The 127,965-nt window shown below is 37.8% G+C and overlaps 1 protein-coding gene across 1 annotated transcript; it reads left to right on the top strand.

The window, feature by feature from the left end:
* Positions 1 to 6,764: 6,764 nt before the first annotated feature.
* On the top strand, positions 6,765 to 87,274 carry POT1 (protection of telomeres 1). The gene is made up of 20 exons (XM_075024973.1): positions 6,765 to 6,863; positions 13,698 to 13,831; positions 18,102 to 18,174; positions 19,685 to 19,776; positions 26,166 to 26,276; positions 28,267 to 28,314; positions 29,532 to 29,646; positions 42,343 to 42,473; positions 53,747 to 54,037; positions 57,939 to 58,094; positions 64,266 to 64,426; positions 68,330 to 68,418; positions 69,529 to 69,573; positions 70,015 to 70,171; positions 73,117 to 73,322; positions 76,054 to 76,189; positions 78,938 to 79,032; positions 80,625 to 80,716; positions 84,236 to 84,341; positions 85,362 to 87,274. The coding sequence occupies exons 2-20, from the start codon at positions 13,709 to 13,711 to the stop codon at positions 85,472 to 85,474; spliced, it is 2,340 nt and encodes a 779-aa protein (XP_074881074.1). The 5' UTR covers positions 6,765 to 6,863; positions 13,698 to 13,708; the 3' UTR covers positions 85,475 to 87,274.
* Positions 87,275 to 127,965: the final 40,691 nt, after the last annotated feature.

Below are 127,965 nucleotides of genomic sequence, written 5' to 3' on the forward strand. Positions count from 1 at the left end.
AGAACAGCTACTTCCACAAAATTCCATGTGGCTTTAAGTCCCACTGAAGTCCACAAGAGGCAAGACATCAAGTACCACACAGGTGCACTCAAAAAAAATGTGGCCAGTAATGGATGAAATCACAAGCACTCTTGAGTTAAGCAAACTCTAGAAGTAAAGATGAGTGCAAAATCATCACTAAACTGTTATATCAAATAGTATCACAGAGGTCAGGAGTTTTTCCTGTGCTTCCCCCTTATTCAGTTACTGAAGGACACTTTTTCATTTCAATCATGGTCAAAAACAAATGGCATATTTTGCTTAAGTTTGAATATTTTGGCTGTTTCCAAATGTGAAAAAATGTCTATGTTTACTATGTTTTGGAAAATGCTGCTTCTGTTTTTCTGTAATACAGAAGCTTCAAAAAATAATCATCTAGCCTAATAAAATAAACAGATGAAAATGTTTGGAAGATTAAAGACAACCATTTTCAAAGTTATAAAGTTTTGAAATAAGGTGGTCTGTCATTCATGGTAGAACAACTTCTGTTCAGTTTTTCACAGAAAACTGAAGCTAAAGAGGTTAAGAGCACTGGGTGCCCGATGCTTTAGCTTCAGGGTACTGAAAAAGACTTAAGGCCTTTTGAGTTAAACCTGAATTAAGGACCTCTTAGAAAATATTCAGGATATCTCAGGATAGGAGGTGAACATAACTGGTGATAAAGTCATTCTATTTAAGCCACAGGTCTTTCCCCTGCTTTATTTACTTAGTTTTGATTTTCATTTAATTTTCATTTTACTTTTATCTTACTGAAAGCCAAAAGAAACATAGAATTAAAAAAAAAATACACTGATGCAAAGTCAAAGTGAGAATTAAATATAAAAAGGCAGGAAAAAAAAAAGATATATATATATATATATAGAATAATCCCATCACAGTCCATGAAGATCGAATTATCAGAATTGAGCCCTAAGAGCTGAAGTTTTTTCGAGAAAAAGAAAAAATGCTTTTTGTGTTTTTGGGGTATCTGATATGTACCAAAAAGTCTGGGTTTTCTTAAATTATAATTCATTCTATGCATTGAAGTTTTCTCCAGGTTGGAGAATGCAATGATGTCTAGAAAACTGGCACGATTATTACACCAATGAAAGCTAAGTGCAGCTCTCCAGTAACACCTCTTCCCAAGTCTCCTCTTGCTTCCTGATGTATTGTTTGGTTTCAAAGTAAGTATCTCACTACATTATAAATTAACTCCAGCTCTAATTGTCTCAGTGTATTTTGACTATAAACCTAGAAGGGTGGTGACTGGCTTTTTTGTTCGCCATGGCATTGCTAAACAGGAAAGGATTCCAGTTCATGATGGCAGCTATAAATTTCACTGGGAGGACAATGATGCCTGTGATAATAACCATAGTTAGACTTTCATTCCTGAAACTGAAGAACTTGAATTTTCCAAATAAACTGGTTCATAAAGAATTCTATTTAAAAAATCAGAAAAAAATTTCTCAGTTTTTAGTATATATCATAGAAAAGCAATTGCTTCAGTTAATGAAAATAACAGAGCAAGAAACACTTTACCATTTTACAAGTAATACTTAAATAACTCTTATAGAAATAGTTCTATTTATCTGTCCTCACACAATTGCACCCTTTAATATGCTCTTTTAATGACTTTCTTGAAAATATATGGCTAGGTTCTTGTCCGCTGTTGTCTACAACTGCAGCACACTTAAAAAAATTCACATGCAATGAATGGACATACAAACAAATGCTCCAACATTAAGTACAAGCACTTAAAAGATTAAACACCTCAGTGATGTCATTTTGGTTTTAATTACCATGCACCTATGAATGTTGTACTTTTCTTGCAGAAATATCTTAAGATATTCCTGTTTTTATTCCTGTGTTTGCAATGAAAGAAAAGATCCAGTGCTTCTGAAGTCTTGGGGTTTGTTTTCATTATCTTACTCCCAGGATATGTGTCACAGTAACACATCAACTCCTTGGGAAATTATATAAATTAGATTTATTTTTGCAGTAGCCTTCTTAGCTAGTATAAGCTTATCAGCATCGGTGAAGGGAGCACAAAATTCTATAGCTAGTCAGACAGCTAAGGTTTTATAATAAAGAACAGTATTTCAACATTCTTAGAATTAGGGAGTACTTCATTTAGAATATAGAAAAACTACTATGCAAAAAGATAACAAATATCCACTATCGTTGATTTCTACAGAAGGCTTTTGGGTAGCTGCCTCATTAGAAAATAAAATCCTATTGCTAAGCAAATTAGCTAAGAACATAATCACAGAGCAAGCACACTTATTGAGCGTATTAAATTTAGAAAAGAAAAATCTCTTGTTTTAAACAAAGAAGCAGACTTAATACTGGCAAATAAAAACCTATCATCTGCAGTATCTGTGATGATTCAATGAATAGGAAGCCCCTGAAACCAATGGAAAGACTAACATTGACTTCAAACAGCTTTGTGTCAGGTTCCAAAATTTACACTGACTGTAATAACTCTTTATATTCTATTAACATCTGTCTTATTAATGCTCGAAACCCCAGTAAGTTTTGAAGTAGCCAGCAGGCACAAGAACTATTCCTTTGTGAGAGACTCCACGTATCATATATCAACTTCTTTTACAAGAAAACTTGGAGATTTTCAGACATATTTTAGAGTTGCTGAACCACTGAATTGCCACAAGCAGAGGTGTCTCCAAAATCACAATAGTGGAGACCTTCTGCACTCCCTTGCCTATATTCAGTCTCTTGCTTTTCCCAGGATCCTCTCCCGTTTCTTTTCCTTATCCTCTAAATATAGGAAAAAATTGTCACTTTCCCTGAATGAGTCTTTCTTCACCCACTACTCCTTTAGTGATTTATTTAAAGCTGGCTTCTTCTGGTCAGGGAGTCAGTCATGAATCTGCTCTGTGAGCAAGCTACTGAAATACCAGCAACAGTCTGTGAAAGTGTTCCACTGCTATCATATAACTTGTACAGTCTATAACCTATAAAATTTGGTCTCACAAAATGTTTATCCTCCCCTGCAAATCTTGCGTCTTAAATTATCATAATGTACCCATTAAATACTTATCAAATGTATGTTATTTTTATTTTTACATAAGCTATAGCCATGTAAGTGAGCTTCAAATGCACAGAACACTAATATCATACAAATAATGGAGAATTACTTATTTTAGTACTTCATATATACTTATTTAAAAACCCTCTAATTCTGGCCTCTGCATTTCAGGTTTGCCAGCAGTGATAACAAAAACTTGTGGATCTGACTGTCCTTTACAGAAGGAAAATCATTTAAGCACAGCACTTTGTAGTGAGAAGCATGCCATAATCATGATTTCTTATTGATTCATTGCACATGAATTATGTTTATAAAGATGCCATTAGTCAAAATGCATTCTTGGAAAGCATCTAAAAATTATTAAACATATATACTGTAATAATTTCAGTCATTTAATAAATCCGGATTTTTAACTTCTCTTAGCCTATCAACTCTTAACAAGCAACACATCATTTTGGATATACTGGAAAGAATCTCTGCCCCATAACTGACTGAATTTGGCCTGTACCCATAAAAGTCTACTAAAAAATCAACTACTGTCATCAAAGCAAACTTAAAGGAGTAGAAAAGGGCTGCCTTTAGCTGTGGAGGTATTTGGAAATAGTTTTACAATAGCTCTCACATGAAAGCTGATCCTTTTTGAAAGCTGCATGATTTAGAATCTGAGTATATACTTCATATTTAACAGTGTATCAGCAGCCTGTGAAATGTCTCCTGCTGAACTTGGAAAACCTTATACTAAGACAGCTGCTAACGTAGATAGCCTGTATTCCTACAGGACAATTCTCCTGCTGTTGTTCACTAAGATGTGAGAGGAAAATAAGGCTGAACAGATAGAGTTTTCAGTATTGCTTATGGACTTGACTGCCATTGCAACGTGTGTTTTTCGAAACACATTTGAAAATCTTGCCCAGTATTTTCAAATGGCTCCAAAAATTTGAAAAAAACATGAGCTTGAGGCTAGTTTCCTGAACCCCTATTAAGTTTCCTGCCTCATTAATAGAACAGTCTCCAGGAGCTCCTGCGACTAGGTATTGATTTACTGTGTAAGGCTTCTATTTCTGAAAACTTTGATTCAATGTCTTATGTTACCTGTATTTTCAGTGCACAGGGGGAAGTTTTGGTCTTGTTGAAGTGAATGGAACATTTTAATTATTTTCAGTGGGATCAGAATTTCAGTTGTATTTGGGACTTTCAAACTGGTTAGAATCACTGGCAACCGCTACCTGTAGACCTTCTTTGCAACCCCCCCATTTCAAAACACAAGCTCGAGAATTAAGGCTACCATGTTGTTATTTATTTATGAACTTCCATTTAGCAGTAAAAGCTTTAGACAGGATTTATTGAAAGTCACACAGCAAAACAATGTTAAGATCAGGACTCTGTTTTTTTTGGGGGGTGGTTAGTTTCTTTTTTCCTCTGCAGAGGTATTTTCTACTATGATACGTACAAACTGCAGCACATTTCAAGATTAGTGCAAGTAGCATGAGAACATACAGTTTATACTTACTGAACATTAAAAATCACCTTCTGATGTAATTCAATATATTGTTCATCTAACTTCTCATATTGACTGTAATATTCTACTGGCAGAAACTGGATAATTTCTTGAAGAAAAATGAATAACTGAAGAGTTTACTATCATTAAAAAAAAACAGTATTAGAAATTAAAGAAAACCGTATTTCAGGCCAAATTGCTGACAGACCCAACAACTGTTCTGTCAACACATAAAATTGGGATCTATCTTCTTTAATCAAAATTCTGCTTAAATACAGCTTCACTTTCATTATTCTCTTTTGATTACATACAGGACAGCAGATACAAAACTCAAAGTCCTCTAGGTTTGAGATGACTTTATAAAATAATTTAATAGTAAATTTAGAAAAGGTAGCTGGGAACAGAGGCAGCAAAAGATGAGAGAAGTAAGATGAGAAGATCAAGTAACCATTTAAATTACTCAGGAGTGCAGATTTTAATTTAATTCATCTATAATGTATAAGCTTTCCATGATTTCACTTCACCATAATTACAATTGCTAAGCAGATCTTTTACAGACATGAAAAAAGAAGCAAAACAGAAGCCTATCACCGGGTTAAAGCAGAATTCCCTCACTTTGCACTCTTTCAAATCTTCCAGAGGTTTTTTTTAGTCAATAAGGGGCTCTAAAAATGTTTCATTCCTGATTGTATCCTTCACCGCTTTATCAACTTTTTTTTGCTGATGATAAATTTTTAATTGAGATCAAAACTGTTGTTTTCAAAATGTAGATTTAAAAATAGAGGTTGTAAGAGGACAGACAATATTTGACCAGAAATGCTTGCTTGACAGAACTTATTTTAGTCTAAAATAAGCTTGATTTCTCCAAACCTTTTGATGGAAACAAAGGACATGGGCAAGTGACACCAATCTCCTCAGCCTATCTGCTCTGCTGTAGTTGGCTCTTCAGATGGCCACATCATCAGTCCTCCAGGTACCAGGTGTACTTAAATTGCCAGCTCCATCTTACTTCTGACTGTGAGCTATTTTTATCATGCCTGTATAACAAGGTCTTAATAATATTTTTGCTTATAACCAAGCATGCTACATTAATACCCAATGGAAAGTATGGGATTAAAATTTGTTGAGAACAGTGATGATCAAAGAAAAGAAACCTGTTCCAGAACAGGTTGTCTACAATGAAAATGAGTAGAAAACATAAATGTCAGTGAATTCCCCTCCAGAGACTTCCTGAACATGGATGGATTCAAGTTCCAATTTTTGAATTGAATTCAAAGTGTAACTAAAACACTTCAGAGACTTAACTAAATAGTTCCAAAATTGGGGGAGGGTTGTGAAGGAAAAGATTTAAAGGTAGAGGAAGGAGAAAATTATTTCCAGTGGGACTTTCTAAAAAGTCACTAAGTGACGAGAAACAAGAAAAGGAAAGCTGTCCCAGATATCCAGGACTGCAGAGATGAGAAAGGGGAGAGAGCGAGTGTAGGCTGGCAGAAGACTTATCTCTGAGGTACTGGAGGGAGAAAGCTGAAATCTCTAAAGGAAGAAGCCTTGCTGTCGCGATGTTCAGCCACGTTTGCTGCAATTCTGAGCTGGCAAGCACTGCGAGCGGCATCCTGGCATGCGTCAACTTGCAGCATCCAAACATCAGCGAGCCTGAGGGACCCTGTCCCTCCGACAGCGACGAATACTGGTTTTCAAAGCCTGACCTGATGCCTCCTGCCATGGAAACAGCAAACACACACGGCAGGCAGCAGGTTCCGCCCCCTGCCCCGTATTTTTTAACCTTCTACAGGCGACAGCTTTTAAGTGGGCCCCAACCGGGTCGCGGCATCCCCGTTTCGCCGGCTGCCCGGCACCGGACCGGGCCCTGCCGGCACCGGGCACCCCCTTCCGAGAGGGCTGGCAGACGGCGCTGCCCCGCGCCTTCCCCCCCCCCAGCTCGCCAGCGGCCCGAGCGGAGGTGGGGGAAGGCCGGGAGGAAGCCGCCCTCGGGGCCGGGGCCGGGGCCGGGGCCGGGGCCGGGGCCGGGGCCGGGGCCGTCACGGCGGCCGGCTGGCCTCGCCGCCCCACCGCTGAGGGGACGCGCTCCTCATCCCGCCGGCCCCTCCCAGCCGCGCAGAGCGCACGCTCGCCCCGCCCTCCGGCAGGGCCAACGGCCGGGCGGGCGGGCGCGGTGGCTGGTGCCGCCGGTGCGCATGCGCGGGCCGCCCGGGCATGCTCGGTGGGCGGCAGGCGAGCGGTGCGGGCGGAAGTGAGCTTGGCGGCGGCGGCGGTCCGCCCACGCCCCGCGCTCGGAGACAGGTACTGGTGGGCCTGCGGGCCGCGCTCCGCGGCCCCGGCGGCCGCTGTACAGGAGCGAGGCGTGGCGGGATGCTCTGTCCCTTCCGTAGGGCTGAGGGAAGCGGGCGGGCGGTCCGGCCGTGGAAGAGAAAGGGGGTCTCTCGTAGCCCGGAGACCCCGCCGCCTCGGCTTGGCCTCGGGGCCGCTGCCCCGGCGAGCTGAGCCGGTGCCGTTGCCTTGGGCCGCCCTGGCGCTTTGCTAGGCTGTGCTTTCCACTGTGAGACCTGCAGTTGTGCCTTGCACCGTCCTTCCCTCCCTGACCTACCCTGCGCATGGTCCCTGCTACGGGAATTGAGTCCCCGCTTTGACAAACACAGCGCTTTACGCATTAGGAATGACCTTCCCTTCCCTTCCCTTTGTAGGCACTGAGTGTACTGAGAAGAAATTTTTGTTGTTAATACGGCTGTGCTAACACATCTAAGCTCTTAGTTTTAAAGGTCTCAGCTTCTTGTAATTGCTGGATTGGCTCTCTGAAGTGATTGCAGTTCACGTCCTGAAAGGATCTGCTCTGTAGCCCTCTCTTCCTGAGGTCTGTTTTGCCGTGGATGACTGCTTTCTAGAGCTGAAATGTGGTTGAGATAATGGCAGTGTAAGAATCCATTTTCCTCAGCTAACGCTTGATTATGGCCTCCTTTGCACAATATCAGATTAGTAAATTTTAACCTGAAATTAGTAAAGGAGATTTTGGGTTGGGGCTTTTTGAGACTTCTAGTTGTGTTCTAGTGAAAATAAGTACCAGCTGGGGTATTAAGAGTATGAATAGCCTAGGACTTATTTCTAGAATATAAGTGCCTGAAGATCTGCAGCAACAGCAAGCTGAAGCCTTGCAGATAAGGGAATGAGGTGTGTCACACTGCTGACTCAGTTTCTCCTTCTGTTTTAGTTAGCTGACATGGTGGTTTTTTTCTCCTCCTGAGAATTCTCAAGAAAATCAGAAGTTACAAGATTAGACTATTACAAAAATTGTAGACTACAGGTCTTGTTCTTTATGAATGGCCCTGTTGATTTCATTAAGACTGCTGTATGACAAAAGATTTCTCTTGTGAATGATTGCAGGTTGAGTTTGTGGTAGTTCTGTACTGTCTGCTTTGTTCAATGGTGTGAATGTTCATTCTTACGAGAAAATTTCGCATAAACTATACAAAGAGTGTATGGCTGTGTCTACATATGTGTGTGCATTTAAAGTGAGGCATTACCTATTTCATGATTGTTTTAACTTGCACAGTTAGCCCAAATATTGCACTGCCTAGTATTTGTGTTTACAGGGGCTTCAGTTATCTACGATTTTGACTGACTAAATCAATAAGGTGCTGATGCTTTTGGCTATTCCTTCATTCTTCATGATACTTTGGTGAGGTTTCCTCCAGAGGTCTACACAATGATGTGTTTTATTCTCTGATCTGGAGAATGAGTTTACATGTCTCTTCAAGTAGCATCTGCTTTGCTAGATAAGGAATCTCCTCATGCCACCGACTGCTACAGCTTCCTTTTCCCAAACTGATGTTAATCCCCTTTATGTCATTTTCACGTGTCACTGAAGTATTTCTGGGTTGTAGAGAAAGGAGTAATCTTTCCAATTTAGCCCTTACTTCTTGTGTTTTCTTTGCTTTTATGCTCCAAATCTAATCTCTCATTAGTTCTTGAAGAAAAGTTGTGTTCTAGAGGAGGCTACAGAAGAATAGTCCATTTGTTGTAGTGAGAACTAGAGTAGTTCATTCATATTTTGAATTTTTGGCAGTGTGAACTAAAAGTGGTAAAGCTTGTCTTGCATCTTGTAATTTAGGGTGCTATTAGGGGCTCAGTTGTTAAAATTATAAAGCTTTTTGGTTACTCTCCATATTTTTGTCACTTTCAGCTACTGGAAGGCAAAAGGTATTTGTAGTTCACTGCCTTTTTCCTTCTACTCTGTGTGTGTGTTGTGTGTCCCTCCTGTTCCAGGAGTGTCCCATAATGCTGTCTACTTTTCTTGCAGCCTCTTTATTTTTTAACCACCCATCCTTATGAATAGCTCTGTTTATGCCACATACAGACTTCTTGAGCAGCAGACTCAAGTTGGAATGACTCTTGTCAGTGTTATGAAGTCAGCCTTTTGAGAACAACAAAGATACTTGACAGACTTATTTTCGCTTAGCTGCTATTCAGGAGAGCTGTCAACACCAAGGACAGCACTAAAGATAGCTTCATGTACATTCGGGAAGCCAGTGCTGTTATCAGTTTGGTTTTGAAAATTTACTTTTATAGCTCTGAGAGCTGGATACTCATGTCTTTGTTTTTTAATTGCAGAGAACAAGAATCTGGGAGCTTCAGTGGTTAGCAGTTAAAATGCATGACCTTTGTTTCGTACGTACAGAAATTTAAGATCTGGGAAAAAAAATAATAATCTTGTTTTCTACCTGAATGTTATTTACATAAATGTCCTAAATTGTAGGATTCTACAGTCAGTAAGTAAGTAATATGGGCAGATCCCACTGCATCAGCCTACTTATGGCTCTTTTTTAGAACTTTTCCTTTGTAACCTTGAAGGCACATGTGGAATATTTGTCCCATTGAAATAAATGGCAGAGGCTCTTTTTAAATAAAAGCAAGGGAGCTGCAGAATTTGTGGGTAGTTATCAGAGAAAGATGAGTTTTTAAACCCCAGTTCCTTCCTTTGTTTTGTTTTAACAATGTTGCTTGAATTGTAACAAAATGCATCATGCTGTTAGACATCTTTGTGGGAAAAAAAAATCCCAGAAAAGTCTATTTAATTGCTTAAGTACTGTAACAGACAGAAATTAAAAAAAAAAAAAAAAAGTGTTAATCCATTATGTTTTACATCTCCCTAGCTAATTATAGTGTTGCTGGATGAAGATCAATATTGCTGATTAACTTTGAAAGTTGACTGTTTATAGGTGGAATAGATCAGCTTCTCATCCTGCTGGAATATACTGTGAAGTAGATACTGTGAAAAGCTTTGTGAGACTTCTAGTTGCTCTTTTCACCTGTAAAAAGGCTTGAAATCCTAGTAAGCCAATGACAATGCTCTCCTGGTTCATGTTTGAAAACATACAGATAAAGGCATCATTTTTAGCATCAGTTAGTGATATTTTATAGAAATTCTAACTCCTAATATTTCACTAGTTAAAGCAGTCAACAGAGACGGAACAGCATCTGCATCTCTGCACCAGGCTTTTGCTTCTCCTTCAGCTCAAGTAGAGATTGAAATCTGTCTCGTGTTGTACCTCCCAGCTCTGTGCTGTGGTGGGTTGACCCTGGCTGGATGCCAGGTGCCCACCAAAGCTGCTCTGTCACCCCTTCCTCAACTGGACAGGGGAGAAAATACAACAAAAAGCTCATGGGTCAAGATAAGGAGAGATAGATCACTCGCCAATTACCATCACAGGAAAAAGAGACTCGAACTTCGCGAAATGAGTTTAATTTATTGCTGACAAAATCAGAGTAGGATAATGAGAAATAAGAACAAATCTAAAACCACCTTTCCCCCACCCCTCCCATCTTCCTGGGCTTATCTTTACTCCTGAGTTCTCTACCTCCTCCCCCTGAGCAGTGCAGGGGGATGGTGAATGGGGGTTGTGGTCAGTTCATAACACTTTGTTTCTGCCACTCCTTTTTTCTCATGCTATTTCCTGCTCCAGCGTGGGGTCCCACCCACGGTAGATAGTCCTTCACAAACTTCTCCAACGTTGGTTCTTCCCACAGGCTGCAGTTCTTTGCAAACTGCTCCAGTATGTGTGTGAGGTGTCACTGTATCCTATTGGATACGTTTTAAAGATATAGACTGGGTCTGTCTGGGATGGAGTTAACCCACCACAATAGCATGGGCAGTCAGAAGGTATAAAGCACTGAACAGGAGCTTTACAGCTCACTGGTGAGGTTATGGCAGGACTGAAGAATGTGTCATGCATGTTGACGCTTCACCCTTGATTAATGTGTTGTGCCCTCCAGTCCCTCCTGGCCAAAAAAAAAAAAAGTATCAGCATTGAAACCAAATTTGGTCAACACCATTACTGGTGAATTTTGTGGACGATGTTATGTCTTTCTAGCTCCTTGGCCATTGGATGTTATGAAGGAGAAGGGTATTGAGATTCCAGTTAGAGATTTGTAAGAATTTAGTATCTACTGTTTCTTATCAAGTAACTGAATTTGATAATACTTCAGTTTTACCATAGTAAAAGAGTGAGATTTTGTTTCTGTTTTATGATGTGTTGAAGCTCCCTGCCCTGCTGTCCATTCCAGGCAGTTCTTGATCTTGTTTGTGTGTTCTGGGTTTGTTTCAGAAGAGCAAAATTCTCAGTGAGGCAAAAGACTCTCAAAAGCTTAAGTAATTAGGCTTAAATTTGTTGTTTGTTTGAGGTGTAAGCTTGTCATTTGTTCGAGGTGTAAGCCAAGGTGTTCTGCTCTGCAACTGGGACAGGTTAACATGGTACACAGATAATTGCTGAGGTGACAGTTGATAATTTGTAAGTGTAGCTAATTCTTGTCCAGTTACCTGTCCCTATATAAGTTCTTTCTGCACCTATCCCACATAATAAACTTTTTGAGTCGTCTCTTCTTAGTAGTCAAACTCTTAAATTTATTAATCAGTATTTGGTAAGCTATGTCTGTTGCTCAAAATCTGTGGTGTTTTGAGTAACAGTGCCTCCTGGAGCCTCTGTGTCTTCTGAATGTCGTAAGGCCTCCTTATTTCATGCATACTGGAGAGGAAGTTACAGAGAAACAAGTTGCTTGTTGCCTTACCTTGTAAAGTAGGGGAATATTCATTGTAAGCAGGCAAGATGCGTGGCAGTGTTGCCTTGTTACTTTCCTGCTCCTGAGTCTCCTGAATTCTTGGGGCTGCTTAGTATTTTGGAGTAGATGAGGACTGGCTTTCAAAGTCTAAGCTACAATTTAAAATAAGACCCTCAAGTTAGGCACTAGTGTTTTTCCTATTTGGGATATGATATTTTATCAGCCTTGCTGAAATATATTTTGCTTTCAAATGCACGCTTTACTGCCTAGATACAATAGCTTAAGAACCCAAAGGTTCTTTTGCTATTACTGCTTTTTAACTCTTAAATGTTAAGACAAAAAGCTCATATTGCTAGTGAAAGGTTAACTAGTCTTCTAAGAATTGGAGATTTAAAATTAATGTATATTATGGCCAACTTTTCACTTGCTACTGTATATGACAAAGTAAAAGGTGCTGCCTGCGACAAGTGATAAGAGAGGTATGTACATTGGAAACTAGGAGAAAAACAAAAGCCAGTCATCCTACGTATAGTCCTTTTGGCTGAGAGATCCTTGAACCAAAGTATATTATTTTATAGAATTCTCATTAGTGAATGTGAATTCTTAACAATATCTGTTAGACAAGAATAACATCACTGGGGAGTTTCCTGGAATATGGGGAGGAAGAAACAATGGTCATTCACAACTAGAGAAATAGTCATGAGTAATAAGTGAAGTTGGATATCTTTGGATACTGGAGTGACAGTAAGGTGGAATTTTGATTTTTCTGAATAATAAATTTATTTTTTTTAAAAGAATATCTATAATATTGCTGAGTGTCTGCACCTATATGCATTGACTTATAATCATAACTTATGGTCAGTGGTCTTTCCGTTTTGCAATGACTTCCCATTTCCATTTAATTGTAAGTGAATATTTTGTAAGAGTTTGGTCTGCCTAGCACTGAAAAAGCACTTCTGAATGGAAATGAAATCACAGTTTAAGCTTTTAGTTAGTAGAATACCAAGTTTTTATGTCCTTATGTCCATCCAAAAGTATAGGAAATACTTTTTGTTGTTGTTGTTGTTCTTAATTGTCATAAAAATTGCTAAACCTGTGTGAAATTAGAACTGTGGCTATAATACTGCCAGCTGGGTTTTTACAAAATAGAAAGCATTTTTCGCTTAGTTTATTAAAACTTACTGAAAACAGAAGATTGATAATGCTGTGACTTTTCTATAGATACCTACTTTAAATAAAAATTTTACAGCAAACAAAAAGATACCCAAAGAAGAACTGGATGACCATGTAATGAAAAAATATAGCAATAACTACTTATGGCTAGATCACTTATATTTCTCAAATGTGTAACTTCACTATAATAGACTACTCTTCGTTTCTCTAGTTCTCAATGTTCTAACAAGTATCACCAAGGATTTATTTCATTGACTTTTAGCACAGTGACAACAAACAGTAGACAACAGTCATACATATCTTAGCTTTTTTCCAGTACATTCAGTGTTTAGCATTTGTAGATGCCCATCTTATTTTATTATTTTTTCCTTACTTGACATACCAATCCAAATCTTTTAATCTGTACATAAGCATTTTTTGTTCATTATAAGTTAAAATGGCAGATGTTTTACTTTGATGTAGTCAAGTTGTCTTATAGGGAAAACAGCTGAATATGGAGATTGATTATCCATGACCTATGCTGGGGAAGGAGTCATTCAAAGTCTCCGCTTTGTTTTTAATGTGTGTTTCTGTACATATAATATTCACATTGTTTGCATTACCCTTTGCATTCATATATAAAGTAATATTTTGTTGACATTTGCAGTGTTTTGGAATGTTTGCATTCATTTGGATGGTTGCCTATTGCCAAGGAAATGGTACTTTCTCTCTTCCTGCTATTCATGGTACTAAAAGATGAGGCCAATCCCTCTGAAAATTTTTAGTCTTGCGTAATTAAATTTTCTTATTATGAAATAGATGAATACTGCCCTTCTGAGTAAACTGCAGCTTCTAGTAACTCTTAATTTCAACAAGATCAGTAGCTTCAGGACTCTATTTATCATTTTTGTTTAGATAAAGCAGCTATGCCTGTTCAATTGCTGAAGATAGGTAACAGAAAATCTGAGACTCTACTACCAACACATTTGCAGAAGGAGGATTTGAAGCATTTGCAAGAAGGCTTTGATCATACCAACAAATACTTTCAGGTAACTTACTAATAAAAGAATTCTGGTTTACTTTGAAATAGCTCATGGTATTTTTATAAGGGACCTCCATATTCTAGCTCAGTTGGTGACTTGCTGCAGCTGTGTTTCTTTGTGCTTCTGTTGCATATCTTTAAGCAACACAGAATTATGACCCTGTTGACTTTGTTACATGTTGCTATTGACTTCATTGATTGACAGTTCTGCCCCTTCCTCTTACATTGCCAGACTTAAATATTGTAAGAGGTTTTCTTTTCTTAGGTTCTAAACTGTGGACCCATTTATAAACACATTAATATGCAGAAGGCTGTGCTGAAAATGGAAGGATTGGGGGAGGTTAAGTGGTATTTTGTTTTTAAAAAAAATAGTAATAAGCACCACCATTCTGATAAGGATCAGATTTCAGAGTAGTGACTTCTAAAGCAGTTTTTCTTTCATGTATGAAGCAATGCAGTATCCAGTTTTATGAAAAGAGGACTCTGTAGCAACTACCTGCATCAGGATACAGTTAGGTTTTTATCATTACCAAGTGTGCATTTATATTTTACTGTAGCGTCCCAAATATATTTCAGATTGGAAGTACAATCCTAGTGTGCTCTGTAGATGCAGTGTCAGTTCTTGAGGGTTTTCTTTTTTAACCTGTTTAACTTTTTTTGTGAATGGTTCTGAAAATCCTTTTAATCATCCGTGACACTTAAGTGGCAGGAAATGAACATCATCCCAGTCTTGCCTTCAGTCTGTAACCAAAAAAAAGGCGGGGCAGGGGGAAGGGAAGGGGAATAAGCTAATTCCGTAGAAAACATTAGGTGGCTTGAATCCTTAAAAAATGGCACAAATATTTTAAAAATGTGACCTGAACTGGCCTAATTATTTTCTGTATCCAAAAAACATTTTTGCTTCCCCAGCTGTATATTCCCAGTTCCAGCTCTAGTGGTTATCTGACCCTGCAATTGAGTCCATTCATGAGAAATAAACTGGCAGAAGACTATCCATATTGATGGAGAGAGGGCAGTTTGCTGCTGCTCTCCCTCTGAACTGGCTCATTATGGTGTCAGATAGATGCTAGGAGTACTGCAATTAGGTAAAGCAAAGGAGCAAAACTGCCCCTTTTGGAAGCAGGCAGCAGTAGAGTGTGATAGGAGGTGATTGAGAATGATCCAGCCTCCCTTAGGTCTTGTAAAGGATCAAATGGTAACATCAATAACCAATGCTGCTAGTAAACAGTGGTTTTATTCCTCAGGGTGTAGTTTTCTGTCCCCATTCACCTGCAGGGCATATAGGCTCTCCTGCTTTTAAGAGCTATGTCTGCAAGCACCCCTGACATGGAATAATAGGGCTTCTTGTTCACAAAGGAAATGTTGAAGCAGACAAAAATGGATTATAAATTAGAAAATGGTTCTGCCAAAATAAATGTTTCCATTAGGAAAGCAGAACAATTATCACCAGGCTATGATTTAAAGCATACATGCAGTTTTATACCTGACTGCTGAAAGTGCATAGAATCTCTTTCTCAGACTTCTGCCTTATGTTAAGAGAACTTCATGCTGCTGCTGACATGGATTAGTAGGTGACTAAAACAGCTTGGCATAAAAACAGTGCAACTGGAGAGCTGATAAAGCTGGTGCTAATGCACCATTAAATATGTAGGAAAATCCAGTTCTGCAGGTTGAGCTTGAAGTGAACCTTAGAATGCACTGATGTTAGGTGGCACAGCACACTGGTCACTCTAGACCTGCCAAAATAGGGGTCAGGTCCTACTCTTAGGAGGGAGGAAGGGGAGAGGAGGATTTTTCTGAAGTGAGTTCTGGGAAGGAGCAACAAAAAACATCCAGGACGCTTCTGTCTGGCTTGTGTGCCTCAGTCCTTTCATTCTTCTGAAATTATTTGCTTGCTGGCATCCCTCTGAACAATACAAATTTTAATTTAAATTTGTGGGAACACAGCACAAGCAACATCCGTACATCTTCAGTCATGATGTCCATTAACTGAACTTGATGCCTTCTCCCATTAATTCATCAACCTCTGGATTTTGCTGTGGCAAGGCTCAACCAAATCTGAAAATCAGCTGCCAAATCAGCTGTTGGACCAGACTGAGGAATGAGGCTGCGGCAGGGAAGGAGTCAGATTCACCAGAGGAATTCCACATAGTCAGTTTTAGAGTGAGTCTAGTGGCATGTGGAATGGGGAGGGTTTTGGAAGAAGTTTGTCTATGGGCTCAATAAGCAGTGCAGGATTTCTGGGGGAAGGGTGAATGTGAGCAGGTTTTGCTAAGGTGGGTTTTGTTGAAGTTTGGAGCCCAAGAGTTTCAGGTATGTTGAGAAAGCAGTGGGTAGTATTTCTGCTGAGGAAGAGAACTAGAGCATAGGTTTTTGGGATACAAAGGAAAGTGATGGGGCCACACAGTTACAGTGAAGAATTTGAAAACTCATTGGAAGATAGCAGGATGTAAAAGGAAAAGTAAAAAGTAAAAGTGGTCAGAAAGCAGAGTCTCTACCTCATCAGTGTATTCTGTTTTTAAATAGCATGCTTGTGCAGATTGAAATTTCTTTAGTAAGAAGAAATATATATGTAAATACAGAGGTAACTTTGTTTTATTGCAAAGACTTTATTACAAGAAAAATTCTGGAGTATTTGATTTACCTGTGAGTACAGTTCTAGACAAACAATCTCAGCAATAGTAATTGTAGATAATACTTGAAATTTTAAACAAAGTTGTGATTTTGAAAACAAACCTTTCTGTAAATATTCATGGACAAATCTCAGAACATTATTCTGCAGATGCTGATTGTTAAAATAAGTCTTTGATAATTAAGTCTCCTTACAAAACTCATTAGTCTTCCCTGTGAGAAGTAGGAACTTACCTGTTAAAAACATATGGTCCTAGAATGACCTTCATTTTGGTCTTAAATGAAGCATTTGTCTCGAAAGCAATAAAGCAATATGGTACATGTTAAATTTAATTCATCATGGCTATTTGTTTAGTGTAATAAAATTAAAATATACTTTGGATTGGAAAAGGATGATTTGTGGAGTATTAGTATTTCTTTATAAAACAGATAGTAAAATAAATTGTTGAATTTGATTTAGATTCCTCCTCAGCTAACATGTTTTAGGACTAATTTTACTCTGAAAATTCTCTACAGTAACAATTCAGTGCTGTTTATTTTATCCTAATTTGGTTTAAGAGGTGTTTACTAACATTTAAGTCATGCTTCCCACTGAACAGTGTACTGTAAAATCATTATGATTTACCTGACAGTCCTCTTAATGTTGCTTTTGGGCATTTATAGACAGATTGTCCCTGCTGTCTTTTTACAAGAAACCTTTTATTTTATTTTCTGTGCTGTCTGTGTAGTACTCTTAAACACTTTTATAGAGTCTGTTTTCAAATTTTTGTATTTTTTTTTATTGAACCATTTTCTGTGTTTTTATCCTTGAGAAGGATACAGTGCTTTACCTGCCATACTGTGGAAGAATATATTTGACTGACATTTTTGCTACTGTTGAAGGAGAACCTTCTTTGATGAGATATCATCATTCTAACAAAACACATTTGTGCCAAAGGGGTGTTAACATAACTGAAGGTGCTGACCTGTGATTTTTGCTTCACTGTAACTTGAACTTCACTATAAAGAGAGCATTTTTACATAATTAATAGAACCTTTCCATCTTTTAGACTGTTGTATTATTGACAAACTAACTGGTTACTACAGTTTCAAACCTTTGTAATACAGTTCTCCCAGCTGTACAGTTTTTTTATTTTCACAGAAGATTATTTAGCTTCATATACATCTTTTATCTCTTGACTATGATTTTGTTTTGATATTTATTTTGTAATCCTTTGCCAATATTTTGGGAGAAATTGCTGCATCTTTTAAGATTTTGATTACCCTACCTTTTTAGCTGCCTTTCAGGTTTTGTGCTAAAACTGTAGCCTTTGTGCTGTTACTGTAACTAGCAAAAGGTACTTCTGTAACTACTATTTCAGTGTTTAAGCTCAGCGTCTAGTCAGTAGCATCTAAGTAGTATTGACATGTAATATTTCCTTTATTATATCCTAAGAATATTGCTCTTCAATGCTGTCTTTAGCAGTTTTGGTTGGGTTTTTTGGGTTTTGGGTTTTTTTAAGAATTCAGATGGTAATTTGCACTTATCACTTCAATTCTACATTTTTTTTAGCTTACATGTGTTTTAGCTGTTATCAGTGTTTCAGTAACATAGAGCTGTGTAGTCTTGGTTCACATTATTTATTTATTTATTATTTACTTTTTAGGGAATAGTTGTTCTTTCCTACCCACTAACAAAGCTTGGAGATGGGACAGACTTTTTCAAGGTTGTTCTTCAAGGTACTGCATTTAAGTATACATTTTAAATTTATTCTGTTGCACTTCTTGACACTTTTTCTGACATCATGCTATTACATCACTAGTACCTGCTTTTTTAGTGTTCAGTAAAAGGTGATGTTTAAAATACTCTCTAAAAGTGTTCATTCTCTACAAAAATAGATTATTTTAGACTTATGCCAGGTAAGGTAATGGAAACACTACAGTCTTTATATTTCAGTAGACTTCTTATTGCAGAATCTTTTAAAATACTGTCCTGGAAATGCATTAGCTGTATGTACAGCTTTAATAGTGTATTTTTAAACTGCTTGTCCTAAAGAAGGACTAAGAAAAATGCACACTTAATAGTTACCATATAATATACACAGTATATACATATAATGTACATAGTATATACACTTCCTGTGTAAGTGGACATTTAATATAGATCAGTATCTTGATTAGGAGCAAAATATTCATATTTCATTCTGTTTTAATCTAAGCAGTTAAAAAATGGAATTTTACCTGATTGCTGAGGTATTTGAGTATCAGTAGACACGCATTGAAAGACTTAAGTTGTTCATCATGTAATAAGTGATACAAAAAAATAATATGTCCCTTTTAAGTCCAAAGTTCATCACCCCCTCCAGCCAGGAAGGAGGAGGATGTCACTAAAAAGGAAACTATGTTGGATTTGAGGAAATTTCTATTTCTTTCCATTTTCTTCTCAGCTCCTTCCTTACACTGGTTAGAGAATCATCACTTGCTCCCTCTGAGCCTTCCTGATTCTACAAATTCTGTGACTGTGACCAAATAGCAGGCTGGGTGGATACAGATCCTACCTGAGGATACTGCTTGTGACTGGTGTTAGTACAGATGAATGAAGTTGATGGGACCCACGTCAGTTTCCCTGCTGGTTTCAGGGTTCCCAAAGAGGGATGCAAAACTTCCTTGAGTCTTGCTAATTTCATGTGGCTGTTAAGGCGGGCTGAGAGTTTCTGCACATTCTCCACAGCCTCAAAAAATAGTTTGCGCATCTAAATCATTAGCATGGTTTCTGAAACAGTAAAAGGTAGAAAACTTTTTTAAAATAACAACATAATTTCTGCTTCAGTCCTCCTGGAAGGCTATTTATTGATATGTCTATGTACTGGAGTATCTCCAGTTTATGTAGTTCCACAATATGATCTGTGTTAAGGTAAAAAATCAAATATGACTGGATAATATTTTCTCTCTAACACTAGACACTGAATTGTCCAAGTGGAAAACTTTGTCATTTCTTTTTAATGTACACTGATGTACGACGTGCACATCTTAAATGGTCCTCTTATGAAGAATATTCTGCTTGATATACCTATAGTTAGCACATAAAAGCAGTTGTATAACTATTTGAAGAGATTTTCTGTTTGTAGATTAATTGGAATGAAAAGTGTTAGACTCCGTAGATAAATTTATTTTGGAAATCTCTTCCCATTGCTGTTTTGTTTTGGAGAAGGTATGGTGATTGGAATCGCTTCTGCTTTTTTTCCTCTAGGTTTGGATAACTTGTGTTCACGGACCAACAGCATCAATATTTTAATACATGGAAAAATGGCAGAAGATTGTGCAAAAGTTATACGCCATGGGGTAAAATATATATATATTTTCTTATTTCAGGAATTGTTTTCCACAGATGTATTTTGACTTCTTATCTTGTCTTTTTATAGCTATCACCAAAATTAGAAGTAGCCTATTCATTCAGTTCAAATCTATAAATATGAACTAGAAAAAAAAAAAAAAGTATTTGCTTATGTATGAATCTCAATGATAGAGGTGTGTTGTGGTTTAACCCCAGCCAGCAACTAAGCACCATACAGCTGCTTACTACCCCCCCCCCCCGCCCCCCGCAGTGGGATGGGGGAGAAAATTGGGAAAATAAGTAAAACTCGTGGGTTGAGATAAGAATGGTTTAATAGAACAGAAAAGAAGAAACTAATAATCATAATGATAACACTAATAAAATGACAACAGTAGTAATAAAAGGATTGGAACGTACAAATGATGCGCAGTGCAATTGCTCACCACCCGCCGACCAACACCCAGCTAGTCGCTGAGCAGCGATCCCCCGCCCTCACTCCCCCCAGTTTAGATGTGGCGTCCCATGGTGTGGAATACCCCGTTGGCCACTTTGGGTCAGCTGCCCTGACTGTGTCCCCTCCCAGCTTCTTGTGCCCCTCCAGCCTTCTTGCTGACTGGGCATGAGAAGCTGAAAAATCCTTGACTATAGTCTAAACACTACTGAGCAACAACTGAAAACATCAGTGTTATCAACATTCTTTGCATACTGAACTCAAAACATAGCACTGTACCAGCTACTAGGAAGACAGTTAACTCTATCCCAGCCAAGACCAGGACAAGGTGTCATCCATTGATGTTCATAATTTGAATGTCTATTGCCATTTGATAAGATAGATTTTGGAATTAAATTGATTTTAAAAAGTTACACTGAAAGCTTTTTTAAAAAAAAATAAATATTAATTCAAAACTACCTACACGGTCTTCTTTATTGGCTGGGTGCTGGCGTCTTGCTTAATCAAAGATAAGAGCTTGGTTTGATTAGCACCAGGGTAAAGAACATTAACAAGTCACCCTACAAGTTTGGGAGACAGTGCGTTGCAACTAAAGAAGGAAAACAAGCTGAAAACAATTACCTCAGCTTAATATTTTTTATTAGATAGCATGTCAGTTTGCTGACATTTTAATATTAGCCAGATATCAAATTAAAGTTAGCGTACAATATGTTATGAGCTCATGTTAGTGCTTTTTCATTTGTGATATAAATTCACACTAAATCATATAATGGTTTGGGCTGGAAGGGACCTTTAAATATCATCCAGTTCCAACCCCCCTGCCATGGCCAGGGGGACATCTTTCACTACATCAGGTTGCTCCAAAGCCCTGTCCAACCTGACTTTGAACACTTCCAGGGAAGGGATGTCCACAACTTCTCTGGGCAACTTGTTCTAGTGTCTCACCACCCTCAACAAAGAATTTCTTCCTTATGTCTAATCTAAACTCTACCCTCTTTCAGTTTAAAACCATTGTCCCTTGTCCTGTCACTATGGGCCTTGGTAAAAAGTGTTTCTCCATGAAAAAGATGGAAAGTTATTTAGTGGAGAAAATAGGGCTTTGTTTTCATGTAATTAGAATTATTTGTTATGTACAAAAGTTAAAGGCTTTCTTAAATATGGAAATAGCAATGGCTTAGTTAGAATTCTGTCAGGATTTTTCAGCTCAAATGGACTAGTACACCTGAACTCTGGTGATCTATATGTTGAAAAAGGTAAAAATTATAGCAGACCTCAGGGCGTGTCATCAAAATATCACTTAAAGTCCAAGTTGCTCTGAATTTATGGAACATTTTAATTTCAGTTCAGAGGCATGTGTATTCTTTTTATGTAATTCTGCCTAAGGTTAAATGTCTTTTGCTTGGTTCCTAGTTGTTTGGGTTTTTGGTTTTTTTTTAGAGGGAAAGATCTATTTATATTCCTTGAGAGTGATCTTGCTGTTTCTGGATATTAGCTTACACCCTGAATTGTATCAGCTTCAAAGATGCATGCATCAGTTCATGAGGTGTATGGGACCAAAGCTGCTAATTATGTGCTTATAAATATTCAGACACTGAAAACTTTTGTATCCGTGTGTTTTCAACATTGTTAATCTGACTAAATTAATATGGATTTGATGAATATGTATAAGTGAGAGAGAAGGAACTGAATGTTTAATTATTGCTTTTACCATGTAGACAATCCTCAAACAGCAGGTGACATACACTGGCTGCCTCTTCAAATGGGTAAAATAAAAGTATCTTGCCCAAAAAAATGTTTAGTGTTTCTCTCTTTTCAACACATGAACTGTTTTGAGATTTTTATCACTTTGCAAATTTTAATTGAAGTCAGTAAAGAGATTTGGAAGTTAAAGAACATGTTGGACAGACTGACTGATAGTGAAATTTATCCCTAAAATGCAAGGTTAAAAAAATACCAGTTTTATAAATGTTTAGTGAATAGTTGAAGAAATTTATCTGAAGTTATAGTTGTCACCTAGTGCAGCATTTAAAAAAAAAAAAAGGCAGAATCATGTAGAGGTGAAAACTTCCCATGGAAATAAAAGATGCTGGGATATATCTTTGTAGACCCTTCTCTCTCTTTGTCACTCTTACCTTGCCTTTTTTCCAGTCACATAATTTGTTTTGTTAAATATTGAATTAATAATGATAAATAATATTAACAATAATAATTAAATATGTATTAAAATGCATGCTATATTTTTAATGAATACGTAAAATACTTCAGAAGTCTTGCTTAGCAATGTGATTCCTTGTACTTTGAGGATTTTTTTCTGGCATCATTTACCACATGGCTTCCATCAGCAGATGTGTCATGAACTGAACAGGTTAAAACTTTGTTTTTGAAGAAATCACTGAGTATAAGAAACATTTTCCAGCAAAAGGTGCTGGCTCTGACAGATAGCATGGTGGTAGGTCTTGGGAAGTATACATTATCTGTGGTGTGTAGGCTATTAAATAGAAGTCTGGGTGTGAGGAAAAAGAAATTCTATACGACATCTTCCTCTATTTACATCTAGTGTCTCCTCCAACCAGCATAGGTTATGTGAAGGAAAGGTCAGTCACACCTCCTGACCATGAAGGAAAGGTTTCACAGAATTCTTTCAAATTAATTTAGCCATAAGGAATAAAAATTACCTAGATCCTTTTAGTAGAGACAGTTTAGAGATTGTGCTATTAATTTGACCTCAAAATTGGTGCATAGCCCTTTTCAGCTCTTTGATACGCGTGACCTTGAGGGAACAACACGGAGGGGCTTTGGACTGGGTGGTAAGGTGTGTAGGTCAGAGAGTATTCCATTTTATATTGGATTCTGCTGTGTATCAAAGCCTTGTTTTAGTGTTTGTTATATGCCATGTTAAAGGGAGAAACATGTCTTGAAGATCGGCAAAATCCGTTCAGTCTGTTTAGGGCAGAAATATCTTTTACAACTGTCAGATATGTATAAAATAAGAAGTGACAGTATACAAATTTCTCGATTCCACAGAATTTTGACAGCAAATCCAGGTTGGGAAGTTCCTGAACTAATTTGCTAAATATACAAGCTGCAGAATCAAAGAACAAACCAGTTTTATTGTCCTGATAAAAATGCAAATCTTGAACAAGGCCCTGAGCAGCAATTAGAAGATAGAAAGATCAGTACTAAAGAGCTGAGTAGGAAACCACAACCCACAGGCAACAACCCTTAGGCAGCTAGAGTGGGCTAAAACCAGTATTTGGTCTTCCCCAGTGAACTGAACCTTCATGGTACTTTCCACATGTCTCAAATGAGATTTTAATTTTGGAAGAATCTGAGGGAACAGAATGATTTCTGAAACTAGCAGAGTTGCAATTTGGCAGTTACGAAGTGGATTTAATTTTTAAAAAAACAAAGTTTTAGCCATTAAAGAATTACTTCAGTAAGGTCCAGTACTTTTTGTTTGCTGCTTACAATTTCAAACTTCATAGTTTTGTAGATTTCCGTATCGTACTTCCCATACTGTAACAACTTCAGCTAATTTGGCTGGGGGGAGGAGCAGTCTATTCCCAAAAATGTGAATAACAATGTTGTTGTCATCTCCTGAGAGTCTTCTGGTTCTGTAGCAAAATAACCATAGGGAAAATATTCTTTCCTTTATTTCTCACTTCTTTTGAATGAGGGGAGTAGGATTTCTTTTTGCTGTTTAAAATTGTTGTTCGATTCTTACAGTTTGTGTATGTATGCAATATAATACATGTCTGTTGACGTGAAAATCCACCAATTTATGTAAATGGCTTTGATTCCTAAGCCAATTATAAGAGAACTTCTAATAACTGCTCTTAGCTAAAGGTGAAATGGAAACTAATCTATTTTTGAAAACCAATATAGCATTAAATTTCAAAGCACTGTGCAAACCTTATTTAAATTTTTTGCATGTTTAGAAACTGAGTCACAACCTGTCAAAGTTGACTATGATTTGTAACAAATCTGAGACTATACCTGTTCTTTCTACATGTAAAACTAGATTTTGAGGTTAGTGCTGTCTTTTTTCCTCATTGAAATTGCATAGTCCTTTCACAGGTGTGTTTTGAGTGCCGTGTTACACATTGCACCAGTGAGCTAACATTATTCACAAAAAAAGTTTGTGTAATTCTAAAGTTCCTTCTGACACAGGAGAACAGGACAAGTCAAGTCAGCTGTACAGAGCTCCAATCCTGACTCAGCAACCAAGTCCCAGAGTTGTGTGCAGCCTGCAATCATAAAATGCTGAAATGGGAATAATGTATAGTAGGGCATAGATTTTTAGCTGAAGGTTAATTGCACTGTTGAAGGAACACCATGAGTAGCATCAGCAACAGTGAAAGGAAAGACATGTGCTAACACATGGCTTCTGCAAAATAGCTGAGTTTCCTGAAGCATGTGTTTGTATCTGGAAAGACTGAAACAACTTTAATGTATGTTAGCAGGGCAGTGGGTTCCAGATGCAAGGAATACTGAGTTGTCTAATCGTTTTGACTGATTTTAACTTAGCTCTGGGTATGGCTTACATGTAGGTGACTTACATATTATCTTTTAGTCAAAATATACATTTTATTCCCATTTATGACACTACCTGAAAATCATGATGACCTAAGTAGTTTTGTTGTGTATTAAACTGTCTGATCAAACTTATGTTTTCTGCGGTAATTTTTTTTTTTGGCAAATCCTTTAATAACTAAATATATCACTGTCACTTAAGCTAGCAGCCTTTCTTTTTCTTGCACAAAACATTAAGATTTTAGATCTTAAATCATTTAGAGTAGCATTGTCATATTGCTGAAATAGCAAAAAAGAGCCATCATAGTGCAATATTTGGCTAAAACTGTCAACTTTAATCAGAACAGTCTTTATTTGTTGTAATCAAATCAACACATGAACAAAAGTCATTCAGTAAAAGCTTATGGAAGTGCCTTTGGTAGAAGGTTAAATAGAAATAGGGTTCCGAGTCTAATATGTTTATTGGAATGGATCACGTTGGTACAGACCTGCTATACAGTTCTGATACCAAAGAAGCTGACTATAAAGGAGCTTTATGTTGTATCAGGTTCCCAGCATTATCTTTGTTTGGTCAGATACCTTTCTTATCATATCTATCTCCTATATGTAATTTCTATCTTCTGCCCCCCACCTCCCACCTTTTTTTTTTTTTTTTTAAGGTTACTACTAAAAAGGTGAGCTGCTGCAGGGACTTAAATCATTTACCCCTTAAATAATCCTTTGCTTGTTTACTTTCTGGCGTCTGAGGAACTTTATACCAAAGTAAAAGTGCAGTTGCGAATGCAATTGCTTCCTGTGCCAGAATCTCAGGAGTGACTCCAGGGAAGTTTGTAATGTCTCTTTTGCTACCAGAAACCTACCTATTGATTGACTTACCTATTTGACCCTTAAGGAAGAAACTGGAAGATGTTGATCCCACCAAAACAGAAAATACCTACAAGGAGAGTCTCTTCAAAGTGCAATTGTAACTCAGTAAGAAATAAGCTCTGAGAAAAGATTGTTTTGTCACTGCTGATCCGATGTGTGATTCCTTTTCTAGCTTAGTTAAGCTTACCCAGAAAGGGGTCAGTCTTCAGGATATTTGAAGGGTAATGATTCTTTTGCTTTATTCAATGTGACTCTTCCCCTCTAGGCCTTGTCAAAATTAGCACTCCATCACAGTAGCGTCAAGAGTGTGACAATTCTAGTGGAATTTGAAAAAAAATGCTTGCTGGCATTGATTGGAAATATGAATTCCATGGGTAGAAAAACTAAAAAGAAAAACTTAAAGGCAGTGCTTAGAATTTGTTCAGGATTTTTCTTTCTTGAAAGTTTTGAGACTTTAGGATGAAATTTCACATCACATACTCTTAAAATAGAGTACATGATACAGCCTATGTAATTAATCATCTGTTTATCACCCTGTCTCCATAGGACACCTTCATAGTTGCAGGATATAAGTTGGCAAAATCACCTACAGCGGGACTGGATGGTAGACATGGTTGCCACCTAGAGCTGTCTGAAGAAGCTGGATCAGCCATTTATGTACGTGGGTACCCAACGTTTTTTACCTTTTTTTTTCCTCCAAATTAAATCTCCAGTTAAAATTTTGCTTTACAGCAGAAAAAACAATACAATCTTTTAGAATCTGGAGTGCTACAGATCATTTTTGCGCGTTCATCAGGAAACAATTAGGACACGTTTGTGTGTTTGTGTGCATACAATTTTATAATAACCCTAACCATGCAAGACCCAAATTATGTCAGGCCTCCCAGGTGAATTTCTACTTGTTGAGTGCAGAAGTTTGACCTTAGTTGGCTTTAGATAGATCCCTAGAGCTGTTTAAACCATTCTCATGCATAACACAATGCAGTAATGCAGACAAGGTAGAGGGTGCATGAGTGGTCTTAGGTCTATCATTTTTACTTTTCTCTGGTCTATGACTTTGTACAGATTTAATTCACATCATTACACTTTGCCTTTAAAATACATGGATTCCTAGATTCTTAATTTTTAGAAGAGAATTACACCCCTTTTTTCTGAGGGGTTTTCCTTTGTTCTTTTATACTATTCTCACATCAATACTGTTTATCTTAAATGCTTCCATCTGTTGAGGTATGGGAGTGGAGATACCCTGTTCTGCTGCTGCTTCTATTTGTCTGTGGTAATGCATCAGCAGTACATGTTTGTTGAAGCCACTGTGTCTTTGCTTCAAGAAACATTTGCTACCCTTTTTAAGACTAAGCATTAGTATTTTAAAAGTTATAGAACTAACAAAAATTACAGAAGTTTAAATACCTAAGGATTTAGGATATTATTCTACATTTGGAAACCTGTAGTTGGGTGGGGAGAGGGGCTGGGTGTGGAATGAAACTAAGCTTTCAAAAACTTCATTGGACATTTCAGTGGAATATTTCTAATATTTCTTATGAAAGTTACCCCAACAGTTATGGGCATCTGATGAGAAAATGTTGTAAATTTTTAATCACTGTAATTGTCTGCCACTGTTAAAACAAAGGATGATAGCGTTGAACTGAACTCTCGGTGACGATGCTGTAAACTCCATTCTGTAGTCAGTGAAAAGGAAAAGGCACCTCCATGGAGAACAGTATGACTTTATACGATATGGTGATTACTTTGAACCTGTCAGTCAGATTTTGAAAGAAACTTAGAAATAATTATGAAAAGTTAAACACAAAATCACATATAAAAGAGACTTACTAAAATAAATTCTGTGCCAATGACAAGTTTTGAACTTTTGTCTACATAATTTTGTCTGACAATAATTTTAAATTTCAGAAAAAAAGTTTTTTCTATTTCAGAAGGGCATTTTTTTCCAGAATTGACCTCTATAGATAATTAAAGATTGACATGCACCTCAATGAGAAACAAAATTAATTAAAATTATAGTGCAGATTGTTTCATGATGTTATCTGTTGATAAGGTGGGTATGTGTTTGTATTATGTCAAATCACCATAATTAGTTCTTTAAAAGACCTTACACTGAAGATAAGTCTGGCTTGGTAAGTATGGCTATAAAAGCTTAGGAACTACCTTTAAATAGAATTTATCCCATTCTGGTGAATTTGCCTTGACTTTTTTTTTTTTAAATTTTTTTTTTTTTTTTTACACCAAAGGAGAGTAATGAGTCACTGAAAGTAGATCTGCTCTAAGCATTAACATGTACAAAACCTAAACCCATTTAAGTTCTCTGTTAAGCAAGTACAGTTTTAAATTTGTGGCCTTTGACTTTCAAATGCTGACTCTACTAATGTGACCTGACTTACATTCAACTAAGTGCATTTCTACTTTAGAAAATGTGTGTGTTATTTGAAGTAGCTTTTGTCTGAGTGTAATTGGAGTAAATATGATTTTATTTTTTTCTGTAGAGGTGATTCACATAGCTAAAGTGTCTATAGTGCTGTTTTGTATTTGCTTATAGAGTTATGTTTGCTTTAGAATTATCAAATGTTGTTATATTTGCAGTGCCTTTGATTTTGTAATCAGAAAGTTTGCTATGTTTTTGTGTCCTCAGATTTATGCTAAACCAAGAACAACTGCTGCTCCAGAAACTGCATCTTTGGTGAGTTTGTTTGGGATGTTTTTAAACCATGTGAGACCAACTGCATGTAAATAAGAATGTGTGGAATTCTTTTTCTTTCCTGTTTATTTTACTTCCATACTCTCATCCCCGCAGTCATTTGTTTAGCTTTTAGTTTTGCAAATAATGCTCCCGCAAAACAGGATAAAATATTAAAAAGTAGTACTTTTTCTATACTTGCCATATAGTTTCCGTCTTGATCTCAAAATAGGCTGCATGTTGGTTTGGGAAATATGAACTAGAAAGGTAAATGTTGTTCTAAAGAAGGTTGTATGCTTGTGCTTTAAAAAAATGGAAATATGAATCTTCCTTTGATTTAGAATCAGACTTCATGTACTGGTCTTAAGATTTCTTTTGCTGACTGTTTGGAATAAGCCTTTATGCATCTAAATTAAAAGTCTACAGGAAACAGTATATTAAAGGCATAGAAATTGGTATGAAATTTTATTGTTCTTTATCATAAGGTTAAAGATTTAGTACCAAAGATGATACAGCTTGGCTTCATGTTAATTTTATGAAGACTTTCATTTTTTTTTCCTGATATAGCAATTGAAAACCACAGTTTTCAGTCAGTTTGGCAGAACTTGTATTCTTTAAAAGAGACTAATCAGCCTAGAATGTAACCTTAAGATGAGAGTAGTCCTTAAACAGTAGAAGGTAGTCCTTCATTCCTCTAATACTTCAACAAGTGTGGTATTTTAATAGGAAGACTTACACAATGGCTGAGAGGTACGCCCCCCCCCCCCCCCCCCCCCCCCAAAGACAGAGATTCTGTGCAGTGACACTGCCAATAAGAATTACAAAGTTATTTATGTATGTGCTTTCAAAAGCCCTTTGGATGGACATGTTAAAATCAATCAGTAAAAAAATTACTTTGCATCATTCTTTATTATAATGACTTTTATTCACCTATTTCATGTATTGAAACTTACTTGAACTGGCTGGTTAGTTTATCGTAAGGAAGATGCAATCACAAAAAAAAAAATGGAAATAAGTCTTGTGGACTTTATTGCCTGTGAATATATGTATATATATTTAGCTTTAGAGTCTAAAGTGAATAAGACAGAAAGAAATAGGTAACTTTTTTTTTTAAGATGAAATAAAGCATATCTGAGGGTGGATGGTGTTAAAAGACAAAATTCTGGGTGAATGTTTGAATAATTTTTCTTTTGTTCCCTAATTTTATCATGCCTTTCCAGTCTGTTGCACCAAAATATGTGTATACTCCTCTGAATCATCTTAAAGATGGAACTGTAGTGAATTTGTATGGCATTGTGAAATTCTTCAAGCCTCCATATGTAAGCAAAGGAACTGGTATGTACTTTATTCAAGAGATTCCTCTTCCAAACAGAACTGTTCTTACTATGTTTGTTAAAAATCAATGAGAACAACAAAATCAGGTGGTCCTTTGACCATGGTTCTCAGCTAACATCAAGGAAACAAAACAACAAATAGGTAAGGGGTATCAGAGTTGGTTTAGGCAGACTGGTGGAGATAGCAAATGAAGAAAGTATTTATCAAGCTAATACTATCAGTACAAAACAAGAAGGACCTGTACAAAAAAAAAAAAAAAAAAGTACAAAAGCCCTGCACCTGTCCTTGTGGGAAAGGGTTGTTGTGTACCTGCGTGCAATTCTTCCTTGAGATTTTGACAATAAGTGTTGTGATACACTATAAATGTGGTGACAGCATATTTGTTACTTGTAGAAAGTGTGCAACAACTGAATCATTTTTTCTGTCTGTGAGGTGAACACACTTACTGATTGTGCTAGTTTTGCTAGAAGATTGTACCATTTCACTAGGCGCTCAGTAAGTATACAGCTAGGTGATGCTCCTGCTGAATTTGATTAAGTAGAATTTCTTCTCTGATTCAGACTTAATAAAAGTATTTTCTGCTTACTATAAATTTACTGTGCATTTTAAAGTTTGGGGTTTTTTTCCCCTTCTAAATGTATTCTTAATCGAACAAAAAGGAAAAGATTATGATGGTGACTGATTTTTGTGGTCTTAATTATGCATGCAAGTTTCCTGAATAATGTCAATAGCCATGTTTTTTGGTTTCTAAATACAGAAATTTAAGAAGTGAGCATTAAATCAGAAACAAGAGTTAGTGGCTTGTCAGCAAAACCTTTTGCAAACGGATCTGTGTGATCTTACTCGTTCAAAAACTGCCAGCAGCAGTCTGATGGTGATGCACTCAAGACAAGGCAGTAAATGCCTTTGTGAGAGCACAGTGCTATACCCGCAGTACCATGGCTTCCAGAATGAGGTTTGTTTACAGTTAGGTAGCTTGAAACATAAGTGAAATAGCTGAAAGCTGTGCAAACATGGTGGTACAGCCAAAAAAACTCCAAGTCCAACTAAGGTTCAACTAATGGGTTCACTTTTTGAAGACCAAGCAATCTTCAGCCTCTGTTCGAATCAGTTTAGAGTGTATGAGTGGGAGGAACATCTGGGACGTCTGTGCAAATGTGTGTATGCTAGTTTCGGTATGTTCAACTGAACCATACTGATATAATCTGTATTGTGGGCATGCTTAGTTACTTCCATTTGGTGCATGTAGTATTCTTCTAGATAGACATACTGGTATGAAAGACCCTATTGACAGGAAATTTTTGCTCTCGCTTGTAGCTGAAGTGTGGCTTCACTGTACTTGTCGCTAAAGTGTGGTCTAATGCTTGCCCACGGAAAAAGAGAAGATGTGTGTGCTGTTCTCTGGGCTATCACACACCAAGTGTCAGCTGTACTAAAGGCAGCCACCATCCCACTCAGCAGTCATAGTTAAGTTATGCAGAGCAAGGTGTAGAATTTTTCAAGAACATATTAGATTAACTGAGTCTACAAGCTAATGGACGGCTTTTGGGAATTCAGCAGCATTTTTACATACTCTTGACCGTGTCAACAGAAGAAACAAGGGATCCGCAGCACTAGGGCTCAGTGACCTGGTGCCTGCAGGAGAGCAGTTCTGTGCTTCCCGTGCAGTTAGTTGTCACAACGTATTCCCATTGGTGTTTATTATAGCAGGTGACAAGACTTGCTCCTAGAAAACCTTTCTGCTCTATGTTCTTACTCAATGTTGTAAAGGCAGTACCATTCCTCAAAAGAACTCTGAAACATAAACAAAAAAATAAGTCTGAAGAATATGGGATAATCTAATTCAAATGTTAACATTTAAAAATAGATATAGTCATTAAGTTGGGAACTGAGCCAGTAATGGTCCATCTGGTTTTATAGCAAATATAGTGCGTGTTTGGGGTTTTTTTTCCTCTTGAGACTAAATTAAAATGTATATTATCATATTCTACATAGTCATTGATACTCTAAAGTTATTTTGCTAAACAATGAATTGCAAATCTTTAAGATTAAATGTTGTTTTATATAGGAAAAAGCAAGTGGTAGTTGTTAGAGAAAGCTGTGGAAAAGTTGGATGTCACTGTTATTTCAGAAGATAATTGGGTTTTGATAATACTGTACCCCAGTAAGAGTGGAGAAGTACAAATTCCAATTCTTTTACATTATGAATGTTACAACACAACGGATACTCCTAGATGTAGATGAGGAATAATAGTAAGTGAAAGTATCTGCAGGAACTCAATGCATTTAGACTAGAAACAGAAAAATGTTCTGGCATCTAATTAGAAATGCAAACATTCATAAAATACTAAATTAAGTGTGTGCGTGGTTGCTGTGTGTATAGCAAATCAAGTTATACTGCTAGCTTAGAAGTAACAGTAATAAAAATTATTCTGCCCCTAGAGCTGAATACTTATGGAACTGTTGTGTCATTTAGCTACAGTTAATATTTAAAAAGTATTAATTCAGAGAAAGACTCCAGAAGGAGCTCTTCAAAGGTTGGAGATAGATTCCCAGATAGTAGTGAATGGGTGGTGTTAGGTTGCTGGGGGCTTAAGGAGAAGATTTGGGGCTGCCAGGCATAAAAAAGGATCGAAAATGGGAAATCAAGCTGTGCTGGGCGCGGGTGCCCAGGCGCTGGCAGCGGGGGCTGCGGGGCGGGCGGCCTGTGTGAGGAGAGGCCGGGGCTGCCCCGTGCCGGACACAGCCGGTTCCAGCCAGCTCCAACCCGCCCACCCCGGGGCACGGAGTGAAAACGTATTTAAGAAAGGGCAAAATGCTGCACGGCAGTGAGGAGTGAGGGGGAAAAAGTGTGAGAAACAGCCCTGCGACACCACGGTCAGAGAAGGAGGGGGAGGAGGTGCTCCAGGCGCCGGAGCAGAGATTCCCCTGCAGCCTGTGGAGAGACTGTGGTGGAGCAGGTTGATCTACACTGCAGCCCATGGAGGACTCACACTTGAGCAGGATTATCTCAAAGGACTGCAGCCCATGGAAGGACCTACGCTGCAGCAGGAAAAAAGTGTGGCAAGGAAGGAGCAGGAGAGAAGAGGAGCTGTTATGAACTGACCACAGCCCCCCATTCCCCATCCCCCTGCGCTGCTCGAGGGAAGAAGAGGGAAGGTAGAGATGTTGGGAATGAAGAAGTGAAGTTGAGCCTGGGAAGAAGGAGCAGGGGGGACAGGTGGTTTAGTCTTTGTTTCTCACCATCCTACCCTAATTTTATTGTCAATAGATTAAATTAATCTTCCCCAAGTTGAGTCTGTTTTGCCCATGATGGTAACTGGTAAGTGATCTCCTTGTCTTTTATCTCAATCCATGAGCTTTTCCACCTTGTTTTCTCCCCTGCCCTGTTGAGGAGGGGGAGTGAGAGAGTGGCGGGGTGAGTGCCTGGTAGCCAGCCAAGGTCAACCCAGCACACATGCTGGAACTCTCCAGGTTTTTCAGACTTTCCTGTTCTTTGGGTTATAATAAAATGAGGATAAATCTGGAGAAGGGACCTTGAGAAACAAGTTTCCTTTGAAGATAAGAATCTCAGGAGAATGAAAAATCTCTTTAACTTAAAAGGAAGAACAATAATAACACATAGTCTTTATGGTTTCCCAAATGGAAGGACCAAATTAAAAAGTTTACAAAACTCTTCCTTTGGGTGGGAGATCTCATCACTGATATTCTTTCCTGCTTGATGTGCCACTACAATCTGTAAAAGACTTCATTGTAAAGGTGCAAGTATAATCTAGACCTGTACAGAGCAGAGAACAGTATTTTGTTTTTAATGTAAAAGATTGCTAAATTATTTCAATATTGATTTACTCTATTTGGACTTCACAGGCTGCCAAACAACATCTGTCTGTCACTGTAGTGAGCTTCTCAAACTCTTCATTTTGTGGTGGTGTCTGGTGATTGCTTGCTCATGCTAGACCTCGTCAAAAGCTATCAGTCTTACAATATCTGTATAGTACATATATATATATTTATTTGAAAAGTCAGGCTCTTGCTGATATTCTCAGCCAGCAATTGTAATAGATTTCTTAGCTGTGTTTATAAGGAACTGAAAAGATTAGCTTTATCTGTAATAATTCAAGATATTGCCGGTGGTGAATGGAGGTACTTTCCTCTTGAAAACTAATGTAGGTTTAAAACCCAGGCTTAAAAGCAAAGAAACAAGCAAAACAAACCCCCATAAATCTTTTAAAGGTTTTATTTCCTTTGTTCACGTTGATGACAACAAAAAGGGTAAGAAGGAAATGAATCAAATGTAGGAAGTACTACTTTTATTGTTTGAGTAACTCATGAAAGGCCAGTTCTTGATTTGTCATTTGTCCAGCTGCTTTAACAAGACTTTGGGCACCTAGGGAATTTGAACATCATACTTAATTTCCAGCAATCAGTGTTTGTCTAAGACAGACATTCTTTCCAGATATGTAAAAACAATAAAGTTTAATGCACTGACTTTCAAGGTAATACATCTCTGAAACAACTAGGACAGATTTTTGCAACTGAGTTATTTGTCAAGTTAATCACTTCAATTTCATAAATAGTAGAAATTTAGTAGGGAAAATGATGATTCACTTAATGAGTCCTTGCCTAGATGTCATTAATAACTTTCTAATGTATCTTCCCTATATATTTTCAGTTGGAAATATAAAAAAACCCAACAAACCCAACAATATCAGTGGAGATCAGGAACACAGTTTGAAAAGTTTCTTATTTATGAAGATAGTTGTGATTCACTTGCTACTTTATCATTAAAATCTCTGGAACAGTTTTAATTGATTTGGGTTTTAGTGTAAAAATATTCACTACTCAGTTAAATATTTCAATGTTGGGATTTGGGTTTTTTTACACAACCCAGAGTTATGTCTGCTTGAGAGGGTGCAAAATGCTCAATGATTGCTCTGAATTGCCAGGGCATGAAATGGCTCTTGTCAGAAAATTCTGTAGTTGCGTTAGATCTGGCACAATCCTGCACTAATACATTCTCTTTCTGACACTGTGTTAATAGAATCATATAGCTTTAAGCTGGTACCTGCCGCAAGCATGGGTAGTGGAGCCACTGTATTTAATCCATATGGGTCTTTATTCACTATATAGATAGGCTCCTAGATATGAGATACAGCTCATTCTTACATATGTTAAAGCTTAAGGCTGAAGCTTTGCACTGTGTTTGCACTGAAAGCAATTGGTACCTAATTTAGCCTTGTCAGTTTATATAATCTATAATTAAATGTTCATCATTTTGATTACTGCATTAGATGAATGTTAAAACACTGATGAATGAAGTGGGTTTTCAGTACTATCATAAATTATTATTTATTCCAGAGAAAGTTGTTTTAACTGAGCATGCCTCAGCTCAGGGTGTGTAGTTTGGAATGCCTATACATGAAAATTCTGTGTGTTGTGAAAACTGTTCAGGGAAGTACTTCAGGTCCTGCTTGGTACAACAGGCAGATGGGTTTTCTGTCTGCTGGAAGGTCTGTTGGAAGTGTTCAAAAATATATTCTAGCTTTCTTTCCTGAATAGCTTAAGAGTCTTAGAAATTTTAAATTTTTTAACAAAGATGTTTCTCTTCTCTCTCCCCTCCCTTAAGCCCAAGGACATCTCAAGTATTTAGCCTGAGTAAAAAACAGTAAATATAAAAGAAAAAGAGCCTCTGTCTTTGTAGTGTCCAATTACAGAGATTATGTGCTTGACCATGAAAGTTTTGGGACATTACAATGTGATGCTACTGCTTCCCCAAGTATTTCTCTTTTTTTCCTGCAGATATTAGTCAGTGTTTTCCATAGTGCAGGGAGGAATTATGGCAAGAAGAATCCTTGCTGCTGGTTAACAATAAGGCATAAGAGCAATGTCCTGTTTTCCTGGGGAAACCTCCACCTAGCTTGTTCTCTTAGATATATATGCAGTATATTCATATGTTATGTGTTGAATTGAAATCTTTTTTTAGCCTACCTAGACACGCATGTGGAGGGTAACTATTTTATTTTTACAAAATATTTCTTAGAATCAAAATTAATAAAGGGTAGCATTTTCAGAAAGTACACTTCTAAAAACCTTGAACAGTTCCAGGTCAGCAATTCTTCATGCCTAAAAAGAACCATAAATCAGATTCTTAAAGGTATTTTGAAGCCCTAAGTTTTATTTTTGTTTTCAATTTTTATTTGATCTTGAGCCAAGTTCATCAACGTTCCTAGTCCAGAATTTGTTTAAAACTATGTAGCTGAAAAAACATTACTTTAAACTATAGCATGTGGGCAACTTCAATTAAAAGTCAATTTTTAGTAAGTAATAGCAAACCAACTTTAGAGTGCAAAATAAACCAATCACAGGCTGTTGTGGTTTCTGATGGTCTATTTGGGAGGAAGCAGACTCAGAGTTAAGTCTGCAGTAGTTCTGTTCTTTAAAGTATTGTGTTCCGTTTTGTTTTTTCCAAATCAAAATATTGAGGGTGTATTTAAATTTTGCACAACAGAATAAAAACTGTTGTAGAGGTAAAGATAGTGATTTCATTTCTGAAGCCTAAAGGTGGGAGTAATGTTCTTTTCCCTTCTGTATGGGTTTCTTTTTTAAATAATCGCCGTTTCCTATCCTCTAATACTGAAGATAAATAAAAGTTTAAAAAAATTTAAAAGGAAATGAAAAATTAAACAGTTGAATAAATAGTTAATAGAAAGAAATCTCAAGACGGTTACTATGATCTACAATTTACAAATGATGGCATTAAAGCATCTGTTTAGCCAGATGCTTCTGGTAGTTACTGAATGTTTGTATCTCTTAAGCATATTGCCATGCTAGAAATAACAAGCTGTAATAAAACTTCTTCAGTTTGATTCTTTTAGAGGTTTTGGTTTGGGCTTCTGCGATATCTGTGTTTATATGTATGTATACATATACACACACACATAGGAGTTTGTGTACCTTTGTATTATTTTTCTTCCTGTGTTTTGTTGAACATATTTGGTAAATTAGCTAGTTCAACTGTGTGGTTTTAGTACGAAGACACTTGTCTATTGAATGGCCTCGGTAATTCTTGAAAACAGTATTAATGTTTGGTGTAGTTTTGAAGAGAGAATAATCTGTTACAATCTTCTTTTGTGTGTATTGAAATGTAAGAAACAGAAGGCAACCTCTAATTAGAGGCCCTCATTGCCAACAGCATTGCCAAAAACCTTTTTATCTCTTTGCAGGGGAAAGTTCTTGATTCAGGATAGTGGGTTTTCCACTTAAATGTTAGTCAGGAATACATATGTGATTGCCCAAAAGGAGATTTGTAATTAGATTGGTGCTTTCTGCCAAAGGAATTTATACAAGCATATTCGTTAGGAACTGCTGAAGTCCTCAGTAAAACTAAAATAAATGTTTAATCATTAAGTACTAAATGCCTTCCTACGACATCACTAACTACTAATCTAGAAAGCTTTTGTAGTAATTCTGGTTTTCTTATGATGACTGAAAAATGAATATGTAAGTGAAGCTGTGGGTTTGGGGGTTTTTGTTGGTTTTTTAATATATATCTGTACACCGTGGAAAGACGATGACTTTCTGAGCATGCTAATGACTGATGTAACAGTCCATAAAAGAGTGGAAATGCTATGCCATTTATAAAAAGAAAGCTATAACCTGAAGAATGAACCTAAGCTGTCATCACAGTGGAGGAAACTTTTAGGTTTTCAGTGACTGTTACAGGGCTACAAAACATTCATATTTCAAACTATTTAAAGTCAGGACCTAGAATCTTGGAGATCAGCATTCTCCATGTAGTTAATGTAATCTTCTACTGATCTTGACTTGGAATTTAACTGATTATAATATAGTCCTTGCAATAATAATGAATTCCTTTTGTTGCATAAATTTCTTTTCTGAAAAGCTGCTTCGACAAATAGTTGTGGTGTTTTTATGAGATGAAATAAAAAAAAAAAAGTAACAAGTTAAAGTAATTTATTTTTTTAAAGAACAGTAAGGACTAGCCTGAAAGGATATAAGAAGCATGTAAGACATACATCACTCCATACTTCCATTAAAACCAGATGTCACTTCTCTCTGCTTGTTTTCATGAACACCAATTCTGAGGTGTTACAAGCATCCTTACAGATAGCTGTCCATTGCTGGTGGTCCCTCCCATGATGTTAAGCCTGAGTGGAAATACCTCTTCATAATAGTAATAATAAAATATGTTAAAAAAAAAAAAAAGGTGCAGTTTGGAGTTCTATGTAGTATCAGCCTAAAACCAGTGCTTTTACTGAGTCAATCTAGGTTGTAATTAAAAACTTTCTTTTATAGTATATACATTTGCTGAACTGTGCGTCCATTATGTCATATTTTTAATCCAGAGTATTACAAGTAAAAATTACCAGTGGTAAAATTTCTCTTCTTTAAGAAAAGTTAATCAGTGGAGTAAATTTATCTAGTAAAGGAAAATTTACTCCAATATGTAAACTTTCATTAATTTTTTTAGCTTGGTAACTGAGGGATTTTGCTTCATTGGAAAGTATATTGTGAAAAATCAAGAGTTTGAGCAATCACATTTATTATATTGTTTCCTATAACACTGGGACATTATTTAAATCCAGCAATTCTGTTTAGAGTTTGACTTGTGATTTGTACAGAAAAGTGATTCAATCACTGAACTATAATGCAGCTATGGAAAGCAGAAAGCAATTTTCGCATTCCAGCTGGAGAAGTAAAGACAGGTGGCTTTTTATTTTTTACTTTCAAAAAGGACTTGCTGGATGAGGATTTCTTTAAAAGAAAATCAGTCTTCATGCTTTGTTCTTGAAAAGCTCCATTTTAATAAGGTTTTTTGTAGAAGTGATGTTTTGAGGTGATAGTTAAGAATGGAAGTCTAAAATCACAGACAGAGCACCTATATTATGTAGAAAGTGTTCCCCGACTATATAAAGTAAGTATAATATTTTATACTACTTTGAGTAGGATGATTATTAGTCTTTTGAGTATGCTAATTGCACAGAAAATGGAGGGAGTGTGTTAACTTTTTCCCCCTTAAATAAGCAGCTGCACATGCATGAAGCTGACTAGGTTATATAATCACAGCCTCAAAGATTAACCACAATTTTAATGTGGAATGTTTTTGTTATTTGACTCTTGATTCATATATTGGATTATATCATTGCACTGTAACATGTCATCCTGTATCCCGAAAGGATTGTAACTCTATGAACCATATGGTTTTTTCCTCTTAATTGCTCATTTTGCTCACATTGCTTTGCAGCTGAGCTGTTAAGTTAACCTCTAGAATTCATACCCAAAGAAATACAACAATCCGTCTTTGGATTACAGTAGTAAATACTTGCAGTTTTGTCAGCTACTGACTAGACTTTATTCATGTCTGCTTATCCTAGCATAGAACGTCAGAATAGGTGTTGTATGACACTTGACCTTGTGCCTTTGGTGGGAGTGTGCGAAAGAATGATGCTTAGTAACTTCTGAGTGCAGTAGATGAGAATTTATCATTATTGAGGTTGTGTAAAAATCTTGGGGAGGAAGAAGAGTGGTGGTTTTATAGAAATACTATAGGGTTTTATATCTGTAGGAAAAGTAGTTTTATTTTTCGTGGTAAGCCATCACTGGATTTCTTTTCAACACTTCAGTTGCTCAAATCGTTAAAGAATTTAAACTTTTAAGTTTAGATGATAGTTAAATTTAAGGCTGTGTTTGCTGGAAACAGCAGAATATTTCTCTTGAGGGCATAGACAGTTGCACGTAGAAGCATGGATTTTAATCCAGTCTAATGTATTTGTCTTCATGTTTGGGGGGGAATCTGTTCACAGAGTTTACGTATGACGATTGTCTTCTTTTGACTGCCTTCCTGTAGTTTTTATGTAAGGCAAATCTGTCAGTTTTAGTAGATCGATAGTATTCTCTTTCAAAGCTGTCTAGCAACAATTTATGTGTCTGTATGTTTATAAAATGCATGATGGAGATTTTATTGACTTTGTTTTAGTGCTATGACACCTTTGTTTAGTTCCCAGACATGTAAACTCTGGTTTAGTGTCATTATCACTAACTGCCTTGTAGAATTATAGCTAAGGGAATTTGGGGTTTTTGATTTGTTTGGATTTTTTGCTTTTTGTTTGGGGTTTTATTTTTGAGAGTTGAGAAGTTGTCTGTCATGGGCAAAACAGATTTGTCTTGGGGAATTTAATTCATTGCCAATTAACATAAACATTTAATAACTGTTTCAAGTATTGAGAAACAAAGAAGAGAAACATTTAAATGCTTAGGGAAAACACCTTTTCTTCACCTTTCCCAGGCTCAGCTTCACTTCAGACACCTCTCCTTCCCCCTTCCTAGTCTCCACTCCCCTTGTTATTGTTGCAGGTTAACGCTGCGTCTCTTAATGGGCCAAAGGGTGGCACAGGACACTGGGCTAGGTAGTAGGTAGCAGTTTCTTTTTGCTGCTACTTGTTCCTTACTGGGTTTTTGTTGTTGTTGTTGTTTTCTCCTTCCTTCCCCCACTGTACCTTCCTTCTTAGTGGTGTCCTCTGCTCCAATGTGGGTTCCTCCATGGGCCATAGTCCTTCTGTGGGCGTATCTGCTGTGGCATGGGCTTACCCACAAGCCACAGTCATTTCGACCTTGACCTTCATTTATAGACTTCCAGTGTTTAATTTCACTGGTTGAGAAAGCTCACACTGTCAAACAAGAAGGTTCTGGTCAGTTGTTTCAAATTTCAGTTTTATATAATCAGTTTCTGTAGTTTGTTCAAATATCAGCAATACAATTAATAAACAGGTTTATTTGTTGTTTGATAATTTTGCTGCTTTACTCTTGACTCGATGCCTGCTGAATTACGATCATGTCTTTGCTTGTTACTTTGAGAGTTTTATATCTTGAACAGTGTCCCCATTCTTGGTACCTCAAGAGAATGGGTGTAAGTCTTCATGCAACTTTGTTTCTAAGAATTACAACTGCTCTCTTTTTGCAGAGTTGAGATTCTGTTGTTGGCTGTTACCAAAATGCAATGCAAAAATTGGCAAAGAACTTTTGGGTTAAATGGGGGTCCACAATAGTGAGATTATAGCAGGAGTAAATGGGTTCTGTACATAGAGGAGCTGTTCCTGCTTCTAGACTGTATGTCTGCATTTTATATGCAGTGAATAACTTTTACAATGAAAACTTACATTCTTAAAATTGGATTGTGAAAGCAAAAATGTGAGTTAAAGTCAATGGCATTAGAAGATTGGAGAGTTGCTGAAGCATTTTGGGTAATTCACATCTAGTGATTTATACTTTTTTAGTCAGAATGAATAATAGCAGAATCATTTAATTCATGATTCCAGTCTGAAAGCACTGTGCACATTGCAAACAGTTTAGATATATCCACTCTTTTCAGAGTACAGAAAAATGCTAAGAGAAATAGTAAATCAGTGTTATACTAGTGGGGAAAAGTATAAAACTATTTGGTTTAAAATTTTTTGCTACTCTTACCAATACTGGTTTTGTGCTTTCTCATTCTGACATCTAAGAATGGTGTGCTCAAATGGAAAACCAACGGAGAGTTCACCATTGCAAGAGTTCAAACTTTAGAAATTTTAAATTATAAATCATTGAGTACTATTAATTTAATGGCTAAAAATTGTGCTTTTTGCTTGATGATCTTGCTAACTCTTTCTAAAAGCCAGAATTTTGTGTACGTAAATTTATCAAGGTTGTCATCAAGGTAAAAATAATAGGTTATGATGTCATTGCTCTACTGATCTGCTGAAAAAGTTGTAATTCAGCCTTGAACTTTAATTGTCAGTAAATGCTAGCATAATAAGTATAGAAAACAGAAGCCCTCTATCTTGATTAAAAGCAACTAGGACAAGATGTGTGGATGTTTGAGGTTCTAAATGTACAACCATGTTGATATTGGGTATTTGAAAAGTTGTCAGGCAGGTTAACCAGCTATCATGCTGTGAAAGAGCAAGTTTACTCTCACTCCATTTTTACATTTGTAAGGTATCTGAGCACACATGCTTCTGTAAGCTGAAGTGGAAAACACAGGTTTCATTTATGTCATCTGCAAATACTGGTCTATTCTGGGGTGGTTTGCTCCCTCATATTTGTGTCTTGTTTTGAATTTACTTTTTAGGTCATTAATAGAAGCAAAATTCCATTAATGAAGTTTAACTTCAAAAGGGCACATTTCAGATTCTTACTATATTTTCTAACTACCACAGTGTGACTGTATCCTTGCAGTATATATCTTGCATATTGTGTTGAAGTGAAAGATAAGTAGTTTATGCTTTAATTTCCTTTTAGAACTTGTAGAACTCTTTGCCTCTTCAGAAGACAGTGCAAAAATAAATCTTAGAAAAGGATTGTACAAGATTGTACATATGGCCCCCATTTTATAGAGGAAGTAATTGAAACCTGAAAAAAATAGCATGCCTGTTGCAGACGGAAGAAAAAGTTTTGTGTGTTCCTGGCACACAGACCTGTGCTTAATCACCCATTTCATTTTCAGTTATTTGGGCTAATTATCAGCAAGATGGGCCACGCTTCAGTTGTTATGCTGCTGTAACTAAATAGACTTTGGAAGAGTTATACACATCATAGCAGAAAAAAATTGGCCATATGGTTTTTCATCCCAAGTTTAATATCTGTGTATAAATGACTCCATAATGCCTATTATTCATTCACTTTTATATTTTACAGATTATTGCTCAGTTGTAACACTTGTGGATCCATCAAATGTGAAGTTAACGTGCACTCTTTTTAATGGAAATCTAGATTCCCTACCAAAAATTTACAAAGTTGGAGATATTGTTCGATTTCATAGAATAAAGGTATGTACTACAATGTGGGTGGTTTATGTGCTTGCTCTTTTGCAGTGAGAGGACTGTAGGAGTAATTTAATTCTTCATGTACTGAAATTAACATGTAGAGACATTGGATAAAGCAGTTGATTGATAAAACAGCTATGGTTATGGTACTGTATGGACAAAAAGAGGAAATAAACTATCAAATGTTTTAAACAAAAACAGAGCACTAAGCTGATATCTCTCTTTAAAAAAGTGTTAGATGTGGTTATGACAACTCCAGAACAGCATTATTTTTTTGGAATATTTGTTAAAATAGTTGGCAAAAATCACGTGGTAATACTTCTAGATGAACAGAATTTTACAGACATAAATGTGCACAATTTATTCCTCTTCAAACTAATAGAATTGAGGGATTACTTTAGACCTTCTGTTGTGGAGCAGTTTAGATCAGCTGGAGAGTTACTCAAATAAATGTAATCTACCTGGGGTTGTTAGTGTGCAATATGCTCTAGCTGCTTCTTTGATGTTTTCCTGCCTTACCCCATATTTATCTGTATCAAAGGCCTTGAAGGAAACAGTGTTTATAGCTTTGGCACTGCTTCTGCTGGATGTTTTTCTTATGCCTGCTGCAACTGTATAGGGAAGAGGAACCACACTCCAGAGACAGAATGGAAGTCTTGTAATGCTGGACCATACTTAAAGAGGCATAGAATAGTACCAAAGACATAATTATACCATGTTACATATTAATTTGCAAGATAACCATACATAATTTTTTTTTTTGCTTAAAATAATTATAGCAGAAATGAGTAAATGTCCTGAAAGAGGCCAATTAAAAAAAAACTATTTGCATATTTGAACACTCTTGAGAGATCTAGGAAATTTAGGATTGTACAAAAGGATGATGAAAGGGATAAAGATGAGTAGTACTAAACATGTATGATTTGATATGCTGTAGCAGGAGAACAAAATTAAAAAAACCCATGACAATAAATGTAAAAAGTGGTAAGATTTATCCAGTAATTGAAATTTGTACCACTGAGATTGTTAAGAAAGAACTTGTTAAGATTCAGAAACAGTCTTCAGTTATTCCTGTATAGTATAAATATTTACAGTTGAGGGAGAAATTAGCTAACCTATTCTGGGTTAGTATAAAGCTTCCATAAGGTCATCTTTATGTATAATTAGAGTGGAATGAAAATGTATTTAGATTTTGAAGCTTGTGTTGCTAATCAATACCTGAGATGTGTTGTTAGTCTTGGAAGTTCATTGATTTGACTTCAGATGAGATAGTCTTATGCTATATTTTAACTTCTCTCTTAATCCAGCAGGGTGGGTGTTACACATATATACCCATTTCTGAAATTCAGTGGAGGTAGAAACATGTTTATTGCTTCTGAAATCAAAATACATATTTTATAATATATGTGTGAAAAAGGAGAAAGTAGAAAGGAGCCTGGTCAAAATAAAAGAATTGAGAAGTTGCACATCTGCGGTAGGTTAATATTGGATTTTTTTTGAGATGTGGGAAGTACAGGTTAAAAAACCAAACAAGACCACTGTCAGGGAAGTTATGTATTCACTTTATGCAAAAATAGTAGTGTCTCAGCTCCACTATTTATCTTCAATGTAAACTTATTAAGGAAGCCTATTGATATATCACATGTAAGGAACCTCACCATTCTCCTGATTTGGCATCAAATTTTTGAGTAGATAATCCTAAATTCCTTGTCAATTGTTTTTTCATCATTCTCCAAGATGATGTTTCAGTATTTAAAGATAGGGTCTGTTAATTCCCTCCTCAAATACACTTTTTTTTTTTACTGCAGCTGAGCTGTTTTAAGTTGTTTCCAGCCCTAACTGACCTCCAGCTGCTCACAATCCATATCTCCTCAGATGCATAAGCTGACAGCTTGTTTAATTACTTTCTAAGTCAGAATGATCTAGAGTCACTAAGTTGTCTTTTTTCTGCATGGGAATGTTTTGAGTACCCCAAAGAGTTACTAACAAACAGTTACTTTGGAAGTTTTCTTATCTGATCTGAGCAGGTAAAAATCTGACATAGAAGCCTGGTGCCAACTGCTGGGAGTGAACTGGGAGAGGGGGGTGACCTCTTCATCTCTTTCACCTGCAGCCAGCATAATGTGTGTGATTGCTGTTAACACAGTTTTCAATTAAAAAAAGAAATCAGCTCTAATTAGAGCTCTACTTACACTGTCTGCAGTTCCTCCTTCGCTCTCTTCTCCTTTTGTCTTCAGGCCTTATCACCTTCTCTTAGTTTGCTGAATGGAAAGCAACCGAGAGTAGCAGAGGCCATAGTCTGTCAGAGCTGTGCTTACCAATGATGACAGATATGCATAGTCCTTACAGTGTGTATTCACATTTCCCTGTCCCAAATATGCTTTTGAGAGGCTTCCAATGTCCAGTTGACATTGATAGCAAACACATTTTAAAAATGACTGTTCCCAGCTACACTCTCAGCTGCTAATGAATAACCTCTTCATAGTAACACAGGTGTGGGCATGGTCTGATGGTTCAGAGGTAATAACTTAATGGAGAGGATTCTGTTGGGATTACTCTGCATAGAGAATAATTTTATTTCCTCTGTTGCAGAGAATGAAAATTTTAAGTGTCTTAGTAACAGAACTGAAAGATTATCCAGTTTTAATTACATTTCTGTTAATATTTCTTGAAGTGCATTTTTATGACTTCTTATGATGATTTCTCGTGAGTTATAGTACTTAGAGATTTGCAGTACTGTATTTGGGCCTTCAACTGCAGTCACTGCTCTGCAGAGATAATGGGGGAGATCCTCCCACCCCTGAATATAAAAGCTAGGCCTAATTGTCTAGCCTCCCTCTATCTTCATGGCAAAGAAGGACTTATCTCAAGTGGAGTTTTCTTGGAACTTTTTTTTATGGTTCACTGTGGATGCTCTTAATATCTTAAGACTTAATGCCTAATGTTTAAGCTGTTAAAGAGAGGGAAGAGGCAACCTGCTGGTACTGACTGAATCTGCAGTATTTTATCCTCGCTTGACTTAGGAGTTTTGGCATGTATTCTGCCTTTCTTGTATTACTCAAACCCTGCATGATGACAGGATTGTTAATTTTTTCATTGGCTTTTCTCTAGTATTCCTGATTACCTCTTAGTGATTTGCAAACAAGAATTTATTTCCTCATTCCCAGTGAAATGAATTGGTATTTGATTTCCATTTTAATGTTTGAGAATTGGAGAAAAGTGAAGCACTTTCTTATTTAGGTGTTCGTCTTGTTCAGCGTACTCTAGTTGTCTGATACAATCACTGTCTAGGATGTGTTTTGATGGGTCTTTTTTCCTGAATACACAGCATTATAGAGCTGTGAGACTCATGTGGAACACTTGGAAAATGAAGAGCAAAGAAATGACCTCTCATAAAATTCACTTATATGACTTCCTCAGCATAATGCAATCTCTGTAGCAATTACAAAGTCTTAATTCTCTAGCTTTTTGTCATAGTAATCTTGATGCTATTCTTCTCTCTTACTTTCATGCCTTAACTCCTTCCTTACATAGGCTCCAGTTGCTGTAACAAATTAAGTAGGAGTCTTAAAGATGACAGCTTCTTTGTTACACAGCACTAATTCATCACCACTGCACTTCTCAAGTCGTGCACTGAATAGGAAAATGTCCTGTAGAAAAACAGGGTAATGGAATGGGGTATCATGATAGAAATGTACCATGAGCTGAACTGTGTTTGCACAGACAACAGTTACTGTGTCATCTACTAACTTTGGAATCATTACGGTTTATAATTCTAGTGTTTTAGTTTTGCAGTTAGATGCAGCATCCTAGACCTTTAGAATAACAAAATGGAGAAAAACAGCAAGGAAAAAACCCCAAATTTCTTGCATGCTATCAATTGCATATTCATCTGCTTCAAACTCTTTAGATTTACAATAGAAATGCATTGCTGCTTTGAGCATAAGTACTTTATAGTCATGATAGATGGTTATTCCCTCCATAGATCAGTCAGTTGACAATTATAAGATATATGTTTTGCTAGTGAGTTTCTAAGCTGTTTGCCTGTCCACAGAGGAGTGGGAATCTGAATATCAAGCATATGGAATGTGGCATCATAAAAACACAGCAGGCTCTATCACACTCCCTTTTTTGTTATCCTTACCAGTTCTGTCCTGTCTCTCTTTTTGCGCATCACTCTCCTTAACCTAGTAATACTTAACCTAGCATTTGTTCCACTAGGTTACCTACTCTGATCTTTAAACCAGTCTGCTGTTATTTCTAGGAGCACTCTTCTGCACTTTGCTAGCAGTTTCCTTGTCTCTGTGTATTCCCTCCTTTAGTTTAATCCAATTTGTCACGTGAAAGTGGATTCCTTCTCTTTCTTTCTACTTGATGCAATATGGAAGGCACTGAGAGAGACACACAGGAGAAGTATCTGCTCACTTCTTATTCCTAGGCAGCTCTGGCCATAGCCGTCAGGTTGTTGATAAGGATGAGAGGGGAAAGTCTGGAGCTTAGATACGAAACATACTGAGTTAACATTAAACTTTGGCAGAATTTAGCTGCCAGGCTTCTAGTGTCCTCTGAGTAAATGTCATCCAAAATATAAAAACTTGGCCAAAGTTAGGTTTGATACTTTTTGCTAAAAAGGATGTCAAAGAACATGTCTGCAGCATTGCAACCCTGTTTTCCAATTCTTGCTCTGAAGAGTGGAGGCAATTAAATTTTTTTTACTAAACAATTATGAGAGTCTTTTTAACACAGAGAAACCAACATTTTTCTCAGAGATGTCAATATTACTATTGCTTTTGGCTTCCCTTCAAAAATTATGTAAGGCATGCAACTCACTTTGAAGTTTTGATGGAATTCAAATTAGAAACATGTATTTGTCCTAAAATAAATAATGTCAGGAAATACTGACTGTAGACAGTGATAGAGTTTCTCCATAATTCGAAGTCTTAGAATTTTGCATATATGTTTTCTGAAATTTTCATCTGAGTACTTGGGGTTAAGTTACCTGATCATGTCTTAAATATGTAGGAAATACTCCAAAATAGTAGTTTTTTACTTTACTAGAATTTTCTCAAATATACTATGCCACTTTTTCTGAGGAATATTTCTAAAGCAGTACTACGATGCCTGCTGGCTCTTTTTAAATTATCAAAACAAATTATTTCAGCTGGTTTAATTATATACACTTTTTGCATACAATTTTTTTTTTTCCATAAAGTAGTTACAATATGTTCAGGTGAACTGGTAAATGAAATGTACAATGTATTGTTCATTTTCTTCTTTAATTTGTATTTCTATTGCTGCAGATGTTTCTGATAATCTTATTTTGCAGGCAGCAATTCTCAGGAATAGTAGAGGATAAGCTATAATTTACGGTCCTAATATCTAGGTGTATTTTTCATGTCTTCATAAAAATTAATTTGACTTCCATATGACTAGCCTTGTTAACTTTCTTTTGGAAGGTGCCTGCAGATAATTTTTGTAGTTCAGTTTTCTTGTTATATTTAAACATGTTCAAAATGGTTTAATTTATATAAGGACAGAGATTTACTAAGTTACTTGAAATTGCTTCTCTATTTCATTATTACCTCTCTGTTCATACAGCTGGAGGTACACATACACTAGGATTACATTATTAAATACAAGAAAATATAATCAGCATACCATATTATCCAAAGTTGTTTAGACTGTGATTTACTTTAATGTGAGAAAACATTTACAAGATATAAGGAAATATACCAAGTGACTTCGGGTGGTTTTTTGACAGGAAACTTTTTTTTTTCCCATATAAACAGGATCAGTGAGAGTCATCAAACTTTTACAAAGAAATTAATCTTTGGATCTGATACAGTGTTAAGGCTCAAGTTCAGTTGTCTAGCATATTTTTTAGCAATAAGTTATTAAATTAATAACAATTTTAATGAATCATGGTCTTTTTTTTGGTATTGGGAGTATTTGTTTGCATGTTCTGTTATGGGATATGTATATCATTCAAATGCTTGATCTGCAACTTTGTTTTAGCTTGGAAGTATGTCATCAGTGTTTGTGATGGGTTTTTTGCCTTCCATCCCATCCCATCCCACTGCATGACACTCAGAATGGAAAGCAAGCATTTCCTGTTTCCAGATTAGTTTTAAAAATGTAGGTTTCCAGACTGTAGGACTGAAGTTGTTCTCATGTTGCCAAGTCTGGAGAGGGCTAGTGAGAAACATCTCCAAAGGTCTTACTCTAACTTTTAGCCTCTTCTTAGCCCTGTGCCTTTCCTAATAAACCTCAAGAGTTTCAGCAGCAGTAGAACAGGGACAGGTTAAGGGGATTGGTTACTAAAATCCTTGTAGGTGATGCTGGACATACAGTGTATTGTATTCAGTGGCTACAGTCTCTGAGATGGACAAATCATCATAAATCCAGGACTTTGATTTTTCTCTAAGAAGTCCATAACACAAAGGAGCAACTCCCATTTAATAGAAAGGATGTTGAGGCTTTTCATACCCGAAGACTTCAGGACAGTTCTTTTGGGATTTTTTTTCAGCTAGTTTGAGGCATATAAACATGATTTCTTAACAAGACACCTTCTCAACCTGCTTCTGCTTTGTTTCTTATTTAAAATGTTAGAACCACTGATAAAGTAATAGCATTTAACAGGAGAAAGCAACCTTTGTTTATAACCCATCACTGCTCAGATGGCAAACAATACTTATGGAGTGTTTCCAAGTTTTAAAAGCTCTGTGGTTCAGTTCAGACAGGTCTGAAACCCATGCTGTCTTGGACCAGTGGCTCTTAGATGCTATTCCATTCTGTGTTGGCTAGCTGTGCAGCCAAAAATAGAAAAGAAAGAACCCAAGGAAATAAGCTGAATACCTAAGTGAACTAATTTTTTGTCTTGACACAACGGAAAACCTATGTTTTATTTGTTTGTGTTTTTCCATCAAGTGTCTGGTCCAGCTATTCTAGACCATTTTTCAAGTTAAATTGCAGTGATCTGTCTCTAAAATTTTGTGTAAGGTGGCAAGTGAATGGGAAGAATTAAAGAGCATCCCTTTGTGACTTGGAACCCCCATCCCCTAGCATAAGGTAAATTTTTTATCCAGCTTCTAGAAGGAAATCGTTTTTCATAGCCATCATTTATAAGAACAAATTAGAAGAGTGTGTGGCACCTAGTATATTGTGTTCTTTGTTTTGGCACTGTCCCAAGTTCTTGTCTAGGTTTTTGCGTGGAGTTTCACTTGAAATATAATCCATGTATTAGGTATTTTCCCCAAATTCCTACAGATCTTTTTAAACGTTCAATACAATCAAAATACTTGGTAATCAGTGCTGGGGAACCTTATGCATCTAGACGTGATAAGACTTAGTATGGCAAAGGGGGTATTTCCGTGGACGGTTGTGGACTAAGAGTAGTGTGTTATTGAAAGAGGTTACCTGGGGAGGTTCTGGAATCTCCATGCTCGGAATTTTTCAAGGCTCAACTAGCCAAAGCCTGATGTGACACAGTGCTGATAACAGCCCTTACCTGAAGAAGAGATGGAACTTCATGATCTCCTGAGGTCCCCGCCAACCAAAATTCCTACGGTTCTGTGACAGCCAGTTGTAACCCCGTCTATACCTTCATAAAGTTTTTTTGCTCCTGGAGGCTTGTGATCAGATTCTGGTTTTGAGGAGGAGGGGATTTTTTTGTCACTGCTGCTGTGTCAGCTGAACCTTGTTTGTGTCATACAGAGTGGCATGTGCTTATATACGTGTGTTTAACTGAGGGGAATACATTGCTCACCACAGTAACTGTAATTCTTGCAGATACATTGCCTGTAGACATCTCACATATACTACATTTCTGCAGTTAAGGGAAGGCTGGGTAGCAGCATGTGAACATTGATCTTCTATTATTTTTGTTGTTAACTGTGAATCACAGGGATCATAAGTTTTTTACTTCTGCTTAGGTAATACCTTAAAATGAGGTCTTCACCTGAATGTATACTCAAAGTGAAATAGAAGTTTGGATGGTACATTTCAGATGATGCAATAATTCAAGTAACAAAAAAAACCAAACCACAACACAACTTGATGTCTTGAAATAATTTTATATGTATAAATAATGAAGAAGTTCTAAGCTTAATGTATTCATGTTTCAAAATATTATCTTGAATTCCTGATCCTTCCACAAATCAATAGTTAAATTTATTTTAGGAAATCTTCCTTCTTAGTATAAGAATGTGTACATTAGCTTAGTATATGTTGTTTTACAAGGCATTTTTTGATATTCTAAGATGATCTGTTACTGCAGTGGTTTCATAATAGTCCTTTCCTTCTGTAATTTAACAATCACGCTTGATGGAAGACTACCTTGGAGATGCTATTATTCCAGCTTTATACACTACTTACTATCGCACTTTTCTATTGAGTGAGGTGAATAACACCAGCTTCAGTTAAAAAAAAATAAAAAATTCAGGTGGTTTAGGTTCTTGTAAATCTATTTATAAATATTTCAAGATTAGCTTCTTTTCAATGAGCATATTCAGGATAGAGTTGTACCCCATAGAAACCACTAGAGTTTATTGTCCACACAGTTTGTTGAGGTGGCATTTCACCTTTTGTTCTTTAGTTTATAAAAACTGTGCCAAAGGCTGCTGCAATATGTGTTGGAGTTTACTTGCCTGCTTAGAACAAGCCAAATGTATTGTATCTGCTTTGTGTTTGTCCCAGAGTATATTTTTGTTTAGCAACCATTCTTTATTGAATTTATTTAAAATTCTCAGGGAATTTTTGAAGTGATAGCCATCTGCCCCCCTTCACTGTTCTCTTCCCCCCTGATCTCCCAGGCTGATTTTTAAAAAAAAAACCCCAAGGCCTCTAGAAATGACACAAAATCTACTGAGGGGGAATTGTCATCATATACAAAAGTCTCAGATTAGCTCTTTTCCCTAAGTTTAATTCAATTTCAAAATCATTTGTGTGTGGAAAATATAACTAGTTTACAGTATCGCTGCTTAACTTGGTCTGAGATCTACTTAAGAGTGCCATAATGAAACAACATTTGCCCATGGATTTTGTTCATTTTACACTCCAGTGATTCCTCATCACTTTAGTAATGATTTGTTTTTAAAGAACAAGCCCAGGGAATTTCTATTGACCATCATCTGTTCTATGGGTCTGACACAAGTAATTTGCCAGGTATGAAATATTTTGTTCTATAACCCATTCTACATTCAGTTCTCCTGTTTGTTCTGTTGTTCACTAAATAATGTTGTTGAATGCTGTTTACCTTTGAGACCACTCAGTGGCTTCTCCATATACTTATGCCTAAGGACATTTGGTTTTGCTTCAAGATCATTGGTCATTTTCTCATCATGACACTTCAGGTTTACCTTCTTATGTGTTTTATTTGTTTTGTTATTTTATAACTGCCTTTCGCTGCATTAAGGCTGATTTCAAATCCACTAAGTGAGGGTACTAAGAGATGACGGAAGTACAGCATGTTCAAGCACAGCCTCATGAATGCTTAAAATGTGACATAAAGGATTTGGGAAATGGGGAGAATAGTCTTTGGTGAAATATTAGTAGAAGGCCATGGAGACAAAGTAGTTTCTTGAACTGGTTTCTTGAAAGGTTTAGAACCGGCATAAATAGGCTAGAGGTCTAGGACAGAATTTTTAGTAAGGAAGAAGTCAAGATATTTTGATGATGATTTAAAAGAATTAGTGGAGAAATAAATAAATAGGTAAATTGGAAATTAAAACACTTTGAGAAACGTTTGACATCGGACAAGATACTTAAAAATATGCTTGAAGTATCTTTTGATAGCAGATGAATAAGTAAGGCTTTGTCCCCTCTGGATGTTACCTATTTTGAGAAGCTGTGGAATACAATGCCAGTAGCAGCACCTGAAGTAAATCTGTGTATTTATATTAAAAAACATCTTAGTGTCATAGTGGAACACTTCTTTCCAGATCATGGGTAATGGGCACAAATTGATTATGAAACTCTGTATTCTCCTGATTTGTCCATTGGGTTTTCTTGTATTTTCAATATTTAAGCCTAAACGTTAAAAGACTAAAGCTTTTCAGTGTTACGATGAAGAACAACTACATCATGAATTGATGTGCTCCATTGATTAGGTCTGGAGAATGCTTAAGTAAATGAAAGTTTATCCTAGAGATGATCCTTAGTGCATTTATGCATTATGTCAAAGTATCAGGGATTAAAGGAGTTCCTGTCACCAAGATTGAACTGCCTTGTTTATGAATTTCCAAGGAATACTTGATTTGTGTGCTTTTTAAATTTCAGTGTGTTTATAAAATATAGGCCTAAACCATTGACAATATTTTCGTAGAAAAATGTTGCTGTTTCGAACTTCTGTCACGTTTTTCAGCTTCTGTACTTTTAAATCAGTAGGATTTTTAACCATTTGAAAACTGAGTACTGGGAATCCTAAACTAGATCGTCTCGCAAATGCTATATTCAGAAGTCTTGTTGCTTTTTTTGTAAGCAAATCTTAATTAAAAAAGGATGGATCAAAGCAGACAGTTTGGGATTTCTGGATAATGAGTCATGCAATGCTTTGATATATATATATATAAAGTGCAGGGAACAGTAAGACTAGACTAGATCCTTGAAGGAATGCTTCAGACTTTGAATACTGTGTTTTATATGGTAGCAGATACGCAGCTAAATCAGCAGGATACAGGGGACCTGCCATGTGCAGGGCAGCAGACACAAGAGTAATTATGAAAGCTGTATTCATAATGCAAGGGATGAAAGCTGGTCACTGTTGCTTTATAGAAAAAAAAAAAAAACCAACCTCCTAGAACTGATATTTTCTTTTTAAGTTCCATATCAGGGAATGAGGCTATTGAGAGGCAGAAAACGGGATTCCATAATAACTTTGCTCTGCCATAGTTCTGCTGTGTGACCCCTAAAAATTAATTTCTCTTTTGACTCAGTTTCCCCATCTGTAAAAGCAATCCCGATGTGTTCCCCACACAAACATTTTGAGTTTTGTGAATAAAATACTCTGCACTGATGCTGTATATTTACAGGTAGATACTAGTCTGCCTCTTTAAAAATTTTTGTGTGTTGGATTATATTTTGTGCTTATTCACTTTGTTTTCTTGTTATTGTTAATTTCCTTTTTTTTGTTTGTTTTTATTTTGACTCTGTTCTCCTAATAGCACCAGGAACAAAAATGATAAATGGTCCATTCTTCATGCATATGTTAAAACAGAAATGTATGTGTATTTTGATGCAGTGCAACCATTTCCCCCCCCCTCCCTCATTTTTTACTACAGATCAAGGAATACAATGGACAGATGCAGGGAATTACCGGTGTGGGATTTGCATCCTTGACATTTGATGGAACTGTGGGAGCGCCAGTAGTTCCTCGATCCTCTAGCAAAGTGTACACTTTCATGGATGAAGAACAGAAAACAATAGAAGAATTGCGTGTTTGGGCAGCCAGTAATCTTTCCATCTCTGGACCAGCAGCAAAATTGTCTGGTGTTAGGCCAATGCTGTTCTTTGATCTCACTTGCCAGCTAGTAGGAAAAGCAAAAGTGGATGGATCTTCTTTTCTTCTAAAGGTAGATTTCTTTTTTTAAAGTAATTTGTTAGATTTATTTATTAAGACATTGTGATTCAGTTTTTGCTGAAACAAACATATTCATTGATTTAAGTAATGTTACATAGATAAATATTTTGAGATTAAGCAAATTTATGATCCTTGACCAAATTATTTCTATGAAAACAAAACAGAAATCCCAGTTCTCTTTGAAGTTGTTCATCTGATTTATTTCTTTAGAGAAGTTTTATAAGATGGCATTGGTATGGATCATCGTTTCACAAACAGTTGTAGATAAATATTTCAAGATTTCTTAAGTTGAAAAATATTGTTAGTTTGAAATTTTAACCTTGTTTTTTAGTTAGCAGCAACTATTGCTCTTTTTACTAGATCTGCTGGATATAATTAATGCAGTAAGTAGCACTATCTAGAAAATGAATGAATGGATTATTTTATCTATCTTGATGGATTTTAGGTAGCTTATTTTAGTTATACATAACCGCTTTGGGGATCAGTGCTCACTGGAAGTACAAAATGCATAGTGCCACACAACAGGAGAGTACTTTCCAAGGGTGATCCTTAACATCAGCTAAATAAAAAGGAGGTCTGCGTAATTCTCCTGCTTTTAGCTCCAGATCTATCAGTCTGGTATTATTCTGAAACTCCTCTGTATTTCTTTTTCTTTCTTTTAAAAGTTGATTGTTAAAATGTGAGTGATGAACAGTCTGTTATTTTCCATTTTATGACTTCATAAAATTATTTATTGGTTCTACTGTATTAAACTGTATTGTTACAACATTTTTAGAAACAGCACACTGCATTATTCCTTCATTAAAGCAGCAAAGATTTTTCTTGTGCAGAACAATGCATGGTCTGCACAGAAACGAACCTTAACTGTCATCCGATAATATACTTTGCAGCTCTTACAAATATTTCCATTTAATTATCCCTTGTGAAATAGATGTCAAATGACACCCAGAAAATTTCAGAACTTTGTGGACTGTAATTAAGTTGTTCATTAATAAGTATATGTTCAGCATTGAAGGACCCTTTGCAAGGACAGAGACAAGTGCTTTCTTAAATTATTAATATTTCTTTACACTCTTTTCTGTATTTTAAGGTCCGAAGTTGATTTTGTCAGTTTTGTATAGTAAAGATAATGACTTGGGGGGGAAAATTTAGGATAGATTTAGGAAGGTAAAAGTTTGAAATCAAATAATGGTAGATCAATTTTTCTGATGTGTAATTCCTTTGTGTATTTTTTTAGTAGTATAAAATACTAAATACTTAAATCTGTATTAAAATACATTGGACAAGCTTAAAAATGGTAGATTAACATTGATATGCTGTTGCTAATTTCCTCCATTTTAGAAGCATGGCACAATCCCTTTCTCATATGAAAAGTTGGTCGTGATAGAAGCCTTTTTAAAAATTTGTAGACAGATCTCTGATTATTTTGTTGATCCACTAAACAAACAAACAAACAATTCAATACCAGCTCAAATGGAGTGATGGTGATTATGGTATTTTGGTTATATGTTTTATAATAATGATTTAAATGAATCATGGCATTCCAAGTATATTAGTTATATTAATGGTTGGTTACAATATAAAATATAATGATTATTTTAAGCGTTGAGCTCATGTAACTAGTGGGGATTGCTTAAAGACAAGTAAAATCAATTTCAGTGATTTTGTGCATCACCCATAGCATAACTTTTAATATTACACTTGATAAATTAATTGGGATATGTACAGCACTTGAGGCTGACATGGCATAAAGACCTTATCACTAACTTGTTAGTGCTTACATTTTTCTGATAATTTTGTTATTCAAATTGATGGAGACTAAAAAACTCACACTAGAAGTTTTTCTGTCATTTATGCCTTTCACAGGAGTTCTACTATTATTCTTTTATTTCCTTCTGTCTGTTAGTTAAATTGTCTATGTTAAGCTATGTCACACAAGTGCCATACTCTGCTGAAGAGAGAAACAGGTTTCATTGTCTCTCCCATTTCAGTGTTTTTCTGACCATTGTGATCAAAGGTTGCTACTAACCCTTAGCTCCCGTCTGTTCAGGACTAGTAATGGAACCATTTGCTGTTTCTTATCCAGAATTAATTTAATCAGTGTTGTTTTTTAGACCAGTATTGGCTTTTGAAATCAGGGCTTCTGTGTTTTCATCTGAGTAAAGTGAAGCTGGCAAGCTCCTGAGGTAGAGAGCTTGATCTGTTTTCATATTTGTGCATATGAAAAACAAAAGCAACTGCTCTTCTAAGGATTTTTTTTTTTTCTTGTAAAGAAAGCTTACTGGCTTACAAATTCCTCCAAAAGGTGCCCTGATGCTAGTCCCATTAGTTCCTCTGGCAAAAGACATTTTAAAGCTTAGTCATCCTTGTATCTGACAGGGAGCATTCAGGTTATTTTAATCCATTTGTCAGAGCCATCTATTAAGTGTGGAACTACCAACGTATCCCAAGTAAAGCCAGTTGAAAAATAATGGGAAACTTGGCAAACTTAAGGTTCTTTGACAAAATAAAGTGGCTAAATTCATAATATATATGCACTAAATCTATGTTTCTCAAGCTCAGGTCTGGAAAAGGTTTGATAATTCAAGCAATGGGCAACCTCTCTTTCAAAGGTGGTTTTAAGTATTTCATGGTACAGGATTGGAAGATAATAGGCTTTTTTTTTTTTAATCTGTGGCAGCGTGTACCATGTCATTATCTGGGTCCTTCAGAATACACTCTTATTTGGGAACATTAATTTGATGTTATGGGTCATTTTCACTGTGAACAGTTTTTTGCTTTATCTCTTGTTTTGAGATGAGTATTTCAACCATGAGTTATTCTCAGTGTATTTACACATGGCTTTGCTGATTCTTAGATCTTTTCTTGTGGGTCCTTTAATCCACAGCTGTTAAGCATAAGGGGTAGAAACCCTTTAAAAATTAAGCTTTGGTGTCTTTTTTTTCTCCCCCTCTGCAGTGCCTAACTTGGGACAAAATGCCTTGGTATCACAAACTTTATGAAAATTAGCTTCTGTTGAACCTATATGCATGAAATCCTATGAAATGCAGCATTTCAGTCTTATAGTCGAAATGCCTCTAGATTTTTCTTTTTCTATGCCAGTATTTGAGACCATAATTTCTGTTGTGTTTGAGAAGAGTGTATCTTCAGGAACTCAGGAAACCATAGTTTACAGAATATATTGTAAGCAGCTATCACTGAAATGTTAATGTTTTGTTTCAGTAGTAAGATTTTGGTTCCAAAGTGCTAAGTCTGTTGGTAATGTTACTTTTTCACAATAACTTTGATAGCTCAAAAATAACTATATTGATATTTCAGTACTTAAGTGTATCAAGAACTTTAGCTTTAGGCAAACAATTTTTAGAATACTCATTATTTAAGTATATGCTAAATACTGATGTTTTTCTAATACGTTCTGGATAACTAGCAGTGTATACTGATGTAGGAGATTATCAGTAATTAAGGGAGTGTATGCTGTGTACTCAGTCTTCACATACTGTAGCTGGAATGTTAAAAAGAACCTATAGCAGGATTAAAATATTAAATATAGACAGTTCTGCATATGGTGAATTCTAATAGTTGTAACTGCTGGCTAAAGAGTTGAGGTTTTGCTAGTGCTGGTTTTTTGTTTGGTTTTTTTTTTTTTTTTTTAAATACTAACAAAGCCCAGGTTTTAACACTTGATCATATTCTCTATAGAGGTTATTTTATACTCTGTAAGGAATAATAATTAAAAAAAAAAATTCCCCAAAAAAGGTATTAAGGACTTTAAGACTGAGATTCCAATTAAGATTTTTAAATAAACAGCAAATTTGTTAAAAAAAAAAAAAAGTTATTTAAAATCTCAATCTAAAGTATTCTGAGCATATTGAAATAGTTCATTTGCATTGCAGGTATGGGATGGCACAAAATGTCCCTACCCAACATGGAAGGTGCCTGTGGAAGCAAGAGACCTGGAAGGAGAAAAAGTTGTTCTTCATCAGCTGCGAAATCTAACGGTGGACGTTCTAGTCTATGATAACCATGTACAACTGGCAAAATCACTTAAGGTAATGCACAGTTTGGTATTTCTAACTCTCATTTTGTGGCCTATTTTCTGCTTAGAACTCACTTCAGAGAATGTATCAATTCAGTTCTGCTGTTAATTAGTTTCAAATGTTCCTCTATATGTTTCATTGTATTTCCCATACCTTTTATTTGAAAGCAAAACTCCTTCAACACGTGTAAAAGAGCCTCATTACCCTAAAATTGCCACAAAAAAATTCTTCCAAATTAAGCAGTTCTTTCCAGACACTGTAATATCATATATAATCCTGTGAAAATTATGCACTCAGAAAATGTATTCTATACTTTAGAATTATTTTTTAAATTACATAAAGTGGGGTTAAACTTGTAGTCCCATTAAAGACCCGTAATTCTAAAGTCAATAAAAGATTTTCTGTTCTATAAACTTATACAATTTGCAGTGCAATCTTCATTTAGTGGGTCAGTAATGTTGATTATGCTTAGACGGAGAAAACAACAACATAATTAAACATTTGATCTTCAGCAATACTGCCATCTTGCTTCTGAATACAGTAAATTAGCAAAGAATACATCTTTCATTTATGCCTTGCCCTCTATACCCAAGCGTCGTTTTTAAGAAAGTGTTTACCAGAAAATAAAGGTAAGTGATAGCCATTTGTTAGGCTGGGGCTATCAGCAGACATGAAATCAATTTGATGTGTTAATGCCTGCTCATAAGTAAATGGCAGACAGCAAAATAACTTGCCTTTGTGTAAGAATTCATTACAAAACTTACTCACGGAAGTATTTCATTACTTACAGGTTTTCTTCCAGAATTTTTCTCTTGCTAACTGGTGTAATCTATTGATATAAATAACTGCTGATGTTCCAGTGAAGCAGTATGTTTTGAAAATTAAGGGAAAAATATATTTTAATAAAACATATTTACTTGAGTAGCTGATGATACTCCCTTTATTACTCTCTTTTATTTATATTCAGGAATTCCTATTGAATATGTGGTACACTGGATGTCTTCATCAGCTCTCAATTTTTTTTTCCTTCCTATAAGCCCTTCCTTTCTTATCTCTAAAGCATCTGTGCCTTTGCTGGGTACTGCACTGTGTAGCAGAAGCTCTAGCGTCAAAGTAAACTGTTAGGAAGCCTGGTTTGACCTACTGAGCAACATGGGCTGGTTTTTTCCTTCTGGCTATGTCCAAAGTTGAAGTAGTTTAACTCATGCAAGCTGTAGAAGTTTTAAGTTAGATCATTTTCGAACACTGCTTTTTAGTGGATTGTCTTAGTGGAGTTATTGAAGAAAAAGTGCTGATATCCTAACAATTAAACTTCAGGAGGATTTGTTAAGTTCAGGTTGCAATACACACAATTAATTTTATTTCAGAGAATAATCTAAAGACAATAAAATTTTGTGGGACTCTTCCTAAAATGGAAGATTTAAAAAAAAGGTTTGTTTTTAAATACTAGTGGAAATCATGTCATATCATAAGAAAGTATAATTGAAATACTCTATATTAATCTGTACAATATTTTATTTAGTTCAGGGTCTTGTTATGCAAAGATTTTTTTTAAAAAATCATTTACGTAGACTTATAAAACTGGAGAGCGTTTAGTGTATGCATGTGCACCTTCCTGAGTGTTAACACGAGAACAGTGTGGACAGAAACTGTACTAGATGTTTTGCCAGCTTATGGTTTCAGAAACAAAAAAAATGCACTATTTTTCAGCCATCTCTTTTGCATTTGACACTAGCTTAGAATTGCCTTTTTTAATGTAAATTGTTATGGAATTGTTAGGTTATACTCACCCATGTTGTCATGTACCATTTGCAATGACAGTTGCAGCTCTGAAATGATGTTTTATGTAGGAACAATCTGTTTCACATGGCCTTGATACCAAGAAGGGCACATAAAAAAAAAAACCCGAAATATTTGTTCTTATTTTAAAATTGTATCTGTAGGCACATGTTCAGACAAGGAAGCTCTGAGTAAGCACTACAGTCTGGAGAAAGTGGGTAATGTATTACAGTGAATTTTTAGGAAATCCTGGAGCGCAGTGTCGGGGATATTCCTGCAAAGTTTGTTAAAAGCTCCTTGTTTGGGTTTTCTGTCCAGAGAACTCTGAAGATAGGAGCATTCTATCCCATTTTCCAAGACAGTCAAATATTATTTACAATTTTCAATGGAGAGAACTTCAGTAATATTGGAGGTATGCTACAGTTGATACCATAACTAGACTTTTTGTCCCCTATATTTACTGGCCTCTATTTCCTGCTGGGTAAGATTGTGGCTTTTCAGCATTTGCTGCCTTAGCAGGACACAAACTGAATTTTCAGAAGTCTAATCTCTGAAGTAGATTATTTCCTGGGGCATAAAGACACAAGCAAGAGCTACAACTAAGCAAAGACAATGGTGTTCACTGCTTTTTCTCGAATTTCCCTCTTCCTCTGGCTACCTGGGGTGCATGAGGCTTTCATGTTACTCTAGGAACCCCAGCCTGCAACTAACTCTCCAGAGTACAGTTGCTCCCCATAGGTTATAGTTTGTTATTCTTCAGCCCTTCTTATTCCAGTTTTCCAGAGGTTCTCAGGATTCGCTCAGACCTTGCCATACAACTCAGGAATAGGTCGATGACATGGGTTTCTCCATCTGGGGTATTTTGCTAGATGGTAAGCATCAATGCGAGAGAGCATCAGTGGTCAGTCAGCGCATGGTAGGCATCCAGCTGTCCACAGCTGGTTGGAGATTTCCTTATGTACTGTCATTCATTGAATATGTGGTACTGTGCATTCCTCCTATGGCTTGATACCATCAGTTTTGTGTTGCCACACATTTTCTGGATTTTACAATTAAAACAATTAACCTTGAGCGTGCATACAAGTCCTGGTCCATAGTTTCACAGTATTTGTTTTGCATTATGTATCTTCAAATGCAGAATTTGAATTTTTTCAGCTGTTCCTCCCGCTGTATACAATGTCCTGTCTTTTTTGATAGTAGTTTGGACTGAGAAGTCTTGCTTGATTTTCTAGTGTCTGAGTCACATTTCCAACCTGCAACTTAAATGAGTTACATGGCTGTAAGATCTAGCCTTATATTTTTGAGGCCTGGGTAGCATTCCTTTGACGTGTCAGTGGTATTTTCCCCACTTCTGTCTTTGTACTCGTTAAAAGGAAAAAAAACCCACAAACCACAACACCCCCCTATCCCACCCCAAGTCCTCCAAACCCTTTAACAGATTTAAGTTGGTATTTTTTATTGCAAAGGACCACACCCAAATGTTGTGTATATGCTTCCTCTCATTTGCAAAAAGTTGTACACAGTTTACTCAGTAAAATTAGACTGTTGATGTGATAAAATGATGACAAAGAAATCTCATTTTTAATATCATCAGCCATAAAATAGGCATAAAATCAGTACAGATGATTTTAAGTGATTCCTGTAGGTCAAGACAGCCTCTTGTCAGGAGTGTCTTTCTGGCCAAACGTGAACATTTAACTGCTATGATAAATGACTGTTCGGAATTCATTAGTGTCTTAAATGCGAACAGAATCCTGTATGTTTTGAAATAACTATGAAAATTTGCTATGTTAAAAAGCTGTTTTAGTTGGCTGGTTCCAGGGAACTGCATAAGTAACTTCTTCATTTTAATTCTTTTTAGCCTTAATATGTATTTTTAAATATTCATATTTGATCTAGACTACAAGTAGTGTATTAGTATATTTTATATTACTGCAAGACGTGTTCTTATAGCTTTAATTTCATTTTGAATGAACTTGCTCTGAATGAGGTAGGTAGCTCATAAACAAGACTGCTGTAGAGTCAAGAAAGGAGCTGGTTTTGTACGAGATTTTAGTGATGGCTTTGTAAATCATGGTATTTACTTTAATTTAGATTATAATTTTTTCTCAATCAAGTATATAAAGTGTGCTTGGTCTGCAGGCTTTCTGTAAACAACACAAATACAGTAGTAACACTTTTAGCCTAACAGTCACGTTTGCTTGCCACTGTTAACAGTAAGCAATGCTGCCTCCCAAAGGAATTCACGGAAATTGCACTCCGCCTTGCACAGTCAGGTCTGTGGTGACATTCATAACCTTCCGTACTTTTTCAGTATTTGGCAATGCCGATTATAATGGACCTTTTTAGTATAGTTCTAAGTGATATTAAAATATATTAAATAATAACATTTTCAGAAAAGGCATCTAATAAAATGCATATATAGGAAGATAGTGATCATAAATGTTGGGAAGTTGAGTGTTGCACTAAAACATGTAATTCAGTTGAGTTTTGCATGAATTTCAGCACACAAGTTTAGAAGGCAAAACCAACATTTTGTATTCTTGGCTTCTGGACTCTCCTTTCCCATGTTTAATGTTTCATGTTTGTACCTATAGCAAATGCTTAGTTTTTTCATACATTGTTTTCGAAAGAAAGAAATTCTTCAATTATAATCAACCTTTTCCTGCTTATATACAAATTACTCTTGGGGGGGGGAAAAAAAAAAGTGGTTTGGCACCATTATATTTATATAAGGTAATCCAATAAGCAGAACTTAGCTAAGAACTTCTAAAAAATCTTTCTCCAAAAGCATTTGTCATAGTCATTAGTTTAGTTTTATAATATGACACTCCCTTGTATTTTTGGATATTCAACATAACTGAGTGAAATTTAGCATCTGGAAAGAAGGAAAAAAAAAGTCTCCTGATAAGCCTCTTTAACTGCCATCTAAATGCACAACCTGTCCTGTTGATATGCTTTAAATGAACAAAATGAGCAGCCCTCTAATGGTGCAGATCAATTAAAAGTCTGGTGAGAGCTCCATGCCAGGAGCAAAATAGGTGCAGCCTGAAGTGCACTTTTTATGTCCCTGGTGCCTGAATTTGAAAATACGCTGCCTTTTTCCATGTGTGATTATTGTTTAAAAGAGCAGTTTGATACAAGCATTATATAGTTGTAGTCTGTTCCTTGATACAGAGGAGGATTCTAGAGTAAGGATGCTGCTCTATCTGCTTTTCTGCATATATACATACATTTATAAGTGTTGTACTAACACCTGACCAATCTAGTCTAATAGGATTTAGGTTTCTACTGGTTAAAGCAGGAGCTGAAGCTGAAATAAGACTTAACAGACTGGCTGCTGTAATATTAATGTTAATTGAAGTCAATTTAAAATAATTTATCATTTATATAGGGCTATTTAAAAGATACTTAGTGTGAACATAAATCCAGGTTATTGAATGAGTGTAGCTTGCCAGCTATCAGCTGGATCTTAGATTATACTTTAAAAAAAATATTTGGGTGTTAGTTAATATGATTGAAATTTGATTGATTTTTGGGGCGGTGGGGGGAAGGGTTAATAGGAGTGGTATTTTGAAATAAAGTTAAAAGATGTGTTCAATGTTTAGCACTCCATAACTTCTTTCTTAACAGGTACTTGTATAAGTTAGCCTAAGTCCATTTGTATAACTGGACGAAACCATTTCAGAGAACACAAAATAATTCTAAGCAAAACAAGAAGTGTATCCTCCATGTACCTGAGAAGAAAATCTAACAGACTTAGGAACAGTGCCAAAATCTTTGAATTTCTAACATGCATTGCCTTTTGTCCTGGTGCTGAAAAAATGCTAACTGTAATGTAAGAGTAAGATATGATAAACAAATCTGGTAAGCAGATGTGTTTATGTGTGCACATAAACAGATAATATGCCATGCATGATGATGGACATGAGGTCAATTGCTGAGTGCAATCATACATGGACAAATCACAGCATGTCAGTCTCTGGAGGGCTGTGTTGTGAATATAGAAGACAAATTGTGCCCTCAGGAAAGGAATATATTGGCTCGTTTGATCTGTCTTCTGAAGTCTGCTTGAGAATCAGATTTAGTGAAGAAGGCTTATGCTGGTTCTGAATCAGCCTTTGCTGCCAGTAATGTTGTCTGATAAAGCAAAACAAACAGGTCACCCAGGGAGGTTTTGGAGTCTCCATCTCTGAAAATATCAAAACCCAGCTGGAGACAGCCCTAAGAAACCTGCTCTAGTTGACTTTGCTTTGTGCACGGGGGTTGGACTTGGCAGTCTCCGGAGGTCCCTGACAATGTCAGCTATTCCGTGATTCAGTGAAACCGGTGAAGAAGCTTTATGAGGCCTAGATTTTTCCAAGTAAATAGCTGATTTTGTGTTATCTTTTTTTTTTCTTTAAGATTGGAAGTTTTCTGAGAATTTACAGTATTCATACGAAACAAGCAAGTGCTGTTGATGAAGATGTCTCACATATAGAATTTCATCTTCATGGTGGCACCTGTTATGGACGAGGAATAGGAGTCTTACCAGAAAGTAACCTGGATGTTAAGGAACTAAAAGCGTAAGTTCTATGTGTAGGTTTTTTTCCTAGATGATTCTGGAAAACTCTAGGCTAATGTAACAACTGTACAGTTTAGAATTGTAAACGTATGTGTCGTGATTTAACCCCAGCCAGCAACTAAGCACCACGCAGCCACTCACTCACTCCCCCGCCCTGCCCACCCAGTGGGGTGGGGGAGAAAATTGGGGGAAAAAAAAGTAAAACTCATGGGTTGGGATAAGAACAGTTTAATAGAACAGAAAGGGAGAAACTAATAACGATAATAATAACAATATTAAAATGACAATAATAATAATAAAAGGATTGGAATATACAAGTGATGCACAGTGCAATTGCTCACCACCTGCTGACCAATGCCCAGTTAGTTCCCAAGCAGCAGTTCCCCCTGGCCCCACACCCCCCCAGTTTATATACTGGGTGTGATGTCACATGGTGTGGAATAACCTGTTGGCCAGTTTGGGTCAGCTGCCCTGGCTGTGTCCCCTCCCAACTTCTTGTGCCCCTCCAGCCTTCTCGCTGGCTGGGCATGAGAAGCGGAAAAATCCTTGACTTAGTCTAAACATTACTTAGCAACAACTGAAAACATCAGTGTTATCAGCATTCTTCTCGTACTGAACCCAAAACACAGCCCCATACCAGCTACTAGACAATTAACTCTATCCCAGCCCAAACCAGGACAGTATGTAAGAACCAGAAACTCTGGAACAGAATATGTCTTTAGCACCACTAAGATGAGAGTGTTTGGGGGGATAGGTAAATAAAGGCTAATTTTTCAAATTTAAAGTACAGGAGGGATTTAGACTTCTCTTTTATAGTGCTGTAATAATAAGGCCTGGCCACATTAACATACTTATTCAGTTTTATACTGGCATGTAATCTTTTAAAGATAAAAGCTAAGGTTAAGCAAATAAACTGAGCACATTTTAAGTATGTGCATATGTGTTACTTGGAAATGGTGAGACTTAAAGATGTTCAAAATGAAGCATATAATATAAATGCTTTACTGAACTGCGTTATATGCATAAGAAATCAGAGTCATTCAGGCTGGAAAGGGCCTTTAAGATCATCAAGTCCAACCATTAACCTAACACTGCCAGGTCCACCACTAAACCATGTCCCTAAGTGACAAGTCTACACGTCTCTTAAATACCTCCAGAGACAGTGACTCAACCGCTTACTTCCCTGGGCAGCCTGTTCCAATGCTTGACAACCCTTGAAGACAACACTTGACAACACTTGAAATTTTTCCTAATATCCAATTAAACCTCCCCTGGTACAACTTGAGGCTGTTTCCTCTTGTCCTATTGCTTGTACCTTGGGAGAAGAGACTGACCCCCACCTCACTACAACCTCTTTTTGGGTAGTTGTAGAGAGCGATAAGGTCTCCCCTCAGCCTCCTTTTCTCCAGGCTAAACAACCCCAGTTCCCTCAGCTGCTCCTCATAGGATTTGTGCTCTAGACCCTTCACCAGCTTCGTTGTTCTTCATTGGACACACTCCAGCACCTCAATGTCTTTCTTTTAGCAAGGGGCCCAAAACTGAACGCAGTATTTAAGGTGCAGCCTCACCAGTGCCGATGTGCTGGTTTGGGCTGGGATAGAGTTAATTTTCTTCACAGTAGCTAGTATGGGGTATGTTTTGGATTTGTGCTGAAAACAGTGTTGATAACACAGGGATGTTTTTTTTACTGCTGAGCAGTGCTTACCCAGAGCCAATGGCTTTTCTGCTTCTCACACCACCCCACCAGTGAGTAGGCTGGGGGTGCCCAAAAAGTTGGGAGGGGACACAGCTGGGACAGCTGACCCCCACTGGCCAAAGGGATATTCCATATCATGTGACATCATGCTCAGTATATAAAACCATGAGGAAAAGAAGAAAGGCAGGGGGTCATTCAGAGTGATGGCATTATTTTCCCAAGTAACTGTTACAGGTGATGGAGCCCGCTTTCCTGGAGATGGCTGAACACCTACCTGCCGCTGGGAAGTGGTGAATGAATTCCTTGTTTCGCTTTTGTGTGTTGCGCGCAGCTCTTGCTTTAATTATTAAACTGTCTTTATCTCAACCCACAAGTTTTCTTACTTTTACCCTTCCAATTCTCTCCCCCGTCCCACTGGAGGGGAGTGAGCGAGCAGCTGTGTGGTGCTTAGTTGCTGGCCGGGGTTAAACCACAACAGCCAAGCACAGGGGGATGATCACTTTCCTTGTCCTCCTGGCCACGCTATTTCTGATGTTGTTGGCCTTCTTGGCCACCTGGGCACACTGCTGGCTCATATTCAGCTGGCTGTCGACCAACACCCCCAGGTCCTTTTCTGCCGGACAGCTTTCCAGCCGCTCTTCCCCAAGCCTGTAGCGCTGCATGGGGTTGTTGTGACCCAAGTGCAGGACCCGGCACCTGGCCTTGTTGAACCTCATACAATTGGCCTTGGCCCACCGATCCAGCCTGTCCAGATCCCTCTATAGAGCCTTCCTACCCACGAGCATATCAACCCTCCCTCCCAACTTGGTGTCATCTGCAGAGTTGCTGAGGGTGCACTCAGTCCCCTTGTTCAGGCATTGATAAAGACCTTAAACAGAACTGGCCCCAATACTGAGCCCTGGGAAACACCACTTGTGACTGGCTGCCAACTGGCTTTATCTCCATTCACCACCGCTCTTTGGGCCTGGCCATCCAGCCTATTTTTTTACCCAGAAAAGTGTAGGCCCATCCAAGCCATGAGCAGCCAGTTTCTCCAGGAGAATGCTGTGGGAAATGGTGTCAAAAACTTTACTAAAGTCTAGGTAGACAACATCCACAGCCTCATCCACTAAGTGGGTCACCTTCTTATAGAAAGAGATCATGTTAGTCAAGCAGGACCTGCCTTTCATAAACCCATGTGGACTGGGCCCAATTGCCTAATTGTCCTGTATGTGCCATGTGGTGGCACTCAAGATGATCTGCTCCATAACCCTCCCCAGCACCAAGCTCAGACTGGCAGGCCTGTAGTTCCCCAGATCCTCCTTCCAGCCCTTAGTGTAGATGGGTGTCACATGTGCTAACTTCCAGTCAACTGGGACCTCCCCAGTTAGCCAGGACTGATGATAAATGGTTGAAAGTGGCTTGGTGAGCACTTCTGCCAGCTTCCTCAGTACCCTTGGGTGGATCCCATCCACCACCATAGACTTGGGTGTGTAGTAGGTCGCTAACCATTTCCCCTTGGTTATGGGGGCTTCATTCTGCTCCCTGTCCCTGTCTTCCAGCTCAGGAGGCTGTGTACCCCGGGAACAACTGCTCTGACTATTAAAGACTGAGGCAAAGGCAGCATTAAGTACCTCAGCCTTTTCCTCGTCCTTTGTCACTGTGTTTCCCTTGGCATCCAATAAAGGATGGAGATTCTCCTTAGCCCTCCTTTTGTTGCTGATGTATTTACAGAAACATTTTTTAATTGTCTTTTATGGCAGTAGCCAGATTAATTTCTTGTTGGGCTTTGGCCCTTCTAATTTTCTCCCTGCATAACCTCATGACATCCTCGTAGTCCTCCCGAGTTGCCTGCCCCTTCTTCCAAAGGTTATAAACTCTCTTTTTTCCTCCTAGGAAAGGCTAAGTAACCGAAGTCCACATTCCTTTATCAGGAATTCCATTTCCAGTAGTACAGACTTCTTTTGGCACTATATTGTGTTTAAAGTCCCAGAAGTGATTTGAAGAGGAGTGTCTCATCTGCATCATTAGTACACACTCCTGCAGCTTCTGGCTCAATTGATTTTTATGTGTCTGCTGGAAAATTTATGTCTGAACATTATACTTGTGTATTGATAAATAGTAGGTTTTATGTAAGTGTACATATAGTCCCATATATATGTATATGTGTGTGTATGTATATATGAAAGACTTCTCTAGGTTATAATATATTTAGTCATTTATTTTTAGATTCTTAGAATCTGTGGATCTGGCAGACAGTCAGAATATGGAAAGCATGTCTTCAGTGGAATTAGACAGCACTTTTAACAATGTTACAGGTAAGAGCAATTGAAAGCTGATTTGCTCTTTCTTCTAACCTATATATGGTCAAGATAAGGTCACAGTTAACTGCTTCTCTAAGTGTGTAATGTTACTTTCACGTACAAAGCCTTAGAGAATTCTTCTGTGATTATTAGACTGGAAACTGACATTACCCTGTCCTTCTGTCTCACAGCAGAAGCCTTTCATATACATGGAAAAATACTTTCATAGGAGGCAGTGAATAAATTATTAAACACTGTGTTCTTAATCATATTATATTAGATCATAAAGCAGAGTGACATAATTCCCTCCTTCTAAAGGGGAATTTCTTAAAGACAGGCACTGAAAATGCTAGTAAACAGCTGCTTGCTGAGGAGCCCTTCTAAAGCCGTTGAATGGAAGGTTGTATCAGTGGCAGAGTTTTGCAAGGTGCGACGCCATGGAAACGTAGTATCTTATCGGCAGTTCTACAGATCCCGCACTGTTCTTTGGATGGTATTTTTAGCCCAGAATAAGAATAACTAAAAGTGAATTAAACTCTAAAGCTGGCTGGACATAGTCTGCATCTTTGCTTCTAGCATTTAAAATCCTATGTTACTGAGGCATTATTAACATACTCTGATAGGATATTTCTAAGAGGGTGCAAAAGTCAAGAATAAATAAATACTTCATTTAGAATGTAGAAAGAATTTTGCACATATTTACTGCACTGTGTATATGTAGTAGAGGTTGTTCAGAGGAGGGACCAGGCAGTCCATATTGTTTTTAGAATAATGTATTGATGCTATTGTCCAGAAGGATTACACAGGGATGAATACAGTTTATGTCAGCAGTATCATTCACAGTATACATTTGAAAAGTGTTCATTTTGATGAGCATTGCTATTTAATGTATCCACTAGTTCCTCCTCAAATATGTTAATTCTTGATATCTAATGTTTGTCTTCTGCTTACTTTGCTTTTCCCTTTTGCTATATTGTTTTCATACCTTAGGATTTCCATTTTCCTTTGTTCAGCTTTTGGGTTTGTGTGTGTATCTATCTGCCTATCTATCTGGTTCTGTGTGTCCACATGATAAAGAATTAAAAGAAGGAAGGAAAATAACTAAGAAATTCTTCTTGATTTTAGATCTTGAGTCATACTTACAGAGATGTCAGCAGTTACCTGTTACAGGTAGGAAACATTTTGACCTCAAGGTGAATTCTATTTTTAATAAAGAACAAAAATATTTTTTGAGACGTCAGCTCAAAGGTTGAAATAATATATTCTACTTATTATAGGAAAAGCTATTCTAAGAGTATAAGTTTATGAATGTTACTTTGGTTTTATTCCATTTTTAAAGGAATAGAGCATATTTATGTAGTCTACTTTCATTTGTTTTTTCTACATGTTAAATTTCTGTACACTGAAGTACACCATGCTCCCACAGCTTGTTGTGATTTATCTTAAAGACTGTAGTAATGTATTGATAAAACTGAGGCTGCAACTGGGAAGGAAAGAGAAGCTGAGAACTAAGGGAAAATGCATACCTTCTATGGCCATTTCCCATATTTCAAATATTATGGTGTTTAATAGGTATGTACAGCCTTTTCTCTGTGTGTTGTTATTTTGCAGTATTAACAGATCATCAGGATTTGAATAACACAGAACTGAAAACCATTCTGAACAGCACGGCTCCTCAACAGTATCGCATTAGAGCAAAGCTGAGAACTTATAAACCCCAGAAGCTCTATCAGTCTATTAAACTTTATTGTTCCAAATGCAACTCTTTGTAAGTGTTTCACACAATAAAAGTAATTACAAATTGTTCTGTATGTTTTGGGATGCCTAGATTTTTCAGTGTATTTTCATCCTTTCTTGTGTAAAATGAGGTGAATGTAAATGCATTTCATTTTCAGCAGATTTGAAACTCACTGGTAATAGGTAGGAAAACTTTAAATCATCAGAAGAGTTCCATTTACAGAACCTTTTGCTTTCAAAACAATAATTTTTCTTTATTTTCAAATATAGCAGTATGTTTTTTCCCATACCAAAGTTGTATTTAAGTACCTGTTTCTGTATTGCAGTTTTAAAAAAAAGATAAGCAGAAAGGCATGATAGTCTCCAAATGAATGAATAAAATATCTTTGACTAAAGTGTATCTTCCAGAGAAGGCATCTTTTCTGGATCCTGAAATACTAGGGAAACACCATTCATGTTGGTATTTTTGTCTTTTTTCTGACCTGAGTCAGTTCACTGACCGTTTTAGCATTGTTATTTCCACTTTAATACAGTTTGTCATTGTATCAAATAATGCTCAGTCAAATAATCATATGCCATTTATGGTTTATATTCATCTAAAAATGAAAGAAAGTTTGTTTGAAATGGTCTATTTTTGATTAAATTACTGAGTGACATGTATTACAGTGCTATTTATTCATGATCATCTGAATCCTGTATCACTTTTTTTGCCTGACTTAGCCTAGCATCGGTCCCACGGAAACAGCTTTATTGTTACCGGTGTAAACTATTGCTTTCTTAATATGGTGGCACATTAACATTCTCCTGGCCTTTTGAAATTTTTTGCACAATCAAGGTTTATTAGGTACAAACATCACTGAGAGAAGAAAATGCCCCTACTATCCTTCTCTTACATCTTTTGCATGCAAAGTAGTATGCTTGCAGCTTTAAAAATAGTGGTCCTTATCAGATGTTGTTATAATGTTCTCTTGGTTGCTAATATAAGAGGAAGTGCTTCATTGTCTTCACAACATACAAGTACATGGTCTTTATTACCAAGTGTAAAAAGGAGATAATTACCAACTCTCTCTGCCATTTTTGTCACATAGTTGATAATTTGCCAACTCTGTATAGTAATAACCAGATACAATTGATAGAATTTTTTGTTCCCTATGAAATTCATCCTTATCCCACAATTTTCCATGACTACTATAGCCTTTTTATATATTTTTGACTTGTTAATATCTTCATTTCTGTTCATTTGAGTCTTCTCCAGTTTCACATATCGCTGCCTTCTCTTTGCCACAAAATCAGGGTAGACTTTTAACCAGATAGATTTGTGAGGCTTTAGTTAGCCTATTTTCTACTACTACTGCCACTGTCCTGCTGCAGTGATAGGACTGCTTGCAGTGCTTCCCAGAAATTTAGCTTCTCTTTTCTCAACCGTGTGCATCAGGTGGATGGAATCAGTGAAGTATAGTGGAGCTGTACTGCAGCCTGGATTGGGTTAGTTAAGAGGCCCACAAAGGAAATATGCTTTAGGGGCATCCTTCCCTCCTACATGTTCTGCTGTGGCAGAAGTTGTTTCGTGTTTTAGCATACGCTGAGGAGCCTGACTGAACAAAGTTCAATGCAAGTTTGATCCTTTAACACTGTATGCAGTAAGATACATATAATGCTTGGAGTATAAAATCCTTGTGAGAGATGTATTTTTGTTTTTTAGACTTCAACTGGAAGCTTTCCTGTAAATAGCAAAATATTGATACATGTGTATGTAGTTTTATTCATGTATCCACATTATAGAAGTTTCAATCCTCATGCGTAACTTAGTTCAAACCAATTCGTTACATTCCTGCCTCTGCGGGAAATCTACAGGCAGGCTGTAGGGGCTGGAAGAGTTTAATGGGTATATCTGGAAAGATGACCTGTTATGTTAGGTCCATTGCTTTTGCATTTAAAATAGTAATCCAGGAACACAGGTGGAAAGAGTTAATGTGAACAGTTCATAAAATGGAAGTTCATGTTCAGTAAGACTTCTTGTGTGCCAGTTCTACAGTCGTAGCAGAATAATATCAAAGTTTGGTTTCATAGGCAGGAATTGTTCTATTCACTGGTGGAAGCAGCTGCTCTTGGGTTTGAAAGTGAAATCATCAGAATAATCTGCAGGAGTTGATGGTATTTTTTCTTCAACTCCACTCTGGAGCTTGGCACCTCCTTTCTTTCAGTGTTTTAAGAAACAGCCCAAGCTTTTACCTTTTTTTTCATTATCCTTTTTGTTGTGGTTCATATTCCACCTGAAGCCAGCAGATCTGTCTCGCTTAGGAGAAAACATTCTACTGTATTTTTAATTTGCGCACCAACCACTGGCTTTTTGCCTGTTGTTGATAGTATTGGTAAAATTTGAATGGCCTGCATTACTTCTCTGTGGATCACAACTGGAAATGCACAAATGGTTCACTCCAGCAGGACTGGAAAGAAACTGTAGCGCAGAGTTGCAGGTTTTCCCTTTACAGTGCATACATGAAGCTATTCTGTTCCTGCCCTTCCCCCCTTCCCCCCCCCCCCCAAAATATGCAAAGTAAAATAGGTTAGAATATAAAACTTGAAATTATATGAGCTTATACAGTCTTTTCACTCTGGTGAAGTGGTATGCAGTTGTGTGGCCCTTTTAAGGCCCAACTGAAATAACATAAATCTGATATATTTGGTTTTCCATGGTTTTACATATATTTGGATGGAGCCACTAGGCTGCCTCTGCTCCTAGGTAAGATTAGATTACTTAGCATATTTATTAACATGGAAATGAATAATCTTGTCGTAATTTCTATACAGCTCCAAATGTTTAAACTGATATAACAACAAAGTTATTTTTCCTGTATATACTTTAACTCTCATGACTATATTTTAATATTTATTTGGAGTACTGTTGTCCTTGTTGCTAGATTGCCTAAGGAGAAGCTGTTAGAATTTACTTATTCATTTTGGAAATGGTTTTAGGCAAGAAGTTCCAGATGGAGATGACTTTGACTTTATTTTACAAGGCTCTGCTGTTACTGCCCCAAACCCAGAATTACACAATACGTCCTGGTATGATTCTGTAATGTGGACTACACAAGACCAGAAACAAAGGAAAATAGCTATCCATTTTGTAAAGCATGATGAAATGCTTCAACAGCCTGAAGATACTTTGCTTATGATAGAAGGTAAGATAAATTGCAAATATACTGCTGCTTATGTCACAGTGTCCACTCTAAGTATCTACAAAGTTAAGATATGTTGAAGTTGTATTCAGATAAAGGCGTGTTCAAAGAAAAGAAAAACTCAGCTGGAACTTTAAGTTACTGTTGTGCAAACAGAAAAATGTCATCTGTGAAGGTCTTCTGTCTATTTTAAAACCATACCAATAAGTTTATTGTTGATTCTGCTCATATTAATATCTGAATATGTTTTTTTCAAGCTGTGCTTACTGATTTTTCAGTTCTGATTTGAAAACTTGTGGAGTCTTCTAAAAAAACCCTATTTTTAGTATTGAATTGGAAAAGTTTTGGAAGGCTTCTCATAATACAAGCCTACAATTAACTTTGTCAGCCTCTGGATGTCAGTGTTGTTTCAGATTAATAGAGCTCACAGCATGAGATTTTTTTGGTTTGCTTTGGTTTTTATCAGATTTCCTCAGGGAAGAGAAATAGCCACTGAACTTCAAACAAAGCAGTTTAGCAAGAATACTTATAAGGAATGTTTTGCATAGAAGAAAAGTAATAAATAATTGCATCTAGTACCATTCTGAGTTTAAAACAAAGTCTTCAGTTGTGCTCCAGTAGTGGTATGAATAAGCAAATGTAAGTCAGGTGGTCCTTTGTGTAAGGGTCAATGACAAAACCCCTTCTGTTTTCCACTTTGTTTTACATTCAACTAGTTCTGATAGCTGCTTTATTTCTGACATGTTCCAAACTGGGTTGTTTTTTTTTTTTTTCAATCTAACCTTATCTTTGTGAAAACAAAAGAAAAAAGAATCTAGTTCTAGTCTATTTTCCCCAAATAACTGAACAATATAACTTGATAAATCTTTTTTCAGATATTAAAGTGCCAGCAGCTCAGTATGTGTGTATGTGGATATATGTGCTTCATGTTGGAGCACAAGGAAAAGGCATAATCAGTGTTTTAGCACTTCTTTCCGAGAACATTGATCATGAACCTTGCCAAAGCTACATGCTATTTTAATTTTTATCTTTAAGTTTTTGGATGTGGAGATTTTGAAGTCTCCCTAGAAAGCTTCCCAGCACTTTTCCAAATACAGACGACCTTCAAAGTCCAAACACATTATGACATTTATTAGACAGACGTGGTCTAGATTCTACTCATTTGTTAAACACAAGCAATTTGCTCTTCTGCAACACAATACTCTATTCTTCCCCATAATCATTATGCTGAAGCAAGGACTTCTTTTTGAGTGTTTGGCATCTATTGGGCTGGAATTGAGGAAGTAGTTGGATAATGGACAGAATTTTATGTGACCCTCGGCAGGGAGTGAGAGGATTCCATAACCATTGCTATAGATTAGTTGAACTGAAGAGTGAAATGTTATGGTTAACAAGTAGATTAATGCTCCTTGCATATCCTCGTTATTTGTGCATGAAATCACTCTGATTGTCAACCCCTAGTAATTCTCTGTGTTTTATGCCAGTCTCTTTGAAACCAGAATACATTTGCTCAATGTAACTTCATATTACAGGAGAGCTGAAATTCTGAAGACCTTTTAGCAATGTCAGTTAAAACTACGCTGAATTTTGTATGTTAATCCCTTGAATAACAGTTGAAATGTATATGAGATGTGTTATCTGTGTGACTGTACTTGGAGGACCTTTGTTTTCTAACTTTTTGGGAAGTAATTTCAAATATCTGTGCCTCTGTTTATTTTTTTTTACTAGAAGTTCATCGAGGAGGTTTCATGTTGTGCATTTTTTCATCACCAGTAACAATGCAATTTTATTGATCTTATTTTCTTCTCTAGTTACCTCTGCAATAGGAGTAACAAATATATGCAATAAATATTTTAGAATCCAGTATTGTAATTACTTGTCATAAAGTCTTTGAAACATCTTAGTTATAGTTAGTGGTAAACAACACAGTTGTAGAATATATTTATTTTAGAACAGTTTGCTTGCTTTTTTTAATTGTTGTTCACAAGCTGATTCAATCATATAATTTATTGAACTATTTCCAAATAACTGTTCTCTGTGTGTTAAAATTAATAAATTTACCACATTTCCACTGAACTGGTGAACTGTCAAAAAGATTACATAATCCATTCTGCAGTCCATAGTACAGCGACTGAAGGCAAGTTATCCTGTGATTTATAATAAATTTGAAAAAACTTTTTCCTGTCACTGGAATTGGAAAATCTCAGGGTTCCAGCTGTAATACATTAAATTTCTGCTGTGTCCCTAGCATGGCCCCAATTAACTAGCACTCAAATTAGCATGAAGTTTGGTGGTTCTGCATTTCCTACCTCATGACAATTATGATGTGGTTGAATACTTTTTCATAAACTGCTGGTTAAAAGCTGAAAAAACACTTACTTAGGAGCAATTACAAAAAGTCAGTTTGTTCTTTTTTTCCCCCAAGAAAATTGCTAATAAAATCATAGGAGAAATTAAATTAAAGTGATGCTAACAAAATACAACCTCATGGTTACAGTGATGGCTATGATAGCTATTAAGGCATCTGCTCTGATAAATGCCTGTCTTTGATTCTTTATTGAGTCTGTTGTTGAGTAAGAGTGAGAAGGTTATGGACCATTTTTTCAGTTTTCAATAGTGGGTCTCAATTTTTATTGAAGGTCCTGAAATCAACATCTAATCAGCCAAGAAATGCAAGCTGTTCAATTTATTCTTGATTACAGTTTAAAAAGACATGTTTTTCTGTTCTTAATAGGTGGAACACTAAAAGAAGTCTGGAAGCTTACAAAAAGATTTAAATGTGTTATTCCTGTGAGATCCACAGAAGATGATCTTGAATTATTAGATCCTTCAGCTCCTTTTCTTTTACAAGGGAACATAAAATATTATGGGTAGGTTCAAAGTATTTGTTGATATTTTCATAGTTGCAGCAATAGATAGATATCATTTTCTTCAGTAATTCAAACAGCAGTGCTCAAGGGATAACTTACCCAAAGATTCTTTGATGCAAAATACATAACATGATCAGCAGTACTGAGATCAGGATTGAAATGCCATACTACTACCTCATATCAAAGGACTTAACTGCAGTTGGGCTTTATCTTGCTCTATAAATCTTATGCCCTTAATTACACAGCACCCCAGGTTCAGTCTTGCCTGTGATATGTGGGTAGAGCAATATACTACAGAGATGGAAGTGCACATATGAGTCTCTTTAGGCTGCAAAATGCCTAAATCTTCCTCGTTTAGTCCAGATCTTCCATTTTCTGGCCAGAAAAATAGCATTTTCAGGTCTTACTCATTAGACTAAAGCCAAAACATATGTTGCTTTAAAAATGTATGCTGGTTTTTTTTGTACACAGGTAATATTTAAATAGAGACCCAGAAAATAATTTCAGACTGTCAATCTATGTCTCATTCTCTCTCATTCCTGGTGTTGGGAAAGTTTGGGGTTTGGAAGAAATGAGGGATTTTGGACAGCCTTTCCTCAGCCTTTGCCATTTATTGAGATCTACAACACTGCAAAGTGCCTTTACCTGTTTGTGGATGTCAGTCACTGTAGAGATGACTTCATCGGGTTTCTGAATTCCACAGTTTCAAGGCTGTGGAATATAGTACACATATCTATGTCTGGTATGTGTGCTATGCCATGCAATACCATGTTCCTGCTCAATGAGAGCTAGCAGCAGTATGTTCTCCCAGTACTGTGCAGCAGCAGCATGCAGTTACTGAGCTCAGAAATAACGGTCTGCTTCATGCAAGCTGAGTCCTCCCTCTCAGCAGCCCTAATAAGTTCAAGCAGAGCACTGTGTTGCACTACTTCAGTCCTGTAGGCAGTAAAAAAAATTCTGTGCAGAAATATTGCATGTTTCATGTGAACCCTAAAGTTTCCCATAAGGGCTGATAAAACAAATACAGATAATTTTTTCTCTTTGTCATATATTGTTTGACCTTTCCAGATATGGCTGTCCACAGGTTTTTTAAATAAAGGCAATATATGGATATTCCTACTGGGACTGGATCTTCACCAGTACAAAGTATTTCCCCTTGCACTTCATAATCCATGTATTTCCCCAGCTATGCACAACTTGCCTTCAGACATCGTTCTCTGTTTAAATGGCTGTACTGTAAAAGCCAACGCTCTGTAAGATATTCCATGATTGTTTACAGGATATTTAGGAAGGAACTTCACAAGGATGTTGGCATTTCAGAGCTTTGTTCTATGCACTTTTTTATCAGTAGCGTATACTTAGCAAAGTCTAAAAAAATTCTGTATAGTAGAATGAAAAGCAAAGTTATTTTTGCTGTAGGAATGAGCTTGAATACCCATATAAATATTTATGTGTGTGTGCGTATGCATGTATATTCATATATATATAAAAAAATAAACACATACACTTGCATATAAAAAACAAAGTTCATAGCTAAGTTACTTTATTGGAGTTTGGGTGGGTTTTTTAAACGAAAAAAGTAACTTCACTCCTTTATATCACTTGAGCAGAACTAGTGCAATTGATTTTTATGACATGTTTTGCATGTAATTCCAAAAGACAATAAATGTCTATTTTAAGTTCTAATTGTAATATACTAGCACAGAAGCTTAATTTGGAAAAAACAGTTGTTCTGTAATTTTATTCCTTGAGGCAAATGAGAACAACTTTGAAAACAGTTTTTCAATATTTTTATCCACTTGCAGCATTTGCTTACTATGTCACGTGTAAAATTTATAATTACTGGTGTAAATATACCAGTAATGAAGGAGATTGTTTTGATAACTCATAGTTAATATTTTTTAACATAGGTAAAGCCAAATTTCTCCTCTAACCTTGTTGTGTTTTTAGAGTGTGCTACAAGTTCAGATTCATTCCTGCTTTTACAAAGTGAAATGTTTGTATTGCTAAACAACGAAATAGTGACATAGGAATATTTGTTTAGCAGTGACATAGGAATATATGTTTAGCAATGTAGTGATCGTAGAATGGTTTGGCTTGGAAGAGACCTTTAAAGATCATCTAGTCCAACGCCCCTGCCATGGGCAGGGACATCTTCCACTAGACCAGGTTGCTTAAAGCCCCATCCAACCTGGCCTTGGACACTTCCAGGGATGGGGCATCCACAGCCTCTCTGGGCAACCCGTTCCAGTGTCTTACCACCCTCATAGTAAATAATTTCTTCCTTCTGTACAACCTAAATCAACCCTCTTTCAGTTTAAAACCATTGTCCTTTGTCCTGTCATTAAGGACCTTGGTAAAAAGTCGCTCTCCATCTTTCTTATAAGCCCCCTTTATATATTGAAAGGCTGCAATAAGGTCTCCCTGCAGCCTTCCCTTCTCCAGGCTGAACAACCCCAGCTCTCTCAGCCTTGATGTACAGTTTTCCTCCTTTCTCTTCACTGAGGTGGTCTTTTCCAGACCAAAATGATTTATTTCTTCTTGGGCATAATACAAAAGCAGCATTAAGCGTTTTGATGTGGTCTAAAGCTTGTGTGTCTAGTAAAATAGTTATTTTAAACAGCAATAGAAATATTTTTGCACTCGCACTGATTAAGGAAATCAGAATTATTATTTTTTTCTGCAGAAAGCTTCTAGTATAAATAAATCAGAGTTTGGTTAGTCTCAGTTTCTTGTTTTAAATGCTAGGTGCAAGCAGTGTTCAACTCCAAAGCCTATCAAGAGTCTAAGTTCCATTGCAGCAGAACAACGACCATCATGGGAACCAACTGAAATAGCACAAGGTCAGCTGACGTGATATTGTCCTGAAATACTTCCATGCCTTAATTCTGAACTGTTTATATGAAATAGTTTGGTTTCTGGGTTGCAGTTTTGTACAGAAAGCATGTAATTTATTATTATGCTTGAGTATAAAGCTGTAAAATTTATTCACCTTTTACTAGTTGAAGTAACATATTTACTTTTGAAATCATTACAGTATGAATTAAAGGATTTTATATGTTGAATAGTTTCTTCTACCATAGGTGTCACTAGTAACACCTATCATAGTACAGATGTGATGAATTTTTGGTTGCAGATGTCATTTTTAAACTATGTACATGCTTGCAGTCCTAGAAGTTAGTCTTGCTTTCCCTTTTGAAGATGAAGTTTTTCTGACCTGAACTAAAGAGAGTCCTATTTAATGACTAGTACAAGTTAGACTTTTATCTCCTGCAAGCCTTACCAATGCTAAGCATATTCTAGAGAGTCTGCAAGAAATAATATTCAAATGAAAGGAATTATACCATCACATATATGTGTGTTCTATGCTTTGTGTGTTGCTTGCTTTACTTTATGTAGTCAACACATTCAAGTGCTGGAGGTAAAATGGAGCTTAAAACTTCACAACATATTAAGGAGAAAGAATATTTTCAAGTTTATCAATTCACGTTCTAACGTTAAGTTGGAATATCTAGCAGTATCTAAGCTTGGTAAAGACTTTATAAAAGAAAAAAACTATTCAAGCGATACAGTAGTTCTCTTAAATAAACTGTCATAATTATATTCTATCAAATAAACGTAAAGTAATATATAACTGGCAGTGTTACAACACCTGTGATTGACATTCTCAAAATGAAAATAATATTCATTAAATGCTTTCTGGCATTTAAATTTTTTTATGTATATTATTCTTTTATCATCTGTATTTTCAGACTAAATGATAACCTGCAAGTATATCAGATCAGTTGAACATAAAATGACTAGCCAATTTAAGTAGCTGTACCCCAAAGAGAGTGATGCATTAACTTTGTATGTTTAAGATATTTTATGTTTGCAGCTTAACAGTTACTGCTGCCAGTGAGAGAATTACTATAGTCATTTACTTATGCTGGAATATTTTCAGAACTGCCAGCAAAGTTTTTCTGAGTAAGACTTTGCCTGTTAGCTTTTACTACATCATGTGAAACAAATTGTTTTCCTCAGAAGATATGTTTTCAGGTGGAATGCTGTCTTCTTATCACTGAATTTAAGAGCAAGTCTCCTTTAATCTTCCATGGATAAAATAACAGGAGTAGGAGGATCCTGCCAACGTAGGATCTAAGATCTAAGCAAGTATTAGCATTTCTTTTACTAGGATGAGAATAAGTACTTAAAAATCCTTCTGCATTTTTATAGACTCGTCTATTAAAGTGTTTCTAGGCAGATTGCAATGTGCTGTCAAAATAGAACCACATTTTGTGATTCAGAGGCTGTATATTTTGGCCTGTCAATTTATACTTTTAATGACAGTATTCAAAGTCAGTTACTCTTAAAGGAGGGATATTGTGAGCTTGAGTTGTTACGGTTTGTCTTGCATATTCACTCTAAGAAACAGATCAATTTTTTCTTTCTCCAGTTTTAGGTATTGTGCCACTCCAGTATGTTTTTATTATGAAGTTTACACTGGTTGATGCAACAGGAGCACTAAATGTATACCTTTTTGATTACGTAAGTAAATCCAGGTGAAGGTAGACTCTACAGATTATGTGGGTTTGGGTTTTATTTGTTTTTAAAATAGCAAATGTATGTATAGAAATACTCATTCTATGTTACCTGCAGTGTTTTGCAGGGACAGTTACAAGTGCTGTAATGTTAATACTGTCCATCAATGAAGATGCACAGAATGTAATTTTTAGTAATTTTTCAATAAAATATCAGAGTACAGAATATCAAGGCATAAAGACAAAACTGAAGCTTATAGATAGATATTTGGTATTTCCATAGATTTCTATACATTTCCATGGCTGAATTTCTCTTTTATTGGCAATGTTAAATTGTGCAGCCTAAATGCTGTGTGAATGATAGGAGCATTTCAGGATTTATGCAGGTAACTTCTGGAATAGTTCAAAATCTTATTGCCTCTTTTTTTAACTCTCAGTAGAATCTATCCATTCACTAATTCTTTATTTTTGTTTCATACGACCATGAGGTTAGAAGATGCCTTCCTTCCCCTGAACCTAGGCAGGACTCAACTGTAGCTATGCAGATATTCATCTTTGATTTCAGAAGCAGTTTATTCAACTACTTTGCTAACCTTAGAATTAAGCTATTTTCAGTTTTCTCTGAAGCAACTTAAGACCATTCCTGCTACCTGAGACACTGAAGAATGGATGGTTTTCCTGTCACTACATACTGTATAATGATTTTACCTTCTGAAGGCTAAAAAAAACCCTGTTCATTCTGTCTTCTTCCATGTAAGAGTTTTTTTCATATCAGAGTTTTTTCGTCCAGATCAGAGTTCTTTTGAAAACTCTGACCATCCTCACTGTTGTTCTTCTGGATTCTTCCCCAGTGGCCCACATCTTCTTTAAAGTGCTAAAACAGTACCCTAGCATGAGGCATTGCCAGATAATGCTTCTATATGTATAAACCAGTATGGAGATCACTTAATTTCTTGCTTACTGATTCATGGTATAATCCCTTCATCTCTGAGTAGAACCTCAGCTTTAAGAAATTATTCCTCATTCTTTGAGCCGTCGATTTGGTTTGCTTAAAAGCAGTATTTTATACATGTATCTGGTGGAAAGGCAGGGGGGTTGGTTGTTGGTTGGGGTTTTTTTTTTTGTCCTACTGGCCTTCAAGTTTGTCAAAAATTAATTCTAATTCTTCTGTATACTTGCGGTTCCCCCAGCTTGGTTTTGTCTGTAAACATAGTGGGCCTATTTGCTATTCCATAAAGCATGTCACTACTGAAAATTCTTAAAATCACCAGACTTCAGACAATCCCCTCCAGAATCCACTTTGGACATCTCCTATTTTGACAGTAAACTACCAATTACTCTTCAGGATGTTTTTTTTATTTCTTTCCTTTTTACTCTAATTCATAAGCTTTATTATTAGATTAGCAGTTTAATGCACAAAGATGCTTTGAGTAAGAATTTTTTGTGATGCAGAAGGTGGAGGATTTCTGGCTGACAAGAGCTGGTCATTGCTTCCTGCATCTCCAATTTAGGGCTGAATATGAATTGTATAAGTCTAGTATCCTCCTTAGTGAATTTACTCCTTTACATGTATTTTTGCGTGCAGTAGAAATATCTGTTGCTATGTACTTCATGGTTTTTTTCCTTTTGTTTTACCTTTGGGGATTTTGGGGGGTTTTGTTTTGTTTTTTACACACATACACACACACACACACACACCCATTTTAGTTACTATCCTAGATTTTGAGATGGTATGTCAATCGTTTTGAAAAGAGAAAATAATAAAAAAGTGAGAAAAACTTGGTAAAGAATAGAATTATTATCTAAAATACATTAGTATTACATTGTACCTTTTTTCCTTCTATAAGTGCATTTGTGTGTTTTCTTATTCCAGCAGTTCAGGGCTGGGAATATCAGGATCTCACAATACACGTTTGGAGTAATCTATTTACCCAAGTGGAAAATAGTCAGTGTAGTGGCACTTCAGAGTTATAACTTTGTCAAAAATGGGACAGAAACAATTCAGTGGGAATTTTTTTTCCCCCACAGCAATTGTATTTAATGTGTATATATTTTCCACCATTGTACTTAATGACTTCGAGTGGGACTTTGAAGGGAGTACTCTTCCTTGTTTAATTTTAAGACTGTAAGTAAAAACAATATTGGAAAAAATGTGTGTTTTCTTAAAATACATGGTGTATTAGCAGCAAAGGAGGTCAAAGGCTGCAATCCCCATTTCAGCTAGTCATCTTTTCCTTCTACTGTCCTTTTTCTTTTTTATATTGAGAAACTAAACTGCAAAAAGAAGGTGGGGGAAAAGATTTTAAACCATCTCTTGACGCAGAATTCCAAAAATCTCTGCTTCATAGTAGCTCAGATTCTTATCAGATACTGCTCAGTACTACAACTTAGCTGCAGAAAAAAACTCCACAATTTCTTCTGAAGTGCCAGCTGCTACCATTCCTGCTGGTGGTACTTCAAAGACAAGCCAATACCTTCCAAGCCTTAACTTGGGTCCTTCAGCACCACCCGAGAAAGAACTGGGCTACTTTGAAGTGCAGCTTTACACTAGCTTCCAGTCACACTTCTGTAGGAACGCTCTCAGTTCTTTTCTTTCCTCTCCTCTTTATAGGAAAAGTCATTGAAGGAAAAAATCGAAAAGTTCTATAGTCAGAAGAAGAATTGTAAGAGTGAGAGGAAAAAGTAGTTATCTCTGTCAGTTTTGCTGCTGGATTATCTGCTAACTTCTGATCACTTCCATTAAACGTATCAGACAAAAATTATACAAAGGCAGATTATTCTGAATTTTTATCTTTTAACAAAAAGGAGAAATTGCTGTCAGAAGCTTTAGCTCACTTTGACAAGGTGTAAGATGATGAGCCGTTAGAGGTACAAAATCAGGTAACAAACTTGGAAAGAATAAAATGGGAGTTTTGTCAGTCATGCTTACTCTATATTGTTTAAAAATACACAGAAAAGATTTACTTAATGTTTCAGTGTTCCCTTCTTTATTTTGCTCCTTCATTCAGAAATGTATTCCACAGTATAAACCTTTCTCCATAGTTTCTAAAACTATCAAAAAATGAAACTCAAACTAAGGGAGTTCCACTTCTATGAAGTGGTTGCAACTGAAGGTTGCAGTGCCCCCTTGTTTTCAAGTGACTTTGTTCCTCTCAAAATGTTCTGCTCACTGCAGCGAGGGACTGTTGAGGAGGACTGACCATCCTTTCTGGCCATAACATTGTCTGGTTACAGAGGTTTATGAGGAATATCTGCCAGTTATGTATACAGACCTACATGTGTGCTTTCTGGGTGGCTGTAGTCCCTGAATACTCAGGGGTACTGAAATACAGACTATTCATTTTTTCAGACAGCTTTGGTTTTCTTCTGTATCTGAACAGTTTTAGAAATAGTATTGTTCTTCTGTTGTGTTGCCTATCTGGATAATTTTAGGTTCCTTAAATGATAAAAGAACATGCAGTCAGGGTTCTGGCTAATGATTTCTTACCCCTCTTCCAATGCCTCATACTTTTCTGTTCTCTTCCAGGAAAATTTTTTCCAAATTCCTGCCTCTGAAATCTTAACTAATAATTCTCTTCAGCAAAAGATGCAGATGACCATGAATATGCTCTGTCCTCCAGGAAGAAAATTAGGTCAGATTGCCATTATTTTAAAAAGGGGGGGGGGAAGGGTCTTTCAATCTGTCATTGCACATGCAAAGTCTTAGAATTCAACTTATGCGTGGGCAAAACTCAGAACAGAGAAATGCAGGAGTCTGTAAGGAGAGTTCCAATTAATTTGTTTTGATACATTTCTGTAATAGTAGAACTTCCTTTTGAGAAAGAAAAGTAATAGTTCAGTAAATTCTCATGTAGCATGCAGTGATGTGTGAATACAGTCATGTCTATGCCAGCACTAACGTCATTTGTATTCATATGGAAGTTAACCTAAACACCCTCGTACTGAATGTCACAGTACGTTAGGGAAAACTGAAAGGGAGCTCAGCTTCTGGCAAATGCTTTGGGTGAGATTCTACTTTTGAATGCACATGCTGATTTAGAGCATCCCTTGCTACAGGAAACATCCATGAAAACTGAGCAAAACCTTAATCCAAATCCAGTCATAGAAGTTTTTGTGCAGCAGTTCTGTTGTGGCAGGAAGTAGCTCTACCTAAACTACACACGTCCAAGGTAGCTATATGTCCCTGCCGCAGCTCTGACCTCTGCAGTGTACTCCCTCTAAGTACATGGCTGTCAGTGACCACCACAACCACACTTGGAGTCTTGACCATGCTTACAAAAAGTGGCCCTATTGTAAAGGTTGTTCCCTTTGAGACCCATGAAATTGTGTCATTGAGACACATGGAGATAAGTTTTTATTATTGGAAAGTCTTTGTATGTGCTATACTGTGGTACAACTACTGGTACCAAGTGTTTTGGGAGGGGCGCTGGGGTAAGGAGGGCGAGGCTTGAAAGATTGTCACTGAACACCATTTCAGATGCTGCGGGAAATTTTAAGATACAAATTGGAATTTTAAAATTAGTAATTTATTTTTCTTCCCATTAACTGTTGTACACATTTAGATATCCTAGTTAAGATCCTGCTCAAGTTATGTTTCTCTCCTACAAAAGTTAGAAATTAGTATTAAACAGTAATTTGGATTTTGTTTGTAGATGACTTGCCATGGCTGGAATGCTTCATCAAGTCCTATAATGTCAGAGATGCGATGACACATCAAGTTTATTACCAAATTTTTGACACTACAGTTGCTGAAGGTGTTGTATAGTGATGTGTTGCTAATAGGAAGTAATCCAGTAAGTATACAATTTGGGGCAATCAGAGACTGTATAAAAAAAATCGTTGTTCCTTTCTTAGGAATTCGACCTGTATGTATGAAGTTTTAGCTTGTATATTAATGTGAATGGCAATTATGCTTTGATGTATTTACTACTTTCCTGGCGTACAGCCTTATGATCTGAGTGCAAATGGAGGTGCTAAGCTTTCACTGGAGTCTGCTTGGTTCAGGCTGATGGAAGCAATCTGGTATCCATCTGTCCTTCAGAAAGGCAATGATGAGGTTACTCTAAACTGGTGAGTTTTACTCAGAAAATATAGTCAGAATGATGCTGCCGTGTTCATTTCTGTGTTAAAGGATCTCAGCAGATACGGAAAAAGAGCTCTTCAGTAAACTTTCTCTCAGACTACTTTGTGCAAGCATATGTTGCTGTTCTCGGCCAGTTTAACAGGGTTTTTGTCCTTTTTTAGAGACTTCTTTGATTTTGCACTGATAGGTACATTTAGACAGAACTCTTCCTGTTAATCATACCAAGGTAACTGCTATGTTTACCAGTTACTATAGATTTTGATGGACTTATGAATGTGACCATGTAATGTTTATCACTAAAGTTAAAGTCAAACCATGAAAGTAAGGTAGTGTAAAATTGTAAAATGAGTATTGACATTCGCTAGGTCGTAATGATTTTTAAGGTGGCCCTATTAGGTACCGAAGTTGTTAGCACGCTTATTAGCTGGGTCTGTGTTTTCAAAGGCTCTCATGTATCTGGCTAAATTTATTGTCAGATTACACTGCCCAGATTTGCTGTTTCTGTCTTACATAGATTGTATAACTAAATTTAAAGATACAGAACTAATCTAGTGGTATCATGACTTGAAAATACTGCTGGAGTAGAAAAATTACTCAGTGGTTTTACTTTGCATTCAGAAGTCTGTAGGACAAATTCAGGACATTTCTCCGAGGATAATTAATGTAGAAATCCCCGGCAAATCAAATGCTTTCCATCGGAGCAAAATTACTTAATATTTGCAACAGCTGTTTTTTAAGGGAGTTCAGAAGCAAGATGGAATACTTGTAAATAGATTATTATTTTGATAGTAGATGACATTTTATTTATTCATTTTTCAGGGCTGTTAAGTAGATTGTGCCATTTGTCATTTAAAATTTCATCTAAATATCTTCTGATAATTTTCTGGTACTCTAAAAAAATTATACTGGGTTTATCTGTCATAAACTAGGAGATTGTTCTTTATTGATTGGTGTATAGGGAGAACCAATATTAAAGGTGCTTAGTGGATATTTCCTTTAAATAGTATGAAAAAAATCAACTTTGGAATTGAACAAGCAGTTTACTAAAGAGCAGTACTGGCTTATGAAAGCTTGCCTGAATCTGTGAATAAATGCATAAACAAAAAATAGTTATACAAAGTTGTTAAATTAATATTACAGAACTTTAGACACTGTCCATATCCCAAAGATTTCAGAATCTAGGGGTTAAATTGAAGGCAATCTTTTTTGCTTTTCTTGTAAATAGTGTATGAAAACATTGGAATAGAATGTTTTTATTTTTAGATTTTTGTTAACTCAGATACTGATATTGCACATTTTTTCTAAATTAAGTCTTTGTAAAGTAATAAATAAGAATTTGTTTTGAACTTTGGTGTAAAATAAATCAACTTCACTACATCTCTTGTCTGAGATCCCTGCCAGAAAACTCTGCATATGCATCACTTGATTTTTTTACTACTGAATATTGTATTAAAATGTTTAATAAAGATTTTTCCAAACACAGAGTTTTTCTGGTACTTGACTTTTAGTTCCTAGTTCATAAGACTCTGAAAAATTTGTCATCAGTAGCCTTTATCCAGCAAAATGTTCCAAATGAATGTTTGTATAGTTTGTTGGATTGAAAAGTACATGTTTAATTCTCTTTCTAAATACAATTCATAGAAATAATTTTAATTAGTAATTAAGAATTATGTGTTTGGCAATACTAAAGATCACTGTACAGAAAAGAATTAGTGCACAGACAGTTGAAAATGTCTGTGTCTCATTGGTAGCCTTTATGGAGTAATGGAAGTCACTGAGATGGGACTCAGACCTTTAGTTACTTGTCCTGGTCAATGCTGAGGGCTGTGAATAGCTGACTGATGGACGGAAATTGTGAGATAGCTGTGTCCTGAACTTACAGCACGAACAGGCTCCAGTTTCTGAAAGCTGAGCATCTCAGGCATCAATGGCATTTAGCCATTACTAGCAACCTCCATAACAGAAAGAAAAGTCAAATTTCCCTTGGTCAGTTTCTTGACCAGGTATGTGATTTAAATTTCTAAAACATTAATAAAAGGTTAAATGTCTATTTTAATAGTTTTAAAAAATTACTGACATGGATCATAAGTATTTAAAGACACTCAAAAGTTGAACCAACAGTAGATCAGGTTAACATCTCAGATCCAATGAAAACTCCAGCCATGTCAACCTGGTGTCTCATCTTCTTCCTCCATCCACATACATCCGAGCATACAGGTAACTGCATCAAAACATCAGCTTTTTACTAGAAATGTGGGCTAAATGGCAAATATGTATGGAATGTGAGTATATATAGCACACAGCAACATCACCATGGGCAAGGGCAAAGAATATCTGATGGTAAAGGAGGAGCTGTGAGGGGAAATAATAAAACTGTAAAAGAACAAGAAAGGAACATGAACCCACCCACCCCAATTACACAAGTAAGTGCATAAAAGTGGTAAAATTGTAATTTAAAAAAAAGAGAGTTTTCAGGGGAAAACAAAACAAAACAGAAAACAATGTGGAATAGTTTTCGGGGGTGCCTGTATGATTGGGCTCCTTGAAGTCCTTGTTTTAAGGGGGTTTAAAAATTTAAGATTGGAAGTCTCTCCAAAGTCAGTTGAATTTAAGCTCTTGGATGCCTAGCACTCTCTTGAAACTTCAATTGGAAAGACAGAATGTAAATAAATAACTTATATTGCAGAAACAAGGAGGCATTCCTGACAGGTGACCTGCTGTTCAGTGGTGACTGAACTTTCGCAATCAGCTTTTGCTGTTACGGGATCCAGAGATTTACAGACAAGACTTTGAAGTGTTTTGCTTAGTACTAATCCTTTGGCTACTGAGCAGCAGGAACTGGGGCACTGCAATAAGGGGCAAGGCCAACTGTAGAAATGGAATTGTGAAAAAATTAAGCAAATATATATGTTCAAGTTCTTCAGATGGAATGGGAGCACTGCGGAAAATTTTCTTCAGTAGAGGAGAGAAAAAATTTCAAATAAGAATTTACTTCAAATAAGCATTATTCCAAGTGTACTGAGCAGTGAATATTAAGAATTGGAAACAAGGATGTTCAGCAGAAGATGGAGAGGGAAGGAACAGTTTCAGAGGACAGTAGCAAAGGCAAGAAGTGGTAATAGAGAGTCTTTATGAGACAGTTTGCTGCAGCTGCTGTTCACAGTGTTTCCTATACATGAAATTCCCATGAACTATGGTTTGTGGAAACATCCATCTGATGAAGGATTACCAGATCCAAAGTGCTTGAAAAATGTAGAGCAGAACTATGCTATAATTAATGAGTTCATATTTGTGGTAAAGCTATGGGTGGACTTCACCCCAAAACGGTGCTACAATGTGTTTTTCCTTGTTTTCTGCTACAACTCCAACACATGCATGCAGCAGTATGTCCATACAACTGCTCCAATACTACAATTTGTCTGCATAAGCTGAGCATATTGAAAGTCTAGGAATAAATCTACTTTTAGGAGATAACTTGTTTTAATTTGATTTTTTGCAAGGAAACTAGGAGGAAATATGCTTAATATGGAAATATGTGCCAGAGAGGAAAAAATGATTTTTTTTTTATTTTTTTTTTGTCTCAGAACTGTTCTATTACATGCAAAGCTTTGAGCATAAATTTGTTCTGTACCTTCTCCTGTGTGTGTACAGCCTGTGGACAACCACTGTTAAAAAAATACAGTTTTGTGAAGTACAAGCTATACCTTTATAATTGAGTCTGTGTTTAACTCTAATTTTGAAGACTGACTATCAGGTAGCTTTGAATTATGGAGGTGTTACTTCACTGAAAGGAATTCTCTAAATGGCAGCAGTTTAGAATGCTGCTTGAATTTTGTGACTAAAAGTGGCAAAACTGAACACTGAAATCTGATGATGGGACAGATTTAAGTGCAGACTTTATTTCTTTTTTCTTCTGTCTACAAATGACCCCTTAAGAAACTCAAAGCCCCTCTGAAGCAATGTTTCAAATGACAAATATGATCAGTCACAGGCGGGATGTGTATTACCAGAGGGGCTTTTTTTTATTGTTTTTAATAGGGGGTGGGTAAGGGGCTTGCACCAGGCAGCAGTGTATAATGCTGTTATTCTGGCATACATCCATATAATACTCCATCTTGAAGGACACTCTTTTCCTATCACCATTTACTATGCCAAAGGTGCAAAATCCCATGGAAAAAAATGAAGCAGTTGCAGTGATTGAGTTTGACATAAATCCACAGTATAAAGAGATGTCAAAGGTCATCTTGACATGCTGCCCTTAGGTTTCTCATCATGCATAGATACCCTGGTACATACAGTGATAGGCATAAGGTCTCACTGCTCATAAAGCTACAGTTGTCTTAAAGGGAGGCAACTACTTTACACTTCCACTATTTGCTGTGCTCTGTCGCAAGTAAGCCAACTAGCATTAAAAGTACGGAGAAGAGCGAAGAATTGCTTTTCCCCTACAGGTCAGTCAAAGCATTTGTTAGCAATGTGCTGTGGCTTGGGTCCTTCTTGCAGGAAAAAGCAGCAGAAAAGAAAGCTTGAAAAGCTTTGTTTGAAGGGATCAGATAGGCCAGAAGTTACACATAAGAGGACAGCTAGGAATGAGGAGTGCCCCTTAAATTTCTGTCCTGGTTTTGACTGGGATAGAGTTAATTTTCTTTCTAGTAGCTGGCATGGTGTTATGTTTTGGATTCAGCATAAGAATGTTGATAACACACTGATGTTTTCAGTTGTTGCTAAGCAGTGTTTAGACCAATTCAAGGATTTTTCAGCTTCTCATGCCCAGCCAGCAAGAAGGCTGGAGGGGCACAAGAATTTGGGAGGGGACACAGCCAGGGCAGCTGACCCAAAGTGGCCAAAGGGGTATTCCATACCGTGTGACATCATGCCCAGTATATAAACTGGGGGGAGTGGGGCTGGGAGGAATCGCTGCTTGGGAACTAACTGGGCATCGGTCAGCGAGTGGTGAGCAATTGCACTGTGCATCACTTGTCTTTTCTTGGGGTTTATGTCTCTTTTTTTTGTTGTATTCCTTTTCATTACCATTAATATTATTTTATATTATATTTTAGTTATTAGACTATTCTTGTCTCAACCCACATGTTTAACTTTTTTTTTCCAATCCTTCTCCACATCCCACCGGGCAGGGGGAGGAGTGAGCAAGCGGCTGCGTGGCACTTAGTTGCTGGCTGGGGTTAAACCATGACACCTCTCATGTATAAAGGTGCACTCTGAATAGCCTATGCTTACCAACAGAGTAATCCATGATTACTCATGTGTATACCTCTGTACCGTGGATACCATGCCACTGCTTTATACAATAGCATAACTGATGAAGGTATACATAATAAACGCATAAGTAAGCAATTTGCATATATTTGATATGTATTCAATCATAATTACATGTATAGTGCCTTATCTTGTGCACTTCAAATAATATATGCACCTCTTTGGGAACCATACCTTTATTGAGACAAGAGTTTTGGAGTGCACTGTCCAAGGGACTCATCAAAGCTGAGTCCACATTCCAAACCTGACAGCTGTCAGTGACTGATGAGTCTGCATCTAAGAGTGCCAGCAAACACAGAGCTGGTGAATCCCACCATGGACCGGAATGCTGTGCAGCATCTCGTCTGGTTCTGCAACAGCTGCGCTTCCCAGCCTCCAGAGAGACGTAAGATTGCTGTCACCTTTTCTATCATTTCCATTCTTAATAAATCATCTAACCAGCTTTGAGTGTCAGTGCCTTTCTTACTGAGATCCCAAAAGAACTGGCACCACCTCAGTGCAAAACACCATCACTTTTCATAGAACATACCAGTACTCCCCAGTTTTTCCTCAAATTCATCCACAAAGTCTGAATATTTAAAAATGCAATAGTTGGTCGTGATCAAAAAGAGAACACTGACAAGTTCAAAATAGCAGCAGCAGATTAAATCGCAACTTACAATAGCTGTGTCTGCACAGTTGCAAAACATGTATGGACGAGTGTGCATAATGCCAGGTGGTGCTGTGGTAATACAGCCCTTAATTCCTCCTTTTCAATTTCTGCTTACTTCCAGGTGTTATTTTGTTGTAAAAGAAATTTCTTGGGTAAAAAATTACTTTTAACCAATTTCCTTGGTTAAAAAATTACATTTCTAATCTTTGCATAGGGAGTAGAGGAAAACAATTGCCAATTGGCACTGTTTGAGTCTTGATAAGCTTATTTTTTAGAAGACTGTAAAGAACTAGGTGCCATAACAGGTGGGATCAGTGGTAATAGATATATTTTCAATAAGCCTACCCAGTATCCCACCATATTACATTGCAGACTGGAGTGGGGGGATGGGCTACATGCAGCGTTCTCGCTGCAGACAAGTGAAACTCAGGCCCAACAATGTTATGACTTAGTCATATTTTCTTAACAAATTTATTTCAAGCCAGGAATGGACCAGTGCTTCCTGTCTCCCACAGTAATGTCCTGGCTGAAAGAACAAATGCTTCCCCACTGTCTCACACTAGTTACCCTTTTTAGTTAAAATTTTAAAAAAACTAAAAAACAAATAATACCCAAACCCAAACAAAAAAAATACCATCAAAGTTTCTCAAGCTTCTTGTAGTTGGAGTGGTGGATGTGGACGTGTGTAAGGCATAGAGGCATAGTACTGACAGCAAATGCAAAGGCACCTGAAAACAGTACAGCAGTCTGACTGGTACTATTGCTTAATGGAGACTGGAGAGGCTGATGGAAATGAGAGATGGAGTTATTTGGCTTAAACAGTGAGATTTTATCACAGTGAATGTCCTGATGACCCAGCCTCCCTACTCTAAAAAGATGAGGCTTCTTTAAAATCAAATTAGGAAGGAAGAGGTTTATTCACCTTTGCATACAGAGTACCCAAATCTGCATCTGTATGAATTTCCACGCCTTTACACCTATGCTGATGTCAGAGTGGAACGGGTGGGGAGCTCCCATTTCCCTGCCTGGCTGCGGTGGGTTGGCTTTGGCTGGCTGCAAGAGCCCTCCCCAGCTGCTCTCTCACCCCCCTCCTCAGCAGGACAGGGGAGAAAAAAAAGATGGAAAAGCTCATAGGTAACACAAAGACAGGGAGGTCACTTATCATGGGCAAAACAGACTTGACTTGGAAAAAAATAATTTAATTTAATGCCAGTTTCAAAAAGAGTTGGATGGTAAGAAATGAAGACAAAAACTAAGACGCCTTCACCCCTCCCTCTTCTTCCCAGGCTCAACTTCACTCCTCCATTTCTGGCTCCTCAACCTCCTCCCCTCCTGAGCGGCACAGGGGAATGATGGGGGTTTGGGTCAGGCCATAGCAGCTCCTCTCCGCTGCTCCGTCCTCCTCACACTTTCCCACTGCTCCAGAGTGGCTGCGGTCTGCTGGGATAAGCCTGCTCCACCGTGTGGGTCCTTCCCATGGGCCACAGTTCCTGTCAGGAGCCTGCTCCAGCGTGGGCTCTCCAGGGGCCAGACTTCCTTCCATGGGCTCCTCCGCAGGCTGCAGCGTGGGTATCTGCACCACCACGGTCTCTCCACGGGCTGCAGGGGAATCTCTGCTCCGGCGCCTGGAGCACCTCCTCCCCTCCTCCTTCTCTGGCTGTGGTGTCGCAGGGCTGTTTCTCACACTTTTTCCCCCCCCACACTCCTCACTGCCGTGCAGCATTTTGCCCTTTCTTAAATACGTTTTCACTCGGTGCCCTGGGGTGGGCGCGTTGGAGCCGGCTGGAACCGGCTGTGTCCGGCACGGGGCAGCCCCGGCCTCTCCTCACACAGGCCGCCCGCCCCGCAGCCCCCCGTCACCGGCACCCGCACCCAGCACAGCGTCTGACTTTGTAGGCACAGGAGCAGGCCCACGCAGACTACGACGCTGACGTCTTGCCATTGGCGGCTGAGATGTCCTGATTTTAGTTAAAGAGAACAGCATGAAAATTGACGGCATAATAAATAATGTGGAAAGTTATTAATCCCCAAATTGTAGCCTGTTCACTGATGGAGTAGAGCCAGGCTCTTGATGAGACGTGCTGTTTTGGTAAACACAAATATGTTTGGTTATGGTCCATAAATAGTTCAATTTCCCAAATGAAGAGCAGAAATAATGTGGGACAGAAAAGTGCAGTGTTCTACCCTTCTTTCCCCAGCTATCTGAAAAACACATTATTAAACACTTAAGGGTATATTCTTCCCTGTACTAGATGCCCACAACTTAAATGGTAGTTGGCAGCAGAGGACTGGGGCATTTTAATCAAGAGAAGAACTTAACACTTAAGGTCTAATCGTGCAGATAACCCATCTGTCTTGTACAGTGCAGAACCAGAGTGATATTTTTAAGGCTAAATCAACCCTTTAGAAATTAGACAATCTGTTGCCACTTCTACCCAGCTGTACTTCAGGCAGCGGCACTACTATCCATTAACTCATCTAGTGCTAAGCAACATGCAAGCGGAAGGAAAGGACTTCAAATAACTGAGCAAATGATTATCACATCTCCTCTTTTAATGGTACTGGAACTACTGCAGCCTCAAAGGCGTATGTACTCACTGTCAGAAAATGTTGTTTCATTTATAAATGTGTAAAAGAAGGAATTGGGAAATTATCCACAGATTTCTCTTAATCTGGATTTTATTATTATTTGCAGATATTGTCTAATAAGTGCTTTTCATGTAAAGAAGATCTTCATGACAAACTCTCTAGCGTGAGCCTTTTACTCTTGCCTTTATTCTGTAATGGGAATCTCCTCAGCATATATCTGGAGGACATTTAAGCTTTTCTTGTTTACTCTTATTGTTCTGGTTGCATTGAGATGGTTTCAAAGGGAAACCTATTTTAAAGATACGCAGATTGAAGATGATGACTAAAAGTTGGCTCTAGAGAAGAGAAGAGACAAGCATAGATACAATTCCAGTAAGCCTTTTGTGAGTCCTTCTGCAGTACTGTCCAACAAGACTATGACTTTTTTTTAAGTTTTGCCACAGGCTCATTCATTTGGCTAGCCATGTGTCCACTTAGGTAAAATCCAAAGACAAAACCTATGCAGTATTTCTTAAGGCAGTGGCTATCATCTGGGCAGTCCAATCCATTTGTTCAGCTATTATCTTTCGCAGCCACTTGAGATACAAAGAGTTTTGTGAACCTGAACAAGAAGCTTCAAGGTATACCAGTAAATTCAGATAGTCATTCAGGACAGTTGAATGAAACACGCAGTAAGGTGAAACTATTCCTCAGTTTCTGAAGAAATTGCTAATATCTGCAGTAAACAATAACAGCTCTGATTGAAAAATGTGTTAGATTTAATACTATTTGGAAAGCAAGATTTTTACTTGCTTTTTCTTTTTACCAGCATCAGCATAGTGATAGAGAAGCATTTTAATTCACTGTAGTCATACTTCAAACTTAGCTGAGAACGTCAAGTGAGATTCAAACACAGAACAGGAATGAAAAAATGAGTTGACGCAGTGAGCTGAAAGGAAACAGGGATTAGTCAGAAAAATTGCCTTTAGACAATCACAATAGCAACCATATTTCACTGTAATTAACTTATTTAAAAGAATAAGACCTCAGCCTGAGCAATCATGTTATCTTGTTAGAAGTGTATCTGAAGTATTTTCTATTTGATCTCCATGGACAGAAAACATCTGACTAATACACATTATTTTTAAGCCAGTCAAGCAAGGGACCACAGCCAGAGTTGGGTATCATGTGTGTTATGCCCCTCACAGACAGGCATATGGAGACAGTCCTTGTTGTAGATTGTGCATGTTTATGATCAGATGCAACACATAAATGAAACAGATGAATGGGGGGGATGTGAAAGAAAGGATGTCAGGATGACAGTGTAATTAACAAACTTGCATAGCAGATACAGGCCAGCTCATCGTGCCCATTTTCCCAGAAGGAGAGTCATTCCATTTCAAGTCCACTGAGTACAAGAGATTTAGTTTCCTTTCTTAGCTTTGCTACACGTCAAGGTTTCAAATACTGCTCATCTCCCACTTGAGAAAGTAACTAGGTTTCCAGAAGCACTTTTTTTGAGAGCTGTTCAACTTGTCTTATGAAAAGGTGGCAAGGGTTTTGCCCAATGACTCTGTAAAAGCTTTCACTCAGAGCTCTGAAACACTAGTGAATTATTCCTTTTCCTAAGGAAACAGACTTAAAGCAACAGGGCGTCACGCACAAAGTATAAAATAGACCTTTCCTCTGCGTTAAAAATATAGCAGGAAAAGTATTGTATGTGGAGAAAACCAAGTCCGATTAAAGTTCAACATTTAATACTTCTAAAAGCAATAGAAAAAGCTCCTAACTTCTGGGATTATACACCAGAGTCTTGATCTTGTGCATAATGCTCTGTGGGTGTGAAAAGTAGCTAAAAACTGGATCTTTACAACTTTGTGATCACCTTTTGTGCACATCCAAGTGAGGCAGGAATCAATTTTTGAAAGTTTGCCCAAAGTGTCCAGTACTGGTTTTTATTTTCAGACACCTTTTTATGCCAGCAGTCTTAGACTTTGAGTTGAGATCGACTTAGCCCTTCTTTGAATGCTGATGAGTGATCACCATCTTTAACATTTTATCTTTGGAAATATGGAGATGAGTCCTCTTGTTGCTTCCTTAAACTCAGTGAGCCTAATTCATCCCTTGTGTAATTATGGCAATTTTAAAGCAGTTACACTGCAGATAGGTTGGACCACTCATGTGAATCAGATTCCCCAATGTATGGCTCTTTCTAGATAATGGAAAGAAGAGCTAAATGTATTGCACTTTATAGCAAAGATTTACTGTTGGCTTCAGACTGCTCCAGCTGATTGCTAATTAGACATTTGGCCTTAAAAACAAAACCTTATGTGAACACACAGAAAAGCTTTCATGATTATGATTATTAATCTTGTTAGAGTGGCACAGTTACCAAAATCATAATGAGAAAGTAAGTATAGTTATTATACCAGTACAGACAAAAGAACTTTGAAACTTATTTCATTGGCAAAAGGCTAGAGCTCAATTCTTTCCAATACAGAAAGCAACTATTGTATCTCAAACCCTCTAGTCTATTATGTGTTGGTTTGGTACATGGAAAACAATCCAACAGATTTATCCCTTTAACAGATAAGTTAATCCATTACATTCTACCTTTTTGAGAAAAAGGAGCTTGTGTGTATATATTTAATAGGTTTAGTGCTCTTGCAGAAATTCATTTAAAATTGCTTCATCTGTAACATAGAACATGGATGGAATTGGTGCACCTGAATGCAAGAGGAGCTGACAGCCCTGGCTTGATACCAAGCTCTGTGGAGCTGCCTCTGTCTGGTTTACCCGACTGCATTCTGAAATGCTGCCTTACTCTGAGAAGCGACTTGGTGGAAGTGTAGCTGTCACCTCCTGGTCTGGGAAGGACAGCACGGGTTCAAGGATCCCACATTGATAGTGCTTAGTTGATGTTTAACGTTAGATGGTAGGTCCTCTGAATTTCATCTGGGTTCTGTGAATCCAGCTTACTGCTTCGCTCTCAGACACCACCACTGATACCTGAAATATTACCACTGGATCCTGAAAACAATTGCTGCCCTCTCTAACATCTCCATGGAAGGCCCTGTGCATCAGCAGGCTGTGCACAGACACAATTCTTTATGAAGATGCAACTTCATAAATCACTTAAGCCCCAGCAAGTCCATGATGCTACCAAAATGATGAGTCCTGCATTTGTCTCTGGTCATAAGTTCCTAAGCCATCCTTCATGCTGGTAGTAGTAGGGTTGCATGATCTGGCTCAGCAGCTCCCTGATGTAGCTCAAAACTGATCTTTGCAGGGAGAGAGAAAAGGAGGGAAGAGGCAGATGCAGGGAGCAGCCATCCATTTTGGCAGCATTATGTCTTAGGACTTAAGCAATTAAGAAATCTATGAAACTGTGTCTAGCCAGGGGCCATTATAGGAGAAATAGTACTAATGGTTGGCTCTTCAGAGCTCCTGGAAAAAGCTGAGATTTGCCTCTTGTTGCCGGAAAGATTTGCCTTTCACAGTGGACTGTGCAACATGATTTCTCCTTTTAGTGTGATTTGATCAACAGTAAAGTAATTGAGAATATGACCATAAATTGCTCTCATTAACTTGTCGTAGCCAAGATGAGTGCAACTTACATGTCTCAGGACTTCTACTTCACGTTGTCTTCCTGCAAACTGAGGGAGCAATTCTTGTGCGGCTTTATACTTGTCTTGCTTTCACTTCTCAACTACAGAGTTTAGATATTTTCTTTTCTTTATTATCTATCTATCCATTTAATTTTGGAGGTAGGGAGAAGAACATAAATTTGGGAGGATAACAGGCAGGCAAATACTCTACTTACATTGTCCTTGCTATTGCACAGTAACTCCATGTCCTGCAATGGCTTTAGCAGCTACCTTTAAATCCATCTCTGCTCTTAAAGTCCTGTCCCAGTACACACACAGCTTCAAGATTCCAGTTTTACAGTCACTTTTCAAAATCAAAGAATGTTTTAACCTAGAGCAAACCTTTTACTACTGTCCCAGCTGCTCATTCATGATATCATAACTAGCTAAGGTGTTTTTCTTGATGATGACAGATGTCTGGAAGAGATTCACTAACTGCAATTGCTGAATTAATTCCTACAATCTCATAAGATATATACAATATACCTTAAAAACAGCCTTCTCAAAATCATCACCAATACAAAGAGATAATTTGGTCAATACAAAAAGAGAGTTCTCTTGTAGGCCAAAAGCAAATCTGTGCTAGAGACTCTCTTGACAACCTGATACCGAATATCAGAGAAAATATTTGTATTCAGAAGTTGACCTGCAGGCAGGAACCCAAATATTTTACAGCTAGGTTCAATAAGGAGTTTAGTTCTATGCATGCATATATATTGAACAACTATTACATAAAAACCAGAAACAGTCTAGAGAGCAGAGATTAGGACCCTCTTGGTGCTGCACTAGAAGAGCAGGAGGTCACATATAACCTGGTTCTCATCAGCTGGCTGCAAGCAGTGCACCCACCATGAGCCATTCCGAGTTGAGAATGTGGGAATGTAAGTGTTTATACAGAGCTAATCTTGAGGGCCTGAAGTTCTTTATTGAGCCTAGTCCTTAGCCTCTGACTTCTAGCTTCTTCATACTGAATCTTCTTTCTTTCTACCTCTTCTTCTCTCCTTTGCTGCACAGTGAAGGGCAAAATAGCACTTAGAAGATCTGTGCACTTTCCTTCACTGTTGAATAGAAAATGTGACTTTTTTTCCTTAGGTACTCATATTTAGTAGGATTGTCCTGACAATCTACAGAGAAAGAGGTTTCATCTTTAATGTCTTCGGTTCATTCATCAGCAGAATCTGCTGGATTATTTCTCACTTCTAGGGGCCATTAAGAGCCTGGCAGCTCTTCCTTACTGTTCTGTTCTGCAAATTCTTTCTGAATTTTGAGAATTTCCCCATCAAAACCTGGTGAAAAGAGAGCTTAACTGAGACTTTTCAATTTTTAAATTACAGTGAATTACTAGCTAAGGGGAAGCAGCTTTCTCTCCACACAAGCTGGTATTTTATTGGCAGCAAATCCATTTCCAGATTTATATTTGTACCCAGCTGTGTTCTCCTATATCCCTTCTCTGAAAGTTTATCATCTCCTCTGGATTTGAGCGTGGCAACTCGCCAATTTTTAAATTTATTGGCTTAAAAAAAAAATCCTTAAAAAGAAATGTTAAAAAGTGATCACTTTAGTCTATGTTATTCCACAAGTGCAGCTGTGGGAAGTCACATAAAAAGTTGGGTTACAAGAACTAAGCAGTAGGAGTAAGTAGCAGCAGTAGTGGAGGTAACTTCTTAAACTGGATTGGCTGATGAGCATATAGGGAAATGTAACCACATCTAGAAAGACAAAGTAGATAGGGCAAGCCTTGGTTAGCGTACCACAAAGCATGCGTACTAATTTTCTGTTTTAACTCCTGGTTAGTTCTTAAAATCTGTTGTATTGGAGGACATTTGGAGATTTGTTCAAGTTTCAAAATTGTCTCTCTTAATTTCAGAGTGGTTTTCAAACAGAATATTCTTGGATAATATCAACCCTTCTCTTCAGACTGAAAAAACACAGTGTTTTACAATGCTTCACAGGCTATACACCAGCCTTACTCTGAGCTGGCCAAAAGCCACAGGAATGTTAGGACAGTGAATGATCAGACCAAGCTCAGAACTGTACTAACTATGCCAACATGGATTTCATTCAGCTCAGAGCACTGGCAGGACACTTTTACCTTTTCCTATGAAATACCCCAAGTGAAAGACTGATTCCTCTGCTGAATAATTACAGCACTTAGTGCAGAGAGCATTGTCTTTTTTAAGATGTGGGTAGCCTTGCCCTAGGAAAAGACCTTTGTTGCACTGAACTCTGAAGAAGGCAGAGTGAGATTTCATCCAGATGAGTATATATAAGGAGAATGTAAACAATGAAAGAAAAGCAACTTTCTTAAGGAGTATCTGTGTCCTAGAATAATCCAGTAGGATTGTATTGGCTAAACCTCAGAGAAGCTCACTGAAGTATAAACTGTACAAAATAGAGAAAACAGAGATGATAGGGCAAAAGAGACCATTACATTTTATGTGCTTGTGATTCACCTTCCAAAAAAAGCTTGTGACTTGCAGCCAGTGTTCGTAGCCACAGAGGTGACAAAGTGAAGGAAAATGTTATACACTGATGGAGTCACTGGATTTGTTGCTCTTGATTTGTTGCATTTTCTAGCTTTTCAGAAGGGTTTCTAGCAAATCTCTGGTACTTGGTTGTCAAGTGAGTTGGGTTTGGCTATGCTCTTTCATGTTTCCAGGTTAAAATATCTGTATTTTCCTCCAGAGCAACTTAAAACATTTTCCACAACACACGTTTTAGCTGTGTCTGAACTGTAAAGTCCTCACAATTACAAGTTTGCTTTTAGTAGGTTGACAGGGAAATAAACGTACCTACTTCCTAACAGAGACGGATGACTTCTGAACACTGGAAAACACAAAAGAGGTGAATTCTAGTCCAAACAGCTTACAGCCAGTTAAAAAAAAAAATAATAAAAAAATAATTGCCGTGGCCTCAAAATCTATGTGGCAAAGCCCTTATCCAAGGAGTACCTTTGGCTATTTTCCGAAACACACAGACACATTTAAGGATTAGAGGGTGGAGCAGTGCTTTCCAGGTAGCCCTATATTCCTGCAAGGCTAGAGAAATGGACAGAAGTTGGGTTGTTGACTCAACACAAATATGAGCTGTCATGTGGCAAAAGTAAGCTAAAAATTGCTTAGTAAAATGGAAAATGCCAACTAACTCTAAACAAAAATATATTGCAGAAACGCCTTCCATTCAAACCCTTCTGCTGGAACATAGACAATGCTTAGCCGGAGGCTTGCCAGCTGCCTGGCAGCACCAGATGCTGAAGAGCCTTGTTTTTCAGGGTCTATTGCTTTAGGGCTGCATCACCATGTGGAAGGCTCTGGGCCTCCAGGGCTCCCAGGTTATCTGTTTCCCATCCTGGGGTCTGGAAATCAAAAGTGCCTTGACCTGAGGTGAATGTCTGAAGGATAGGCTTCTCGCTCCTTAGCAGGAAGCCATCCATGCACAGCATCAGCAGTAGGGTTTACTTCAGCATTTCTTTTTGGTTTTAAGTCACCATTTTGGAAATATCAGCACATCTGAAAACCTTCATTTGCTTATAATAAACAGAGGCTTGCATAGGATCCAGTGGAAAATCAGATTTGAAAAGGCCATCCAGTCCTTCTCCCACCTCCAGGCAGGACTTGATATGCCTAGACCTTTCCTACAAATGTTTCCTTTGCCCAGCTGTAACTGGCCATGGCAAGGTCAAGAAAAGGACTTGAACAGTGAATACTATGAGGTAACATTATGCAGCATGGCAACAGTCAACATGTACACATTGTTGTGGGAGGCACAGCATCTGTAGAATTTCTTCAAGTCTATACCACTGCCTAGCCAGGATGACCTGCATCTAATCAACACAACTTCATATTTCTGTCAGGAAAGACTGGGTGAACCACCTTACAATGCATATCTGTCCATGAAATCTGCAATAGGGATTTAAGTTTGTAACAGAGGTAATCCATTCTGAATTTTGTGTAAGTAATAAGTACTAAGCAATAATTAGCTAATTAAAAAAGTCAGGAGGATGAGGGAAACAAGCACGAGGGAAGCACATTAGAAGAACTGAAGTGCTGAATAACATTTTAATGATCACTGAATATTGCATGTCTTTTTCTTAATAATCCAGGAGGAATTTATATATAGATTTCATGAACATATTCTAAAACTTGGCATATTACAAGAAATTGTTTACAGAGAAAAAGCAGCCTTAATATCTCTCCCAGTCTGTCACTAACAAAAAAAAGCTAAATCACTAAACAAAGATCTTGCTTGGGGAGCTTTGCTGTCTATCTAACCAACAACATTCATGATTGCCTTACATTTGAATCATTTGACACATTCTTTGTGAGACCAAAACTACACATTTGGGAGAGAAAATAAGAAAAACATGTTTGTTAACAATTTGCATAAACCCTGATTTCAGACCAGACAGTGCAAATTTGTCATGTATCATAAGAAAAAAACACAGATTGAAGTGGATATTTTGGGGAAGTAGCAAAAAGCAGAAATGCAAGATGCTAAAATTTTACCAGCCATTTGTATTTACTTTAACTGTGTCAAACCTTCAGTCAAGTTACTAATAAGCACGCAGGTCATTAAACAGCTTAATTGAATTTGAGTGACATCTGCTTTTGAACAATTAGATGGCACAGCATATTTTCATAATGAAAGAATTGACTTAATTTCCCTCTTCTCTCACTGAAAGTTTATTAAGTAGTTCAGCCATTAAAGTGCTTATTTATTAGTGAAGCACAGATGGCCAGCCACTATAAGTGTAAAGAATAGCCGAGCCATGTCAGACCTTAATTAAGTGACTGCAAATTAGAGGAACATCACTCAAAGCATAGAGGCTGAAATTACACTTTTCTACCATTATAATTCCATCATGACTCGTGGAGAGGAAAAAAAAAAATCTAAATATGACTCATTCAGAAAGTAAATGCAACCACAACATAAGGAAAATGTGTGACATCCCTGGTGTTACCCCTGTACCAAAGCTGTGTCAGTGCTTGTGTTGAACTTGAACCCCTGAACACTCTTTCTTAATGTGCATTTGCAAAGTGCTATCACTCCTGTACTTCACATGCCCTCAATGTATGGGGCATTGAACTCAGAAGCTGGACGGTTAGGTGAGAAGTCTGTCATACGTACTTAGTTATAAATCTGTCATGTTTCCTCACTCTGAAAGGAAATGAGCATGAATAGCCACATAGAATTTTTTTTCTAAATGTGAGTAGTGGCTAAGGAGTGCAACACAAGGGGAGACAGGTGTCTTTCTTCTCTGATTCGACTGGTTCATTTAACATGTGCCAGCTCCCATGGGACTGTTTTCTTAGGTGAACATAAAGTAGAGACCCACAGCCCTCCCAGGCCCCACCTTAGCAGTTTTTCTGTCCCAAAATACCTTTCTTTACAGAGGATGGAGAAAGGAGTTGTGATGTAGGATATAGTGGATCTGCATTTCCTGATGATCCACAGGAACCACTCAGGCCAGTTTTCTGCCTGCTTTGCACAAAGCTGGTGAAAAAGACATACAAAGGCCACGCCTATTAACAAAGGATCATGGCAAATTTAAGCCCTTTATAAAAATAGATTTATGGTTCCCATGAGATGTGTTTTATGGTAGCCGGGTTTTTCTGTGGCTCAGCTTCTCTTTTCATTGCTTGTTTCTAAGCTGAGCACTTGGGCAAAACTATCACAGCTTAAATAACAAAAGCAAATTTTGTTTGATGTTTAAAGTTCCCCATTAAGTTAATCTCTCAGAAGAACAAGAAGAGTTTCCATAACAAAACATAATTCTAACCCAAGATGGGAACTGTTGCAACCCAGGCATTCAATACTGTTATTTCAATAACAGCAGATACTAATTAGACCCGCTGTCCAGGCTAGTGCTCAAACACTGAAAAGCAGTTTGAGCTTAATGTTGCACATAATTCTTCCCAGTGTGAAGACTGTGAAAAATCTGTAACACGTTTCACTTTTCCTTTAAATATTTAGGGACTTTCTGGATGTTGCCATCAACAAAAAAACTGGAAGGCAACAACTTTTAGTTGAATGCTGTCATGACACAAGGCCACCAGTCCTTTTATTCCCAGCACAGGGTCCTTAGTCTACGCAGTGTCACGGGGAATGATTTCTCAGGCAACGCACCAGAGGTGACATAGTTCTTAAGTTCATCCTGTTCCTTTTGATTTTAACTTTTTTCAGTTCCAAAGGCCACAAGTAATGAAGGTTGCTTCGCAGCCAAGGTTGGTGTTACCCCACTGCAACCACACCACCTCACTTCAGGAGACACTAGATGAATTTAGCCATCATTTTAGGCCATCTGTTGAAACTTTCAACATTTTCTCTTGTGAATTTAAAAAGCCGCTGGTCATGCCACCTTTCTAGCATGAAATGGCAGGTGAATTTCACACTGGATGTATTAAGGATGAGAAAAGCAAACAGATTGAGGGCAAAATGGCCGATGAACTGGTAAATGATGTAGTCAATACATTGCTAATGCTGCTGAAATCAATAGGTGTGTTTTGCTTTCAATTTCAAGAAGGGCTGGATTTCACCAAAAGCTTGCCTGTGCTTAACTCCTGGTGGGATTTATGCCCACAGTTAATTGCTTAGCAGTTTCTACTTCCAGGCTATTCTTGACTAATTAGAAATATGAACTCTCTGGCACAGCATATCCCTAAACCACTAAGGCACATCAAAGGACATTATTCATTAGCACTGTTTCTTATACTCTTCCTCAGCTTTTGTCAGATGCTATATCTTATCAGATTTTTACAGTTGACTTGAAAGTGTCTTGCAATTACATCTGGAGGAAAACTGAAAAAGGTTGAGAGTTTACAATTCTCCTTGTAACGTTATGATGAGTGTACCTATTGTTCCTTTAGCTCACATTGCTTACAATCATAGAATCATAGAATATCTCAAGTTGGAAGTGACCCATAAGGATCACTGAGTCCAACTCCCTGCTCCTCGCAGGACTACCTAAAACTAAACCATAGGACTAAGAGCATCATCCAGACGCACCTTGAACTCTGACAGGCTTGGTGCTGTGACCACTTCCCTGGGGACCCTGTACCAGTGACCAATCACCCTCTCAGTGAAGAACCTTTTCCTAATGTCCAATCTGAACTTCCACTGACGCAGCTTCATTCCATCTCCTCGTGTCCTACCGCTGGTCACCAGAGAGAGAAGATCAGCACCTCCCTGTCCGCTGCCCCCCATGAGGAAGGTGCAGACTGCCATGAGGTCACCCCTCAGCCTTCTCTTCTCCAAGCTGAACAAACCAAGTGACCTCAGCCACTCCTCATAAGTTTCAGCATATTCCATTAGAGTTTACCACTGGTTCTTATAATGCAAAAGAAGGTAATATTCTTAATGAGACATTACTGTCTTTTTTTTTTACAGGACTATAGTGTATTTATTCAACAGTTAATAAACTAAATGGCCATCCATCTATTCAAACTTCTTAAAAAAGGCTTCCTTTGTGTTATAAAATGGGTTTGGCTTCTTGTATGAACAATTATTCTCACCATTTTGTCTTTGCTAAAGGGATATCTTTGAAAGATCAGATATGAGGCACTGCAAGCTATAGATAAATTTATATGTATACATACTGTCCTCAGCTATGGGCCAGTGTGTCATGTGAAAGAAACTGGGACGGCATAATCAATCTCAGTAACGTTATGCCCTATATTGTGGCCAACAAATCAGACTCCAGAAATATGATGTGCAACCCACTAAAATAGTACCAACACCACCAAAAAGTAATTGTGGGTTTTAAAATATTTGCTGGATGAAAAAAGAAAAGGAAACAAAGCAGAGTCCATCAAGAACTCCATGTTACTAATTCTGCCAGGTTTACTTCTCTTATTCCAGTAATAATTTGGTAATGACTGTGATGGGTTGACCCTGGCTGGACGCCAGGTGCCCACCAAAGCCGTTCTATCACTCCCCCATCCTCAGCTGGACAGGGGAGAGAAAAATATAACGAAAACTTGCGGGTCGAGATAAGGACAGGAGAGATCATTCACTAATTACCGTCACGGGCAAAACAGACTCAGCTTAGGGAAAATTGGCTCAATTTATTACAAATCAGCCAGAGTAAGGTAATGAGAAATAAAACGAAATCTCAGAACACCTTCCCACCACCCCTCCCTTCTTCCCGGGCACAACTTCACTCCCGGATTTCTCCACCAAGCCCCCCCCAGCGGCACAAGGGGGACAGGGATGGGGTTTACGGTCATCACACGTTATTTTCTGCCGCTTCACCTCCTCAGGGTGAGGGCTGATCACACTCTTCCCCCGCTCCAGCGTGGGGTCCCACCCACGGGGTCAGTCCTCCACGAACTTCTCCAACGTGGGCCATTCCCACGGGCTGCAGTTCTTCACGAACTGCTCCAGCATGGGTCCTTTCCACGGCGTGCAGTCCTTCAGGAGCACACTGCTCCAGCGCGGGTCCCCCACGGGGTCACAAGTCCTGCCAGAAAACCTGCTCCACAGGCTCCTCTCTCCGCAGATCCGCAGGTCCTGCCAGGAACCTGCTCCAGCGCAGGGTTCCCACGGGGTCACAGCCTCCTTCGGGAACCCACCTGCTCTGGCGTGGGGTCCTCCCCGGGCTGCAGGTGGAGATCTGCTCCACCGTGGACCTCCCTGGACTGCAGGGGGACAGCCTGCCTCACCAGGGTCTTCACCACGGGCTGCAGGGGAATCTTCGCTCCGGCGCCTGGAGCATCTCCTCCCCCTCCTTCTTCACTGACCTTGGTGTCTGCAGGCTTGTTTCTCACATGTTCTCACTCCTCTCTCCAGCGGCTGTTTCCTCACTGTCCCAACTTTTTTTCCTTCTTAAAAATGTTATCACAGAGGCGTTACCACTATCACTGATTGGCTCGGCCTTGGCCGGTGGCAGGTCCGTCTCAGAGCCGGCTGGTATGGGCTCGCTCTCTCTCGAACACAGGGGAAGCTTCCAGTAGCTTCTTACAGAAGCCACCCCTGTAACCCCCCCCCCGCTACCAAAACCTTGCCACATAAAACCAATACATTGACTCTGATCCGATCTTAATTCGTATTGCATCTTTGTCATCTGGGAAGATTCGTCAGGAAGCAAAGAAAAGTCAGAGAATGTTACATGTCAGCAGTGACAGGTAGAGACCTGAAGTGCTTTATATCCTGCACCCTGCCTAATAGCCAGTTCTTACGGAAATGAGAATAGAGATGAAACCTGTTAGCTCATCATGATCTTTTTATTGTTCTTAAAATAGTCAAGTTTCCTTCTGCTAACTTCATAAATATGCATGTTTTACCAATTGCAAAAGTGAGGATTTCACAAGGACTCTTGTGCCATATATCATGGTCAAAACAACAAGCTTAGCAGTTTGCTTTTGCTCGAAACATGCCTTGCTTTTTTGCAGATCAAATGCTGGAAAATGATTGACATTCATATTTGACAGACAGTTTTAATGGCTTCTTATCAAAATAACATATGTCTGGATCTACATTTTAGTACTATTGGGTTGCACATTATTTGTTATTAAGCATATGTTGAGAATGATGCATATAAACACTGTAAGATTGTCTTTAGAAAATCAAGCAAAAGGGTCTGAAATTGGCATTTAATAACTGTTTTCAATAAAGCAGACTCAATTCCCACTTGTGTAACTCTGAGGAGGATGTTTTGAAAGCCAATGTTTAAATATCTAAAGGTAAAGAAATGCTTCTTTACAACCATACTTTCAGAACCAAAAGAAAGATACTAGTGGAGTAAAAATAATGGACTCTTCCGTAGGTGCTATATAGCAAGGTTAATATTCTTCTACAACTGTGGGCCTGCAAAATAAATAGGATCTGGCAAACTTATCATATTAATTTCTAACTAAGGTCAACATATAAACTTTTTTGTTCAGTTTTAAAATCCAAGTGTCTCACTCCTCCTGCCCACTGTACACCAGAAGAGGACCATTTTGATTCTGGGGTGGGCAGGCTTTTATGCCACACAGCTGCCCATTTACACCAGGATTTTGGCTGTTTAGGATCTTAATCCTGGTGTTATTTGAAGCTAATGGCAAAACTTCCCCAGATATCAGTGGAGTATACTCAAGATTATAGTCTTCTCATTTAATTTGGTAATTCTGGGAAGGTCTTTGATATGAGGGACTAAGCCTGGATCAAGAATACAACTGAACTAGAATGGTTTTAGGTAAGCAGTTGACTAGCACCTTACAAACTCTTGGCCACCCCAGACCGCATGCCAGGGACTTGAATTTAGCTGTGGGCTACTTACAGTGTAATCAGTGCATGTGGGAGGAGAAACAGACTCTTAATGATATGTTTATTAACATCCGTAGCACTCCAAGATCAGATGTACCTTAAAAAAACAGATGCGGAAATATCTTGTGACCTAAGGGACAGATAGAAAAACAATTTCCAAATTCTGACTGGAAATAGCCTACCCTCAGCTGCTGGTCTGAATCTGCCTTGGCACCTTTATGTTGAGCATTAAAATACCTCTACAAATTTACTGGATAACAACATAGAGGTTTATTATTGTAAATATTGTTTCAAATGTTTTGAAATCCATTCTAGTGTTTCTTGTAATTTCATACTTCTAATCTTAGCACTAGGGGAAGAGGGGGACTTTGATCAGTGCTCACATTATATTTATTATTGGTATTGCTGTTGCACCCAGGGGTCCCAATTAGTATGGATATTTCCAAACACCAGTTAAGCAAATGCAAGCAGAAAATCTTATATAAAATAATTCTCATCTTTGGTAAACCCATTAAATTACTTCTTAGGCCATACCTCTTACAGAGGATGCATAATCTGTTAAACTACTTCATATGTTTTCTTGCAAACATGTGACATGTTAGAATTCATGAAAATGAACTCTAAAGCATCAAGCCTTGGTCTTGCAAGAAAGTGGGTTTGGGGGGGTATTTTTTTAGGAAAAGACTGCTTTCTGTATGCTAGTCTTACACGGTTCTCAAAGCATTGGACATCAAATACTTCTTAAGACAAGTTATTATGACAGATGGACTGACCCAGCATCTGCTGTTCTTGTAGTATTTGTATTCTTACACTATTATGCTGTCTACATGCTGACTATGGAACAGATGCTTTTTTAATCTTCTTTTTATTGGAAGAATGTATCAGTTCTCCAGTCAGAGAAGTCTAAGACATGCAAAGTTTGTCTAGTCTTAGGGAAGAATTTCCTTAATGAGCTTTTTCTACTGTGTTTCTTAAAGACTCATATTTGTAAATGAATTTACAACCTAAATGTCTAGTTATAATTCACAAAGTACATGGTCTATATACAGGAAATACTGTATGAATGGATCAGCAAGTGCAATTTACCACTGCAATCCAATTAAACAGGCTGATTTTCCCTTTAACGCTTAAGGAATAGGTACAAGATTGGTTCTCTACAGCTTGCAGCAATACCTTCTATTTTGCAGGGGAGGGAGCCATTCCCTACATATTTTAGGATGTGGATGTATAAAAATCATTCAGTGTGCTAGAGAAACATGCAGCAAGTGCAGCTATGCTGGATAGGCTAAAGATGCCTGTGAAACATATATTGTTTTGTTCTGCCTCCAAGATTAAAACAGATAAATAGAGATGATAATAAGAGAGGAAATGTTCTTTTCTGCAGGTCTTCAGCCTAACAGCATGTTCCAGCCACTTGCTTTGTCTCTACATCCCCACCTCATCTAGGGAGGAAGGCGTATTTAGCTGAGCCTTCTCGTCTGTTCACAGGTAACTGCATCTGCACACATTTGATGGTGTTAATGCCACAATCTTTTACTGCCAACATAAATGAAATATAACATTAAAAAAATATATAGTTCTTCTACCAAATCCTGGCTATTTGTTGGCACCTGGCAAAAGATTTCCATCCGAGCTTTGTGCCCTCTCAGCCGGTCTGTCCCCACAGGGAGGCTGCAGTAAGGGCCTTTAAACTATGAGTTGGAAAGTCACAAAGTGCTGAAGGAGAAGCCGTTTGTATATTGGTAATGCCTTTATCTGTAGTATCAGGAGCACACAACTCTTTGGGCAAATTACAGGTGCTTGTTGCAGGGCAGACAGCAAGTGCCTTCTGTGCAAGTCAGAATGTGGGCAGCGTTGGTTGTGCTCTGTGTGTACATCAGTTCATCCACCTGTGTGGTGTCTGCGCCAGCAAAACCTGAGTCAAAAAATGGTTTCCTGTTTTCTCCATACGTAGCCCCAAACTAGTATTTAAAATGGGAGAAGTGTGCATTAAAAAAAAAAAATTTGGAAATATTGATAGTGATAGCTGGAATTCTCTCTGCCTCCTTTCATTTAGTTCCCAATTTAAATTTCTGTGCAGGCCCTATTTATGCTGCATAACAGTTAACACTGCAAATTGATGTGATTTCAACACAGCCTAAACCACAGAGATGAAACACATACAGAAACATATTCACTACATTAACTAGCAACATCAGTCAATCACTTGCACTGTAAATTGAAAATCACAATAGGATAGATTGTATTGGCAAAACACTTTCTGAGAAACACTGAACACTCTCTGGGTGGGAGACAAGGGAACGGAAAATAACTTCTTAGGGTTTATAGCATGCCCCCACCCTTGCCTTCCCTTCCCGAGACAGTGTTCATTAGTATAACATGTTCATAGGGGGCTGAATATTCCCTCACACCTGCCTCTTCGTACAAAAGGTCAAGCAAAAAACCAAACGTGACTCAAGTTCATAGAACCACTGCGATTTCAAATTAGGGAGACACTGTTGAAACTGGTAGGGCTGAAATATAACTTCCTCTGTTCTCATTTTTTCTCTGTAATGTTAACATAATTTTAAAATTCCTTTTTTTTTTCTCTTTAGCTTCCAAAGGGGAAATGTGAGTGCCAGAAGCCCACCAGTTTATCTCAGCAAGCCAGCTTGGATGCAAATTGGAGGAAAAGAACTGTAATAAAGAACAGATTCACTTTCATACTGACCGATGATTGTTACGGAACATAGAGAAAGAACAATTTTTACAGTGATTGTCATAATTTTGAATGGCATCCTTCTCTTCTCTATCCTTTTTCTCTCTTGGGCAATTGTATTTACAGATGTTAATAGACTTTTTATTTCTGTGCAAATTCTCCTCCTAAAAAAACATCTACAAACACCAGTATAAATTGCTTGCAAAATCCTCTTTAAAGCTCCATTTGTGTCCATATTGAACATATTGATGTTGAAAAAAAACATGAGAATTGTGCTTATTATTACACAGAGAGGTTCTTCAGGCTATAGAAGTAACCGTGCCTTGCTTCTGCCTTGGAACTAATGTTGTTCACCACCTAATACTGTTTATTACCTATATACAAATAATTTTGATATAGCCTTACATTTTAAGGCCTTTTCTGAGTAAAAAAACCCCAAACGTGTTACATTATTATAAGACAGATTCATGACCAGTATTTGCATTTTAAAAGTGGTATTTATGTGCCATCCTTGGTACAGTATTTTTCTGCAAGTATTACTGTAATTCACTCAGTTTTATGACAAATACACTGTTACAAATTCCTCTGCATTTCACTTTTGTATTGTAGTTTTTATTGGCTCAGAAAAAGGAGCTTCAGGAGCTTCAAAACCAACTAATACCTATGTCTGGACCCTTTTTTTCTGACCTGGGTATGAAGATCTATTTGTTCCTCCTGTCAGTCAGAGCAATAACAGCAATATGATAAATAATCATATGCATACATCAGCTTTGGGTTTCCACAAGATGGACAAATGATTAAATATGATTGCAAAAACCCATCCTTTTGGCCAAATTTGAACAGCTTGACTCTGATTTCACTCATGGTTATTTGCCTGAGTGAAAACAGGAAAAACAGGCTGGAGGCAATGAAAAATAATATCAACAACAAACAAGCATCAGATTAAGTGTCTGATCAGTCAAAGCCTTTTCTTGGTTTTGTGTGTTCTTCTGGTTCTGGGAAATGCCCATTTAGAGTGAAGAGGCAGTGGCCTGACTTCAAGCCAGAAACGAATACCTGAGTCTTTGAACGGAGCCTTCGGGTCCGCAGGAGAACAGCAGCAGCTCAGCAGAGCTCCGTCATTCCTGGGGTTTCTGGACTGCCAGGATGGCAGCTCCCCATTTTGGACTGCAGCTGACAAAGTATCTCACACGCTCCATCCCAAATAATTTTCCTCTTCCATCCACATTAAGAGTTCTGTTGCCAATAGCGCTCAAGAAGCGCTTCCCCCTGCTAGTGGATGGAGAGGCAGCGAGCTGCTCGGCTGCTGCTCGGTCACCAGCGGGCTCCTGCAGCGCAGGTTTTCACCCGGCCGCTCAGGATTTCTTCTGGGTGAGTAGGCAATGTAAGGTGCAGAAATGCCCTGGGGAGCAGAGGCGGGGGCTGTGTTCCCTTCCATCTCAGGAAAGTCCTAGCCCTAGGACGCGAGGTAGGCAGGAGATAGGTGTCTGAACGGCCCCAAGGAGGAAACCCAACGTAGGTTGTTATTTCCCCAAGAAAGGTACTAGTCACTAACCTGTTATGCAAAAAATGAGTGTCTAAGCCCTCATTTCTGGAGCCGTTTGCTCTTCCTTCCTTTTTGTTCCTGTAACTCCTACATTCCTGACTACACAAAGGAAGAAAAGAGCTGCACTGGTCTGAAAACAGTCGTCTTCCTGGCCAAGCACCTTAACCATTAGAATTTAACAGAAAAATTGGCTGCTACTACTACAGTATCATCAACTTCAATTGGTTTGGATCAGATATTTAATGCTTTACTACCTGTCAACTTCAGAGCTACTAAAATCTCTTGTCTCTTCAGTAATTATCTATCTTTGCTGCTTCATTTCTTCTGCCATCCATTATGCTCTCCCCAGCATTCACACTGCATGCTTCTCACTAATCTCTCTAATACTTGTTGTTGCATTCTCCGTTAGTTACAGCTATGAATTGCTAAGCTGAGGCATATTTGAATAGTTCACTTGATATCTTATTGTTAAATACTTAACTTGCAGCTCATCAGTTTAATTTTTATGCTGCTACAGCAGGATTGTGGAGTTTTCAGTGGTAATAACAGTAGCATCCTTAGAGAATATTCAGAGACAGTTATTGCTAATGGTACTCAAACTTCATCAGTCTTGCAATGAGGTGAGTATATTTTTTTAGAACTGCCAAGGTATCCCATGAAACATCATTTCTCTTTTTAAAGCACATCTCAGCAGAAATGGCTAAAAACACTCACTATCATTCTGACTAAGCTGCTGTGGGATTTAAAAAACCCTTGTGAATTAATTGCTGTGATCCCAGGGAAAGAGAAGAATGTGTTGCCCCCCCTTTCACATTTTGATAGCGATTTTATGTCAGAATTCTTTTCTTTACTTCTTTTTTCAATCATGCCAAATCATGTCAGGTAAAAAATTCAACAGCATATGTTCAGCAAGTAGGAGCATCTTCCAGTAGCCCTTGAACATCCTTGATTGCTTGTTAAGAGAGGTCATCTCTTTTCAACTTATTGTAGCCTCAGAAGAAAATGCATGTGTGGTAGAAAGACTTTTCTGCAGGTGCATTACGTTCTCTCAGGACTGCTCTCCCTACTTGGTCTTTACCTTTAAGCAATCCAGAACAGGTTTCTTTGAAATCTCAGTGTAAAGCAAAAATCCTGTGTTTTCTGAGGCTGTTCCAACAGAGGCTGGGAGATCATTGCTGGAGAATTTTAGAAACATGCTACACAAATATCTGCTGGATACAGTCATTATTTAACTCACCTCATTGCTGGAAAATGAGGTTTTTTAAAGGTCTTTCTCCAGTCCCCAGCTCTAGAGAAGAGGATGCTATACTGGTATCCCACCATGGCAGCTTAGGTCAAGACTGCTTTGTCTAGTCTTCCCTTACAACATCTAGATGTTAAGATGTCAGAAACAGCAATATTCTGGTGACAGGAGAGAAAAAAAGCTGCTCTTACACTTCTTGTGATTATATGCAAGCAGGGAAAACCAGCAAGAAAAACTAGGAACTTGGTGTCTCAGTTATACAGAGCCATGTACCAGCACCCATGAGTGACACAAAATGTCACAGTTAGCAGAAATATGATAGACATTTTTCTACAGGGGCAATGTAGCATTCATGACTGTGTGTGTTTGTGTGTGGTCAGCAGTATCCTTAAATAAAGCACTAGGGCACGTGTTAAAGAAATGACATTACCATTCCTAGAAGTCCTGCCACACTGAGCTGTGTTGTCCAACACAATAGTGACTCTTTAGGATAACAAATTACTGCAGACCCTGTACAGTTGGTACCAGGATGCATACCAAATATATTTTTAGAAATTTGCTGTCAAGCACATAAATAAAAAAGCACAAGTGCTCTGAAAAGTATGAATTCAAATGTAATCAGTAATAATATCAGCTGAAACACTTTGTTATGTGAAGGTACCATATATTTGTCCTCTGGCTCTTTTGTGAATACATAAATATCATAATAGTTAGCATTCTTGTATTAATAGGCACCAACAATTTTCTCAATTGTTGTCTGCTTGCTCCGAGAATCTACCATGCTATTAGTCCATGTCAGTCTGATATAAAAGGCAGTCTAGAATATGTGGATAGAAATATATCAAAAACGGATACTCAGACACAATAATGTATTAGATTGATAGGGTGGTCACTCATTTAACAGGCTGGTCTGTAAAATAGTAGCAGGGTTCCCATTATTTTATCCAGAGCATTGTTTCAGGGAAGTGCTGTAGGAGATGTTAGCATTCAGATTTTTAAACACCTCTCACTGCAGCCAAGGTCCTGCTGCTTCTCCTTCATGCTGGCAGCCAAGACCACTCCCTTCTCTTTCACTCCGTGAATAGCAATCATAGAGACTCAAGAAAAAGATCTTTAGCAGCATATATGGCTGAGATGGAGAGGCATTTTGCTCAGAAGGGGCAAGATCTTGTATTTCACATGCCTCACAAGCCATTTCAGCGTGTGTTCGCTGTATGCAGCAGGTACAGGGTTAGAGGAGCTGCCGGTCCTTTGGGGGAAGCTGCCACTCGAGCCTTCGCAGTTTCAGCAGGGTGCACAGAACAGCCCACCCGTTACCGGTGCTGCAGTGCCCACTGCCATCGCCTCTTCCGATTTCACCTGCATCCCCTCTTCCTCTCTCTTTGGTGACTGCTACTTTTGCTGCCGTTACCAGCAGGCTCACCGAGTAATTCCCTGACGGGGTACGTCGGGGCAGGACACCCAAGACAGCACGTGTCCCCACGGGTGTGCGCGAGGGGAGGACTCCAGCCGCAGCCCTGCCGAGAGCCCACAGTGCCTCAAGGTCCTGCCCTTACACCAGCACGAGAGAAGGGCGCGGGCTGGCTCTGCCCTACGCGTGGCTCTAAGGACGAGGGTCTCTAGGGATACCTGCCCTCAGCAGGTATTCGTGGCCCAGAAGCTCTCGGGTCAAGAACTCTTCTTGCTCCTCTCTCCCCTCTTGTGCTGTGGAAGGCCAGACCACGCTCTTGCCACTGACACACTGATAGTAAATGACCCAAAACAGGAGGAGATTTGCCTCTGGAATACTTCTGTGGAGGGCTGCAGCTGCTATTTTTGTCTGGAATAATTTCTAAGTGGAGCATTTTCTGTGTGAACCTCTAACACAAATGCTTGTGCCTTCCTTGAGCAATTCAGAGACCCGAATAGAGAGTGAGGATGCAGTTGCCACAGAGGCACAGGATGAGTTAAGACTTAGGAGTTCCTATTTGTCCCCCGCGGTTTGGTATAAGTTTTGCATGGGACTGCAGTAGATTATTCTTTTATTTTCTTTTCTTACTTTTCCTCTATGCCTGGTGTCCCAGCTCCCTTTTCCTGCATTGGTGACTGAAAGTGATGTCCAGGCCCCACTTCTTTGCCATCTTCTGATGCTTTGCCTGTCTGTGAGAGACAAATGATGAATTATACCACTATACCTTCCTTCTGAACATATTCCCATTCAGCGTAGGTGTGTTTGCCCCTCCACTACACTTTGCATTTGTGCTACACCATACTGTGTATGTTGTAACAATTCTTCTTGTTAACTATGACATGTGGCTTTTGTTCAAGCTTGTCCCCTGCATTGCTCAGAGCTTTATCTCAAGCTCCCTTGGCATTTCAGATCTGTATGGTCTGTCTCCATGAGAAAGTCTGGAAAGTTGAAGCAAAATCAGTTGAATAGGTTTTGATTCAAGCAAGCCTAAAAATCTATGGTCCCATCATTTCCTGATCAGAAATGCCTGACTGAAATGTGGCTGAAGCTAGGTATGCTAAACTCAGCTTTATTTTGCTCATGCTTAAAAGACAAGTTCACTTCAAATGCTGCTTCAAAAGTCTGAAACATATGAACATGTATGGTTGCTGCCAGCCAAAGTTTTGTAAGTTTTAGCAAGACTAGGTGAGTACTATAAACTAGCTTCAAATCCAAAGTGAGTCTCTTCTAGAAAGTTTCTTCTTCTGAGCTCCAGAAGTGACCTACTATAAGAAATGGGCTGTTGGAACATATGGTCAGGTAGACCCATGGATGGGCAGTCATCATTTAGGTAGTTTGCCCTTTCTGAAAGTGCACATTTAAGTGTACATTCAGTTTGGAAAGAATCTTTTCAAATCTCTAGGTCAGAGAGTTTGAGAAACGTGGAAGGCTGCTGGCAAAATAAGCCAGGTTAGTTTTGCTCCCCATTCTGTAAATATATTAAGCTGCCCAATAATGCACAGGCGGTAGGTGGTTAAGAGTGGGGAAGCAGCCTTCATTCAAATATTTTCTGAGCATGCATCTTATAAGTTCTCTGAATATTGTCCACAGTATTTTTAAGACACTAAAATCCTCGGAGTGAGGAGGGGGGATTCCACTGAGAGAACCTTGATGGGCAATAACTACGCTCCTGGCACAGTTCTCTGGGGTTTGATGGGTGAGTGGCAGTAAGAGAAGGCCGTTATCCTCTGTAAAGCTTTTCCATTAAAAGGGGGTTTAAGAGCAATGTTTTGGACAGCAAAAGGCTGCTGAAATTTAGGATTCCTGAGCTCAGCTCCAGATTTTACAATTTTTTGCCCAGCCTCTTCCCACCCTGTCCAGGCCTTCTCTACCTCCTCTTTCATCTGTCAGCTCCTAGTCTCCTGCCCCACTTCCCCCTTTTCCAAACACAGGATTTGTCACTCCCTCAACGTCATCCTCACCCCTGTCCCCTTCTGCCCAGTTCCCCAGCCCCTAGGTGCCTCCCCTGCAAAACTCCTGTCTTGCTTCCTTTCTTTTCTGATGCCGAGATTCTTTTCTGATTCTTTTCTGATCTCTGGTTAGAGCAGGGAGATTAGTAAGAACCTGAATGGTAGAAGAAAGTATTTCCTTCCTTTCGCTCACTGTCTCTGCAGCCAGATCCATCTCCATAGCACCAGCAATTGGGATGAGCAATTACAAAGTCCTGATTTGACGCTATTCCCTTGGGTTGGTGAGTGTTCAGTGCAGCGCACAAACACTGGTGCTGGCATGTGTATGGCTTGGTCAGAATGCTGGAGCATCTGCAGTGAAAACAGGATGCGCACCAGGCATCTTGCAGACTGAAAAAGCAGCTGAAGTGGAATAACATTTCAGGGAAATAATGAAAGGGAATCTCCTCTTTCTCTGCCCTTCTGCAATACATTCCAAGCTTCTTCTTGAAAGCTTCCAAACGAAACAGGTGTCAGCATTTCATAGTGATCAAAACAATAGAATGTTTCTTTAATACTCTACCCAGAAACTTTCCAAGAAAATAGCCTAAAAATTCAGCCTGAAGCAAATAATCCTACTGTTTTGCTGATTTCTAGGAAAATGAAAAAACTCTGGAATTAAATTGAAGGGCAGCATCAACTATAGGTGTCATTGGCTGTTCTGTCCCTAAAAAAAGTTTAGTATTGTTTAGATTTTCCTGGAATTTTTAAATAATACTTCTAATCCATAATATTTCATTTTAGCAACCAGAGGAAATGGCTGCTGTTTCTAAAGCTGTTCTCCAGTAGTCTTATTCACGGTTCATTATTTGCAGCTTGGTAGTGCACACAGGTCCAAACAGCATTGGAACGTTGTGCGTTTGACACTTTATAGGTGTTTTGCTGCAACCCGGTCACACCTCCAAGGCCCTAGAAATATCAAGACAATTAGAAGACCAGAAATAGTGATCCTCTTGTAAATAAGGGGTACCAAATAGCAGCCAGTTGAAGCACTTGCTCAAGGGCACACTAAAAGAGCTCTCTCAGAGCCAGCTACTGAGCTTGTATCTCCCAAGGTCTTACCCATAAGAGCATCCTTCCTTTTCCAGCTGTCTAAAAAATGGGAGATAACTGGCTCTGCTGGGTAATTATGTGTCAGATTAAAGGAATTTGAAATGTGGCACCCTTCAAGGCTCTTTTCCTTTCCCATTTCCCATGCTGTAAATACGATGTCTCTTGGTGAGATCATTACTGAGCACAGGACAGGGTATTACCATTATGCTGATGATGCAAGATATATATTTCCTGGCCTTGTAGCTGCAGGGCCTGCTCCATGCGAACTTCTGAAAGATACTGTTAACTGAATGTGTCAGGAGTTATTCATCCCCAAACCCAAGAAGACCCATGTTCTTGGCAGACATCACACACCTCAGGAGGGTACTCAAAAGTCCCCAGCCTATCATCACACTGCATATGCTAACAGAACCTTTTCTATTATTTTTATTCACTTGCATTATTCCAAGATGCCATCACAGGACTCTTGATACGGCAGCTGACGTCATTGCAGCTGTACATTATCTCAATGTGATGGGCTATTGTGACACATTATGTCCACCCAGCAAATTCTTTGCATCAGCTGCTGCTTATTATTTCTAAATCTTTCGCCAGGCTTTACTTTGGCTATATTTAAGAACTACTCGCTGAGCTCTAAAATGGTGTGCCTCTGTGCTCATACACCACCCACTGCTGAAAGTTTCTACCACTGAATTTGAAGTCAGCTGGATAGCTTAATTCTGTTATGACAGCCCTCCAGAATAAAATTCCTTCTATATCACATCTGTTCCCATTTATCCATTCCCAGTGTTATGAATTTAGACTGAAAATATGCCCCTACTTCCTTGGTTTTAACAGTAACATACAACACAAAATAGAAACTGTGACATATATATTACGAAAATGTAATTAATATTAAATTGGACTATGCAATCTGTACAAAAAAATCTATTACATGGATTTCAGGATATCAGTGTTATGCATTTTTATATTCCCATAATAATTTTATAAGCCCTCTATGAAATACTGTGTAGCATTTCTATTTGCTCTTCTACGTGCACAATTGCATTACAAATACTATTCGAGATTATACTCTCTTGTACTATACAGATGTCACAGAATATGTAAATATTTTATTGTTAAATGCACGTACTGTGACTTGTGCCCCAGAAGGTATCCCCTAATTTATATGTGCTTGACGAAGACGTTTAGATTTTATTTGATATTATTTATTTTTGATAGCATAGCAGGAAAGCTAGTGTGCAGGGGATAATCTTGATGGATTTGCTATGACAGATCTGGTGTTTTATAAAATCTTCTACCCCAAAGAAATCAGTTCTCCTGCAGTGATGGCTCATAGGAGACTCAGATCACTTCCATTAGCAACGATGCATTGGTAACATTACTGTATTCAGATGTTTGGAACTCATTTTAGCTTAAGATTTATACAGTGAACATAAAGAGAGCACAGGGTTTTCTTGGATGGACTCAGGGTAGCTGCTGTGCATTACTTCCCAGCACAAAGATACCTGCAATATTCCTGTTTTTCCTTCCATTTTGCCAGCCTTTCTTCACAGCTGCTCAGTCACCACTCTGTATTTTTCAGGGAACAAGGCTACTCTCGCCACCAAGAACACTCCAGGGCCCTCCGACGAGAAACCCCTTCCCCCACACATGGCCTCCGAGTCTCACATCTGTCTGTCTGAAGTCATTAATCCAAAGACTTCAATGAAGGCAGGATTCTCACGCTAACAAGCTGGCAGCTTGGGTTGTGCTCTGTTTCCTGGCTCCAGCTAAAGCCTTCCCTGCAAGAGGTTAGAAAGAGCAGCCCCTCATTTTAAGCAGTGCTCAGGTGGTTGGCTCGAGCTGAACTACGAGTGCTTTTCGGAGAGGCTCAGTCTCAAAAACAGAAGGGAGCATCTTCATGAACATGAGAGCAGAGCCCTTTCCTCTTTAAAATATTAATTAAATATATTTTAAAAATTCTTCACATAAAGCACTCCTGCTGTCCCTTACCTTTGTAATGTTGCAGGGGACGTGACAGAAGCTTTAGCTCACAGTGAGGTACAATTCAGCCAGGCTCAGGCTATATGATTCATGCATGTTTCATATGAAATGTGTATGTGTTTCACTCTACAGTAAGCTAACATTTTGCCAGCACCCAAATGAAATACAGTTTGACAGTGGCTGCTAGGAGCAAAAAAAATAAGCATATCAAAACAGATAACATTCATTTAATGATTAGACTATAATAACTCTTAACTTACAGCCTGTAAGTAAAACTAGAGAGAAAAATAAATGCCATTAGCTTTCTTTCAGACCATAGCTATTTAAAAGGGGATTCTAGATGATTTGGTGGATTTTGAATTATTATTTTTTAAAAGAATTTTAATCACCTCTTCCAGCCAATAATATATTTTCCTCCTGGAAAATATATAGCTTTCTCTGTTGTTCAGGCTCCCATGGAATTAAGTTCTTTTGGAAGTCAATAACACATTTCTAAAGGTCTTTAAAGCAACCAGACTGGATCCTTGACCTTTTTTTCTGGTCTGTTTATGCTATGAAGTACACATATTAAAAAGTAGCTAAAACAAGGCGAGTGAGATTTTCCTGATTTAAGAAAATTGCTGATTGCCAAACACCATCTAGGATGGCTCTGTGACACCCCTCAGGAGGAAAGAGGCCTGCAGATAACAGCCCAGAGCACTATTTCTGTGGGCATCCCTGAACCACAAAGCAGTTTTTACAACCTTTAGAATCAAAGTAGCTAAAAGACAGTTACTTTAACTCTGTCCGTGTATCTTTGCTGGCCTGATTAGCAAAGAACAGCCACAGCAAAAAATTTGTCCCGCTCTTCAAGTCATTCACCCACCACTCAAGCGAAGACATTTCTGGTACGGGAAATGACCGCACTCTCAATGTCAAGATATCATCAGTCTTGTAAAAAGCATTGGAATTTATTAATGGGCATAGCTAACAAGTGCTTCCTGATGATTTTTCATTTGACAGAGACATTCTGGTAAGAATGGTGCTTGCTTAAATTAGGATATTCACAGATGATTTTAATCCTCAGCAAGCTGAGGTTTCCACCTAAACAGACATGAGTGCTGATGCTATTTAGGTAGAAAAAAGCACAACCTAATATAACATGACTACAAGGAGCTTTTACCAACACCATCAGAAGTTTTGCGTGGTCCAGGACATCATAAGACCAGTGACAGAAGAGCTGGCATCCCCGATTGCCTCTTCTCCTCAATGACCTGCTGACATTACCAGTGACTTTATACTATGTCCTCATTAAGAGATGCTGGCAAATTCAAACAACGCTATAGAAGGCAAGAATTTCAGTCTTTAAAACGACTATGGAAAATTATGTTAATACAGAAAATCAAGCTACATCTAAAAGAGGTAACAGATATGTCCCTCACAAGGGCATAACAAGAAAATGTACAAAAGAATAACCCTCCAGCTGCTGAGATGCAGTTAGTAGATCTCCCTCTTGTTAGCCTTCAGAAGCTATCAATTTATCATGGGATATAGAAGTGGGAGAGAGGAAAAAAATAAAAAAAGAAGGAAAAAAACCCAACCAAACTAACCAAAAAAATAGGAAAGAAGACCCCAAACTAAAACAAAATATGAGATTTGACAACTAAAGGTGTGATCCAAATTCATTGCAGTGAATTGGAATATTATCACCAACTTTAACACACTCTGGATCTGTGCTTAACTGAGAACAAGGATGATGTGAAAGGGAGAATGTGTATGAAATATATCATACAGTTTTAAATAACTCTTCTCCCCAGGGTGATATATTTACTTATGAAGAAGAAAGCAAACAAAATACAGAGAGTGGGCTAGTATTCAGGGAAAAGATGAACTGTACAAGATTACTTGTAGGAGGAAGAGCAAAGCAAAACTTGTGCTTAACCCGAATGTATGAATATTCCCCCCAAAAGCTGCATGATGACTTCAGGGATGAAAAGTAAATACGTTCTTACAATTTAGTTAGACCATGGTCGAAGTGCTCAGTGGCTTTCAGGATAAAGCCAAGAACAAGTTAATGATACCAAAGGGGATCATTAAAAGATATAAAATAAAGGCAAACATAGTCCAAAAGTAGGGCTGCTTTAGTAGGAGGAAGGTGGGCAAAACTCATTATTCCCAGATACATGTATTTATTACTTGTTCTTATTGAAAGCAGAAGGTTTGACAGAAAACAAGAAATAAAAAATTGCTATTGGTAGCACACAAGTAAGAAAAACAGTTGTATCCAGCCAATTAGTCCAGGTTAAAGGCATCCCTGAGTACACACTGAAAATACTAAGCCCTCAAAAATTATTTCTGAAAAGTCATATAGCATAGCAAGTATAGCCTCAAACATCAATAAAGGGAAGAAGAGTGGTTTATTAAACAAGGAGTCTAATTTCAAGTGTATTCTGTAATGCAAAAGAACAGAACAATTGCTGAGGGGAAAAAGAAAGTAAACTGAAAAAAAAACAACCCCAAAACACTCCTCTAAACATTCAAAGGAAAATGGAACGATGATAAGCAATAAGCAGCATGAGTTCATAAGGAACATGTTGTGCCAAGGAAACGTGATTGTTTTTTTGATAGAACTGCAGAAATCCTGGATGAAAGATACACAGCATGATTTTAATAAAGGATTTAATACAGTGTCTCACTAAATCTCCCAAAATGAATTCAAATTGCTTTGGACGTAAGCACTGCCATGTAAATTGAAAGCAGGTTGAAGGATCACAAACACTGGCTGATGAGAAATGGCAGCGGATTGCACTAAGTTGTGGGGAAGTAAGCAGTGGGTCTACTGCAAGGTATAAAGTTGTTTCTTGTTTTAATAGCTTCATTAATAAGCTGGAAGAAAAGGTAAACAGCATGTAAATGAGCTCTGCAGATGAAACTACAGTTGAAGTAATGTTAAAGTGGCAGAAAATAACAAACTAAGGCCTAACTTTAAAAAAAAAAAGTAAAAAAACAGCAGCAAGTTACTGCACTGGAGGAGGGACAGCCTACAGTAGAAAAACACATTATCATCTTGTATAGGCAAAGCAATGGCCTACACTTATCCTTAGGAACGAAGGGCAGCATACGTAAGAGGGTTTGGAGTGCACTTCATTGGACACAAAAGCTAAGGTATGTTTGGGCTGCATATTTGCTAGTTTAATGTGGCACAGGAAGGCAGAAAATCCTCTGTGCATGGAGGAAATGTAAGGTTTTAAGGGTTTACAATTAAATACATTTTAGCATTCCAAACTAGAGAAAAATCTTGAGATGCACACAGGAGGGAGAGATGGAGACCACAACACTGGGAGATAACAAGAGGGGCTAGGGACAAATAATCTAAAGTTGCCTGCTCCATGCTTTCAAGGGATGAGGCAGCCTCTACGCCGTAGGCTCTCCCTCTCCATTTTATTCCTCAAGCTGTGCCTCTTTTCCTCATATTCTTTCAAGAGAATCCCTTCTTCCTCACTCATGACCTTTTTTTTTCTGTCAACCTTCCTGACCCGTCTCCCTCTTTGTCCTTCACAGAGTCTTTCTCAGCTCCCCCTCCCCTCATTTTCTTCATTTCTCTTTATAGCTGTACCGGCTGCTTCAAACCAACAACTGAGATGTCATTCGACTGCCTCTGCCACTCTGAGCCCCATGTTGTCACCCAGTCTGGGCTGGACTGCAGGTGGGGTTGGAGGAGGTGCTGCTACGTGGGGCAATCTGGGCCATCCCAAAGACAGCAGTGCTTCCAAACCCTTTTGGATCTATGAACTACTGCCAACTCTTTGGAATTTCTCAGCACAGTTTCAAATGGAAATGGTGGAGCTTTCATTCTTCCATCAGGTTCTCCACATCCGCTGTGAAACCTTTGCTATGGCCTCACATATCTTCCTTAGTTCATTGACCACAACTTAGAAGTCACCACAGTTCTGGTCTTAATTTCCCTTGAGCTTCAGTTTTGCACCAAATAACAAACCAGGGCAAGTAGTGACTAACTGGAGTGATGTTCCTGGTGATTATCTGTGGCACAAGGGCAGTCTGACTTGAAGCTCTGAATACTAGTTTGAGCTTTTTAGGGTTTATGGCTCCAATCCAAATGAGCTGAAATAGTCAAACCTGGAGATCAAGAAACTGAGAAGGACCGTGGCCATTTTTTCTGCATGGGGAAAGAAAAGGGACTCTGGTAAATATAGGAAAAAATATTTTGTATAAAGAAGCTAGTAAAAAAAAAAACAACACCGAAACCCAAAAAAACAACCAAACAGAACAATATCTAAGAATTCTCTGAAATGCAATGATCAAAAGAATTTCACCATGGTGGACGCTTTAGAAAAATTGCTGTTAGGTTGAAAGCTGACAGCAGCTACCATTTTAAAAGTCTGTAAAGGTTTAACCTTTGTCCATAAGACTCTTACTGCCTTTCTGCATTTCTTACTGACCTACAGAGTGAAAATCTTGGATAAACTTTTAAAAAGGAAAGGTTTTATTATTTTTTTAACCTGATCTGAATTTCATAGCCAGGCAAAGAAAAAAAAAAAAAAGTTTTTGCATCTTACCTCTAGTATTGCAGATTATTGAAACCTTTTATCTGTTTGAGCACTTTCTGCACAGAAACTTGTGAAGATGATCACAGGTTGAAGGGATGATGCTAACATGAGAGATTGAAATAGAATGATCTGATGTGGATGGACATGACTCACACGGCTTCACCCCCATTGTTTTAATCTATGGTCTGCCAAGGATACTCACTAATAACAGATACTCTTTCCCACAGTTCCACATTATATAAATATAACTTATTCCCCAAGTAATTCACCGTAAAAAAATAATTGGTGACTTCTCTCTCCAACGATCAGTGTTGTTAGATAGTCTATATATCATTCTGCCTTTTGGATAAAATAGGACAGAAAAGCAGCAATGCAAGTATCAACCACATCTTAGTTTTCCATGTAATACAGATCACTGGTCTTTTTATTACTAATAGTAATAGAAGGGTTGCTGGTACTTACCTTTCAAAACAAGAATAACTTAAACAACAAATCTAGTTGGACTATGTGATACGAGCACTGACGCTGACCCTTTAAAACAGAACTCAAACTTCAGCAAAAGAGAAAGGTTAAAAGGAAAAGTATTGTAATTTAAAATGTGAAACCAGACAGGAATAGCAATCTATACTCAGGAGCCATCATAAGCTTTCCTAATGGATGTCAATAAATGCAGAATCAGAATAGTAATTACAAGAAATTCCCAATATTATCATTAAACTTTGTATTCCATTTTGAATTTCAATTTCAAACTTTTCAATATTTATTTATTTATTATTACAGAGCCTGACCCAGCCATATAAATAACTGAATTCAACAACAAAAGTCCTTCCATTGAGTAGGGGATTTTGGTCTGTCTGAAAAAAAAAAAATCCCAATGATAACACATCACAGATATGATGTCCTCTCTGAACTCAATTTTTTATGACAAGGTAATACATATCAAAACCCAGTGAGATGTAAGAAGACAGCCTACACAAATCAGTCTTTTTTTCTATAGGAAAAAAATTGTCCTATTACATTTGGCTAAATGAGGAAGCAGAGTGGAGTGCAGGGTAGCCGAGAATACCATAGTTTAAAACCAAAAAAGAACAGAAGTTATTTTGAGAAATACACTCTTCTTCATTGATGAACTGTTGAATATGAATCCTGAGTAGAGGTTAAAAGGACAGCTATAATCCCTTCGTACTGCAACACAGTAACATGTTCAGGCTAAGAGTATCACTTATTCAGATAATGAATATTGGAGATGTCAGAAAACCAACATTGCAGGCATTCAAAGCCTATTGATTTCTTTAGCGTAGTTGAAATGTCATAGAACACCAACAAAAAAAGAATGAATGTATTTGGAAACCTCTCAAATTTCATAATTTTATATTTTTTTCATGTAAGAACATGTTTATTGGTTTTCCTTTTATAGATTTTGGCTGCAAAAACATCTCTGAATTTTAGTTCCCTCAGCTAACAGTGAAAAATGCTTTTCTCTCTTTTTTTTTTTTTAGTGTTATAAATATAAATGTCTGCTTGCAGTTTGTGAGACTATTTCTAGGCTGATGCATGAATTGGTAGAAAGACTGTCAAAACATGTACAACTCCTTTAGAATAGAAGCACACTATGAGTTGTGAAAGCCTGAATGAACTGGAGGCTGTATCAGAATATGACAGAGTAGAAGCTTTATCCTAAAGGAAGATCTTATCATAAGAAGTACTAAATTTATTGGAAAGACACAGGACATATGCACATTCCCCCCCCCCCAAAAAAAAAGAAAACCAACTCAGAAATTATACGGACTGCAGCAAAATTTCAATTAAATATTTGAGACCAAAGAAACTGGGAAAACACAATCTTCAGATACTAACTTTCAGCATCTAATAGGGCAGCAATAGTAAACAGGGGACTACCGTAATGGCAAATTAACTATTTTTAAAGCCAGCAAAAGAGGACTTTTTTAGACTGGGAGAATTAGGTAATTATGGTGAGGTGCAGATACACCTAACTACACAAAACTACATCTCAATGAGGTCAGAAAACTCTAGGAAGTATCTTTCCTCTGATTCCCTTTGATGTAAATGTTTTAACAAGACAAAAGCCCAGAAGAACACTTCCATCGCACCTATATAAATACAAGCAGCTCCTCCATTCCAGGCAGGGTGACTATATGGCTACAAGCTAAAAAATCCATTTTTTTTTTGCATGTGGTGTTCTTTGTAATGAGCCAAATACTTACTGAAGTAAGAGAAATGTGACAAAATATAAGCAGAGAATAATAATTTATGAGACTGTTTTGTGTTTAGAAATCAATTTTCTCTATTATAAAGCAGGTGGAATGCTGACACTGGAAAACCTATGTACGACTCAGTTCTTATCTCACCATTAAAGGATCAGTGACGTAAACCAAACACTGCTTAACCTTCTTCTTTGTGATCCATATCTCTTGCAGAAGTATGCAGAAGGGCAATATGTCTGCTAACTGCTGTCTGCTCCTTCCGTATAAAAGCCAGAAGCAATATTCCTCAGTACCCTTTCAGAACAAGCAGTGAATTTATCATATCTGTTTGTAATGCCCTTTGGGACTTTTCAGGAAGAAAGGCACAGTAAATGTAAGCTCATTATCATCATTAACTCCTTTTATACACCAGCTGAGCTCAGAAGAAACAAATGTGAGAAAAATATAAGGAAAAAAACGGTTAAACATATTTACCATTCTCTTCTTTTCCTGGTATGTTTTGTTGGGTTGTTTTTTCTTCCATTCATAGATACCTTTATTAGATAAAACTCATTATCTATCAGGAAGTCTCAAAATTAGCTTGATCATTTGACTCCATGAGATGACACTTAGATTGCTAAGGAAGAACAAAATGGCTTGACATATTAGGGGACATTCAGCACAGCAGTGCCTGATTTATTACACTTGTTCTCATAAGATTAGAAGCGCCTTAAGGTTCCCACAATTACACCTCACCTACGCATGCAAGAGAATGGTTTCAGGAAAAGGAAAAGCTTTGCGTTTGTCCTGTTTGTGTGTTTTCTGGGTAATGGTCACGGCCAGGGGAATGGCACTAGACCTAGATTTGAATGGGAGAGGACCCGCTAGTTGTACCTGTTGAAAGGTCACATTCTTCATGCAAAATAATTTTCTAAGCTCTTTCTAGGGTAGAGGTGTGTGAGCGGCACCTCCAGACAGCAATTCATACCACACACGTTGGACATTAATATCAGATAAATGACCTCAGCAAGGCACTTGTCTCTCTCTGTTGACGGCAAGGTCAGCCTAG

Source organism: Buteo buteo, chromosome 4 (assembly GCF_964188355.1).
Source record: "Buteo buteo chromosome 4, bButBut1.hap1.1, whole genome shotgun sequence".
NCBI classification, from domain to species: domain Eukaryota; kingdom Metazoa; phylum Chordata; class Aves; order Accipitriformes; family Accipitridae; genus Buteo; species Buteo buteo.

Excerpts from the sequence above, each read along its gene's own strand:
- POT1 (XM_075024973.1), top strand. The coding sequence starts at position 13,709 with ATGCCTGTTCAATTGCTGAAGATAGGTAACAGAAAATCTGAGACTCTA. Across the intron at positions 13,832-18,101 it reads ATACCAACAAATACTTTCAG|GGAATAGTTGTTCTTTCCTA; the intron begins GTAACTTACTAA and ends TTTACTTTTTAG. Across the intron at positions 64,427-68,329 it reads GATGTTAAGGAACTAAAAGC|ATTCTTAGAATCTGTGGATC; the intron begins GTAAGTTCTATG and ends ATTTATTTTTAG.